The sequence below is a fragment of the Camelina sativa genome, chromosome 19 (genome assembly GCF_030686135.1).
Source record: "Camelina sativa cultivar CO46 ecotype springtype chromosome 19, ASM3068613v1".
NCBI classification, from domain to species: Eukaryota; Viridiplantae; Streptophyta; class Magnoliopsida; order Brassicales; family Brassicaceae; genus Camelina; species Camelina sativa.
Window position 1 is genome coordinate 24450388 of NC_141898.1, and position 121165 is coordinate 24571552.

The 121165-nt window shown below is 36.1% G+C and overlaps 16 protein-coding genes, 1 long non-coding RNA gene and 3 pseudogenes across 21 annotated transcripts; 9 read left to right on the top strand and 11 right to left on the bottom strand.

The window, feature by feature from the left end:
• Positions 1–8599: 8599 nt before the first annotated feature.
• LOC147920960 (uncharacterized) lies at positions 8600–10455 on the bottom strand. Its single transcript, XM_087501311.1, has 2 exons — positions 9802–10455; positions 8600–8719 (listed from the first exon to the last, which is right to left on the bottom strand). The coding sequence occupies exons 1-2, from the start codon at positions 10453–10455 to the stop codon at positions 8600–8602; spliced, it is 774 nt and encodes a 257-aa protein (XP_087357437.1).
• Positions 10456–20754: 10299 nt separating this feature from the next.
• Positions 20755–21288, bottom strand: LOC147920961 (uncharacterized). Its single transcript, XM_087501312.1, has one exon. The coding sequence runs from the start codon at positions 21286–21288 to the stop codon at positions 20755–20757; it is 534 nt and encodes a 177-aa protein (XP_087357438.1).
• Positions 21289–23913: 2625 nt separating this feature from the next.
• Positions 23914–24668, top strand: LOC104768211 (uncharacterized). The gene is made up of 2 exons (XM_087501313.1): positions 23914–24327; positions 24480–24668. Exons 1-2 carry the CDS (start codon positions 23914–23916, stop codon positions 24666–24668), a joined length of 603 nt encoding a protein of 200 aa, XP_087357439.1.
• Positions 24669–31047: 6379 nt separating this feature from the next.
• Positions 31048–31792, top strand: LOC104768212 (early nodulin-like protein 13). The gene is made up of 2 exons (XM_087501314.1): positions 31048–31060; positions 31167–31792. The coding sequence occupies exons 1-2, from the start codon at positions 31048–31050 to the stop codon at positions 31790–31792; spliced, it is 639 nt and encodes a 212-aa protein (XP_087357440.1).
• Positions 31793–32923: 1131 nt separating this feature from the next.
• LOC104767196 (ADP-ribosylation factor-like protein 2) lies at positions 32924–34393 on the top strand. 2 transcript variants are annotated; one of them, XM_010491243.3, is made up of 6 exons: positions 32924–33073; positions 33163–33229; positions 33324–33434; positions 33548–33710; positions 33814–33894; positions 34053–34393. In XM_010491243.3, the coding sequence occupies exons 2-6, from the start codon at positions 33165–33167 to the stop codon at positions 34188–34190; spliced, it is 558 nt and encodes a 185-aa protein (XP_010489545.1). In that variant the 5' UTR covers positions 32924–33073; positions 33163–33164; the 3' UTR covers positions 34191–34393. The 2 variants fall into 2 exon arrangements, with proteins under 2 accessions (XP_010489545.1, XP_087356704.1); XM_087500578.1 differs by having other exon boundaries at positions 32936–33073; positions 33814–33865.
• On the bottom strand, positions 34339–35418 carry LOC109131058 (large ribosomal subunit protein uL6m pseudogene; annotated as a pseudogene). The gene is made up of 2 exons (XR_015590541.1): positions 35279–35418; positions 34339–34824 (listed from the first exon to the last, which is right to left on the bottom strand). The product of XR_015590541.1 is annotated as a large ribosomal subunit protein uL6m pseudogene (transcript).
• A 93-nt stretch (positions 35419–35511) lies between these two features.
• Positions 35512–37585, top strand: LOC104767197 (elongator complex protein 5-like). Of its 2 annotated transcripts, XM_010491244.3 has the most exons (9): positions 35512–35787; positions 35871–35963; positions 36047–36195; positions 36288–36334; positions 36418–36487; positions 36575–36801; positions 36884–36979; positions 37073–37148; positions 37241–37585. In XM_010491244.3, the coding sequence occupies exons 1-9, from the start codon at positions 35621–35623 to the stop codon at positions 37438–37440; spliced, it is 1125 nt and encodes a 374-aa protein (XP_010489546.1). In that variant the 5' UTR covers positions 35512–35620; the 3' UTR covers positions 37441–37585. The 2 variants fall into 2 exon arrangements, with proteins under 2 accessions (XP_010489546.1, XP_010489547.1); XM_010491245.3 differs by lacking the exon at positions 35871–35963 and having other exon boundaries at positions 35561–35787.
• Positions 37586–38314: 729 nt separating this feature from the next.
• LOC104767199 (gibberellin-regulated protein 11-like) lies at positions 38315–38835 on the top strand (annotated as a pseudogene).
• A 2444-nt stretch (positions 38836–41279) lies between these two features.
• Positions 41280–43457, bottom strand: LOC104767200 (uncharacterized). The gene is made up of 3 exons (XR_015590542.1): positions 43240–43457; positions 42643–43143; positions 41280–41449 (listed from the first exon to the last, which is right to left on the bottom strand). It is a non-coding gene; the product is annotated as an uncharacterized LOC104767200 (long non-coding RNA).
• Positions 43458–43780: 323 nt separating this feature from the next.
• LOC104767201 (succinate dehydrogenase [ubiquinone] flavoprotein subunit 2, mitochondrial) lies at positions 43781–47425 on the bottom strand. The gene is made up of 15 exons (XM_010491246.3): positions 47259–47425; positions 46852–47019; positions 46679–46766; positions 46346–46492; positions 46113–46253; positions 45939–46024; positions 45695–45851; positions 45467–45610; positions 45195–45382; positions 44940–45114; positions 44687–44857; positions 44518–44587; positions 44303–44423; positions 44172–44209; positions 43781–44006 (listed from the first exon to the last, which is right to left on the bottom strand). Exons 1-15 carry the CDS (start codon positions 47352–47354, stop codon positions 43904–43906), a joined length of 1893 nt encoding a protein of 630 aa, XP_010489548.1. The 5' UTR covers positions 47355–47425; the 3' UTR covers positions 43781–43903.
• Positions 47426–47667: 242 nt separating this feature from the next.
• LOC104767202 (protein LIKE COV 3-like) lies at positions 47668–49364 on the top strand. Its single transcript, XM_010491248.3, has 6 exons — positions 47668–47899; positions 48094–48146; positions 48230–48339; positions 48424–48591; positions 48661–48885; positions 48986–49364. Exons 1-6 carry the CDS (start codon positions 47771–47773, stop codon positions 49090–49092), a joined length of 792 nt encoding a protein of 263 aa, XP_010489550.1. The 5' UTR covers positions 47668–47770; the 3' UTR covers positions 49093–49364.
• Positions 49365–49924: 560 nt separating this feature from the next.
• LOC147920962 (uncharacterized) lies at positions 49925–54615 on the bottom strand (annotated as a pseudogene). Its single transcript, XR_015590543.1, has one exon. The product of XR_015590543.1 is annotated as an uncharacterized LOC147920962 (transcript).
• Positions 54616–62791: 8176 nt separating this feature from the next.
• On the top strand, positions 62792–63400 carry LOC104768213 (putative transcription factor At4g00232). Its single transcript, XM_010492137.2, has one exon. It carries the CDS (start codon positions 62792–62794, stop codon positions 63398–63400), a length of 609 nt encoding a protein of 202 aa, XP_010490439.2.
• Positions 63401–65205: 1805 nt separating this feature from the next.
• On the top strand, positions 65206–66589 carry LOC147920963 (uncharacterized). Its single transcript, XM_087500482.1, has one exon. It carries the CDS (start codon positions 65234–65236, stop codon positions 65909–65911), a length of 678 nt encoding a protein of 225 aa, XP_087356608.1. The 5' UTR covers positions 65206–65233; the 3' UTR covers positions 65912–66589.
• On the top strand, positions 66005–66436 carry LOC104768214 (putative transcription factor At1g61730). Its single transcript, XM_019241002.2, has one exon. The coding sequence runs from the start codon at positions 66005–66007 to the stop codon at positions 66434–66436; it is 432 nt and encodes a 143-aa protein (XP_019096547.2).
• A 12154-nt stretch (positions 66590–78743) lies between the features above and the next one.
• Positions 78744–80788, bottom strand: LOC104767203 (uncharacterized). The gene is made up of 7 exons (XM_010491249.3): positions 80541–80788; positions 80419–80451; positions 79861–79968; positions 79639–79741; positions 79252–79546; positions 79117–79171; positions 78744–79004 (listed from the first exon to the last, which is right to left on the bottom strand). The coding sequence occupies exons 1-7, from the start codon at positions 80676–80678 to the stop codon at positions 78936–78938; spliced, it is 801 nt and encodes a 266-aa protein (XP_010489551.1). The 5' UTR covers positions 80679–80788; the 3' UTR covers positions 78744–78935.
• Positions 80789–80934: 146 nt separating this feature from the next.
• On the bottom strand, positions 80935–84132 carry LOC104767204 (proline-rich receptor-like protein kinase PERK4). The gene is made up of 9 exons (XM_010491250.2): positions 83963–84132; positions 83146–83766; positions 82509–83063; positions 82316–82402; positions 82135–82205; positions 81963–82039; positions 81730–81874; positions 81473–81634; positions 80935–81388 (listed from the first exon to the last, which is right to left on the bottom strand). Exons 2-9 carry the CDS (start codon positions 83693–83695, stop codon positions 81140–81142), a joined length of 1896 nt encoding a protein of 631 aa, XP_010489552.1. The 5' UTR covers positions 83696–83766; positions 83963–84132; the 3' UTR covers positions 80935–81139.
• A 1053-nt stretch (positions 84133–85185) lies between these two features.
• Positions 85186–88184, bottom strand: LOC104768215 (uncharacterized). The gene is made up of 14 exons (XM_087503176.1): positions 88066–88184; positions 87807–87991; positions 87628–87707; positions 87270–87492; positions 87108–87169; positions 86973–87023; positions 86816–86874; positions 86627–86723; positions 86472–86546; positions 86298–86396; positions 86079–86204; positions 85899–85991; positions 85726–85803; positions 85186–85251 (listed from the first exon to the last, which is right to left on the bottom strand). Exons 1-14 carry the CDS (start codon positions 88182–88184, stop codon positions 85186–85188), a joined length of 1413 nt encoding a protein of 470 aa, XP_087359302.1.
• Positions 88185–90282: 2098 nt separating this feature from the next.
• Positions 90283–92774, bottom strand: LOC104767205 (putative polyol transporter 3). The gene is made up of 3 exons (XM_087500444.1): positions 92524–92774; positions 91955–92279; positions 90283–91841 (listed from the first exon to the last, which is right to left on the bottom strand). The coding sequence occupies exons 2-3, from the start codon at positions 92070–92072 to the stop codon at positions 90439–90441; spliced, it is 1521 nt and encodes a 506-aa protein (XP_087356570.1). The 5' UTR covers positions 92073–92279; positions 92524–92774; the 3' UTR covers positions 90283–90438.
• A 7481-nt stretch (positions 92775–100255) lies between these two features.
• LOC147920964 (uncharacterized) lies at positions 100256–101053 on the bottom strand. Its single transcript, XM_087501315.1, has one exon. It carries the CDS (start codon positions 101051–101053, stop codon positions 100256–100258), a length of 798 nt encoding a protein of 265 aa, XP_087357441.1.
• Between the last annotated feature and the right edge of the window lie 20112 nt (positions 101054–121165).

A 121165-nucleotide genomic window follows, 5' to 3' on the forward strand; every position in this document is an offset into this window, starting at 1 on the left:
AACCCACTTTCACTAATATACCTCTTTTAAACATCTTCCGACTCAAATATATAGGTGCCCAATTAGTAAATAACTAACTATCGTACGAGCTTTACACAAATGGAGTATGTACAGTACACTTGAAGGAAAGAAATTTGTAATACTCGATCACCACAACAAAAATATTGAACTACAACCAAAATTATATAAGTTAAAAGTTTTATACTAGATCGGGTAGAGAACAATAAAATGAACTAGTACCATGTATACATTAACAGTAAACCTAATATCGAAGCTTCTTAAACATAAATATATATATATATATATATATATTACATATAAGAGATTTCATATGTTTAAGATAGTAGAATTTATATTTTAGATTTTTAAAGATATCAGAATTAATAAGGTGATGTAGTACTGTTTAAGCTAAGAACGAAAAAAAAAAAAGGGTAAAGGTAAAGGGAATTCCGAAGTGAGATTCTTGGCAATGATCAAAAGCAACATCTTGTGTTCTTTCTTTGGCTTGGGGAACGAGAGATTCAATTGATCAGTCAAAGAAGCAAACTCCAACTCAAAATATTTTTAAAGCAAAAATCAGAAAAACAAAAAAGTACAAAAGCGAATAAACTCTCAACTGGATATATTACCCAAACACTCAATTGCTACTTCTTTTTCTTTCTTTTTTTTCCTTCTTCTTTTCCCAATTTTGGGTTATATACTTGGTTCGTTCCTCTCCTAAAGTAGATGATGTTTTGCCAAGACAAGAATAATAGTAAATATCTCAAAGCGTAGAAAATCTTAACTCTAAAGCAAGTTGGCTTAACGTAAGATGATCTAGTAGATAAGTTTGCCTAATGATATGTGAATTTTTGGTTGAAGGACCAAGGATTAGGACTCCTTCAAGTTGGAGACCAAAAGTTGAGTTCTGCACCTTTGATTTAAAATATAACTGGTCACAGACTCACAGTGAATAACGTAAATGTAATGTCATTCGAGTCTACAAGTACAACTAGTCACTAAAAACAAAATTTCTGACAACTAAATAATAACGAGATTCTTAAAAAAGTAATTAATATTACTATTCAGTTTTATCATATACATTTTCATCCATTTCTTTTTTCTTTCTTGTGGTGATAACCCGGAATATGAATTGAAACTATACTTTAATCAGTCCTAAAAATAAAATGATCAAATGAAGAAGATTCAAAGAATATTAAAGATTCAAGAGACGTAAAGAGAGAAAGAGTCAGGCTTTAAGCGAACACAAAGAATCAAATAGGAGTTGCGATAGGTGTGTGAGCTAGCTCTTTGTTTAACTAAGAAGACTGCCGCCTTTAGTTTACTTAGAACACATGCACTTTGTTTCATGGAACAAGAAACCTAAATTAACCACGAATACCCCAAGACAATAATAAGTGTTCGGCTTTGGGCCTTTGGCTTATTGGCTATAGCCATTTCTGTTTCTTTCACGAGACACTATATGCGTTTGTGTTTGGCCTTGCCATTTAAATTACATATATACTACTATTATTTGTTTGTTTCTTCACGAGAGATTCTTTTTTTTGTTAAGACCTTATCCCAAAAAAAATGTTAAAGAACGAGAAGATGTTGTTGGAATCATCTAACATTCAAATTTACAACTTATAATAGATTAATATATGTATTATGCATAAAGTGTGATTAAAATGCATTTTATAAGATCATCTAGCTGGTCTGTAAATTTGCAAACGTTAGTTTCGTGTTTGCATTTACTTGTTAAAAGAAAAAGAAAAATACATAATTATACAATATTTAAATATTTCACATTTTTATAAAATATTTTTTGCAAATTTCAAACATATCATTTTGTTGCGTTTATGAATAACAAGGTTAAAATATTAAGATTGTGAAGTTAGTTTAAAATATACATGTTAAACGCAAACATAACCACAAAAAAAAAACAAAGGTTATAATCACAATTTGTACTATATTAATGATACGTATATCGGTATATATCAAAGATGCATGCATGCTAAAAGAATAATAAATAGGTGATCTAGTTATGCCGATTTTGGTTTTTTTTTTTTTTTTTTTTTTTTTTTTTTTTTTTTGGTGTTTAATCTAATAACCGATCGATGATTAACTACGCTAACTTTATCATTTTTTCGATCCTTACTGTATGATACGGTCCGTCTCCAACACTCAAACAATTTAGAGGAAGAGAATAAAACAAAGAGAATGACAGCAAAACAACAACAAGAAAAAAAAAGAAAAAGGACAAAACATCCCTCAAAAGGATCAAGATCCGATTGGTGTTTCTTTCTCTTTTTGTTTCTTAATAACGTTTTGATTCTCCAGTTTTGACCATTCGACTTTCTAGATGGCGTATGGTCCACTTATCCTTCTCATCTCATGAATATTAATTTTTTTTTTTTTTTTGAACGAACTCATGAATATTAATTATGTTAGAGCTTTCGAGGGGATTTAACCTCACAAAAGGGATCCAAACTCTAATATACAACGTGATTTGAACCTATAATTTAGTAAGGAATCAAATATTTAATATGCAACTATCAATGTGTAGTTCAATAAAATGATCCATGTGATTCAAAGCCAGAAAACGAGTTTCATCATCTACGAAATAACAACTATATAAAAAAAATTTTTATCAGAAAACAAAAAAAAACTACATAACAAAATTTTCTTAAAAACGACCTGACCCATTTTTTGTTTTAATTCAATAATAAACTAGAGATCTCGTACTTATTAATATCCTAATCCTAAATAAACACAACAACTAACATCAATAAACCAATAACATCATCCATCAATTATCCAATAACCAATAAATCTATATAATAATAGCAATCTGAATAAATGTGAAAAACAGTTGTATATTTTTGTTATACATTTTCATAAAATATTTTATTTATTGACAAAAAATTTTATGGTTGCGTTTCTTTAAAAAGTTGCATTTGTTGAATGTAAAGTTGTGTCTCTTACAAACAGTTGTGTCTATTCAAATATTCACATCTTTAGAAAATATATATATATATATATATATATATATATATAAATATGTTCTTATTTTGTGAAAATTCGATACTTTCTTTTCAATTCACAGGTATACATCTTTAGAAATTTATATATTTGTTTTTCTTTCACATAATTTTCAAACTTCCTATTTAACAATGATTTTTCATAAATCTGAATAAATGCGAAGAACAGTTAAATTATATGGTTGCGTCTCTTTAGAAAGTTGCATCTGTTGAATGTAAAGTTGTGTCTCTTACAAATAGTTGTGTCTATTCAAATGTTAACATTTTTAGAAAAATAAATATATATATATATATATATATATATTTAGAAAAAATATATATATATATATATACATATATATATATGTTCTTATTTTGTGAAAATTTGATACTTTCTTTTCAATTCACAGGTACACATCTTTAGAAATTTATATATTTGTTTTTCTTTTACATAATTTTCAAACTTCCTATTCAACAATGATTTTTCATAAAGCTGAATAAATGCGAAGAACAGTTGCATCTTTTATACATTTTCATAAATATTTTATTTATTTATTTTTAGACATAAAATTCTATGGTTGTGTCTCTTTACAAAAATTGCATCTGTTGAATGTAAAAGTGTGTCTCTTACAAAGAATTGTGTCTATTCAAATGTTCACATCTTTAGATATCTATATATTTGTTCTTTTTTTAACAATCTTTAAACATCTCTATATATATGTTCTTCTTTTGTGAAATTTTCAAACTTTCTTTTCAATTCAAAGGTACACATCTTTAAAATTTTTTATATTTGTTTTTCTTTTAGAAAATAATCAAACTTTCTATTCAACACAGATTTTTTTTCATAAATCTGAATAAATGCAAATAACAATTGCATCTTTTCGGTATACCTTTTCATCAAATATTTTATTTATTTATTTTTTGACAGAAACTTCTACGGTTGCGTCTCTTTAAAAATTTACGTCTCTTCATAATATGATGAATCAAAATAATTTGAAATTCAATTTTCAACGTCATTCTCTACTCTATAAATTATTTATCAACATACATAACTTTAACAATGATGTAAAAATGGCTTCTCATCACTATGAGAAATCTATTGCAATTTTGATTTATTTTATGAATCGTTGTACTCCCTATGTTTCTAACAGATTGATGTTTTGACCATCTCACATATATTAAGAAAAAAATAAATTTTATCTATAAGTTAATTTATAATTACTTTTTGGTAGAAAGAGAAAATATAAACCTTAGATAACGTGTCATGTGGAGAAAAATATAATGTAAAAAAATTAATTTAGTATCTTAATGTACAACATCAATCTTTTAGCAACAAGAAAAATATTAAAACATCAATCTATTAGAGACAGATGAAGTAATTATTAATTATATTCAGTATCTGAGTATAATTCTTCATAAACTAGGAATTTTTATTTATTAAAATATATTAAACTAAATTATTCTAACCTATTTAATTGAATCATTGCAACATTTGCTATATTTAATATTTAACATCACATCACTTGGATAAAATCTTCATAAATTATTATTTACTAGATTTTAATTACAAAAATATATTTAGATGAATTATTACAACCTTTTTAATTAAACCACGACAAATTTAGTTTATTTGATGAACCATTAAAGCTTTCAATTTCTATTGTGAACCCTTTGCAACTTTTGGAAAATTTGATATTTATGGTTGAGTCTATGATACTAAAATATAATTAAATAATTTTTTGTTGTCATTTAATTAAATTAAAGTTATTTTTCAAACAACTGCAACTTTTTGTTTGTTTTTTTTATCGTATATTTCTGTTTTGATTGTTTATATTTATAACCGTCTAACATTTTCTTTTATAAAATGTCATATTTTCATTACAACTCTTCTTTATGTTCTTTTTTTAGATATTTGGATTTGTGTACATCAAATTTTATTAAAAAATGCAATTTTCTATTATATGTTTGTAGTATTAATCATTATTTATTTAATTGTAAAGATTTTTTTAATCATATGTCTATAGCATTAATTATTATTTATTTAATTACATGTGAAGGTAACATTATTTTTAAGAATATTTATTAATTAATATTTGAAGAAAGTTTCAAAAATTTGTATTTATATTTATTAATTATCTTAATAAATATAAATAATTAAAGAAATTTTGTAATAACTACTTTATTAAAATGAGCTCCCTTCGATATCGCGGGGGCACAATACCTAGTAATTCCATAGTAACTAAACCACTAAATCATTTTAACATAAACCAAAGAATCAACAATCCTAGACAGCATTCTAAAGACCTAACTCTAGCAACCTAATAGAAGCCATACAACAACCAATCGATCCACTAGAACATTCTTCTATCATTGTCTTGATTCCACGATCACATTTTGTCTTTACTTGCATCACAAACACAAATTGAGATGCATGAGTATTGTCATAAACTCTCAGTGAGACAATCCTCCCATCTACTGGGCTATAAACACAAGCAACTGAGAATCCAATGTTCAACAATCAACAAACAACAAACAAACCAGAATAAACCAGTATCAGCCGCTTGCTGAAAGGGTTAGTGTTGACCGAAACTGCCTCCCAGTGTCGACCGACAACCCTCTTCGACCCAAAAATCCTAGCGCCGACACATGCCCAAGTCCTTGCACCGTCAATATCTTGGTGTCGATCGACACCGACTCTGGACACGTATTCTGCTCGAAGCCGAAAGTTGAATCTACGTACCACCTCCTCCAATGTGACCAAGGCTCGCCCAAAAGCCAAAAGAAGCTGTTGGAATCATGAAGCAACCAACAAGCAAGAAAACACCACAAACAGACATAAAAGAAGCAAAACAAAGGAATTTCAGGCTTAGGTCAACAATGGTCATGCATTCACCTCTTTAGCAGGAAGTTTCTGACCAAAACCGACGAATCCAACCTCTTAGAAAGCTTCACTCTCGTTCCTAGCACCAGATCTCCAGTCCACAGGAACATATCTCACAATCAAAGCCAAGAAATCTCCAAGAAACTCCAAAACTCTCAAACACACTTTTTCTCCCTTCTGTTTCTCTCTGGAATCGACAAAAGTAGGCTTTCCCCGAAATCTAGGTAAAACTTCCAACTTATTTACCCCGGTTAGGGATTCCACTTAATCAAAATCGCTCCAATTCGACGATTTAAAATAAACCGGTCGAACCATAAATTGATAGTGTCGATCGGCACTCACCTTAGTGTCAATCAAAACTCTCCCAAAAATCTCACAATTTTGTTCGCGGATGTTACAATTCTTCCCCACTAACGTAGATTCGTCCTCGAATCTCGAAAAACCATCAGCCAAGGACTCCCATACAACTGTCTCCATGGCCCATATCTCCTTCGACCGATCTATGAAGGTTACCTCCAGGCGACAGACTCACGTTCCAGACATTATTTTCTCTCGATTTTTGGACTTTCCTTTACTCATAGGTCTCAACCTTGAGTTTTTATTGGCTCCTCATTAGGCCTTACACTGCACGCAATAATATTGGCTCCTCATCGGACCTAAACCCGCATGCCATAATTTATATATCATGGTTTTTACGGCTTTTAACCATGATATAAATGTACTTTTTGAGTCTTTTGATTTGTTTTCTAGGATGTTTTAGAATCTTAACATGTTTTCTAGGATTTTGGCACGGAAGAAGCGAAATGGAGCGATTTGGATCATTTTGGAGCATTTAACCGGAAGAAATCAATTTGGAGTCTGATCATGTGACCAACGTCGATCGACACCAAATGAGCATCAGTCGACACCAAGACAATCCAACTCAAGTCTTCATAATTGGAAGTTTTACAAATTTTGCCCGAAGTCTTCCATAATTACAATAAAAGTCCCTGACGTATTTTAGGACATATATATAATATTTTAGGTTTTAGAAACCCTTAAGTCTTATTCTAGCAAGTTTTATTTTCTGCAACCCTGTGAGATTTTGAGAGCTTTTGGGAGAGAGAGATCTGAACTCCTTTGAGAGAAGAATTCATTAACTCCCTTTTTACTCTTTTAATTTCAATTGCTTATTATTCAGAATGATGATTTGTGTTTCATTGAATATGTATGAGTAGTTTGCTTGTTAGGTTCACGGTTTTTCACAGGAATTTTATGATTTACTAGATCTGTTTATTTAAGATTCATTATCTTTCTAGATCTTCATCATAGGTTGTTCTTCATATTAATTCTTGATTGATCACCTAGAATTAATAACTTAGGAAAATAAATTGATATGAGAATATAGTTGATTTTTCTGATAAAACATTTTTATGAGCAAAATTACTTCTTGCAAAGAGATTTGATTTAGTAATTTTGTGAACAATCTAAACCTGTTTTCAAAGCTGATTTTTAACCTAGAATTTTACAAAGAGATATGGATTTTCTGGTTTTAAATTTAGATAATATTTGCAGTGAGAACTGATTTATTTTACGAAAGTGTTTAGAGTTCTGGATCTGATTTTAATTGCTTGAATCCTAATTAATTTATTGATTTGATATTTCATAATTTCCTGAGAAATTCCCTAGGCCTAGCTTTTTGATCATCTGAATTTACACAACTTTTATTTAATATTTTGCATTGCTTTTCTTAATTTAAATCAAGTTGTTTAGCGTAATCAATAAACTCTTTAATTTATTGTGTAGTATTGAGTCCTTGTGGAATTCGACCCCTAAGTACCACAGTGATCTCTTAATTTGAGAGAGTAGCTCTAGGATTTAATTTGAGCATATCAAATTTTGGCGCCGTTGCCGGGGACTCTTTGATCTACCATTAGATTTGAGTTTTTAATTTCTTCTAATTTTTTCCTTTTATTTTCTACTTACACATTCTTGTTTTTCTTCTCTTTGGTGTTTCAGGTGCATGCCTCCTAGACCTCACACAAGGAGCAACAAGATTGGTCCTATTGTTAAACTCTCAAACGAAGGAGAGAGTAGCTCTAGGGTTTAATTTGAGCATATCAATAATGTATAAGGGAAGTCAAATATTCGTCTCTCAGGGTTGCCACTCTACAGTGTGTCTCTGGATCACCATCCGAATTCGATATACCGGTCACACTCTCAAGCCACAAAGTCTCAAAATGTGACGGTACTAGGAGAACTAAAGTTCTCCAAAAGTCGTTCAGGACCAATTGTCCTTAGAGAAAACAATTGTGAACACGTCGGAGTCTTATCTCCTAACCAGGTCTCCCTCCCGTGGATCACGTAAAACATCACAATGTCGTACCAACCACATATTACCTCACTGGAATACCACATGACTACACAAGGATTATCAACATGCCCCAAGGGCTGCCACGAAGGCCAACAAATTTTCTAAACAGGACCGCCACAAAGGCCGACAATGTTTAAACAGACCGCCACCAAGGCCAAACAAATGTCCTAAATAAGACTGCCACCAAGGCCAAAAAATTGTTCTAACAAGAACTGCCACCAAGGCTACACATCTCGAAGGACCATCACGAACACCACTCATCTTGAAGGACCTTCACGAAGACCACACATTCCGAAGGATTGCCTAAATAGGCAATATTGGCTAAACCGCCCGCCCAAGCACTCTGAGAAACTTGCCTCACGTAACTTATGAATATTCTCGCTCGCTGTTAAGAATTTCCTCTGATATTGGATCCCTCTGTGCACTCCAGGGTAATGAAGCAATGGGTTGCTCCATAATCAAACATGACGTGGGACCTAAACCCGCCTACCAATAAGATCCCTACACAAACCTCATGTGCTAAGAACCCTAACACTTTTCACAGACTAATAAAATCTGAACTACTAAAATTCACCAAGTTTGAGTCTCAGAAATTATAGCTGTGATCGCCCCGACAATGGTTCTTCCATTCTCCACAGTCGTGTACAACCATGGTGCTTGCTCAATCTGTGACACCTGCTGCACTTTCGGCTACACTCCATGTTGCACCGCTGCCACCGCCATTTGCTGCAACTTGGGACACTTGGGATTGATGTGCCCAGGCTCCCTATAGTGATAGAATACATGAACCGCTGATGGGCTGCCGACGTAGTACTCCTATTGGGACAGCTAGCCACCTTGTGGTCTATGCTACCGCATCCATAGCACCACACACCACTCGGCCTCTGCGTAGCCTCCCACTTTTTCTTGGTTCCCTGCGCAGACTTGCTGCCCTTTCCAAAACCTCCAGGATGCTGAGCCTTCCTCGGCTAGACCGCTGGACTAACCGTCACTGCATGTGCCCAGATATCCTCCTTGATCTCCACTGCGGTCTCAACCAGCTCCGCCTTTGTAGCATAGCTTCGTCGTCTGCTGTGAACCCTCAAGTCATCCCGAAGGGCCTTTATGAACCTCCTGACTTAAGCCTCCTCAGACTCCATCGCTCGGCCCCCATACATCAAAAGCCTACCGAACTCCACATCTAGAGAACAATTATATAGTATTAAATATGAATTTATTTCCATATTTCTTAATCTTTTATTTATATTAATAGAATAATTATATAATGTATGTCTTATATAATACATACATTAATTTTATATAATTATCTCCAATATATTAATAAAGAAACATTTTTGAAAAAAATATTGATGTGTCGTCCCTAGAGAGCTCGAGACATATTTTAACAAATAACTCTCATTAGTTAATACAAATTACATCCATGGTATTATAGAATTCATTCAAAATTCAAAAAAATAAATTAAAGCTATTTGCAATTTTTTTTTTAACTCATAAAAATTTATTATAACATAAGTGTTATCATATTGTAATGATGGATACAAGCAACTGGAAATATTTGAATGATAAACAATTGAGTTATTATCACTAATAGGAGATTTGGCCAGTGTATCGGCACACTTGTTTCCATCCCTTGAAACCCAGCTGAATTTCATTGTCTCCATTCTCTGTATCCATTTTCTTATATCTCTAATCCAATTGATAACCCCGAAGTTGATAGTCTTTCCTTGAAGCAGTGAGATCACCTCAAGATTGTCTCCTTCTAAATGTAGTTTAGTGAATCCTTGATGGCAGGCATGTTGTAGAGCAAATATGACAGCTTGGAGTTCACACTCTAGAGGATTATTTGTACATTGACCTTTCTCTTGACCCGATCCTATGTATGATCCATTGGCATCTCTAAAAATCCACCCGGCCTTTGATTTTGTAGTAGGATTTTGGTAGGAACCATCATAATTACACTTTATCCAACCATTCTCAGGTCTAGACCAATGCATCTGTGAGTTTGTTTGCGTAGAGGTCTGTCTTTGTACACGTTGTAACTGATCGGCGACCATCATGGCATCTAGCCATTCTTTTGCATCCTCTTTAGCTAGCCGCATACATAACCTCCATGAGATGTTCCTTTGCTGATATATTAGCATATTTCGACATTTCAATATTCTCCATAAGATCCAAACTGGTAGCTGTTTGTAGATATCTTCTACATTATGCCTTGTGTTCATTGCCAATATTTCCTGTATTTTTCCTTCTAGAGAGATAGTTAGATCTAGAATCCTGTTATTTAATATACCTGATCCTTGCCAAACAGCTTGAGCATAATCACAGGTAAAGAATAGATGATTTGTTGATTCATCCTCACTGCAACAACGCCGACAAAGAGAGTATTGATTTATGTGTCTTGCTTTCATGGTAGCTCTCGTAGGCTGCGCCCCAGATAATATCTCCAGAGAAAATGTTTGAGTTTTGGAGCAATATGCAGTTTTCAAATTGTTGTTTTCAACTCGACATTGCCAGGAGGGGGTCGAATATCCTGATAATTTTGATGAGTAGTTAGCCAATATGCCGATTTTACTGTATGAGTGCCATTCTTTGTATAATGCCTGCCCAGAATGTCTCTCTCTGCTCCGTGACTGATCTTTATATTCAGGATTGTACGGACATCATCTTCGTGAATTAATTCTCGTATGACTTCTTCATTCCAACATGTTATGTCTTCATTTAATAGCTTATCAACTTGCATATTCTCCCTGATAACATGTTTTGAGTGTAGAGCTCGTGGAGGATGCAGCGGTAACCAAGGATCCAGCCAAATATTTGTCGATGAGCCATCTCCAATCACAAATCAAAGTCCTTTATCGAGGAGGTCTCTACCATGGATGATAGCTTTCCAAATATAAGAAGATTTTGCCTTGTCAGTAGCATTCAGAATATTTGTGTCCCCAAAGTATCTTGATTTCGACATTCTTGCCATTAAACAATCTGGATGCTGAAGGATTCACCAAGCTTGCTTACTAAGAAGTGCTGTATTGAATTTTTCCAGATCCCTAAATCCCATTCCGCCTTCTTTCTTAGGTAAGTTCATTCTATTCCAAGCAAACCAATGCATACCCTTTTTCTGATAAGTTGTTCCCCACCAATATTTTGCCAGAATCCCATTTATTTCTTCACAGATCTCTTTTGGTAATCTTAATATATTCATAGAGAAAACTGGCATAGCAAGAGCAATAGATTTCATAAGTACCTCTTTTCCGGCTTGGTGAGAGATATCGCTTGTTCCATCCTTGAGTCCTATCATTGACTTTTTCCAGTATAAACTGAAATATTTCTGTTTTCTTCTTAGTAAATTTCTCTGGCAACCCCAAGTATTTACCTCCTCCATCATTGTAGATTCCCATCTTGTTTCTGATTCTTCTTTTTACTTCATGGTTTAGCCGACTTCCAAAGGTGATCGATGATTTACTGAGATTTATAGCCTGTCCAGAGGCCTTCTCATATGTTGAGAAAATATTCTTTAAAACATTGCAAGATCTCACATTAGCCAACGTGAAGAATAGTGAGTCATCAGCAAAGAGAAGATGTTTTACTGAGGGTCCTCCTAAGCTTGTTTTTATTCCTTGAAGGTTCTTTGTCTTAACAGCCTGATCAACAAGTTGTGAGAGAACTTCAGCACACAAAATGAACAAGTACGGTGACAATGGATCTCCTTGCCTGATTCCTCTTTCGGGCTGTATCATTCCATGAGGAGTTCCATTGATGAGGACTGAATATTTAACTGTAGAAACACAAGCCATAATCCATCTTATCCATTTCTCAGCAAAACCCATAAGTCTCATTGTCTCTTCAAGGAAATTCCACTCAAGTCAATCATAAGCTTTAGTAATATATGTTTTAACCGCCATGTAAGATTGTGATTGTCGCTTTCGCACCTTTAAGGCATGGTGAACCTCATGAGCTATGATAATATTATCAGTGATCAGCCATCCCGAGATAAATGCAGCTTGATTCTCAGAAATCATTCCACCGAGGTGTGGCTTCATCCTGTTCACCAGTATTTTTGATATAATCTTATAGTTTACATTGCATAAAGCGATTGGGCGATAATCAGTCACGGAGGTACTGCTCTGTTTCTTTGGTAGTAGACAAATGTTAGTATGGTTGTGTAAACTGCTTATGTTTTCGTCATGAAAGAAGCTTTTGATTTCATGGATGACATCCGCCTTGATTTCGTCCCAAAATTGATGGTAGAAAATACCTGAAAAGCAGTATGGGTCTGGGGCACGATGAGGACCTATGCTAAAGATAGCATTTCTGATTTCCTCCTCTAATATTTCTCTTGTAATATCACTGTTTATCTCAGTGGTCACACTGCTTTGGACATGCTGCAGTAAATCTTGAAGATCTTCTTGTGAAGTGGCTTGAGAAGTGTAAACATCATGAAAGTAATGAATGGCCGCATTAGCAATATGATTTTCATGTCTTTGAACTTCTCCATTCTGATCTTGAATAGCATTGATTCTATTCTTAACTTTTCTGATATTTGCAGTTCGATGGAAATAAGATGTATTTCGGTCTCCAACATGAAGCCAAGTGTTTCTACTCTTTGTTTTCCAATGAAATTCCTCTTCCACATAAGCTTTGTTAAGCTCACTGCGTCAACGACTTCTTTCTGATAATGGAGAACCTGTTGCAATTGCTTTATCCAAATCATGTTTAAGAATGCTGATCTTTTCCTGACTAACCACTCGATTTCGACGTTTCCACTTGGAAATTTCCTGACGACAATGAGTTTTATTCTGTAATAGAGTGCTTTGTGTTGATCCACTCATTCTCCTCCATCCTCTTAATGCTGACTCTCTGAAACCTTCTTTGTTATAGATCCGTGAGTCATATGAGAAAAACCCTTTTCATGTTTCTATGGAGTCTGCAATGTGTGTAACTAGTAGCCGATGATCTGACTCTTCAAACTATAAAAAATCTGTTTCTGATACCGGAAACTGTCTGTGCCAAGCTGGAGTTGCCATAGTGCGGTCTAAACAACAAGTAACATAGTGAGTTCCTCTTTGACCTGCCCATGAGAACCTATCTCCAACGGATTTCAACTCATGTACTTTCTCAAAAACTACTTCATCCGGTTGTTTTATTTCTGACAGGCAAATGATGTCCAGGAGATCTTTTCTTGATATCTCCTTAAGGCATCGAACTGTAGGGACATTGCCTAATCCCTGACAGTTCCAGCAGACTGTCTTCATGGTGGTTGTGGTGGATTAGGGCCCACCGTGCCTCCATTCAAGTCTTTTGTGGAACATGAGCCACTGCCTTTATCATAGTTATCAAACTTCATTTTGGTCGTCCAACTGACATCAGTCTGGTTGATAGAATCTTCTCGCTTGTGCTTCCCTTTGTCCATTGTAATGTTGTTCACTTGCCCAGCATCAACGTTCGCCATTGTCTCAGGATTGGGATAAATATCGTTAGATCGTATGAGGTCCAGGGACCTCCGGGAGAATAACCCTGAATTATTATCAACATGGTAAAAGGGTTAATCCGATCGGAAATACCTCCTGCATCGTTGGACATACTGAAGTGTGTACTAGGATCTGGAGGATCATCATGAGTGCCCAGGCAGTTGTGATTTGGATCAATGTCAGAAAGTTCAAAATCATCATCGACTGCTTCAAAGTGTTGAGGTGCATCAGGAATTGGAACATCCAAGTCAACTGCTTCTTGATTGCCATTGTTCACTCCATTATCTGCCTCTAGAATTGGTTGTCCATCATCATCAGTCTCTTGGATGTGAACCCCTTGATTTTCTATGTACTCAGGATCATCATCAGGCCCATCCCCACCATTTTGAAGTAGACAACGGCCAGAATCATGAGTTAACATGCCACAAACTTCACAGAAACCATGTAGGCGTTCATAGAAGAAACATAAGACAGTATTTACTCCAGGAGAGAATTGGTAATTGCACTGAAACTGGAGAGGGTGGTCAACATTCCAATTCACCTGAACACGAACAAATTGAACCCTTGTGTAACATCTGCGGACCAAATAGTAAGATTTGGGGATGGGTGTCGATCGACACCAGGGGGTGTGTCGTTTGACACCAACTTTTCTGGTTCGACCAGATTGATTTTATTTCACGATTTTGGGTTGATTTGGTTTAATTAGTTTGACTAAACCGAGTATATAAGTGGATAAGCGACCCAAGTCGAGGGTTTTTACGTTTTTTGTCGCCGTTTGTAGAAGAAAAGAGAGAAACGAGAGAGTTTGTGGGTTGAGAGGTTTTTGGGATTGTTCTTGTCTGTTTTGGTGAGATCTGTGGCTGAGGAAGGGAGAGTTGTTGCTGGGAACGAAGGAGAAGCTTCTTGAGGTGTTGTTTCCACCGTTTCTCAATCCAATCTTCCTGCAAAAGAGGTGAGTGCATGCCCATGGCTTATCTAAGCTTGAGAATTCTATGTTTTTGTGTTCTTTAAGTTGTTTGATTGATTCCTTGCTTGCTTGTGGTCGATTTGGGGTTTCTATGGCCTTATGTTGTGTGTGGAAGAGTTTGGGACGCTTGGGAATCGTTTGGAGGCGGAGATCTGCAATGGAGCGTCGAGGAAGACGATGTTCGACATCAGTGGCGATCGACACCAAAGCGAGGACGGCTCGAAAATTCTATGGAGTGTCGATTGACACCATGTGGAGGTGTCGTTCGACACGATTAGGGTTTTCGGGAGGTGTCTAACAGGTGTCAGTTGACACCAGGAAGGTGTCGGGTGACACCAGGAAGGTGTCGGGTGACACCAGGTTGTCAGTGTCGATCGACACTTGTATGGTGTCGGTCGACACCAACCTTCGTTGGTTGATGATTGCTTGCTTCCTGGTTTGATTGTATTTGTTTGATGATTGTTTGACATTGGATTCTCAAATGCTTGTGTGTATAGCTCAGTAGATGGGAGGATTGCCTCACTAAGTATTTATGATAATACTTACGCATCTCAATTGTTGTTTGTGGTGTGCAGGTAAAGGCAAAGTGTAATCGTGGAATCAAGGCGATGAGGAGGAGGATGTTCTAGAGACTTGATTGATTGTGGTCTAGCTATTGTTAGGTTGCTAGAATTGAGTTGATGGAACATTGTAGGATGTTGGAATTTGGTTATTGACTTGTTGGAATCTTTATTGGTTTAATGGAATTGTTTGGTTATCTGCTTGTTGGTTGTTGCTAGGTTGTTAGTGGGTATGAGAACACTAGATAATTATTATTATTAAAAAAAAAAAAGGGAAGGGTAGTTTCACCTTGAGACCGTGGCTTCATCGAATTCAATCTCCATGAGATCACCTAAAGAGCGCGCAATGCTATCAATTACTCCGAGATTCAGGTACTGAAATGGAATAGCTATTTGCTATTTCTTAATATCTACTTTTATAAATATTTTAAAATTAGTATTATAAAATCTAATGTCTAATTAAATTAGTAAAAATAGTAGTACTTGTATAATTACATTTCAATACTGAAAATATATTTTTTAAATCAAAATTGTAGCCATTTGATGTATTGTGTTTTTGGTGTCTTTTGTCCTTCATTTAATATTAGTTTTGAGTCATTTGTCTCATCTTTGTCCGTCTTTTATGTCTTTTTGGTATTTTCTTGAGTTATGATTAGGTGTGGAGACGATGTGCTAGATTTGAAGTATTTTGGTTGGATTCAAACTTAAACGGAATAAAGAAGCAGGAAGCGACTTTTTGGACATCTTCAAGTTGAACTGAATCATGAAGTCTGGACAAGTCTAGAGAAGTCTGGTGACGTCGGTAGAAGTTTGGAGAGATTTGGTGAAGTCTAAAGACAAGTCTGGTGAAGTCTGTCGACAAGTCTGGAGATAAGTCTCAAGAAGTCTGGAGGAGTCTGGTGAAATTTATGGACAAGTCTGCTGAAGTTTATGGACAAGTCTGCTGAAGTTTATGGACAAGTCTGCTGAAGTCTAAAGAATTCTGAAGAAGTCTGGTGAAATTTGTAGACAAGTCTGTTGAAGTCTGGAGAAGTCTAGTGAAGTCTGCTGTCTCTCTGCCTCTGTTCTAGACACTTATTTCTTTTTCCTAAATTTTTCTATTTTCACTTTTATTTTATTTATTTTATTTTAATAAGAGTATAAATACCCCCAATGACCTAATTAGCAACACATGCTATTTTCTGAGTTTTTCTGTACCTTGAGACTTTTGTAAGCCATTTCTGGAGATTAGAGATTCATCATCTTTAACAATTTGGAGAAGATTTCTAAACTCTTTTCTCATTTTATTTAATCAGTTCAATTATGTCTTCTTCATCTTTTTGTTATTGCTTTCAATATGTGTGAGTAGTCACCTAATTGGGTTTTAGGGTTCTAAGTAGGGGATCAAATGATTTAATGGTTTAATTGTTTCTTGGAAATTCTATTTTCTTTGTGGTTCTTTGATTCATATGTTCTTAATGCTAGAATAGGACTGATCAGCTTGTTCTAGATTGTAGGTTTTTCTATGCATCAAAAGTGTTCGATAGAATGCCTGAACCAATATGAATTGACCAATATTTCTCTAGCCTGCAAAATTTGATGTTAAGGGATATTGTGAACTTAGTGAACTTGTTTGATAATGTAAATTTGATTAGGAGATTACAAATGAAAGTTTAGTAATTGAATAGTCAAGTTTAGTAAATAATACCTTGAAAGAGGTTTAGTCAAATCTTGTGTTCATGTTCTAGAATGGTTGTTAACTATCAAATTCTTTGTTTCATTTCCCATTAATCGTTAATCTCTGAAATGCCCTATAGTCCAATGTTTTAATCCCATAAGTTAAACCATTTATTTCTTTGCATTTTTATTTATAAACTTGAAAACCAACAAAGATTTTTCTGTTTTAGCTATTTACGACTTTTGCAAATCTTTAGTGTACCATTGGTTCTTGTGGATTCGACCCTGCATATACTGCCTCACAGTTAAGTGTATCGGGTAGATACTTGAGCGATCACCATTTAATTTGAATGTGTAATATACTTATTTTAAAAAACAACAAATTGATTTCTTTTTTAAAAAATTAATTATTTCTCCTATTTTTTAAAAATAAAGTCCGAAAAATTTATTACATAATTGTTAATTATTAATAGTAAAATACCAACTATTAGTTAAGTATTGTTAAATACTTATAAATCCCATTTCTAATTATTCACAATTTATATTGTATTTTTATTAACACATATAAGTTTAAATTTAAAATATTACTTTTTAACACGATAAGTATTTAGGAATCCATTGAAACCACAAAAATAATTTTAAAATTCGAATTAAATAAATTAAAAGTATTAAACTGTTTATGTTGATTACAAATCTTGGATGAGTCAGAAAATAATTTTATTCATAAAATTTTTATTTGAATCGATTTATTCAGCACATAATGGAGGTTGTTACCTAGTTAGATTTTTAAAAGTAATATAAAAAACCACATGAAACTTGTGAACTTGTCAACTGCCGCAGACAACATCGATCAAAGAGTGTCGGTCAGTAGCCCTGTTTAAAAAATCCCCGCCTAGTCCCGGTTACGCTCTGTAAAATCGTTAGACACACCCTCTCTACCTCGATTAATGATCAATCCCCGCCTAGCACAATTATTAGATTATGCTTGTTTAATTTGATTATAACTCGTCTAATCCGATTACTTGTCACTTAATTTTCTGTATACTGATTGTTTTTGGAGCCTAATATAAATCAAATATATATTTTTTTATTTAGACATTTAAACTAAAATTTTATGATGTTTTATAATAACTAATTTACAAACTTTAATAAAAATCAGAATTTTTTTTTTTAAAGTTACGTTTTTATGTGTTTAACATAATTGTAAAGACAGTACTATAGTTTTATATTTTTTTGATATTTTTTTTAACATAGACAGAATTATACATATATTTAATACTATATTTTTATTTTATTATTAATTTAATAAAATAACGCTAAAACTAGTTCCCGACTAATCCCCATTTAATCTCCAATTTTTTTGCTAGCCGCTAGACCCACCCCAACCATCCGACTAGCGCCTAGCAATTTCTAAAACATGGGTCAGTAGTATACCTAGATTTAAAGATGTTCATTGCCACTGCTCCCTAGATGTGTGAGACAAATCAAGAATTGTCAATCTATCACATATTTAATGTCATGGTGGAAAATAAACGGCTAATGGTATCGTACATGGTACACAAACACAAGCTAAACAATGATAAACTTTAAATGTTGCAAGGATAAGAATTTGCCTAAATTCTCAAAAGAAATTTGGATAAAATGTCGCATGACAAATAGATTTGTACATTTGTGACACTCCGGTTTCAGAGACTTGCGGAGAAGTTTGAAAGAATTGATTTGGCCACCTATGTCACCAAAGTGCACTTATCTTTTCGGTCAAGGATCTTGAGAGAACTCCATAATTAAGCGTGCTTGAGCTGGAGTAGTCTCAGGATGGGTGACATTCTGGAAAGTGACTGTCGGAACTGTGCGAGTGAGGACAAAACACAAGGAAAGATCTTGTGGTGATTTGTATGGATGATATCAAGTCTTTAAGGCCTTCCGGACGTAGCAAACCGACCGTCAGATATGGATGAGCTCACGGGCCTAGTGAGAGGACGTGAGGCTTATTCAATAATTTGAAGGGATGATAACAAGTTTTTAAAGCCTCTCGGACGTAGCAAACCGAACGTCAAACATGGATGTACTCACAGACCTAGTGAAAAGACATGGGGCCCATTAAAAAGGTGGGCCCATCGACTGATAGTGAACATGGGGCCTACTGAAAGGTGGCGGTCAGTACGTTACAACATTGCCTCTCTTAATCACCATTTAGATATTACTAATCTTAGAGGAACAATTCTTGGGTCTTTCTTATTTACCCTTTAGAGATTGTTACAATTCTTGGCCTCTTTTATTACTTATTAGCACCAACCAACTACTAAATAATATATATAAAAATTCAATTAAATTTCCCATTGAAAAAAAGCTAAAACAGCATAAACTAATTATTTACTTGCCATTGTATCTTTTGTAGTGAAATTTTATTTTTATAATATTATAATTTTATTAGGTATATGTTTAAAATAAACTAAGTGGACAGAATTTGCAAATCTAAAAATTAAAGGACTGTGATGGAAATTAAAATAAAAATGAAATATATTTGAATAATTTCTTTTTAAATAAGATATAAAGCCAACTATTGGATCAAACTTATATTCTACTTTTAGAAAACTCGGCTTTTAGAGCAAAAACTAAAGACAACTATTGGAGATGATTTTATATGATATGAGCCTATATAAACAATGAGGTTTAAAGATCTTTTTTTTTATATCATCAATCTAACACATATTTATAACATGGTGAAAAATCTATATATACATTTTGCGAGTACATTTTGTAGAAAAACCTAGGAGTTCTAAACTATTTACAACCCCATATCACTGACATTTATTGTTTATTAAGAAAATTAGATATAAATATTTCTCATATTTAACAAAATTTCCTAAAATCGCTCCCTAGTAAATCCTAATTACCATTTTCCATTTTCATTCTCTCCTTTTTTTTTTCAACCAAATAAGCTTTTATTTAAGCTGAAACCTCAAAAAGAGGTGAGTTCTTACAACAAGGGTTAACATAAACAAAGCAACAAAAGGATAAGAGCTCCTGATTGTCAAAAAAAAAAAAAAAAAGGATAAGAGCTCTATGAGCTTAACAAAGGGATTTTCAACTTGAACAAGTTTTACAATATTTGAGAAGTCTAGTGGAACCAATGCGGATTCGTCTTTGAAACCAAGCTTCACGAGATCCTTGACCAACATGTGATCATGAACGGCTCTAGCGAATAACGCATTCGAGCTTGTAAAAGAGTTTTCCATGGAGGGAACAAGTGGAGGGCTTCTCGCCAACAGGAAGGGGATCAGAAGCATAAGAGCAAAGTCTTTCAATCTTTTAGAAACAGACCTCATGAGTCTAGCTGAAGCTACAACCAGGGTTCACAGAAAATGGGATCAAACCGTAACAAAGCAGGTGGGTCGTCTCTCACATGAAGCTCAAAGCCATGGAGGTTAAGGAAATCCATACAAAGCTTGTAGTCAGTTCGGCTTTGAGAGTTATCAACAAACCCAAGCTTACAGTCTAGTGGCGATAGGTGGGAAATGGGAGCATGGGCATAAACATTGGGCTCAAATCCACAGTCAGGTCAGGATCATACTTATAGCTAAACATTGCAAACATCCAACCAACGCTAATATACTGGCCTCAGCACAAATATCTAACAAGCCATTCTAGAGACGCCAATGTTCTGTTACTGAGGGTTACTTAACTTGACCAAGCAGAGGTAATGGGTGCTAAAGAGGTTGAGCTTGATATAGACTGATCATCAACGGATCTGGGAGGGTTCATACTCGGTTCAAGGTCAGGGAGTAGGACAGTGGCTTGAAAAGCAACACAGAACATAATGTTCGAGAAAGATACAACTCCACCTAAATTCAACATCAAATTTCCATTCGATCACAAGTAAAGTGCCATATCCATATGGTTTCGAGAAAGGAGTAAGATAGTCTTCTCTAAGGATAGTGTTCCTATGACCGAATGGGAGAGCATTCTCGCCATTATCAAGCAAACACGATTCTGAGTAAGGCTAAGCAGAGCAATTAAGAAATCATTTCTGGGTATGGGCCACCGTGGCGTTAATGGGCTACAAAGATAAGCGAGGCCTATCCCAACAAACCCTAGGGTTGCTGGTGTTGGATGATGGGAGAAAAGTTTGCCACCGTTCTGCAAGATCGGAGTGGCGTGCGGCGGTAAAGCACCTAAGGGAACCATCCACCAGTCTTTGAGCTCGCCGTGTGCCGTCGGCGTTCCCACTGGAAAAGGCACACCTGATTGTCCAAGAGAAGCTCCTGCCATCAACGAAACCCAGTGGGAAGGAAAAAATGGTGGTGTCGGTGCTAGTCCAGATCTAGAGCCAATTCGTGTAGCGATGAAGTCTTTCTCGGATGTATGAGTTGAGGAGCATCTTGATTGTTGTGAAGCTTCTGGCATCGGGTTCACGAGCGGGACCGCATCCGAGATCTGATCGGAGCTTGTAGAGCAGAGATGTGCTCTTCCATTGGTAAAGTAACCCTTTGAGAAGAAAACTTTTTGGAAAGTTATAATTGGATTTTTAGGGGAAAAAGACTTATAGGTAGAACAAAAGACCAAGGAGAAGCTTACTGATATGATCATGGATGGAGCTAATGAGGAACAGCTTGTAGCTGAGCTTGAACCTGAGGAATATGTTGTTGAGCTTGAACCTAAGGAGCTTTTAGCTGATGAACCATTACTTGTACCTGAAGGACCAATGACTAGAGCAAAAGCTAAGCAGCTAAGGAATGCACTAAATGGGCTTATTCAAGAGCTTATGGCCAAAGAGAGCATGGAAAATTCTATTGGGGATGATACCTATCAAGTCCAGCCCACTTTGAACCTAATTCAAGTCCAAAAAAACCCAAAATAATCACTTTATTTTATGGTCAAAGGGGAGTGACGAAAATAAGAGATACATGCACCAAGAGTCACTTTGGAGGAAGAGATACATGCACCAAGAGTTGAATCTTCATTCAACTATCTATCTTTATTGTTTTTAGTTTTAAGAATAGTTAATACTTTGCTTTGTTACCAAGTTTCTTTTACTATATAAACTCATGTAAGAGCAAAGAAATAATCAATCCAACTTTTTATCAAAACCTTTTCTTTTTTTTTGAGAGAGATTCTCTTTAGTTCTTTGTGAACAAAACCGATTGCTTGGTGTGATTCCAACAATCAAAATCGACTACTTGGTGTGATTCCTATAGTCAAAATCCTGATCTCCTTGGTGTGAGGCTGAGAGATCCGATCTTTTTGGTGCGAAGCTGACAGATCAAACCGTTATATCAAGAGTCTTTTTGCAACTCTTGTGCGACCATTCGTTCCACCATCCTTATTCTTGAGGCTTCATCGTCTTTAGAATTAAGGTGTCTCTATCTACCAACTCGAAGGTGCCAATTTCTTGGGAGAATCATATCAAGTGGTATTAGAGCCTTCAAGAATCATATCAAGTGGTATCAGAGCACACCCTTGAGTTTAGTATTTTATCATTCAATCATTTTCTATCTTTTCATCTTCTATCTATCATCTTTCTATCTTTCCATCTACTTTCATCAAACTGTTCTATTTTATTGGTTTATGTTCTATTAGAACCTTTGAGAGTCACTGAAACACACTTTAAGAGTTGAGAGTAAACACTTGTGAGCGAAACACTTAAGAGTAAACACTTGTGAGGAACTTTTTACTTTTAACGAGTTTATTCATTTTTGCAGGTTTCTTTAATATGGCTGACGGAGAAAATAGCAACCATGAAGTAGAACAACCTGGGAGAATTCCAACTATCCAAATGGAAGCGTTGTTGGGAGAAATGCAGTGGTTGTTGAGGGTTGAGATGAATGTCGTCTATGAAAGATTGGACGAAGTTCAAGCAGAAGCACAACAAAGGCAACCACAAAATTTGCCTAATCAACCGAGGGGAGTAGGCGAACAGTTAAGACTGCCAAGATATGAAGGAGCTGACGAATACTACAGTCGTGTGGGAACTCATCTCAAGGAGGCCAAAGAAGACATAAACGTGTGCGAGAAGGCAGAGAAAGAATCAATGACGACATTGGAGGAATGAATTTTAAAATTCCACCATTCATTGGGAAGAACGGTCCAGATGTCTACTTGGACTAGGAGAATAAGGTAGAAAAAGTTTTCAATTTTCAGCACTATTCCGAGATCAATAAGGTTCGAATGGCGGCTGTTGAGTTTAGTGAGTATGCGCTTAGCTGGTGGGATCAGTTGGTGACTTCACGAAGACGTAATGGTGAATATTCGATTGAGACTTGGGCTGAGATGAAGCTATCATGAGGAGAAGATTCGTTAGTGGCCATTACCATCGCGATCTGCATCAAAAGCTAAGGAGACTAACTCAGGGAAGTCGAAGTGTGGAGGATTACTATCATGAGATGGAGATTCTTTTCATAAGAGCTGATGTGGTTGAGGACCGAGAAGCAACTATGGCTAGATTTATGAGTGGGTTGAACCGAGATGTCCAGGATAGACTTGAGATGGAGCATTATGTGGAGATTGAAGAGATGTTACATAAAGCAATCTTGGTAGAAAAGAAACTCAAGAGAAAGAAGTTCTACGCGGATAACTTATGGTGTTGGTTCATCTAACCCAAAACCAAGTTACCAGAAGGAAGAAAATTCAGTTGCTCTTCCAAAGGTTGAAGCGAAGCCATTTGTTGCCAATCAAGTTACCAAAGACAAAGCTGAGGCTACCAGAACCCAAGCTCGTGATGTGACATGTTATAAGTGTCATGGGAGAGGACACTATGCAAATGAGTGCTCCAACAAAAGAACCATGATTCTCTTGGAGAATGGAGAGATCGAATCAGAAAATGAAGAGGTGGTTTCTGATTCATTAGAAGAACTTGAAGAAAATCCAGCAAAAGGCGAGATATTGGTGGCAATGAGGTCATTTAGTGTTCAAACTGCGATTGTGGAACATGAGCAAAGGGAGAATCTATTTCATACAAGGTGACATGTCCGAGATAAGGTATGCTGTCTCATAATTGAAGGCGGGAATTGTACTAATGTGGCGAGTGAAATAATGGTTAAGAAGCTTGGGCTGACTACGGAGAAGCACCCAAAGCCATATAAGCTACAATGGCTTAATGATGATGGTGAGATGAAGGTTAGTATCCAAGTAAAGGTTCCTATTGTCATTGGGAAATATGAGGATGAGGTTTTGTGCGATGTTCTACCTATGGAGGCAAGTCATATTCTTTTGGGAAGACCATGGCAATCTGACCGGAGAACAAGCCACGATGGTTTCACCAACCGTGAGTTCAAAGGCAAGAAGATCATCTTAATCTCGTTGACACCTCATGAAGTTTATCAAGATCTGTTGATTCTCAAGCAAAGGAAAGAAATAAACACCATGAGAGACCCCACAAACACCATTCACCAAAAAGAGAGCGAGAGTTTGAGAAAAACCAAGTCAAAGGCCTATGAGAGCAAACTCGTGAGGTATTCAAATTTCTTTGTGAGAAAAGGAGAGATTAAGAGAACTTTATTTTCAAAACAACCTTTGATTATGTTTATTTACAAAGAAACTCTCATGAGTTTCTCTGACCTTGCACCGGTGTTACCGAGTGAGATAACCTTTTTTTGCAGGATTTTGAGGACGTATTCCCGGAGGACAATCTGAAAGGCTTACCACCTATACGTGGTATTAAACACCAAATAGACTTTGTTCCGGGTGCATCACTTCCAAACCCACCAGCTTATAGTACTAATCTTGTGGAGACATTGGAGCTGCAAAGACAAGTTAATGAGCTCATGGAGAAGGGACATGTCAGATAGAGCATGAGCCCATGTGCGGTCCCAGTCCTACTTGTGCCCAAAAAGGATGGAAGTTGGCGCATGTGTGTTGATTGTATAGCCATTAGCAACATCACGGTAAAGGATCGACATCCTATTCCTACTCAGCCTTGGCATGATATTTCTATGGATTTTGTGCTTGGTTTGCCTATAACTAGGACTGGTAAAGATTCAGTTTTTGTGATCATTGATCGATTTTCTAAAATCGTGTATTTCATACCTTGTCACAAAACTGATAATGCTTTGCATATTGTTGAGTTGTTCTTCAAGGAAATTGTTCGTTTACATAGAGTTCCGAAGTCAACTGTTTCTGATAGGGATACAAAGTTTTTGAGTTACTTCTGGAAAACACTTTGGTTTAAACTAGGAACTAAGTTGCTATTCTCTACTACTTGTCATCCACAAACTGATGGTCAAAATGAAGTAGTTAATAGAACTTTTTCTACTGTCTTGCGAGCTTTGATCAAAAAGAACATTAGAACTTGGGATGAATGTTAACCACATGTTGAGTTTGCATACAATCATCTGTTCATTCTTCAACTAAGTTTTCTCCGTTTCAAATCGTTTATGGCTTTAATCCTTTATCTCCATTGGATCTAACCCCTCTACCTTTGAGTGAAAGAGCTAGCTTGGATGGGAAAAATAAAGCTGACCTTGTCAAACAGATCCATGAGAAAGCTAGAATAAACATTGAGGAGAAGACAAAGCAGTATGCAAAACAAGCTAACAAAGGAAGGCGCAAGCTGGTATTCAAACCTGGAGACCAAGTGTGGGTTCACTTGAGAAAAGCGGTTTCCAGCTGAAAGGAAGTCAAAACTGATGCCTAGAATCGATGGACCCTTTGAGATCACAAGAAATATTAATGACAGTGCTTACCAACTTGATCTTCAAGGTAAGTACAATGTGAGTTCAAGCTTTAATGTTTCTGATTTAGTTCCTTTTGTGGCAGATGATCCAGATTTGAGGACAAATCCTTTTCAAGAGGAGGGGATGATGTGATCATGGATGGAGCTAATGAGAAACAGCTTGTAGCTGAGCTTGAACCTGAGGAATATGTTGTTGAGCTTGACCCTAAGGAGCTTGTAGCTGATGAACCATTACTTGTACCTGAAGGACCAATGACTAGAGCAAAAGCTAAGCAGCTAAGGAATGCACTAAATGGGCTTATTCAAGAGCTTGTGGCCAAAGAGAGCATGGGAAATTCTGTTGGGGATGATACCTATCAAGTCCAGCCCACTTTGAACCTAATTCAAGTCCAAAAAAACCCAAAATAATCACTTTATTTTATGGTCAAAGGGGAGTGACGAAAATAAGAGATACATGCACCAAGAGTCACTTTGGAGGAAGAGATACATGCACCAAGAGTTGAATCTTCATTCAACTATCTATCTTTATTGTTTTTAGTTTCAAGAATAGTTAATACTTTGTTTTGTTACCAAGTTTCTTTTACTATATAAACTCATGTAAGAGCAAAGAAATAATCAATCCAACTTTTTATCAAAACCTTTTCTTTTCTTTTGAGAGTGATTCTCTTTTGTTCTTTGTGAACAAAACCGATTGCTTGGTGTGATTCCAACAATCAAAATCGACTATTTGGTGTGATTCCAATAGTCAAAACCCCGATCTCCTTAGTGCGAAGCTGAGAGATCCGATCTTTTTGGTGCGAGGCTGAAAGATCAAACCGGTATATCAAGAGTCTTTCCGCAACTCTTGTGGGACCATTCGTTCCACCATCCTTATTCTTGAGGCTTCATCGTCTTTAGAATTAAGGTGTCTCTATCTACCAACTCGAAGGTGCCGATTCCTTGGGAGAATCATATCACTTATGTAGATTAGAGAGGTTAAAAGAGTTTCTCTCAAGCTTTTCTCTTCTCACTCTCTCTCCCGATCAAACTACCTCAAGATCGTAACAAACTTCTCTCTCCTTTTCGAAAGAGATAAAGATCAGCTTATAAGAGAGTCAACGGTGAATAAACTTGTCAACCGTCGCACGTGCTTCTCACGTGCTCCTCCTGTTAGCTTAAGAGATCAAACCCTCTTTTCTACCAAGAGTCTTCTACACACTTAACCAATTTTGAAGACTAAAACCTGAGTCACTTCCTTCAATTCTCCACCTTGACTCTGGTTAGCTCCACTTGGCTTTTTGTTCTAGTCCCTTGGATCCCACCTCCAGTACTTGAGTATTACCACTCTTAATTCTCAGAGTTACACCACTCTGGTTCTTGAGCTTAACCGCTTAATTGTCATGAACTCGGAGCATTTGCAATGCTCCCTCAAACTTGTCCACTGGTAAAACCTTAGTGAAGATATCCGCTGGGTTGCACTCACTTGCTATCTTCATAAGCTTCACGATACCTTCACTAATGATATCTCTAATAAAGTGTAGTCTGATATCAATTTATTTAGTTCTCTCATGATGCACCGAATTCTTAGCCAATGCAATAGCACTTTGAGAATCACAGTGAACCTCCACAGCACCTTGAGGAAAACCAATCTCCTCTGCAAAACCCTTTAGCCAAATAGCCTCTTTTACAGCCTCTGTAAAAGCCATATACTCGGCTTCTGTTGTCGAGATGCAACAACCTTTTGTAATCTTGACTTCCAACTGATCGTGTTACCACCAACCGTAAAAACATAACCTGAAGTTGACCTCATGTTATCACCATTATTAGCATAATCCGAATCACAATATCCTCTCAAGATAAAGTCTTCATTCTTGCGATAACAGAGTTTCTTCTTCTCTGTTCCTCTCATATACCTCAAAACCCATTTTGCAGCTTGCCAGTGGTCCTTTAAAGGTCGACTCATGTACCGACTTATAACGCCCACCGGATAAGCAAGATCAGGTCGAGTACCTATCATCGAATACATCACACTACCAACCGTATTCGCATAAGGAACAATCCTCATCCTAGCATACTGATCTTTATACTCCTCATCAGTAGCTGTTCTTAACTGGAAATGCACTCCCATTGGAGTAGGTACTGCCTTTGACTGATCCATTTTAAAGGTCCTTAACACCTTCTTAACATATTCTTCTTGTGACAAAGTCAAAGTTCCTGCAGACCGATCTCTAGTAATCTCCATTCCTAAGATCTTTTTAGCATCTCCTAAATCCTTCATTTCAAACTCCTCACTCAACAACTTCTTTAACACACACACTTGAGCCTTATAACCCGAAGCAATCAATAGTTCATCGACATATAGCAACAAATAGATACAAGTATCATTCTCAAGTATCTTCCAATATATACAGCTATCATAGGCGCTTCTTACAAAACCTATACTCCTCATGAACTCATCAAACCTAAGGTTCCACTGCCTAGGTGATTGCTTAAGACCATAAAGGGATCTTTTGAGAAAACATACCTTTTCTGGACAGCCTTGATCAACAAACCCCTCAGGCTGAGCCATCACAATTTCTTCCTCAACAAATCCATGCAGAAAAGCTGTCTTAACATCCATTTGTTGCAACTCCATATCAAACTGTGTACCCATTGATAAAATATATCTGATGGAAACATGTTTGACAACTGGTGAGAAAATCTCAGTATAATCAATACCTTCTCTCTGTGTGAAGCCCTTAGCTACAAGTCTAGCTTTAAACCTAGGAGCTTCTACACCCAGTATTCCTGCTTTTCTGGTAAAAACCCAACTGCATCCTATTACCTTTTTGTTATCTAGTTTGTCTCTGAGATCCTAGGTATGATTCTTCTTCATGGACTTCATTTCCTCTTTCATAGCTTCGTTCCAGAACTCCCAATCAGGATCCATAAGCGCCTCTTGATAAGACTTAGGTTCTGCCTTACCACCATCTTATGTGTAATAAGCATATCCCACCATGTTAGACTCATTGTACTTCTTGTTAAACTTGATTACCCTCTTCCCTATGTCTCTTACTAACTGGTAATCACTCAGGTCTTCACTTTCTTCTTCAGAATCTGATCCCTCCTGACCATCCTATTGATTCTCTGGGTCATTACTTTGACCCGTAGTAACGACTATCGGATCTGAAACAACAGGAGCTCCACCTCGAACACAAGCCACTCGTTCTACTCCACCTTGATCAGTTCCATCTGACTTGTCTTCATCAGATTCCAGTACTGTCTCATAAGGAACAATTGTAGTACCATTCTTCAGATCTTTATACATAACATCTTCTTTGAACAACACATTTCGACTGATCACACATTTACAATCCTCCAGAAGCCACTCCTTATAGCCCTTAACTCCTTCAGGATAGCTCATAAAAACTCCTTTCTTAGCTCTTGGATTGAGATTACCTTGATCAGCATGTACATACACTAAGCAGCGAAATCTTCTCAGCATACTTAGATCCGGTATCGCATTGGTCCACTTCTCCTCCAGCAAAGCAAAGTCGATAGCCGTGGAGGGTGATCTGTTAATCAAATAAACCGCGGTTGCAGCCGCCTCCGCCTAAAACCTCTTCTCAAGACCACTCTCACTCAACATGCTTCGCACCTTATCCATAATAGTTCTGTTCAATCGTTCAGCGACACCATTCTGTTGAGGGGTGTATGCACACGTCTTATGCCTCACGATCCCTGCATCTTTACAAAATTTATCGAACTGGTGATTGCAATACTCCAAACCATTGTTGGTTCTCAGTTTCTTTACCTTCCTTTCAGACTGGTTCTCCACCATTGTCCTCCATTCAACAAATTTCTCAAACGCTTCATCCTTCTTCTTCAGAAAATAAATCCAGACTTTCCTTGAATAGTCATCTATAAAGGAGATGAAATACTGACAGTTACCTAGTGATGGTGGATTGTGGGGAGAGCCCCACAAGTCTGAATGCACATAACCAAGCTTTTCTTTAGTCACATGCTGCACTGATGCGAAGCTCACCCGATGATTCTTACCAAATACACAATCCTCGCAAAACTTTAATTCACTGATAACTTCCTTGTTCAAGCATCCTTTCTTAACCAGGATCTCCATCCCCTTTTGACTCATATGACCTAAGCGACTATGCCATAGAGTAGTCTCATCTTTGGAGTTCTCTGAAACATTAGACTCACCTGTTTCTGCTTTTTCCTGAAGAATATACAATGTTTCTCTCCTCTGACCTTTCAAAATTGTTGAACAACCCTTCAAGACTCTTAAAACACCATTCTATGACTTGAACCAGCATCCCCTATCATCAAGAGTTCCCAAAGAGATTAGATTTCTCGACATGGTTGGCATGTACCTCACCTCTGTCAAGATAACCTATGTCCCATCAGAGTTTCTTATCTTGACATTACCTATTCCCTTAACCTGAGAATAAGTGTTGTTTCCCATTTTCACAAGACCTGCATCTAACTCCTTAAAGTCTTGAAACCAGTCTCTCCTTGGAGTAATGTGAAAAGAGCAACATGTATCAAGAACCCATTCATCTGAGTTTCCTGATACACACAAAGTAGTCTCCTCAGCCATTAAAACCATCGCATGATCTGAATCTGATCCAGCTTTAGCCAAGCTAACCTCTCCCTTATCAGATCCAGTAGACTTCCCCTTATTCTTCTCAATCCACTTATAGCACAATCTTTAAGAAATCATCTATATTCTCATCAATCTTCTTACTGTCTTGCATCTTGAATGTGTAAAAGTTTAGCTGCGAATAGACTCGATGTGGAAGAGATGTAGGTTGGAACATCTTGTCCAACGTAGCCCAAGCCTCAGCCGTCGCATCACATAGCTCAATTTTCCTGAGCACCTTGTCCGCAACATTAAGAAAGATTACGTTCTTCGCCTCATCGCATCCCTCTAACCTTGCTGCCGCATCTGATTCGCGTTTCTTCTTTTCCTCTGGATCTTGTTCTTCTTCCTCCGTGAGTGCAGGATCCGGAGACTTCTCCGTCAACACATCCTTCAACCCGATTACACTCAGATGAGCTTGAATCCTTGTCTTCCACAAAGAGAAGTCACCAGAGCCATCGAAAACCGCAATTGGAACCCCAAACATCTCCGATTCAAACCACCGCTCAACCAACTGTAAGATCTGATACCAATTTGTGAGGTTATCTACCTCAGATAACTCACAACACCTTTGAATCGAATGTCAAAGAACATGAAACAAAATGAATATAAAACGAGAAAATGAAAGAATGTAAAAAACACAGCGAGTTTTACGAGTTCACGCCAAAATCGGAACGCTACGTCTCGCCAGAGATATCACTCCGGAATCCACTAGAACCTTTGAATCAATCCGATTACAAGATCTCTCAAGCTTCTCTCTTCTCACTCTCTCTCCCGATCTAACTACCTCAAGATCATAACAAACTTCTCTCTCCTTTTCGAAAGAGATAAAGATCAGCTTATAAGAGAGTCAACGCCGAATAAACTTGTCAACCGTCCCATGTGCTTCTCACGTGATCCTCCTGTTAGGTTAAGAGATCAAACCCTCTTTTCTACCAAGAGTCTTCTACACACTTAGCCATTCTGAAGACTAAAACCTGAGTCACTTCCTTCATTTAGAATTAGAATTCTGCGATACTTTTTCTCCTAAAGCTGTCTACAGGACAGGACATGATGTGGTAACCTTCACGGAACCCGGAGATCACTACTTCATCAGCTCAAATCAAGCTCAATGCACACTTGGACAGAGGCTCGACGTTCTTGTTGTTCATGAACTGTCACGTCCTATTCCTCCACCACCACCGAGCAAGATTCTTCCTTCCGGGGAAATCTACAGGGTCGGTGACTCTAAAGCATGGAGCGTTCCTGAAGAGAGTGACTACTTTAACAAGTGGAGTGAAAACAAATTGTTTCATGTAGGAGATAGTCTACTTTTCGAATACGACAACCAAGTAAACGACATCTTAGAGATTAGCGGTGACCTTGAATTCATAACCTGCAACCCGTCTTCTCGCATAGCCGTGCACAAGACGAGCCATGATCTCGTTACGGTCACCAAACCAGGAGTTCACTATTTCATTACCTCAGAGACGGGTCACTGCGCGGCTGGGCTTAAGCTTCGAGTTGTGGTAGGACCATTACCCAAAGCCGTTACTTTCACCGATTTTTCCAAGAAGATGGATTTGTCAGCTATGGACCGCCTCTCAAAGTGGTTAAGCACTTTCATACCCCAGCCCCATCACTAAAGTTTTCATGTTTATTTGGTTTGAAATTAGCTAATCAAACTTTATCTAATTAATGGTTCAATGGTTGTAATTTTGCAAACTCTGTTTTTCTTTTTCTTGTTTCCTTAAGATTCAAGTTTGTTTAGTTCTGGTTTTCAGTACTGATGTAACGTTTTAGATTTTATTCATTATAATATAACGAAACATTACTTAATACAATTTCAGTTTAGTTCTTCCAATGTTTTGTCGCAAGTAGTCCTAGGACAAAAAACCGAACCGAAAAAATCAAACCGAACCGAACCGAGATTTTAGGTGTTCGGTTTGGTTTAGGTTATAAGAGCTGAAACGATCGGTATTAATTATTTTGGGTATTCGGTTATCGGTTATTTCGGTTCGGTTTGCCTGAACCGATCGGTTAACCGAAGTATAAACAAAACCCTAACTTCTTCTAATTCTAATCTAACCTAACCTAATTAGCCGTTCGATTCCGACTTCTTCAATGACAGATCTCTTCTACTTCTCTTTCTTCTTAGTTCTTACTTCTTACCCTTGTTCGTCTTCTTCTTTTTCTTTCCCTCATCTGTCTTCTTCTTCGTTTTATCTCTTCTATCTATTCTATTCTTCCTCCTCTTCGTTCTATATCTTCTTCCTCTTCTTACGAATATCTTTTTTTTTCTTCGTTATGTCATTCGATCGGATCTGCAAGCTTCGCCTTTAAAGTTTTGCCGCCGGTGTGTCTCCAACTCGTCGACTCGTCGGAAGAGACTCTTCTCTTCGTTGGAGAAAACGCTCATTTAAAAAAAGAAAAAAAATGTTAATGGGTCTAATATATTCAAGCCCAGTTTTTAAATTTTAACTGGTCCAACAATTTTGCTAAAATGCCCAATATTTATATCTGGTCTAATATATTCAACTCTATATTTTTTTTAAAGAAAGACAAAAATCGGTTATTTCAGTTTTAATCTTCAAACCCGAAAAAACCGAAAACTGAACTAACCGAACCGAATTTTATTTCGGTTAAGTTTGGTAACTTTTTTAAAAATAAAAATAAACCGAAAGGCGAACTAACCGAACCAAATAAACCGAAGTGGCAGGGATAGTCGCAAGAGTCAAGATCTTGTTATATATAATAATAATACACAGATCAATAATACACCCTTTGGGCTTAACTATTTTGTTACTAAAAGCCCGTTATGTTTGGCCCATCATTACCGTCGATTGTCTTCTCCGTTGGAAAATCGCATCCTTAATTCAGAGCAGCCATCTCCGTCGTCGTCGGTGACGAAAACCACAGCGGAATCGGTAAAAACGTCTCCGAAATCAGATACTGAGTAGAAAAACCATTGATCTCGTATTGATTTTTCAATCTTATAAAATCTTTTTTTGGTGAGAAATGGGACTGTTAAGCATAATCCGGAAGATCAAGAAGAAAGAGAAGGAGATGCGTATTCTCATGGTGTATGTCTCAGATACCAAAACTCGTTACACCTTCTCCGAATCTAATCATACGTTTATATGATGTTGTTCTGATTTTGGGATTTTGTTTTGGTAGTGGACTTGATAACTCTGGGAAGACGACGATTGTACTGAAAATAAACGGAGAAGACACAAGTGTGATTAGTCCAACTCTTGGATTCAACATCAAAACCATTGTTTACCAAAAGTAAGTAAAGCTCTACTTCTCTCTGCTCTTGTAGTTTCGTGTTATTGGTTCAGGAATATGATCGAACAGTTTACAGGCAAATGTTTAATATTTTGTGAATGATGGTTGTGTAGGTATACGCTTAATATATGGGATGTTGGTGGGCAAAAGACTATAAGATCGTATTGGAGGAACTACTTTGAGCAGACTGATGGGTTGGTTTGGGTGGTTGATAGTTCTGATCTTAGGAGGTTAGATGATTGTAAGATGGAACTTGACAATCTCTTGAAAGAAGAGGTATGTATATTCATTCATATATAGTCTCTAAAAAGCTTTTGTAGTTTAAAGCTTTTGGTGCTTTTTATGATGAAGAAGATGATGATCTATATTCAAATGGCAGAGGCTAGCTGGGTCATCTTTGCTGATACTAGCAAATAAGCAGGATATTCAAGGTGCACTTACTCCTGATGAAATTGGCAAAGTGAGGTTTTTTTGTAACTTTTGTGACCATATATAGAAACGAGTTTTTGGAAGTCGGGTTTATATGGTTGAATCGTTTGGTCTCTCTGTCTAGAAAGGAGTTCTTTCTCAACTTTAGTGAAGGTTAATGGGTTAAGTTCCATCTTCTTGCTTGTGAAGGTGCTAAACTTGGAGTCCATGGATAAAAGCCGGCACTGGAAGATCGTGGGTTGCAGCGCATACACGGGTGAAGGTTTGTTGGAGGGTTTCGATTGGTTGGTTCAAGACATTGCCTCCAGGATTTACATGCTTGACTGACTAATCTCTTTGTTCTTCACCTAGTGCATTGCACAATGGCATGCTCTACTAGACGATTTGTAGTATGCTGTTCAAGTGATTTCATTTTGGCATGTAAGCTTTCTTTCAGTCCTATTGTAACAATGATTCAACAAAGATACAATCTAAGTTTGGAAGACGAACCCTTCTCATTTTGTTTAATTGAAAGAGACTTAACAACAAAATGATGTTTCATACATCCAAATAAAACTTATTGATAAGCAAATCCAATCACATAATCTACCACAAAAAGGTGAAAGTTGCCTCTGCATATAAAAAGAGAGAGAGAGAGAGATCATTTCGACTTCTTTCCTTGCTTCTTCTTGACGACTTCGTCAATGTACATGATGCCTTTGCCCTTATAAGGTTCAGGGGGTTTGCAACTCCTTACTGTTGCAGCAAACTGATGCACTCTCTGCTTATCGATTCCGGTGCAGCAAACCACATTGTTCTTAAAACAGAAGACCCGAACCGCTGGAGGAACCGCAAGTTCGACTTCGTGACTGTAACCCAATTTGAGGTATAAGAAACGTCCTGTTTCCTCAGCTCTGGCTTTGTATCCAACTCCAACTATCTTCAAGAACCGAAAAAACTTGGCTTCCATTTTCCCCTTTTCCTACAGAATCAGAATCATCAAGATAAAAAACCAAACCATTAATACAAAAGTTTGCTTAGTTAAAATCTCATGTACACAGAACACATCAAGGCAGCAAATTTCGTCTCTCTACCACTCGAATCATCACACGGAATAGTATGAAAAAAAAACTGAAATAGCCCAACAATGGTTTCATCGCAAACCATATCAGAGACATGGAAACAAGCGATGAGCTAAACAGGAAATACGTCGAACAGCTTCCGTGCAATATTACGGTAACAGTGAAATACAAAATAAACGAACATCAAAACTCTAATTAACTCCATTTTCACAAACACAGAGTGCTAGAGTACGAAAAACACCAGAAATGATAAATAAACACGAGAAAGCTCGATTCCATTTCTAAGAAATTTAATCGGAAAAGGAGAAGAAGAAGAAGAAGACTGTGAGATTCATACAAAAGCAGAATGGTTACCTTTTTTTCTTATTTCCGGCCAATAGAAATGAGACGAGTGTGCCGATGCTGCTTCCTTCGCCGGCGGATCCAGATCACTCCTTAACTCCGGCCTAAAACCTTCTCTCCTTTACTTTGATTTCGTTTCTATAAAAAATGGTTGACGTTTTTACCTGTTTTTAAAAACGACACGATGTTTGTTCCCCCTCAAGTGTTTCTTTGAATAAAGCCCATTGGGCTACATCACAAAGCCCAATAAACCTTGAACTTTTCCGATGTTTGTTTCCTCGCCGCTCTTTTGAAGTTGCAACAAAGCTTCCACTTTTTTCACCGGAGAGAGAGCTTTAGGAGAATCTCTCAACAATGGCGGAATCGATTTTCAGAAAGCTAAGAGACGGTGGAGAAGAAGGCGAGCTAGCACCAGCTCTCACCATTGAAGAAACCGTAGCTTCCCCTTTCGGACTCGATGTCTCTGGCTATCTCCTCACAAATCTATCTTCATCAATCTTGGCTGGAAAATCCAAGTCGCAGTACACTCCCAAACCCTAATTCTACTATTATTTTATCTCCAATTGCTTCATTACTGCTAAAGTATTGGTTTTTTTTTATTCAGGGGCCTCGTGTTGATCACATTCTCACGGAGCCCTTCGTTCTATTTGCAATTGTTGAAGCAAAAAGGAATCATTGTCACTTCATCTTCTAAATGGTGATTTTAGGTTTTGTAGCTTGTGGAGTAGTATGAGGGTGCTCTTCTTTTGTATTTAATACCAATTGGTTGTTGATTTGAAGGATTCGTGTTTTGGATTGTTACGCTGATCCACTAGGCTGGATTGATCAGCCTTCAACTGGTGTTAGTGGAGGTTCAAGTTTGATTAAGCTACACAAGTGTGTGAGTGACTTGAAAAGGCTTTTAACTTCAATCATTGAAGCGGGAAGAGGTACTTCTTTTTACTACATTGCATCATTTTTTCAGTTTGGATTTTTTATCTAAAGGTCTATATGAGATATTAAGTGATTAATTTTGCTGCAGAGTTGGTTGGAGATGGGAAGACACGTTTCTGTGTTGCTATAGATTCCGTAAGCAAACTTTTGCTTTTGAGTTTTTAGGCATTGATTGTCGGAAAGAGAAGTGATTTTCATATCTAAACTTTTTGAATTAGGTGAATGAGTTGCTAAGACGTTCGTCCATGCCATTGGTCTCTGGTCTTTTAACAGATCTTCGAAGCCACGGTACTTTGCGACATGAACCTGAACACCTAGTTTATTAGTTTTGTTCATTGTTAGGTTTGATAGCAATGGTTGAATTTTTCTGTGCAGTGCAAATTTCCAGTGTCTTTTGGTCATTAAACACTGACCTTCACCAAGAGAAGGTCATAAATGCGCTTGAATATGTATCCACAATGAAAGCCAACTTAGAACCTTTGTGTCCATCTGAAGATGGACAAAGGAATGCTTTAGAAAACCTGTTTTTGGTTCATCAGGATTTCGGTAAAGGTCGGTTCCATGTTCGGTTTAAGCTTAGAAAGGGACGCGTCAGAGTCATGGTGAGTTCTCTCTCTTGCTCTTTTCTCTGTACCCTTATGAGTATCATCTAGTTAACACTCTTGTAACTCTTTGTACCTACAGTCTGAAGAATATCATGTTGATCAATCGGGAATAAACTTTTCATCCATTTCATCCGCGGATACTGTAGTCGCAACCACTAAAAGCCTTTTGCCTAAGGCAAGTTTTTATGTTCTGCTTTCTTATTTCGTTGGCTTGTTTGATGCTTGCTATTAAGTTGTATGCCTCATATTATTGTTTCTTTTGGTTCAGGTTCAATTCAATCTACAGATTTCTGAGAAAGAGCGAGTGGAGAAAGGAAAAGTTGTGCTTCCTTTTGAGCACCAAGGTGAGTGTACATAGAGTAAAGCCAGAGAATTTAAGCTCATTAATGTCTGTTGTCATGGATAAAACATTATTTGATACGGTTCTGTTCTTCAGATAATGGAATATCGACAGATATCTATGATGGTCGGAGATCTCTTGTGGATGGCAAGATTGAGACACCACCATTGTCTTCAATGGTCTTGCAGACGGATGTGGTTTCATCGGCTAAAGGTGGGGAGATCATATATTTCAGAGATTCAGACGATGAGCATCCTGATTCTGATGAGGACCCTGATGATGATTTGGATATTTGAAGTTCTTGAATTATACTTTTGGTTTTGGTTAGTGTTAAGATCTTAGTTGTTAGATTTTGTACACTAAAACTAGAAGGTTTGTTGGGTATGTGTATTACAGTTATAATTGTTACAATAACAGATCTCATCTATTCTTCTTGAGTTATTTGTTGTGTTTTGTTTGCTGCATAATGATCATCATCAATCATCCTTACGTTTTGAACAAAACAATATCCTCATTGTTTTTTTTCTTTCCCTACTTTTGTTGGGTTGATTTCATTAAATTAGATCAACAAATTGATGACCTAGAATTTAGAATTTATGAAATGTTTGAGATGGATTTATTGTCGCTAATGTTAAAATGGTTGCTAAATTTTAGTTCCGGATAGAGCTACATCTTGTGTTAAGGTTTCATGGGTAACTACGGAAGAAAGACGAAGATGAAAATATTATTTTCTTCTTTTTTAATAAAGATATCAACTATCAAATTAGTTTAAAAGATCAAATTGAAAACTGAAACAAATCTAGATACATCTGAATTGAACAATATAAGGAAGCATATTGAAAAATTATTTGTTAGATGATCTTGTAAAGCCATACTATTATGTAATTTAGGGAATGAATGTAACCCTCTTCAATGTCTTGATTTCAAGTGATAAAGAATATTGATTACATACATCTAATGTGTTCACCAATACACAAAATTTGATAAAAATCAAGTTGACCAAAGTTCTTGAATTGTGCTTATTCTTTTTATGTCTTATATCACTGACCAATGTAAAATAGAAGCCTATAGACCAAGCTTATAAATAGAGGTCTCCTATAGTTCTCTTTTATTCACAGCAGCAACAAGAAAAATAAAAAGAAAAAAAATTAGTTTCTCTCGTTGAGAATCATGGATATATTCAAAGTCGTGCTTGCTTCTCTTCTCATAGCTCCTCGACTTAGTTCATGGCGTCGATATGGTGGTATGATGTAACAGCCAAATATATTTCTTGTTTGATTATATTTTCGCTACTTTTTGTGTAACGTTCTAACAATATTTTCATAATATTCATGCAGACGTCGAATAACAACGCCGCTAAAATCGGTAAGTACAATGATATCATTTATCATATATGTTCACCTTGAAATTATATATACAGAAAAAACCACATATATATACATGTATTTATTAAATTTTTTGATGGAAATTGTGTGCATTTTGTAGATTGCAAGAGCAGATGCCAAGAACGGTGCAGGCTCTCGAGTAGGCTGAAACTTTGTCACCGAGCGTGCGGGACTTGTTGTGCCAGGTGCAACTGCGTGCCACCGGGCACATACGGAAACTACGACAAGTGCAAGTGCTATGGTAGCCTCACCACCCATGGTGGTCGCCGAAAGTGTCCTTAAAAACACTGTCGTTTTTTAATTCGATATCTGTAATACTACTTTGTTTGAATAATTGTTATTATTTTATATGGAATCAATACATAAGAAACACATAAAAAAAAGAGATAATATATGTCATTCGTTATGTGCATTCTTTGAGATTCCTCTCTGAAATATCCTATAGCATGCACCAGACTCAGTTCGAAGTATGATTTCCGTGTTATATCCCTCTAGAAACAAAGTTTCAAATTGTATATGTATCCAAATTGAATTTTACTTAGTTTGGATCGACCGCATCTAAGTGCTATCTATATATTAATTAGACGATACTCTTATTTAGTTGTACTTGTTGGTTTAAGAATCCATTTTTTTTTTTTGGACAAACAGATGTTATCGTTCATTAATTAATGAAAGAGTAACATACAAAAGGACAATGCTAGTTTAAGAGACAACAAAGGGGACATCCCAGAAAAAAAATACATCAAAGCAATAAAGATATATAGGGGCAACAAATATTAGGGGCTTGAGAGCTATGAACCAAAGACTTGACAGCATTCTGGAACCTGTGAGATCAAAGCATATTGATGCATCTTCCAAGAGCAGGTCTAGGGAAGTGAGGGTGGCCATTGTCTTGAAACAAAGACTAAGTGGCAAGGAATCAACCAAAGTTAGGACTCTCGTAAGAGCTTTGCCAAGGAAAGGAGCACGGTTGGTGTTGCTCTGCAAATCGACCACCACAAAGGTGGATGTGATTCTGCGTGTGGGTGAGGGTAGCTTGAGGAGATTGCGGTAACTACTATCTCTTTGAGCAGGAGTCATAATGCCGCTATTCTTCAGGCTTGGCTGAGGGAACTTCAAAAAGTTGATGCAAAACTAATTGGATCTCATAATCATTAGTCGATGGAAAATGGAGAGGTTGATGAAGCAGAGGTAACTCCCACTCCGTAGAGGCCGGGTCATAATGCCAATCTTCAACAAACTATCTCCTTCTAGGGGGTCATCCTTAAGCGATTCAAGTAACAGGGTTCTTAAAAGACTCTTGGACCAAACTAGCAGCAGTTGATGGTTAAGGTTCACTAGCAGTCTTCGGACTAGTGGTATTCTTAAACTAACCAACCATTGACTAGACAAGGGAAGAGTGGAATTCAGACTAGACCTGGTTACAAGTTGACAATGAAACAGTGGAGCTATTGGTAGTATGTATGCTAGGAGATCAGGGAGAGCAAGCAATAGGGATAAACCGATTGGCAGGTCAGAAACATTATCAATGAACAGCATTGCAAGAATCCAAAACAAGCTCTTTAATTGGTCTTGACGCAAGGGAGATTCAAACACAATCGAGATATCTAGGGATCTGCTATCGAGTGAAACTCGTCTTGACCAAGCAGGATACAAAGACATTACACGATATGGGCTTGCTAAGAGATTAAAACTAGCGATTCTAAGGCTTTTCCAGGTCAAGGATGACTTATAGTTTATCCACCCTAAACTATCTTCCAGGGTTTGAGAATAAGAGTGGAGAAATAACTTGGTACAAAGAGTTCTCGAGAGAGAAGCAGAGGTCACCAAGGAGGAGGTTTTCTTTGTCAAAAGTTTCACCAGTGCCGGCGTCAAAACAGAGCTTCCGTCCAACTGCAGCCAAGCAAAGAACTTAGTGAGAGGATTTGGATCCAAGGAGCGGTAAGGTGATAAATTTGACGGCTTAATGGGGTGGTGAGATGGACGAGGACCGGGCTTATAGGAACACTGATGGATCTCTCGAGCAGGAACACGGGGTGGGAACTCGATGTGATGGATTCACCGAGAGGAGTACCCAGATACGGAGTCGGAGCAGGTGGTTGAAGCTGTTGCAAAGGCGAAGACGAGATCTGGAATCTCGACAGGCCGCCGATAGATCTGAAACTAGAGACGAGTAGACTACAGGGGGAGAGGAAGCCGTGGAGAGGAAGAAACCAAGTCCCAGCGACGCCGATTAGGCTCGATGCTGCCGGGGGAACAGATCTCGGTGGTTGTGTCAGAGAGAAAAGAGAGGCTAGGGCGAACTCGATTTGGTTTAAGAATCCATTTTATCCCTAATTTTACAATATAAAAATCCGAGCGGAAAGCCAAAATATGAATAATTCTTCATTTTTTTTTTCAGGAGTTCCGAAGCAAGAATTCAATAATTTGGGTTAAAAAAGTTATTGTCTTAGTTATACAACTTTCATCGGATTCACAAAATCTGATGAACTTGCATATATAGAAAGATTGAAGAGAAAAAGTAAAGAGATTTTTTCTTTGACTCCAAAAGGTAGGAAGAGTTAGGCACTGGATCTTGAATGGAAACAATGGAATTTAAGTGAACCAAATGGATTATCGCGTACAGCTTGTAGCAGTTTACTGTTTACGTTGGATTATTTTTATAAGTTGACTTGGCATTTGATACGTGATCATTGTTCAGTAGAATATGTCACGTTATCAAGAACAAAAAAAAAATTAAAAAGATGGTATATGAAGTCACGTTTTAAATTTACGAGTTGAATTAGTTACAGAAGTAAAAAATATGTACAAGATTTCAAGAAAGGTAAATAAAAAAATCACCGCATTTTATCATTCATCTTATATGACATGTTCTCCTTCTCCAGCAAGAAACATCAATATCTTCGACTTCAACAGTCACCTAGCATTGTAATGTGACACATTCAAAAATCAAATTGGACATAAAACCAAGTTACCGTCAAAATCAAAATCCATCTCCACTAATCCTAAAATCCCACTATGGTGGTCATTGTGTCACGTTAAGGCAATAGTACATCTTTCAGAGATCAGTGTGGGACAATATTGTGGATCATGAGAGGAATAAAACATAGTTGTTTCAACTGAGCTCATCAGATTAGCTCCGGAAGAACTGAATAGGGGAATCACGTAAATTTCAAACTTGGAAATTAACTCAACCCGAGAAAATGTACAATAACCTAATCCAAATGAGGCATAATTGAACTATCAGTAGAAAAGGCGAAGAGAAAACATCATTTATACTCAAGTTTAAAAGATGGATCAACTTAGAACTGGGTGGATTCGAACCACCAACCTCTCGTCCATAAGAAAACGAGCGCTCTACCATTTTGAACTTACATATCTATCTATCAAAAACAACCTTCACCCATGGGCCCAAACACTGAAATTCTCCCAATGTTTGAAAAGCTAAGACTAAACTATCTTCTCTACTTTAAATGCAATTTCCAAATTAAAGTAACTTGCTTTAAAATAATTTGGAAAATGTTCGCTTATAAAATTCATAAACTAAATTAACAGTGCGATTTCATAAATACTACAAAGGGATAAAAAAATTTCTAAGTCGGAAAAATATAAAAAGAAATATAAAATGAATATAAATCTTAATAGATGGAACTTTAAACGTAACACATTCTTCGATTGTAAATAGAGTAGCTGATTAGTACACAAGGAACATCAAAAAAAATCCACGTTCTTCATACTTCTACAGGGAGTGGGTGGTTACAGATACACACAATCTTGTGCAAATACTAGTATTCTACAAGGCTTTCACATCTTCTAACTTACACACTTACACAAGGAAGCTACCGAAGGGGACTACATATTCCTCAAATCTTAGTTCCAAATCATTCAGAAGTAGACTTTACGCTATCACAACTATGTGATGTTATATTTGACGATTGACAATTATATAATACGATACTGTAAGATTAGACAATGACAAATTATGATATTGCAATTCCGGTCAACCATGATGTAAATATGTGCAAACTACAACTAATTCAGATCAAGATTTGTTCTTCCAAATACTGAGTACACTAAGATGATAATTGAGTATCCAAATTAATATACGAGTACCTGATTTGACTTGGTAGTGTTGTGCAAGAAGACATGGTATCGCCCACGGCTCCGATTAAGTAATAGTCTCTGCTTATGATCGATTTTTTAAGCTTCTATGAGCATGTAAATGAAAAAGAGAGAGATGGAACGAGAGAGAGAGCAGAGGCAAGACACACAGAGGAGAAGAGATCCCGGGAAAAAAAACAATAACCCGTGCGATCTCTTCTCCAAAACCCACAAAACAAATCTTTTATTGAGCTAACAGTTTTTGACCTGCCATGCAAGCGCACCTAACATGACAAAGGTCGGATGACAAAGATGCAATCCAGGATACCATACCTATCCACAAACACATCTTATACACCCTAAACTCACTTCAATCCAAACAAACACACGACCTGGTATCGCTAGGTTATGCAACAGATTCCTCTCCTTGTATCCCAGATCTCTGCGCCTCAACGTGACTAATTCACAGATCTCACATCTGACGAAGCCATAAAGGACGATTCATGGCCAGATCTGATCATCAATTAACAATACTCGCGATTACATAACCATAATTCCAATAATAACAGACATAAAGAGAAGCTATCGGTGAAAGGAGATGAAATTTACCAATAGAAAAAACCAGATCTGAGTCAGATCCGTCGTCAACCATCAGATCTCGCTCAGAACACCGCACGGATTTGCAGATCGGGAGGATCTCTACTACAATTAGAAGCGGTAAGGATCGGAGTCGTCTCCATCGCAGCGAGATCTGAGAGAAACGATGACGAACGAAGGAAGCAAGAGACGCTTTTAGAAATGGAGGCGGTGATGAGATAACCACTCAAAATGAATCGTCTCTGTTTATTTATAGGGTTAGAAAGGATGGACGGTCCAGATTAAAAATCTTAGATAGCGTATTAACGGTTCAGATTCGACTGCGTGGATCATTACGTACCTTTCGGATCATTATTATCCTTTAAAGCTAAGGCCGTTTGCTTTATGGAAAAAATTAGAAGTTTATTGGGCTGTGTAACATTGTGGCCTTTTGACTTAAGAATTAGAAGTTTGAAGACCTTCTCAGTGCTGTGGAGTGTTTGCTTCAGTGTGTCTATATATAGTGTGTGAATTTGAGTTATGTTAGGAGTGGCATTTGTTACGAATTCACACGTTGTTACGAATAAGAGCTTTCTTGAAAGAAAAAAAAAGGATAATAGTAATTCTCGTAAGACAACCAATATTTTTCACAATAACCATTGTTATTGTTTCTTATTATAAACCCACCACGATGTCTTCAGTAAACACGAGCTTTAGGTGGAAAAGTATCAACCTCATCATCCAATGTATTCATGTGCACTGGTCTGTACTCCAGTTTCACATTCCCTTCTTCCCAATACCTTCAACATATATATAAACAAAAACGCTCCTTAATTGATTTGAGATTTTTTCATAAAGCATTTTACTAACACTTCTACTTCTCTACCTATGGAAACATAACTATGCTTTTGGGTTTATGATTAACCTATTATGGCTTCAAAAGAGATATAAAAGAGAAATTTTACCCCAATGTGTGCTTCATCCAATTTGCATCGTCTCGTTTCTGCAAAACAACCATACCACAATTCTCTCAGTTATCCACATTTCGACTAAGGCAAATTTGTTGTCAATCTAAGGAACATATATAAGAACTAACCGTGAAATCCTCACGAGCATGTGCTCCTCGACTCTCCTTTCTAGCCTCAGCAGAATGCATTGTTATGCATGCATTAACCAAAAGATTCTCCAACTCCATAGTTTCAATCAAATCCGAGTTCCTAACATGTAAAGTTTCCAATTACACAACTTAAATAATCAATAAGCCTAAAGACATTTTTTTAACGTACGTTTAAACGACTCTCTCTCTCTCACCATATCAAACTCCGATCTGTCACTTTGACATCACCAAAACTGTCCCACGTCTTATCGATCAAATCACAACCTATGATCATCATACCCAAAAAGAAATCAAAAATGTAGTTTTTAGATAATACTGTATATATTCATTAGACCCTATCATAAGGTAAAGTTTTTTCTTTACCTTCTTCTAGTGTTTCTTGTGTACGGAAGACAGCAGCATTGTTTTGCATTACTCGTTGCATGTTTAAACGGATTTTAGAAGTTGGAAGCGAACCATTTGAGTTTCTCATTCGGTCCAACCATTCGATACTCTTCTCACCCGCATCCTTCTCTAGAGGTCTCAGTTTCTCGCCTAAATTTAACAACATAAGAATTCAGAAACACTAACATGTGTCAAACTAAAGAGATGGAAATATATGTATTGCGTCGCTCACCAGGTTTTTGAATCTCTGCAACTCTGTTTGCACAAGCTCTCCCAAAAACAACAATGTCAAGAAGTGAATTTGCGCCAAGTCTATTAGCGCCATGAACCGATGCACAAGCTGCTTCTCCTGCAGCCATTAGTCCAGGAACTATAGCGTCTGTATCATCACCTCTAACGGTAACAACCTGAAAATCTTCCAAAAGTAAGTAATTCAAGTACTGAACATATTGTTCTAACACTAAAATTGTTCAATCTTCTCATTTACCTCTCCATGGTAGTTTGTGGGAATACCACCCATATTATAATGCACAGTAGGCAATACAGGAATTGGCTCTCTTGTAACATCAACACCCGCAAAAATAGCCGCAGTCTCAGATATGCCAGGAAGCCTTTCTTTAAGAACCTCTGGTGGTAGATGGTTTAAGTGAAGGTATGTATGATCCTTCATAGGTCCTGTTAAAGAACAAAGTTACATATCCTCAAGCTGATATCTTATATATATATGTGTCACAAGTGAGTGATCTATATTATTACTACCTGCACCACGTCCTTCTCGGATTTCCATAGTCATTGATCTTGAAACAACATCTCTTGAAGCAAGATCTCTAGCCGTGGGAGCATACCTGTCCATGAATTTCTCTCCTTCACTGTTTCTAAGAATCCCACCTTCACCTCTAGCTCCTATACGTTCAAATCTGACACATTTAAAACGAATATATTTTGTCTAAATCCTCTGTTTTGATCAATGCAGGAAGAAACACATACCTTCTGTGATTAGACATCCAGCTCCATATATACCAGTCGGATGAAACTGAACAAACTCCAAGTCCTGCAGCGGTAGCCCGGCCCGTGCAACCATAGCGTTTCCATCTCCTGTGCATGTATGTGCTGAAGTTGCAGAAAAATAAGCTCTTCCGTATCCCTGAGGTCATTTTATGGATAATGAATAGTTACTGTATGTTTCATAAATCCAGGAAAATATACATTTCAAGAAACAGTTTTGCTTTACCCCGGTAGCTAAAATTGTAGAACCAGCATGGAAACGATGTAAAGTTCCATCTTCCATGTTCAGTGCAATGACTCCTTGACAGGTTCCTGCTCATAAACCTTCTTAGTATATCAATACTGCAACATGATAGATCATACATACTCTTAATAATAAACCTTCTTAATTAGTACTTACCATCACTGTTCATTATCAAATCCAAGGCAAAGTATTCCACAAAGAATTGAGTGTTGTGTTTCATTGCTTGTCCATATAGAGTATGTAACAGAGCATGCCCGGTGCGGTCAGCTGCACATGCGCAACGATATGCTTGACCACCTAAATAAATCACAGAAGTAAAGAACAATGATGAAAAGGTTGCAATTAAACAATCTCCCCCGTAAAATAAGAATAGTGGAAGATTTATGAACCTGTTCCAAAATCAAGACTCTGGCCACCAAAAGCTCGTTGATATATTTTACCATCTTCTGTTCTAGAAAATGGCAATCCGTAATTCTCAAGCTCAATCACAGCTTTTGGAGCTTCCCTGCACATATACTGAATTGCATCTTGATCACCTACAGAACCAAAAAAAAAAAAAAAACACAAGTTACATCTAAATATAGAAACTTGCAGAAATAAGTAACTTGTATAATAGTAAAAAAAAAAGCCATATAAATGCTACATTGCACATTAACATGTTACAACACTATAGAAGACAATTCAAGATTAAGCAAAACAAAAAAAATCATCAGCATGCATACCTAACCAGTCACTTCCTTTGACAGTATCATACATATGCCATCTCCAGTCATCTTCAGTCATATTACCCAAGGCAGCATTTATACCTCCCTTCAACAAATAATGTCATAATTTAATCAACAATAAATTCAAAGTTATATTAAGCTTAATGACTAGATTAAAGAAATCTAGGTACCTGAGCTGCAACTGTATGAGAACGAGTTGGGAAAAGCTTGGTGATACAAGCTGTGTTAAAACCATGTTCTGATAATCCTATTGCTGCTCTAAGCCCAGCACCACCAGCTCCTACAACAACCGCATCATAGGTATGATCAACGATCGTATACGATGATCTATCCCCTGTCTTAAATTAGCCACAAAATTTGAATCAGAATTAGGTGATGTGACATATCAAACTAAAAATTTATTATTACACATAAAAAACATATTCCATTATGATCACATAAATCAAAACAGAACCAACTCATTGACGCTACCCAATTTCAAACAAAGCAAGAAATAAGTCAACCAATGAAATGATGATGATGAGAAACCTCAAAAGACAAAACGAAATCAGAGTTATTCAGAACAACGTCGTCGTACCGAAGGAGTCGAGAAGAATCTGGAGAGTTGAGAAGTGACGAAAGCGCCGTTAGATTCCGATCTCCTGGACGACGCTACTCGAAGGCACCGCCACATCTCTCCGTCACTAACTCACCACGAACTCGTAACACACGAAAATGGAAGAAGACTCGTATTATACAATTTGGCTAAAGAATTTGAAAAAAATGTTGCCCTCAAGTCCCCAACGTGCCAAATTGTCTAATATAGAATTTGAAAAACGTTGATAAAAAATTACATTATAGAAGTCGACAAGTCTCTCTCAACGTGCCCTCAACGGTCAACGAAACGCCACGTCAGATGAATGACAGCCTAATACCATACGGGCTTTAGAAGGCCCAGTAACAAGTGATTAAAGTATATGGGCTTTAGAGTCCATCAGCAAATGCATGCTCTTCTTTGGCGAAGGCAGTTCGTTGCTCTGCTCTCACTCACGCCGGAGAAGAAGAGAGATCGGAGACCGAAGAATCCATTCATTTCATATATAGAGAGAGATGGAACCGAGGGAGAGAGATCTGGAGCGATTGATCCCGATGCATAAATCCGGAGCTTCACCTCGCGACGTCGTTTTGTCTGTTCCGCCGTCTCCTCTCGCTTCTCCGATCCACGTTGCCGGGAGAGAGGTTTCTCTCTCTCTCCCTCTCCTGTTTCTTTTTTTTTAACAGAAACAAACATTACATAGGATTCATCTTTTTCGCCAACTTTTAAACATCTGAATTCAATCAAACATTGTGAAATGTGTTCTACAAGTTTTTTGACCTAGAGCTTGTAAGTTACTTGTATGTTAAGTTATTCAATGTTTGTATCTACAATACAGGCGATTTACAAAGTCATCCGAAGCTGGGCCTCCAAAAAGTTCATGACCGGATGGTAAAATCTTGTTTTAATTACTCTGATCATAGGTTTTTGAAATTAAGACATTAATCTTGTGCTCTTGATCTCATGGGTTACAGTGTCATTCTCTTACCAATTGCTGTCACATTCTACTTCACATGGTGGTTTATTCATTTCGTCGACGGGTTCTTCTCCCCAATCTATACCCATCTCGGAATCAATATGTTCGGTTAGTTTCACTTTTCATCTCTCAGCTCAGTTGCATTGAGTTGTCACATTACTTGTTTCTTCTGTCTAATGAAAAAAATTACAGGTCTTGGATTTGTGACATCCATCACATTCATTTTTCTGGTTGGTGTATTTATGTCTTCATGGCTTGGAGCTTCAGTTCTCAGTATCGGAGAATGGTTTATCAAGAAGATGCCTCTCATCAGTTACATCTACTCAGCTTCTAAGCAAATCAGCGGAGCAATCTCACCAGGTAAGATCTTGTAATCTTTCTTATACCAAAAATTACTAAAAAGACTTACCTTTGATCTCCTTTTATCAGATCAAAGCTCAGGTGCATTCAAGGAGGTAGCCATTATCAGACATCCTCATATGGGAGAATATGCTTTTGGTTTCATTACATCGACTGTGATTCTTCGAGGTCGTGCTGGTGGAGAAGAACTATGTTGTGTCTATGTCCCCACCAACCATCTTTATCTTGGAGACATTTTCCTTATTAGCTCAAAGGACATCATAAGACCTAATCTCTCTGTCCGGGAATGCATAGGTAACTTGTGCCTTAATTTAGCAACTCTCTTCAAACGTTCTGGAGATGTAATAAAACCATCGCAATGCTCAAATTTAATCTTCTTTTGTTTTTGCAACAGAAATCGTTATCTCTGGTGGTATGTCGATTCCACAGATGCTAACAACTTTGGACTCAGAGACTATTCACAGGTCGGTTGTTGGAACCTATGCCATTCCACCCGTGTGAAATTGATGAATCATAGTTGTTTATCCACAAGCTGAAATGGAGCTTGCTGGTTAGGTTACTGCAACATTTGCTAATCCAAAAATGTTGGAAAGTTTTGGAATCATAATGATATATAAGTGAAAGATTTAGATTTTTTGATGTGTTGTTTAAGCCTAGTTTTAGCTTGGACACACACAGAGTATAAAAGAAGTTATATTTGATTTTTGTTTTTCTGTACAAAATAAATTGTTTCAAGAGAGTTTTGTGTTTCAAACCAAAAGGCATATGACAAACTAAACTATGCGCAAGAACATAAACTCAAACAGATCATTTATCTCTAATGGATTCTTAATGAAAATAACAGTTTTTTTTTTCTTTGGCTTTCTGTATGTTGGAGACGTGATGAGTCTGAATGGTGATAAACTAGTAGGCAAGTAGTAGTAGTAGATTAACAATTGATCAGATTGAAGTCTCTCATAGGGTTTGAGTACATTACTAGGAAAATAAAATAAATCAACTGACACGTAAAAAAGGAAAGGGATATTGTTTTCTAATAATCCACAAGTAGATGATAAGAAACATTAAAACAAAGCAAAAGAAATCCTAAACATTGAGATCAGAGACGAGACTCACGAGAGACCGACCTGTCCTCCTCCTCCGAGGGTTTGAGATGTGTAAACGTTTTAGCCAAATAGAAAGATAATCCCACTCAGAAACTCGCCGCGAGTTCAAAAGTAGGTAAATCACAACCCAAAAGATGATTTTAAGAAGAGAATATCACCTTGAAGGGACTGAGATTCACGGATGATGAAATGATAGGATTCAGATAGTGAGATAAGAGAGAGAGCAAGAGTAAAGGAGATGATAATGATTGATTGATTGTTCTCCCAAATAGGACAAGGTTCGTACATAAGCAAATAGGTCACGCAGGACCACAGCTGGCATAAAGCATAAAGCATAACCGGGACAAACCGGGTTTAATTATTGCAAAGATAAGGATAAGATAGAGAGGGTAACAGTAACTTGCTTTTGTCCTGTTACAATACTCCCCTATGGAGAACAGACTTGTCCTCAAGGCTGAAAATGCGGGAACTTGGCTGTGAAGTCTTGATAAAACTCTCAAGTTGCTTGCCCAGGAGACGAACCCTTCCACTGCACCAGAACTTTAGTAGCAGCACTGTTGCGACGCTTGACAACCTTAGTATCCAGGATACGTTCAGGTTCTTTAGAATTACAGTACTGAGGTAAAACTGGTGGTTCAGGTGGAGGATTGGGACAGAGTTTCAGCTGACTGACATGGAAGACATGATGTATAGCCGCTGCAGTGGGAAGTGCAAGTTTATAGGCTACAGCTCCAACCTTGTCAGTCACCTTAAACGGACCATAGTACCTTGGTGATAGCTTGTGTGGGATGTTCTTGGACTTGAGTGAGTTTTGTATGTAGGGCTGTAGCTTCAGGTACACGTAGTCCCCCAATTGAAACTCTCGGAAAGATCTTCTTGAGTCTGCATATTGTTTCATCCGGTTCTGAGCCTGATTCAGGTGAAATTTGAGCATAGAAATTACCTCTTCCCGTTTCTGTAAGCTGCGGTCAACAACCATGGAAGAACTTTCCCCAGGGAGATAAGGAAGGTGTAGTGGAGGAGGCTGACCATATACAACTTCATAGGGGGTGCTGCGGATGGCGGAATGATATGTCGTGTTGTACCACCACTCTGCTAGAGGCAACCATTGAGACCATGTATGCGGAGCTTCAGCAGTCATACAACGCAGATATGTCTCCAAGGTTTTGTTGGTTACCACGGTTTGCCCATCAGTTTGTGGCTGGTATGTTGTAGAGAATTTCAACTCTACTCCTTGCACCCTGAATAACTCTTGCCATATTTCACTGAGAAAGGTTGGATCCCTATCGCTAACAACATCCTTAGGCATTCCATGGAGTTTGAAAACATTGTCGGGAAAGAGTTGAGCAACATCAATAGCAGTATAGGGATGGGACAGAGCTATAAAATGTGCATTCTTCCTCAGTCTATCAATAACCACCATTATGCAGTGTTTTCCATAGGAGGTAGGTAAACCTTCCACAAAGTCGAAGCTAATAGACTCCCATACACCATGTGGAATGGGTAAAGGATTAAGCAAACCTGGTTTTGCTGCGAGGTCGTACTTGTTTTTCTGACAAATAGAGCAGTTCCTGACTTAGTTTTGTATCTCCAGGCTCATGCGAGGCCAAAAGAAAAGAGACTTGACCTGATGTAGTGTTGCATCTCTGCCAGAATGTCCCCCAGTAGAAGAGTCATGCAGCCACTTGAGAATCTGGAGCTTCAAGCTTCCCTTTTCTGCGAAGCTCCTCATTCACGTAAGAGAAATTAGGATGAGAGGTAGCATCTGTTTGAAGTTCAGAGATGAGCTTCCTCAAATGAGGATCAGTTTGCCATAATAATTTCAGGGAGTCAAAGAACCCTTAATGGACCTGGGACAATGTAATCTGCAGCAGCTGAGAGCCTGTAACCCGAGATAGAGCATCAGCAGCGACATTGTCTTTGCCTTGTTTGTAGTGCACCTCAAATGCGTAGCCCATGAGCTTAGATAACCACATATGCTGGAAAGGGGTAGTTACCTTCTGCTCCACCATAAACTTCAGTGATTTCTGATCAGTTTTGACGATGAAAGGTCGATGTGCGAGGTAAGCATGCCAGACTTGCACGGCATGGACCACTACCATAAGCTCCTTCTCGTACACTGATAGTGATTGGTGTCGCGGACCTATGGCTCTGCTGATGTAGCATATGTGGTGGTTTTCTTGCATGAGCACAGCGCCAATGCCTGTATTGGAAGCATCAGTTTCTACAACAAAGATTTTCTCAAAGTTTGGTAGTGCTAATACCGGGGATGTAGATAGAGCCGATTTAAGCGATTGAAAGGCTTTATCTGTATCTTCATTCCATTGGAAACCCTTCTTCTTCAAGAGATTGGTGAGAGGTCGTGCAATAATACCATAACTCTGTATGAACCGTCTGTAGTAGTTGGCCAATCCCAGAAAACTACGGAGCTGCTTCTGATTGATGGGTACAGGCCACTGCTCGATGACTTTAATTTTAGCCGGATCTGTGCTTACTCCCTCTGCGGATATGAAGTGACCCAAGTATTCTATCACTGTGGCACTGAATATGCACTTTGATGGCTTCAAGTACAGTTGTTGGAGCTGGAGTATAGTGAACACTTCATGAAGGTGTTGTAAATGTTCTTCCCAGGTTTGACTGTAGACCAGTATATCATCAAAGAAAACCAGCAGAAATTTTCTTGCTACCGATTCAAATACCTGATTCATTAGCCCTTGGAATGTGCATGGTGCATTAGTACGGCCAAAGGGCATTACCAGATACTCGTAATGGCCGGCGTGGGTCTTGAACGCAGTCTTATAGACATCCTTCGGACACATTCTGATTTGGTGGAAACCTGCTCGAAGATCCAGTTTAGAGAAATACTTTGCTCCTCCCACCTAATCTAGTAAATCTTCAAGTAGAGGAATGAGGTATTTATCCTTGATGGTTTGCTTATTTAACCCCCTGTAGTCCACACAAAGTCGCCATGTTCCGTCCTTCTTCTTCACTAGAACAATTGGAGAGGCGTAAGGGCTGGAACTGTGTTGGATTATCCCCTAACTTAGCATTTCCTGGATCATCTTGTCAATGATATCCTTCTGCAACGTAGAGTACCTGTATGGCCGCAGGTTGACAGGGTTGGAGCCAGCTTCTAGTGGGATCCGATGATCATGTCCCTTCCTGAAGGGTGGTAAACTCATTGGTTATTCAAACAGACTCCCAAAGGACTGCAACAGCTTCTGCAGGTGAGGGTCGTCAGAGTTCTCACTGTTCCGAGCTGTAATGTGGTTAAACATTGCTTCTGGTTCACACCACTGCGATGTAGTCGAGTCTGCTTCTTGCAACTGCAGGAGAGCAATTTGAGGTCGTTGCTGTATAAGCTTGTTTAGGCTTCCCCCTTTAATGAGTTTACATCTTCCTTTCGTGACTCCTCTTAGTGAATGTTTTATCCCATTGAAGGTGAACTCCATTTCAGGATCAAAAAGTCCCACAGTATAGGACCCCATGGTACTAGCCACTGCACACCCAAAACCAGATCACAACAGTCAAGGTGGAGAGTTCTGACCTCAGCTTTGAAAGAGTAACCTTGCACCCTCCACGGGAACGTATAACACTTGTGACTTGACGTCATAACACCATTTTCTGCCTCGACTGACATGGGTTTCGTCTCTTCCAACTTGCAGCCCGCAAGTCTATGAAGTTATGAGTGCTCCATGGATCGACAAGGATATGCAACTTCCTTTTCCCGCTTTGGCCGAAAAATCTCATACAAGTGAATGTTGTGGATCCATTCAAAGCATTGATGGAGATCTTGGGCGAGTTCTCGACTAGCTCCTCTGCCATTTCCTCCACTTTTACAACCGATATTTTCTCATTGTCGCTTTTCTCCTCTTCTTCGCAATCCAGAACAAAAATCTGGGATCTCTTATGTTTCAAGTGATGGCCAGGCGTGTAGGGCTCTTCACAGAACATACAAAGACCTTTAGACCTCCTACCCTGCATCTCCTCATAGGTATACTTTCTGGGGAGCTTCTCGGTGGTAGATTTAGGGATGTATCCGGGTTTGGATGCTTGTGCTTTGTTGTTTTCTAGGTTTGGTAGTATGGCTGGGAGTTGTTTTTGGGGATAGTAGTTATTCGACTTTTGGTAAGGATTGAAGGGAGCTCTCACCGGTTTCTGGGTTACATGTATGAGGTATGATTCATGAAGCTTTGCGAGGCGAGCTGCTTCAGCTACTGTTGTTGGTTTGAACTGACGGACATGTAAAGCCAGGTGATGGTGTAGGTTCGTGAGGAAGATGTTGAGTGCGTGTTGCTCTAGGAGTGATAACCTGGTCAGAGCGTTTTCAAATTTCTCCAAGTAATCCTCGAACAGATCCCCTGACTGCCTAACACTCAGCGAATCTTCTAGACAGCGCAATAATGTACTCGGTCCAAGATGGGAACCTCCCAAACCGACTTTCCAGAAAATTGTGGTACCACTGCAACGCTTTCCCCACCATATGCACATATGCCATATGTACCTTATGCTCCGGTGGCGTACTATCCAGATGGAAAAACTGCTCGTCTCTGTAGATCCAGTCTCGTAAAAGTGAACCATCAAACTCTGGGAAACCGATCTTAGACAGACGTCCCTCTAAACCGTTAGGAATCGGTGCCTTCCTCCTGCTATCGTCGGGTTGCTTCCCTTCAGACATTTGACTCATTCCGCTGAGATCTGGTGGTTCAGGGTTTTGACTCGTCAAAGGAGAGGACAATATGACTGTTGAAGCAGAAAAGTCCGGATCTAGAGGTCGACTGGACTTCCCACTGCTCTGAGAAAGCAGCTTCGACATCATCGCTTTCATGTGTGACTGAGATTTGAGCAGGTCTGCTTGCGATTTCATCAGGTCTGTTTGTGACTTCACCAAATCTGCAATTTGTGTCTTGATCTCGTCCATAGCTTGTTTTTGGTCATCAATCTACTTGTTCATGGTTTGCAAGCGAGTAGCGTCAGCCATAGCTTCTTTAGTTCCAAGGATCTGCGAGCTCTGATACTAATGTAAACGTTTTAGCCAAATAGAAAGATAATCCCACTCAGAAACTCACCGCGAGTTCGAAAGTAGGTAAATCACAACCCAAAAGATGATTTTAAGAAGAGAATATCACCTTGAAGGGACTAAGATTCACGGATGATGAAATGATAGGATTCAGATAGTGAGATAAGAGAGAGAGCAAGAGTAAAGGAGATGATAATGATTGATTGATTGTTCTCCCAAATAGGACAAGGTTCGTACATAAGCAAATGGGTCACGCAGGACCACAGCTGGCATAAAGCATAAAGCATAACCGAGACAAACCGAGTTAAATTATGGCAAAGATAAGGATAATTTAGAGAGGGTAACGGTAACTTGCTTTTGTCCTGTTACAAGATGATGATCAAGACGAAGAATTCCTTGGAAAAGAAGAGTATTGACAAGGATCAAGGCTGCTACGAAAACACAAGCGATCCAAAAAAGTCGCTGGTAACCTAAGTACGCAACCAAACACAGTACAAAATTGGCGTAGACAACCTGTTGGACACGGACATCAATTGGCGGCCAAGAGAGAGTTGTATGACGGCAAATAACCCAACCAGTAACGAGAATCCATAGATACACAATTCTATGGTGTCAGAGTAGTGTGATATGACGCACATTGCTACCATCTCAATTCCGACCAAGGGAGACCAATCACCCGAGTTGTGAGTTGTCGGAACCGGAATCGGAACGTAAAACGACCTCACCACCAAACAGGCAAAATACAAAAACGGTGCTGCAGAGAATAAAACCACCACCACCGATTCTTCTTTCCATGAAGACCAGGACGAACATAACGACGACCACAAGAGTTCGACGGTGAACCTAGTTAACCAAACCACAAATGCTAAAATTGCTATCCCGCAATATATCCATCGCGTTTTCAGACAATACACTCCTTCCATTACCGTTATCGACTCACTCATTTTTCTAAAAGAAACTTAATCGCTTAGATTTTTTTGCTCAACTCTCGCATCCAAAAACCTAAGAAGACTTTATATGAAGAAGAAAAACAAGGATTTATATTTCAATGTCTTTTCTTATTTCCTTTTTTAAAAAGGAATTTACCTTGTTTGACAAAAAGAAAAAGAAAAATAAAAATCTTTTTTTTTTTTCAACCAAACATTAAATTAAATTAAAAAATAACTCCAACATTGGTTGCCCAAACAGGAGGATAAGGTTTACAAAAGAAGTTTCAGAAATTAAAGATCTCGAAGAACGAGCAAGACAGTCTGCTCTAACGTTGGACACACGAGGGATCCTGGTGAGAGTGAAGGAAGGGAAGGAGGATCTGAGCAAGGAAAAGTCATCCAGCAGATTTGAAAACGCGGGCCAATCATCAAGCGTCTGAACCATCGCAACTAACTCTGCACAATCCGTCTCAAAAGCTTGACAGTCAACACCAATCGCTAGAAGGGACTCCATAGCCCAAATCAGAGCTTGTAACTCCGCGTGCAAGGGGGTAGGGCTGCGCCTAAGACTACGAGCTCCCAGGAGGAGCGTCTTATCCTCATTATTACAATACCACCAACCGAGATCTTCAAAAGGATCCGAACCTTTCCAGGATCCATCAATCTGACACCGAGGTAGGGGTTCCCTATCCTCCAAAACTGGCGAGAAATCCAATTATCTCTCAAAAAAGGATTTGGCTTCCTCCCAAAATATTTTATCATTAACCGCTTGATTTATAATGTCAATAGGCTCTGTCTCGATTCCCTGGAAAACTTTTTTTATTTCTATCCTTCCAAATTGACCACAGAATCCATGGTAGACGGAACTCTATGTCTGCAACCCCAGATTGAGAAGACGTCCGCCAATAGATAAAATCTAAATTCGAATAAATCGAACCATAAGGAAAACCATCCGGGACCAGCGATACCGAAGACAACTCCCAAATACTTCGTGAACGTGGACACTCTAAGAGAGAGTGGTTTATAGTCTCTAGCGCAGAATCAACTTCGGGCCGACATTTAGGTGTCTGATGTGATGCACCTAAATGTTAGACCTTTGGAGGAACTGCAAGTTGCCAAGCTTGTGCCCGAAGAGCCGAACACGTCGGCCCGAACTCAACTTCCGTAATTATCTCCCTAGCAAGCCGGTATCCCGATTTGACCGAATACTTGCCCGACTTAGTAAAATGCCATACTAAGCAATCCGGTTTAAAAGTTTTGCTAACCGGCATACTCCGAATAAGCTGAATATCCACTGGATCCATAAAGTCCTCAAGAAGAGGCAAATGCCATTCTTTCGTAATTGGGTTTATTAAATGGTTAACCATCAAATTCGGATGTAACCATCTCCCCCGACCATTAGCTGGTCTTGGCCGAAGATCCGGTAACCACGGATCTCGCCAAACCAAAATAGAACATCCTGAATCTATCGCCCACCGCGCACCTTGTTCCACCAAGTGTTTAGTTGAAAAAATACTTCGCCATGCGAAAGAAGGAGAATATGGTTTTTTGTCATAAGAGGATGTTTATTCCTAAAGTATCGTCCTTGCAGCACCCGAGCCATTAAGGAAGACGGATAATGAATTAGCCGCCAATACTGCTTAGCCAGCATGGCATCATTAAAAAATTTCCAGAGCCCGGAAACCCAACCCTCTGCCACACTTGTCTTTGCACATTTTATCCCTAGCTATCCAATGCATACCTCGTGCCTTATCATTCGATTTCCACCAGAAATTTGAAATAGCGCTCGTTAATTTAGACGTTAACTCTTGTGTCAGTTTGTACCACGACATGACATGGGTCGGCGGAGCTAGCGCCACCGATTTTATCATGACTTCCTTGCCACCCTTCGACAAATACTTTGCATACCAACCATTGACTCGATCATTAACATAACTAAAAACCTTAGTTCTCGAACCTTGAAGGCTCTCCGGGATACCCAAATAAGAACCCATACCGCCTTCCTTAGTAATTCCCATAACTGATTTTAATTGCGTTCTTATGTCAGACGGGATCTTCTTGCCAAACATAATAAAAGATTTCTCCAGATTAACCTCTTGTCCCGAGGCTTTACCGTAATTACCTATTATGTCCATCACCGTTCTACATTCGGACGCCTCTGCTCTACAGAAAAATAGACTATCATCAGCAAACAACAAATGCGAAATTTTGGGACAATCACGAGCTATTGTAATGCCCGTTAATTTCTTTTCCCGTTCAGCCTTTTTAATATTTGCTATTAAAACCTCTGTGCAAAGTATAAACAAATATGGTGACAGAGGATCCCTCTGACGTAAGCCCCTCTGTGGACTAATAGAGCCCCGAGGTTGACCATTCAGGAGGACTTGATACGACACAGAAGATAAACACCACATAATCCATGTGATCCATTTCCTATCAAAACCTAACTTAACCATAACCGCTTCCAAGAAGTCCCATTCAACTCGATCATATGCATTTCTCTTTTCTTTTAAACGCAAATTTTTATGTTTTAAAAGTTACACCGTTGTTTTTTGTGGGTGTGAAAAAACATACAATTCTCATAAATCTATACTAAATAAAATTAAGAGCTATAAGCATCGTCACCAGTTCAAATGTTCGATCTGCCTCGCCTCGACGTCCAGTTAAATTTATGATTAAAAAATATAAAATATATAACGTTATACTTAATGTTATCCTCTTTAAAAAACTATAAAAATCAATTGTGTTTATATTTCAATTAAAAAATATAATATAACGTTATACTTAATGTTATACTTTTTTAAAAATTCAAATCTGATAAAAAATATAAAAATTATAAAAATAATACATAACTTGGGTTATATAGTATAATGTTTAAGTATAACATAAAATTATAACATTATATTTTGATTATGAATAAAATTATATGTTTGCCTATACTAAATAAAAAGAGAAGTTAAAAACTCCTAAGGCCGTCCACATGAGATTTTAAACAACTTATCTTGCGATGTCAATCCTTCTTCCTATGACCCAAAAGATAATTTCATAGAAACAATATCAAATCATCTATAAAGTCATACATAAAAACACGTTTTAAATTTTTGAGAGTTAAATATTAATAATACTTCAATTTCTTATAGAGTTTAAATATTTATAATATTTTAAACTTTCAATGGAGGTGTTTATAATATTTTTAAACATCCTATAAAGTTTAAATATTTCTAATATTTGAACTTTTAAAAGTTTTAATAATTATAATATTTTAAACTTTTAAATTTTTTAAATTTGGATGCCTGATAAATCAAGTTTACTGCTCATTCATAGTTGGAAGCATATTAGTCTTATTTATAATGGTTTTCAACCATTGTCTAAAATGTTCTAGCCGATGTGGGACGTTGTAAATACACTTATTTATAAGTATTTTTAATATAAAAATTTGACGTAACTTCAAAAATGTTAAATATTGAGTTGTCTGTTCTCAATTGGTCGTTTAATAGAAAATTCTAGAAATTTAAAAAATGTTAATGAATGACATATCGAATCTGATTGAATTTTTTAAATATTTCTAATATTTTTAAACATCCCATAAAGTTTAAATATTTATAATATTTGAACTTTTTAAAAAATTTTAGAGTTAAATATTAATAATACTTAAGAATTTAAATATTTATAATATTTTAAACTTTCTATGGAGATATTTATAATATTTGTAAACATCCTATAAAGTTTAAATATTTATAATATTTGAACTTTTTAAAAGTTTCAATAATTCTAATATTTTAAACTTTTAAATTTTTTAAATTTGGATGCCTGATAAATCAAGATTCTAGCTAATTCATTCGTAGTTGGAAGCATATTAGTCTTATTTATAATGTTCTCAGCCATTGTCTAAATTTTTCTAGCTGATGTGGGACGTTGTAAATACACTTTATAAGTATTTTAATAGAGAAATTTAGCATAATTTCAAAAATGTTAAATATTGAGTTGTCTAATCGCGATTGGTCGTTTATAAAAATATCTTAATATAGAAAATTCTAAAAATTTTAAAAATGTTAATTAGTCACATGTCAAATTCCAATTGGATTTTTTAAAATTACAATGTAAATAATATGAATTTTAACATGTGCTCTAGCACGGGTCTTAATCTAGTATATATATACTTCGGTAGTTTTTAAAATTATTAACAAAATTTTGTGTGCACCTATAATGCATTTCCGTTCATTTATCTGATTTACCAAACTAGTATGTATATCTATATTATTATTTTTGAAGTACATTTTGGTTTATGCCCTTCAAGTTTTGCTTATTTAATATGTTTATTTACAACATTAACCCCTAACAATTTTCCTAAAATAACATTTCGTAGAAACTCAATTAATGGAACTATTTAAATCTACCTAATTTAATATGTTTGTTGCCATAAATATACATAATATTAGCTTAAAATCGTGAATAGAAACAAACAATATCTCCAATTTCCTAAACAAGGATAACAAAGAGAACGAGTAAATGCTAACAATAAAGCGTGCAATCAAAATCAAATCTTTGTGTTAAAAACTTAAAATAGTTATATCAAAAAAAATTGTTCAACGAATAATTCTACAAATATGACTATCATATTTAAAATATATATATTTAGCACATTTTAGATTGCAAAAAAATATGATCACCACAATATGTATATTAATTTTTATATACATTTAACACATAAAATAACTATTACTTCTCACATATTTCTATATTATTCTACATAAAAAACACAATCAAGCGGTGTACCGCGGGTCAAAACTTAGATAACATAGTAACATCTATATTAAAAAACAAAAAAACTTAACCATTTTATTTAAAATCATATATGAACATTAAAATTGTCCCGTAAATTCAATAAATAGTTATAGGTATATAATTTTAAAATTAATAAAACAACAGCAAAATAACAAACAAATATAATATACGTATTTTAAATATTTAAAAATTAAAAAATATAGTCCCGCGGTGTACCGCGATTTAAATCCTAGTTTGGTAAATATTGAAAACAACCTTATTTCTATATATAGATCTGATTTCTCCTATTAATTTCGTTAGTCAATAACTTGAATCATTGGATATATTATATATAGAACTAGATTTTAACCAGCGGTGTACCGCGGGACAATTTTTTTAAAAATAATATTTAAATTTTATTTTATTTTATTATATTATATTTATTTTGTTTAATTAATTTTGTTTGGATTGTTAACTATTAGAACAATAGTAAGAGAATTAAATACATAAATATGTAATTTATAAGCTATTGTCTTGTTAAGTCATAATATTACCAATGATTTAATTGTTTTACAAAATTTTAGATCTATTGATGCCTTGAAAACTCGTACAAACGTAGATATTATTTTAGTTTTCTTATTATTCATATAAACAGAGGAAACGAAAGAAGATTATATATATGACAAGCTCTTATCGGCGTCAACGCCGACGATTGAATCAAAAACAACAAAATAAAAATAAGAATCATGATACAAATTTATTTCGAGTCTTACCAATTACATACTCTTCATTTCATAATCCTAGAGGCCTTTTCTTGTTTTGAAGACCCTTTTTCTTTTAAAATATGCATGTGGTCTATAGCACTCCAATTACTTATATAAATCTCTTTTGCAGGCTTCCCCGGTTTAGACTTATCTTGCTCTCTTAACTTGGAATGCTACACAAAATACATAGTAGCTATCAATTTATTTAAGTGAGATTTAATATATAGAAGAATAATTACAAATGAAAGGATGAAAGAAATGTTAACTTAGCAAACACAGAGAACACACTGAAAAAGAAAATATTAATTAAAAAAATTGATATACGTCTAAGAAAGAAAAGGGTAAACAACGATGATGGTATCATATTGCGCATACAACAAATTATTTATAGTGCTTGAAGTCAGCTACCTAGGTTAGTTAGGTTAGAAATTAAAGAATCTATAGTATCTTGATTGTCAAGTTTAAATGATACATCAAAATTTATGATCTAACTATTTTAAATATATAAGATTTGAATCTTTGATATTTGTTTGTTATTAGAGAAATTATATGATCACAATCAAAACACAATCTTTATAGTTGGTAAAACATTGATTGTGGAAAAATCAATTTTATTTGTTTGAAGTATTCCACTATATGCAATTAAAATTCTTCCATAATTAACCAAATCTTATTTAGTCTAAAATTTGCTTCTAATCGTTGATAATAAATGTTAAGTTATATTTCGTTTTCCATTTTAGGTTTTTAGGGAAAAAAACATACCAAATATAAGTTTTCGATTAAATATATTCCTATTTTAAAATATCTTATAATCTTTAGACAATATTTAGTTATTGTTATTTTGTGAAAAGTTTAGGGATTAACTTTGTAAATAATTATAACTTAAAGGGTAGAACCCAAAATGTACTTCAAAAATGTATATATAGATTTTCAACCTTTGTATGGCAATAAACGTTTAAAATTAGGTTGGTTTAAATAGATGCATTAATTGACTTTCTACAAAATGTTATTTTAGGAAAATCTGTAGGGGTTAATAGATGTTGTGAAGATATTTATGGCAATGAACGTATCAAATTAGGTCGTTTTAAATAGTTCCATTAATTGAATTTATACGAAATGTTATTTTAGGAAATTGATAGGGGTTAATGTTGTAAATAAAACATATTAAATAAGCAAAACTTGAAGGGCATAAACTAAAATGTACTTCAAAAATAATAATATAGATAATTTGCCAAATTTATCTCTCGTGAGTCGTGACAGTTGTATTATTAGGTTATAAATTTCTCCAAGATTATTCTGAATTGCACAAGAAGCATAATTGAACAAAATTCATATTGATCAAAGTTCATATATATTGAACAAAAGTATTAGGTTTTAAAATACTCCATGACTATTCTGAATTGCACAATAAGTATGTTGGAAGTTGGAACAAAATTCGTACTTCAATACCACACCGAGAAAGCATTAACAAAAAAACCCGAAAGAATAACTAATGAAATGCAAAATACACATTTCCAATAAAAAGTAAACAAACCGTCTAGTGTGACTTGCGGGTTTACATATCCACCAAATCTCTCTCTCTCTCTCTCTCTCTCAGAGAAGCTGAAACGTTCTTTGATAATGGGCAAAGTGAATTCGAATCGGTCCGAGAAGAAGGAGGTTTGTGGTGGTTCCGGTGCAGCTCAGCTAACTGGGAAGAAGCGGAAAAACGAAGGGACGTTGTTAGCGAACAAAGACGTGAATGCAAAGCGATCAAAGAAGGTTGCGAAAAAGGTGTGTTCCCAAAGGTTGGAGTATGAAGAGATCAGTGTGCTACAAGGTATTCTTGATTGTTATGCTCTAACAGGGAAGAATCCTTTTGTTAATATGAAGGAAACTTTCGAATTCATGAAGGAATATACAAATTTAGAGTCTTTCGACGAATTCGTAGAGAAGATGAATAGTTTGAAGAAGCAATTAATGGATCAAAGGAGGAATGCTAAAGAACCATCTACCTCGGATTGTTACTACCAGAAAGTTTCTAAGTTGTTGACATCTGCCGTTGAGAAACCAAAGAGGAGTAAGCGGGCTGTAAAGCCTAAAGAAGAGAAGCAAACAGTGATGAGTCGTGAAGGAGAAAAATGGTTTGAGAATGCGTCTTTGGTTCGACAAGTTGTAAGCCGTGGTGTTGATGAAGATTCTCTGAAGAGCAAATGGGATGCGCGCGGTTCCTACAGCGAAGAAGAATAAGATGGATCAGAAATGGAGAGTCTTGCGAGCCAAGGAACGTGAATCTATGCCACAAAAGTCAAAGCTTTTTAAGGATTTGGTTTCTGTTATCGTTGGAGCATCATCATCATCCCGTTTCATGTAATATTAATGTCTCTTTTTAAATTTGTTTTTTTCTGGTTTTGTGGTTATCTTTTTTTTCGGATTTTTATTTCTAAGTAATTTCTATGTTTTATGTTATGATGACTTTTATTATGGATTGATGGTTTATCTTTTATTTGGTTAAATCTGGTTCTTGGGAATTTGAATCTTGTTAGATGTGAAACTACAACATTGGTTTTACTATAATCTTTCGTTGAGAAGAAGAACTTGAAGTGTTTCTTGCACAATAGGTTTAGGTTATAGACCATTCGTATGCATGTAAGAAAAGGTTTAGAACTAATGATAGTGATGCAACAAAAGATTTCAATGGGTAGAGGCTTTTAACAAATGAATGAGACCTTCTTGTGTTGTCACTACGTACTATGAGAAAGTATGATAAATTCACATAATTCTAATTGATATTGAGCCACAGGAGCGATATATATGAAACAAAACCTTCACACATCACTCTCATCCTTCGCCTTGCCTATCAAGCCTCTGTTTATCTTATTTGGAAGGAAAGAAACTCTAGACTTCATAATGTAGTTTCTCGCCCGGCTTCAGGTTTAATGCAAGAGATCAAGACTGACCATCCTCCGCTGTCATCTGGATCCCCTCTCCAGAGCTCAAAGACGAATCGATCCCTCCGAGTCCTTCTTGGTTACTTGGTTCGGAGTTTTTAATTAGATGCTTTGTTGTACTTTCTTTTTGTTTTTTAGGTGTTGCTCATCTAAGGAGGCACCTGCACTTGTATTACCAGTATCCCCTTTTGGAAGCATGAATGAAAAGGTATGTGTTTAAGAAAGGGAAAAAAAAAACGAATATGTTTTGGATTGTTGCTTCTATGTTAAGGTATTGGCTTGTCTTTACTAATTTGATGGTCTTTGGAATTTGAATGTGAAACTGAAAGTATTGGTTTTACTAGAATCTTTAGTTAGTAAGAACGTTGAAGTGTAAGTTTTAGTTAGACCATTTTTGTGCATGTGTTCAAAAGGTGATTATGGCGATATACCAAAAGATTTAAAAGGGTTTAACAAAGGAAAGAGACTTCTTTTGTTGTCACTTACTCAGAGAAATGACATTAATTTTTGTAAGTTTTTTTTGAAGATATTTTTAGTTATGTATGCATTTTAAGTAATTTTAAATTATTATGGTAACGTATATGCGTCGATAATTATATATTCAACAAAGCTTATGATGATATTGACACCAATAAAAAAAACTATAAATTATTAAGAAATAATCTTAAAATCTTAACTAATTAGAAGATATGATTTCTAAATTTTGTTGGTTACTAATAATAGTTTGCCAAAATTGATATTCGTGTATTAGAATTTAGGATTTCTCACCAACATGTCATTTTCTCTTAATTGTAGTAAGGAAATTTGGTACTGGAATTTTGGAACTAATTAGGCCAAGAGTGAATTTTCAAGATTCGAATTTTTGTAACCCAGTAAATATAATAATTCTCAATTTATTTATGTCAAACTTTTCCCTTTTTTTTTTAGTCTATTGATCTTTCCTAAAAAGAGAAAAAAAAAGAAAAAAAAAAACTAGAAAGAGAACAATGAGTGAGTGAATATATTACAATTTCCCATGCACTTTATTTGGGTTTAAGTACTCTCTCTCAAATCTCATTTGTCTCTATTCTTTATTACCCCCTACTCATAACTTTTAGAGAAATCGAAACGTTTTCTTTGGATCTCACTTACAATGGCGACTAAAAATGATACTTCTTCAGTAAGTTCATCATCATACGAGTCTTCCTCTGACGAAGGGGAACAAATATCCACTCCATCCGGACCATCAGCTACTACTCTTACTAAAGCCACCTTGGGCTTGCAGACGAAACCTTCGTTGTCTCAAGAAGAAGAAGAGCACTGTGGTGAACAGAGCTCCAAGGAGGATGAGGCTTCCTCCGATTCTGAGCAAGATGAGCCCACCAAGGAACAAACTCCTTCCAAAGCCGAGATAGCAAGGGAGAAGAAGATTTGTGTGTCCTCCGAGGAGGATGACGCTTCCTCCGAGTCCAAGAAAGAACAAACTCCTTTCAAAGCAGAGATGATAGCCAAGGAGAAGGAGATCTGTGTCTCGTCGTCTAAGGAGGAAGAAGAGGACAATAGTGGAGAAGAGAGCTCTGAGGAGGATGAGGCTTCTTTGTCTAAGGCAGAAGTTCCCAAAAAGAAAGAAACACCTTCCAAAGCTGAGATAGCTAAGGAGAAGGAGATCTGTGTTTCCGACAAGGCCCATAAGCGTGTGAGTGAAGGTTCTTCGTCTCAAGACATGAATGCTGCAAAGAAAGTGAAAACGAGTGGCAAGAAGCTGGTCCCTCCACGGCTTTGGACCGAGAACGACGAGGTGCGCTTGCTTGAAGGAATTCTTGAATTCTGATCTGCTACAGGTAAAACATACCTCGAAGACAAGGATGGATTCTACCATTTCATCAAGGAGTCTTTCACCGTTAAGGTTACTTTCTTACAATGCATGTCAAAGATTACAAAACTTAAAAAAAAATATCAGAAGAGAGATGAAAAAGGTAAGAAACCGTCTGCCTTGAAACCTCTTGATCTTAAAGCTTTTGAACTGTATGGGAAAATCTGGGGGAACTCGGTATCGGGAACAAATGCTGCTGAAGATTCAAGAAGGAGTGACGGGATTCAGAAGCTGGAAGGTTATCATAAGGATGTGATGAATCATGGACAAGGAGGAGATTGGTTTAGCAACTCGGTTTTGCTTCGTATGGTTGCTTATCTTGGCAGGAATGAAGATGTAGTGAAAATGGATTGGGGTCGGGTTTCAGAAGAGAAGAAGAGGGAAATGATGGACCGATGGAGAGTCTTGAAGGCCAAAGATGACGAAACTCTCTTACAAAAATCAGCTTTTTTGGATGATATTGTCTCTCTTATCCATCGTTGATGCATCATCATCCCATTAGATGCAATGATGTCTTTTTTTTTTTTTTTTTTTGTCTTTGCAACTTTGGATTTGATTTTATGTTTTCTGGTTATTTCTTTTGATTTCGGATTATGCTATCTTCAAGTATCTGGTTTATGTTATGTCGTCATGACTTTGTCTTGGATTGTGACTTTGACTTATTATCTTTTGCTTATTTTATTTTGAATTTAGCATTTGGAATTTGGCCAACTCTGTTGTTTAACTGCAGTATTCGTTTACGACATAACATAAACCAGATACAGAAGGGCAACTCTGTTGTTTAACTGCAACTTCTTACACAAAAGTTTAGCTGAACCGTTTTTTCCTAAGGGCATCTCCATTGATGCATCTTAAACAAAGTTGTTTAACACATATTTTATTATTACTTTTGAAAAAAAGTTAGATTTAGAACTTCTTAAAACACTGTAAATTTTTATGGGTCCACTGAGAGTTGCTAGATTTGAAGTTCTTAAAAAAATATATAAATATTATACTCCCTCTGTCTCACATAATTTGATGTTTTAGAGAAATTTTCTTTGTCCCTCAAAAACTGATTTTCTGAATATTTTTAATACTAAAAATATGGGAAAGTGGAAAAGTGGAGGAAAAGTCAGTAAACTAAATCATCATATAGATATATGAATGACTACAAATAAAAACAAATAAATTATTAGAAAAAATAAATAATAAAATAGTTACATTCTCTCTCTCTTTTAATATGTGTGAAAAGTCCTAAACATCAAACTTTGAGGGACAAAGGGAGTATATTTTAAAACATTTAAAAATGATTGTATTTCATAAATTTTTAAACAAACATGACATAAAAGTATATTTCATAAATTATTTCCATTATAATTAATCTATTGTTTTTGCTAAGCAACTTGTAAGCAACTCACTAAGGTCATCTCCAGAGGTAGCAATGCTCATCGTTACTCTAATTAATATATTTTAATCATTTTCTTTTAATATTATTATAAATTTAAATAATAAATTTGTGAAAAAAATTTGACTAACCAGAAACTGCCACATGGCAGAGAAACGATTCTTATGTTTCTCCTCCAAGAAACGTTTCTCAGTTTCTGTTTTACTTTATTATTATTTTTTTATTTTTTTTATAAAAAGTACCCCTAAAAGCAACGATTGGTGGTCATGCTCTAAGATGCATCAATTGAGATGACCTTACATGTTAGACTGTAGTAGTAGTATTGGTCTTACTATTATGAATTGGCCAATGCTCTTCATTTGTCTTGGTTTCGTATAGTCCTGGGCGTTCGGATATTCGGTTCGGTTTTGGATATATCCATTCGGTTCCGGTTAGTTTGGATATAGAGGTTTATGATCCATTCGGTTAATTTACTATTTCGGTTCAGTTTCGGTTATTTTCGGTTCGGTTCCGGGTATCTAAAACAGTGTAATCGGTTATTGTCCACTAACCATACTCGAACCGGAACCAAAATTTTGGTTCGGTTTTGGTTCGGTCCATTCGGTTCGGTTCATTTGCCCAGCTTATACACAACAGACATGCACAACTTCTGCATTCTTACTTTTAGAAAAAAAATCAGAGTATTGGGCTTAGAATTATATATGAGCTTAAACCTATGACGGCCTAATAAGAGCCCAATAAATATATAAACATATGCGTCTCCGTTTCTCTCTATTCTCAATCCCTCTTTATTTCTTTGGAAAAAAGCCGAAAAATAGCTCATCTATTTTTTATTTGGACGTTTAATACATCGTCTTTTTCGTTGGAAGAAAAATACCTCATTTAATTATCATTGGCTTAAAAATATTTAATCTTTAAATTGTTGCTGGATTCTAACCCGCCGTTTAACAGTTTTAAACGGATGTTACAGATCATCAAACAGTCTTTAAAATCAAATCACACGTGTTTACGGAGATATATAAAAGTTTATAGACCCTATGGTGAATATACTTATGTGGTCTACTGGTACCGTTTGATTGATTGAACACTTGGGCACGCGAGTTCGAGTTCACCATCTTACACTTTTTGATGTTTTTTTTTCTTTCTTTTTTTCATCTTCTTCACTAATCGCAACCCTAACCTCCATTGGTGTGGCCGACTAAAACCAAAGCTTTCAAATCCATCCATTACAACTGGTTTTCCCGATCTAATAAACGACATTGATTTCTTCTTCTCTTAGCCAACCGTCGATGTATCCACTAGAAACAACGGCGAGGATAATCATTGGGGAGAGTTTGTATGACTCTTCAGATTCTGGACATGAAAAAATTAAAAATCATATTTGATTTGTCAGATCTGATTTGGAAAATCTCAAAACAGAACAGATAGTTGTTAGCGAGTATTTATTGAAAGACTTTTAAGAATCCAAACAGTCAAACACTCTTCTTCACCAATTCTTTTGAGTTTTGACTGATCGTGTGAAGAAGAAAGAAATATAAAAAAGTAAAATAAAAAGTGTTGTGGGGGGGGGGAGGGGGGGCCTCGAATCGTGGTTAGGAGACAAAACCAACTCACTTCTAACCACTACACTACGACTACATATCACTTGTTTATGTTAAATGTTTTTGTATATATCTATATAAACACGTGTGATTTGATTTTAACGCCCGTTTGATGATCTGTAATGTTCGTTAAAAACTGTTAAACGGCGGGTTAGATTCCGGCAACAATTTAAAGATTAAATATTTTTAAGCCAACGATAAATAAATGAGGTATTTTTCTTCCAACGTAAAAAGACGAGGTATTAAACGTCCAAATAAAAAATAGATGAGATATTTTTCGGCTTTTTTCCCTTACTTCTTCTTACCCAAAAATCTTAGAAACCCCAGGAAAAAGAGCAGAACCGCGAGCTCTCTCTCTCTCTCTCTCATGGCCTCCGGCGGCAAAGATTCCGATCGTACCTTAGGGTACATGACTCGGAAAGATACTGAAGTCAAGCTTCCAAGACCTACTCGTGTCAAGAACAAAACTCCGGCGCCGGTTCAAATCACCGCCGAACAGATTTTAAGAGAAGCTTGTGAGAGACAAGAAGCTGAGATCTGTCCGCCTAAGCAAAAAATCACTGACTCCACCGAGCTCTCCGACTACAGACTCTGCCGGAGAAAGGAATTTGAGGACCAGATCCGTCGCGCGAGATGGAACATTCAAGTTTGGGTCAAGTACGCTCAATGGGAAGAGTTTTTGTTGTTGCACGTCTTACATTCCAAGGTTGTGTCTCCTCGCTCAAGTTTACATGCACATTTAGTACATGCAATGTAGTGCCAGCCATAGTGAGGTGATACAATGTAGTACCAGCCATAGTGAGGTGATATTTCTACAATCATAGTAATGTAGGAAAAAGGGCTTTCTGCTACATGGTATATTTGTAAGAGACTAATTCTTCAAAATTAGGAATGAACCAGTAAACTAATCAGTAGAATTAAGAATGAAAATACCTGTGGAGTGTCCTTTTTCAGAAATTGATAAAATCCGCTAATGGTGACTGGTTCAGGCTGTACAACCTCTGAGGTGAAGTTGTTGACGACAACCTTGGAAAATAAAGACATGCATCTTAGTAAAGATATGTATATTGTATACTATACAAATTGAACACATTATAAGTATGTGAGTGAGCGTACATACCATGATAAATATTCAGTAGTAGGATCAATATCATTGTCGATAAAAATCCTTGTGGAAGAGGTGGAGGAGAGACAAAACATATCTGCATTAATTGTGTTAAAACACAATATACCAGTTGAAAATTATTATATATGCACATAGCAAGATTAAACTTGGACAGATAGATAGCAGAATAAACAATGGTAGTTATAGGATTGAGATTACAAACCTTTAATTGTCCTTGGGTTCACAGTAGTAGCGAGGAGCACAACAGGTTTGGTGACATGTTTCGTCAATCGTTTTCGGAAATTCAAGGCAACATTGTCCCAAAGGGTCAGCCGAACTACTGGTCCACTGTTTGAAATCATTGAAAGACCTAGGGTAGTTAAGATAACATAGAAATATTTTCAGTTGCTAGAGTTTAGGGAAGAAGTTGCTTACTCCCTTAGTTGTAGGTGAACTTCTATTTTGCCTTGATTTGAAGCTTTGTTTGTATTTCTAGGGTTAAAATATGTAACAATCCAATGTATTTGACTAATTATAAGAGTTCAGGTTGAATTTAGAGTGTTTAGACAACACTTATACCCATTTTGTCCCAAAACAGGCTTAAAACGAGAAAACAGGCTACAACCGAGAAAAATCGATTCGAATCAGTAAACAGCATTGTTACTGTTTTTCGTGTCAAAATATGTAACAATCTAATGCATTTGACTAATTATAAGAGTTCGGGTTGAATTTGGAGTGTTTAGACAACACGTGTACCCATTTTGTCCCAAAACAGGCTTAAAACGAGAAATCAGGCTAAAACCGAGAAAACATCTATTTGAAGCATTAAACAGCATTGTTACTGTTTCTCGTGACAAAATATGTAACAATCCAATGTATTTGACTTATTATAAGAGTTCGGGTTGAATTTGGAGTGTTTCGACAACACTTATACCCATTTTGACCCAAAACAGGCTTAAAACAAGAAATCAGGCTAAAACCGAGAAAACATTGATTTGAAGCTTTGTTTGTGTTTTTAGGGTTGAAATATGTAACAATCCAATACATTTGACTAATTATAAGAGTTCAGGTTGAATTTGGAGTGTTTAGACAACACTTATACCCATTTTGTCCCAAAACAAGCTTAAAACGAGAAAACAGGCAAAAACCGAGAAAATATTGATTTGAAACTTTGTTTGCGTTTCTAGGGTCAAAATATGTAACAATCCAATGCATTTGACTAATTATAAGAGTTCGGGTTGAATTTTGAGTGTTTAGACAACACCTATACCCATTTTGTCCCAAAATATTCTTAAAACGAGAAAACAGGCTAAAACCAAAAAAACATCGATTCGAAGCAGTAAACAGCATTGTTACTGTTTCTCATGTCAATTTATGTAACAATCCAATGCATTTGACTAATTATAAGAGTTCGGGTTGAATTTGGAGTGTTTAGACAACACTTATACCCATTTTGTCCTAAAACAGGCTTAAAACGAGAAACCAGGCTAAAACCGAGAAAACATTGATTTGAAACTTTGTTTGTGTTTCTGGGGGTCAAAATATGTAACAATCCAATGTATTTGACTAATTATAAGAGTTCGGGTTGAATTTGGAGTGTTTAGACAACACTTATACCCATTTGGTCCCAAAACAGACTTAAAACGAGATAACAGGCTAAAACCGAGAAAACATTGATTTGAAACTTTGTTTGTGTTTCTAGGGTTAAAATATGTAACAATCCAATGCATTTGACTAATTATAAGAGTTCATATTGAATTTGGAGTGTTTAGACAACACTTATACCCATTTTGTCCCGAAATAGGCTTAAAACGAGAAAACATGCTAAAACCGAGAAAACATCGATTCGAAGCAATGAACAAGATAAAATTTGACCCAGTGGAGCCAGAGTGATAAAAAAGCTTCAACTCCAGCACAATACTTCTTATTCCTTAATCTTGGCTCTTTTAATCAAAGTCCTCTCCAACGCAAGCTTCTTCGATATTGCTCCCAATCCCTCTCTTGTGTATGTTTTTTGTTTTCTCCTTTTCTTCTACAAGGTTTGTTTCAATTTTAATTGATAGACCTAATTTGTTTCCCGTTATACCCCTAGCTTAGTAATACAGTAAAACTCACAATCAATTGCAAAACACCTTAAATTCGATATCAGAATCTCTCGATGCTCATAAAACACGGAGGATTACCTCGTCGGCTCTCAAGATGAGAGAATTCCAACGATTACAAGAACAAATTTAGAGAAAGTTTAACAAATTGATCTATGATGATAAAAATGAGAAAATGAGCTAACAAGTTGCTCTTATGCTTCCAGAAAGATTCTAACGGCCTCTCAAATCCAGCCGTCCACGTGTTATTTGATGATTTCCTCCTGAACTCGCACGTATAACCTCACACGTGTGGCTTGCAATGCTAAACTGTATCAAATCTCCCCCCATTGCAGAGCCTTGTCCACAAGGGTCGTCAAGCCTCAAACTCAGGGAAGTTTTTGTTGAGATCAAACAAAAACTCCCATGTCGCCTCTTCCACCGGCTCGTTAGCCCACTTCACCAAAACTTTAGTAACAGCCCTCCATTGTCTGTTAACCATCTTCCTTTCTAATATCTGTTCCGGTTCCTTCTCAAACACATCAGGTAAGATAGTAGGGAGACTCGTCGCAGTAGGCACATTACCAACCAACTCCTTCAGCTGAGAAACATGAAAAACAGGGTGTATCTTAGTGCCCCCAGGAAGGTCCAACTTGTAAGCAGTTTCACCACAACGGTCAAGAATCTTGTAAGAACCATAATACTTAGGTGCAAGCTTCTGATTAACCCTCATAACCACTGAGTTCTGGCGATATGGCTGTAGCTTCAAGTACACAAAGTCACCAATATCAAATTCTCGCTCCGTACGGCGCTTGTCGGCCAATTGTTTCATTCGATGCTGAGCATGCATGAGATGGAGTTATAAGTATTGCATTGACTCTAAAATGTTATAAGTATTAATTACCATAAAAATTGATATTCATTTACATTGTTAATTAAAATGTATTTTGAATTAATTTGTTCTAAAAAATAATTAATTTGTTTAATCTATTACTAAAAAATGTATTTTAGGTTTTTTTCCCCTCTAGCTATACATCTTCTGCAATATTTAAAAATATTATTAACAATCAGAATATAGATGGTATAAAATGTTTCAAAAGATTGGTATATAAATAAATATAAAGATAAGAAAATTAAAAATTATACTTATTCCTCTAGAATTAATTAAAACTAAAAATAATGATACCTTTTGTGAGGTATATAATGTTTTATAAAATAGTGAATCTCCCAAGACTCTTCCATACATATATCGTAGGGTATTTTTGAGTTAGTCACAAGAAAACATGAAGAGATTCAACAATGGCTTTTTCAACATCTCTCTTCTTTTTCTTCTAATTCTTCTTATAGGTTCAGGGCATTGCATGGATCCTTTCTCCTACGACCAGACTCTAAAATCCGAGGTATAACAAAAAAGCATCTCAATAAATTCATTTCATTTACTTTTGTAATTTTAAGAGAACACAATGTTTTTAATTTATGTAACGTCATGAGAAAGTGCCTCACGAAGCCTCCACAAGCGACTGCAACTACTGGAGGAGATGGATTCAAAGAATTGAAAATCAACGAAAATGATGGAATCAGAAATGTAGTAGAGTTGATCTTCAGGAAGGGAACATATACAGCATTTCTGGTAAGAAAATGTTGGTTATAAGGGTTTTGTTGTTTCTTGTGTTATACGTTATGACTTAAAAGTCTTGAATTGGGTGATTCAGCTTGGATAAAGTTGAGAAATGAGAATCAACGAAAAGTAGGAATGACATTGAGGAGAGATAATGGTGGTAAGGTTTATGGAGGTGAAGTTATGGTGAAGAAAGGATGCTGGTCTATGCTTAAAGGCCGTATTAACGCTGATTTCTCAGGCCCTATCGACATGTTCTTAAAGGTAAACAAAACTTAATTTTGTGTTTCAGTTTTAGAGATTTCAAGCACTAATGCAGAGATTTACATGGAGCAGAGTGATGGCTTAGCTGCCGCGGAGATATCTGTACAAAATGTGAGGCTGCAACGGTTTAACAAAACTCAGTGGAGGCCACAACAAGACCAAGTCATTGAGAAGGTAATTAATATGTACATCATAATGCCAAACGTTTTATTAGCGTTGGAAACAATCTAAAACTTTGAGAAAAAACGCAGATTCGAAAGAACAAAGTGAGATTTCAAGTGAGTTTTCCGAATAAAAGCTCCTTAAAAGGATCAGTGATTTCCATAGAACAGATCAAACCATCATTTCTCCTTGGCTGTGTTATGAACTACCTAATTTTGAAAAATGATAGATATAAAGAATGGTTTGTGTCGCGGTTTAGATTAACTTCGTTTACCAATGAAATGAAATGGTATTCAACTGAGTTAGTGAGAGGCCAAGAGAACTACTCACTGGCTGATCGAATGATAACTTGCAGAGGAAAACAAGATTGTAGGTCTAGGTTTTGAACCTACACTACGGGTTGATTTATTTAATATATTTTAGTGAAAACTATATATAATTGATGACAATTTTTTTTTTTTGTTCAAACATGATTGATGACAAATATAAAATATTATCTTATAAAAAACTATACATTATTTTTAAAGTATATTTAATTGATCTTCACCACCTATTCTTCGTGTGTTTTTTATCACTGCTTTCTCTTCCTATTCTTTCTCGTCATATTCATTGTCAAATTTTCATGATAATTATCATTGCTACTTTTATCGTCCGGTTCTTCGTGATTCTTTTCTTCTTCCTCTTTCTCGTAAGTTTTTCTCACATTCTTCCACTGAATAATCATTCAAAACTTTTTTTTTAGACTACTACACAACTTGTTAACCAATCACCCTCCAAGAATAAATAAAAGTAGAAGCTATAAGCTCCTTGAGGCGTCCACATAGGATTTTAAACAACCTATCAGGATTTGACATATTACTCAACATTTTTTACAATTTCCAGAATATTCTATATTAAGAATTATTTTAAACAACCTATCATGATCTGACATGTCATTCATTAACATTTTTTGAATTTCCAGAATTTTTTTTAAACAAAGAAAATTTTAAATTTATGGAAATAAAAGAACCATGTACAATGTCCCACATCGGCTAGAAATTTTTAGACAATAGTTCATAACCAATATAAATAAAATTAATATGCTTCCAACAACGAATGAGCAGGAAAGCTTGATTTATCATGCGTCCAAGTTTAAAAGTTTTATTCGGTTTGATCCGGTTTTTTATTTGATCAAATTAAAAATTTAAAAAGTTTCGAAAAATATATTATAATATTTAAAAAAGTTTCAAAAATATATTATAATATTTAAAATTTTAAAACTTTAAATATTATAAATATTGAAACTTTTAAAAGTTCTTAGCTTTTAAAAAGTTTTTAAATATTATAATTTTTAAATTTTAATAGTTTAAAATATTATAAATATTGAAACTTTGTAAAAGGTTCAAATTTTATATTTCGAAACATTTTAAAAGTTTAAAGTATTATAAATATTGAAACTTCTAAAAGTCTTAGCTTTTAAAAGGTTTCAAAATATTATAATTTTTAAATTTTAAATATTTCTTGGCTTTTAAAAGGTTTTGTAAAAATTTTCTTTTATAGAATTTAAAAGTTTAAATTATTATAAATATTGAAACTTTTAAAAGGTTCAAATATTAAGAATATTTAAACTTCATAGAATGTTTTAAACTATTACAATTACTTAACCTCCATAGAAATTTTATAATATTATATCTATACTAATAAAAAGTTGAAGCTATAAACTCCTAAAGGTGTCCATATATGAATTTAAAAAAACTAATAAGAATTAGATATTTCACTAATAACATTTTTGGAAATATAGTAGTAATCTATATTATTAAGATTTTTTAGAAAAAAGAAAAGAAAAAGTTAAATCTACAGAAATAAAATAAATATGTACAACATCTCACATCGGCTAGAAAATTTTAGATAATGGTTGAGAACCATTATAAATAAAAATAATATGTTTTTAACTATAAATTTATCAAGTTTGCTTGATTTATGCTTATTTATCAGGTTTCCAAATTTAAAAGTTTTCTTTGATTTATTTTAGTAAATTAAAATTTTTAAAGGTTTAAATATTTATTATAGAATGTTTAAAAATATTATAAATACCTCCATAAAAATTTTAAAATATTATAACCATTTAAACTCTATAAAAAGGTAAAGTGTCATTGATATTTAACTCTAAAAAAAAGGAAAATGTTACAAATATTTCAACTGCACCTAAAGTTTAAAATATTTTAAAAATTTAATCTCTATTAAAAATTTAAAAGTTTAAGAATTACTAAATATTATATATCAAATTTTTTAGTATCTTACTTATCTCCGTTTGTGCTTTATATCTCTTATGAGCTGTAAAACATGTTTTTGTTTATTACTTTACAGATGATTTGACACTTTTACAGTAATATTTTTATTTTTAAGTCTAAGAAAGAATGATTGATGTCACAAGATCTTGATTTGATGTTTTTTAAGTTTAAAAAAGAAGGATTGATGAAAAGCACAAATATTATTTTAACTATACATGTGTTCATATTACTTTCTCTACAAGTAAGGATTTTGGTTTGAGAAGTTTCAATACGTGTGGATCTAAAACCGAATAAGTATATGGATGAAATTATCAATAATTGAGTGCATGTGTTGACTATGCTGGTCTTCATGAATTGCACAAATTTAATGAGAAATGAAATGATTTTGGTCTTGGAGTTTGATGAGTTAACAAGTTGTGTAGTAGTCTAAAAAAAAGGTTTTTCAGTGGAAGAATGTGAAGAAGTTGACGAGTAAAAAGAAGAAAAAGAGTATAACGAAGAACCTGACGGTAAAAGTAATGATGACAATTACCATAAAATTTGGCAATGAAAATGACCATAAAGAATAAGAAAACATTGAATGAAAAACACGAAAACATAGGTGATAACGATCAATTAAATATGAAAAATAGATAAATTCATGATGATAAAATTGTTTCGTTTTTCTGGTGGTTAAAAAAATGGTTTAGGATATGTGAGGTCACCTGTTTGATCTGTCTCGCCTGGACGTTGAGTTAAATTCATGATTTTTTATCAGATTTGATTTTATAACACAACTGATTTTTATATTTTAAAAAATTGTGTATCTGAAATTTATTTTTTCCTAAATAGTAATTTAAAGTTTTCTATAAGATAATATTTTATTACCGTCATCAATCATAGATAATTTTCTTCAAAATATGGTTCAAAACCTAGTTTTAATAAGTTGGTTACAAATAGGTTATAGATTAAGTTTTATATTATTTTTATAGTATGGATTTATTGTTACCAAAAATCTTAAAGAGAATATTCTAAAGAATCATTTGATATCATCTAGACATATTTAAAAATCTATTTAAATTTATGTGTTTTGCCGGTGGATCCTGCAGATTTTCAGGTTATTTGCAAGCTTTTAAAAATAAACAAAATATCAAATGAATAAATGATATATATTATTATCTAATATTTCAGATATATATTATTATCTAATATTTCGGGTCTGTCGTTTGGTGAATCTTAATTTTATGCTGAAACCTTTATTATATATTTCAAACATCACAAACTGAATGAAACCAAACTAATATAAGTTTCAACTATAAATGTTGTAACAAATAAATATATCTATGTACATAACTCCATACGTACATAAGATATTACATATTTCATAGTAAACTTAGTTTTTGAAATCAATTCCGCACGAACGTGCAGGTCCATACCTAGTTAACATATAATCATAGGAAATTAGACATTCTAAAATCGGGAACGTTTACAAAAATATTGATGGCTTTTCTTTTTATGATTACATATATTAAAGAAAGAGTTTAATTAAGTAAATCTTAGTTTTACCAAAATTCTAACGCTGACATGGAAGTTGACATGTCGAATCTTGATTGGATATTTTAAATCCTAGGTAGACAGCCTTAAAAGCTTATAGCTTCTACTTTTATTTAGTATAGATTCATAAATTATACTCTCTCCGTTTCAAAATATAGGATGTTTTAACTAAAACACGCATATTAAGAAGTCTTTACTTTTAACAAGTTCAACCAATCAGAAACAATATTGCATAATATAAAATATTAAACTAATCTAAAAGTTGCACAAAAACTTGAAAACATCTTATATTAAAAAACAAAAAACTTCTCTAAAACATCTTATATTTTGAAACGGAAGGAGTAGTTTTTAGTAGTACATACCAAGAAAAATAGAAAAAAAATTGTGGCGAATCATTATATGATATGATATGTAAATTCGATATATATTTTTGATAGTTATAAAAAGATAAATAAACATGTAAAAGAACTTACCATTTGAGATTATTTCAAGGCCGGAATCAGAAATAGTTAGATGTGTTAAATATGCTGCTATAACCGTTACTGTTTGAGTGTTTGCACCTTTACTGGATTGGGGCATATATTGGAATTGGCCAACGCATATGTTTAAGCCTAGTTTTAGCTTGGGACACAAAATATAAAGATGTAGTATTTGAGATATTTTTTTTTTTCGTGTACGAAATAAAAGAGTGTTTTGTTACACGACGTATTCGAGCTATTGTCTTTCACATCAATGTGTTTCAAATCAGCAGTTATATAACAAGTCCAAATTATGCGCAAGAACACAAATGTTTCTCATATAGCATTGTTTTTGTTGTCAATCTTGAAAAGAATTGAGAGAGATACATTGGTGATTCTTGGCCATTATGCAATCTCATTACTGGTGGATTCTCATAAATCAAACCCATCTTTCAGAAGCAACCTTATCAACTAATGCTACAATAATGCCTATGTGTAAAGTAAAGTCAAGAGAGTGCAGAAGAGAGGGACTTGTATGCATCAACGCAGAGTTTAAACTTCTCTTGCGCTGCCGCCTGCGATTTCAACCACATATACCCAAAATAAAATAAAAAACAATTTGTCAACACATAAACTTAAAAGAAGAAAACCAGAGACAATCCAATCTTTGTTTAAAATCATGCATACCTGAGAAGGCCCCTGGTGCTTATCCGGATGCCACTTCAAAGCCGCAGACCGGAAGCTGCAAAACAAGAAGAAAGCTTTCACGAACACTCATTTATAGAATTTAGGGGAGCATTGGAAGCAATTGAAAAGACTTACGCATTCTTAACATCATCAATTTTGATTGGACCATCTAGAGGCAATCCCAAAACAATCCTCTCAGACCGAGAGCCAACATTCAAAGGTTCATCAAGAGACTCATTATTCCAAGTTCTGCTCCTTTGAGATTGAGTGGTCCAGCTCCAGCCTTCTCTCCATTCAAATCCGGATGTCGAGTCTCTCGAATATGAGGACTTCTGAGATTGAGTTGTCCACCTTTCTCTCCATTTGCTCTCAAATGTATTATTAGCATCAGTGCCAAAGTCATCTTCAGGATTTCCTTCTCTGTGCCATCCTAATTTACAAACAAACAAAAGGATACAGTAAAGTTAGAGCCAAGAGTTATGTGGTGGTACTAAGAAAAAGGGCAAAAAAAAAGCAACTCACTTTTTGTTTTCTTATCCCGAGGCTTCTTTCCCCGGCCAGGTGGAGGTTTTTTCTTCATATGCCTATCCCGGATCAGCGGATTTGGCCCGAAATGCCACTCATTCTACGTATAAGAAAAGACGGTACATGTAAACACATTTTTTTTTTAAAAAGTAACAAAATTTGTATATAAATTCAGAAAACGAATAGGGTAGATTGAGAACAATAGCAAGACGAACATACCTGAAGCGGATCATTAAATCCCCTGTGGAAGAGGAGTTTGTCGACAGTCTTTCTAGCGCTAGTGCGTCCCTTCTCCTTTACGGTACATGTGAATCTTATGGAGGAGTTCTGGGATCAACATTTTGCAGCTTCAGAGGAGAACTAACTCTCTTATGAGTTTGATTAGATACACATATAAATGACCACTCACACATACACACACCAAAACTATCAAATCCTTGACAAGACCAGCACAGGTTTTCAACACAGATTGCATTTCTATCAACAACCAATCCTTCCAAAGTTCCATCTAGAAAGTACAAACATTTACAAAACCAATTTGGTTGTGATGTCAGCTACATGACCAAATCATGTGATCCTAAACTTGAGGGTTCTGACTAAGACAACCAAAATTTGAGGAAACTCGCAGATTTGACAACAATTTCAATCTGATAATAAATCACAGATTTACACAAAACCCATATATAACGATTCCTATTCTTGATTCCAATCCGATCAATGTATCAACCACAGTTCAAAGTTTCAGCTTTTACATTGCTCATAAATAAAAAATCTTACCTTTGAAGATCTTTCGCCATCAGAAGCCTTATCCTGCGACCAAAATCAATCTGAGAGCATTAAAACATCTAATTACACAGATTCAAATGATGAAGCTAAATCTTTATAGAGAAAGATCTTACGGAACCATTCCTCGATTTCTCAGACAGAACACTCGTGGAATGAAATGGAGCGAAACGAATTGCTTCAGTGGCGTTTGGTAATGACAATTCTACAATCGAAGAACTTTTCAGGGACAAGAGGCTTCTCAATCTCAGCATAGTTGGATCCAACACAAACAAAAAGAAAAATGTAAACTTTTCAATAAACAAATGCAAAGGTTTAAAATTTCATTGACGCGAAATGAGAGAACTGAGGAAGAAATGGGAAAGAAGACGACGGAGAAAGGTTATAAAACAGAGAGCGTCAGGGATTTCTAACCGGACCGGTTTAATTGTCCCGGTATAAATTCTGGTTTAATTCCGGTTTAATTTGGTAGATTATGAAAACAGAGCATATAGAGAGATACAATCCAAATCAAACAAAAGTAGTTTTCATGTTTGAATCAACCTCAGAGCAGAGAATCATACACATACGTAACGATCTAAAACATAACACAACTTAGTCGAAAAAGTAAATAAAAAAAATCCAATCAATGAAATGACATTTTAAAAGCTTACATTGGTTCTGCATTCAGAACCCTCAAAATCTCTTCTTTTATCATTCATTCATTGATTCTGTCTCATTGAGGAGCAGCAGGGCTTTTAGTTGACATCTCTCTGGAATCATGACTGGCTGTTCCTTCACTTTCACTGATTGGGAACTCTTGGCTTGACAAAGCTATCTGTCTGAACTTCTTCATGTCAGCGTTGTAAGATGTCTGACTATAATCCGAGCTTGCTCCTGATGACCCGTAAATGTTACTGTGTTCTGGCTTCACACCTTCGGTTAAAGCATCTAGTGACACTTCTCCTTCTAACGCTCTTACTATCTGTAAACCAAAACATGTTTTGTTATTATTATTATCTGACCAAAACAATATCAAATAGTTGGGTTATAAAGAAGTTTGATTTACCTGGCTCATCTTTGGACGTTTACGGCCAGAATGGCGAATGCTAGCAGCGGCACAAGTCACCATTCGAGCCATTTCTTGCGGGTTGTAGTTGCCTTCAAGTCTTGCATCTGCGAGCACGTTAAATTTTCCATCTTCTAGTGCTTGAACCATAAGAGGCCGAGCCTGTATTCATTTATAATCAAGAAGCAATCATCAGTGCCATTAAAGGCGAAAACATTCACAATTCTTGTACAACAAGAAACTTATTTAGGATATACCCAATCTACTAAGGTGTCATCCATGGTGCTGCTATTATCAACCGGTCGTTTACCAGTTATGAGTTCGAGTAACATGACGCCGTAAGAGAAAACATCGGACTTATCTGTTAATTTACCGCTAGATGCATACTCTGGAGCAAGATATCTACATATGAGAAGTAAAACTAGATCAGTACAAAAGGTTCTGTTTCTTGATTGGCACGAACAATCTTATTATACGGGAAAACGCTTACCCGAAAGTTCCCATCACACGAGTAGATACATGAGTGTAGTTATCAGAAGTTAACTTAGCTAATCCGAAGTCAGCCACCTGAATTCACAATGCCATAAGTCATTATCAACTTTAGCAATGTTACATTAACAAAAACCAAAGCGTAATGCCTAATGTGGCTACTAGTTTATCACCATAGCATCAAAGTTGAAGTCCAAGAGAATGTTTGCAGACTTGATGTCGCGGTGAATGATCCGAGGATGGCCTGTGTTGTTTTCTCAGCCAAAAAAAGAAATCACTAGTCAGAGACAAAGCTTTCTAGGTTTCATGCAACATTCGTTAAGAAAATGAGTCTGGTGAATGTTTGAAACTTACAGTCTTCGTGAAGGTAAGCGAGTCCTTTCGCAGCTCCTAATGCGATACGCATCCTGGTGGAGAAATCCATTACCGGAAGATTTTTCCCTGAACCAACAACAACAACAACAACAACAACAAAGGTTACAATTTTCTTGAATCTAAAGAATTTAGAAAATAACTTTGTGATATAAGTTGTAAGTGGTCTAGTTACCATGAAGATGATATTCCAAAGTATTGTTAGGAACAAACTCATAAACCAACATCCTCTGTCCATCAGCTATGCAATATCCAACCAAAGAAACAAGATACCGATGATGCACACGGCTAATGATGTCGACCTCAGCTTGAAACTCTCTCTCTCCTTGTCCACTACCAGATTTCAAACTCTTAACCGCGACTTCTTTCCCGCTAGGCAACACACCTTTATGGACATACCCGAATCCTCCCTGCCCTAAAAGGTTAGAATCCACAAACCCTCCTGTTGCAGCCGCAAGCTCTTGATAAGTAAAAGTGCTTTTATTGAATCCAAGGGCTAAAGCAGGCGAAGGAGGAGGTAAAACCGGGCGTGCTGGTCCAGAGTACAATTCAGAATCTTCTCCACTTGTAGGCATCCGCGGTGGAGGAGGAGGGGGTGATGGTCCACCGCCTCCCCAAGCACCACCAGGAGGTTGTTGGTTTTGGCCTTGTGAATTTATGTGCCAATTTGGATAATTCTGTGAAGCATTGTTGTTGTTGTTGTTGTTTCCATAGTATTGATATTGATTTCCTGAAACAATAATATAATGAACAAATCTAATCTAAGCTTATAAAAATGTGTTAAAACATATGCTTTTTTTTTTTTTTTTTACCTTTCATGGGTTCATCAGGATAGTAAGAATCTTGTCTCTTCTTTTTGCGTCTAAGACAAACAATGATAAGCACAATCATCAAAAGTCCAGCTCCAACTAATACACCTATGATGATACCCGTATTCATATTACTTCCTCCTCCTCCTCCACCGCTTCCTCTGTTGCTGCCTCCGCCAGAAGGGGTATTTTCCGAACGAGAGCCGCCATTGTTGTCTCCTGAAGGCGTCGACCTGCTTCCACCGTTATCTCCATTATTCCTAGAAGGAGGAGAAGGAGGAGAGCCGCGTGCTGGTGGAGATTCATTTCCACCACCGCTCTGTGGCGGTGCGGGAGGAGACTTATTAGAGGCATTGGGAGGAGAAGGAGCTTGTGGAGCTGGTGGAGATGTGGAATCAGGAGGTGGTGATGATGATGAGCCTCCTTGAGGAGGAGTAGGAGTAGGAGGAGTAGGAGCCGGGGGAGAAGAGGAGGTTGAATTGGTATTAGCCGGTGGAGATGGAGAAGCGGTAGAGTTTGACGGAGGAGGAGCAGATTCAGGGGAAGAAGCCATCGGAGATCAAAATTTTCCGGTAACGAAAATATAAAACTCTCCGTCTTCTCTCCCTTAACCACTCAATTATTCTAAAACCAAAACGTAATAGAACAGATCATAATCAAAATGTTTGTTAATTTGGGCATAACCTCTTTGTCTTATTATGTTTCGTTAGATCGTTTAACAAATTAAAAAAAAAAAAAAAAAAAAAAAAAACAGGTAACAATGCTAAATATGAAAGATTAGTACAAAATTAGTTAAATAGATTAGCATGAAAGTGTATACCTTATAGAAAGAGATTAAGGGGGAGAGATCGAGTTTTTGAGCATTTAGGTGAGAAAATGATTATAGGAATAAGGGAGATTTTGAGATTTGATGCGTCTTCATTCCAAGAAACATGCCTGTTCTTTCTCTCTCTGTCTGTCTTTAATAACAGTTTTGTGTTTTAGTTACTAATAATTGTAATAATCTCCGGTCTAATTTTTATCTTTTTAGGCTCCGTGATATTAGGAGAACTGAGGACTGTTGATTGAATCCCACGTAACCCCATGCATTCTTCTTATTCGTTTACCTTTGTTAGGTAAATCTTTTGTTTAATATGTCCGTCGGATTATATTACTCCTCTCTAGATCATTCCACGTGTTTTTTTGACAACTTAAATCAATACTAGAAAAAGTAGTGTAGTTGCAGATTTTAATTTTGAACAGTTTTATTGGTGTGGGTATAACTAAAAGCGGTTATGTGAAGTTATTACAAGAACTATGGTACGAATATTGAGCTAAATCTTGGTTTTAATCTCACATGTATATTGAAAAAAAAAAGACAACATGTGCTGCGTCATGATTCTCAATCTTGTTCAAGTCGCAAAAATGACCCGATCACAAGTAGTTTATTTTTGAGTTTTTGAATTGTGATATCCTTAATCATTGATAAAGTTAATCCCATGATTCATTCCTTAGAGTCTTCAATTTATACGATAAACCAGTAAGACAAACAATATACAGTAAATTCTTTATTTAGATAGCAATAGGTTCAAATTTAAGTACTAAGCTTTTTTTTTTTTTTTTTTTTTTGTCAAACTAAGTACGTACTAAGCTATGATCAGTTTGCCAAATAAGCAAATATATGAAATGTAAATCCCTATCTCACCCATCTTCTTTTGGTCATAAGGCTTGCGCCTTCTTTAGAGGAAAGCAGTAAAAAGATATTTATAGAGTAGATTGGAGATAGTATACAGAGTTATGTAAGATACTTAAAGAGACTTGCCAAAAAGATTATTTAAGATTTTATGGAACCAAAAAAAGTTATGTAAAGAGGTTATGTATATAATCTTGTCATTGTAATCATATATTTTTTTTTTTTCTGGCGTACGCAACTATATTAGTTCTGCATTCGAAAAGTATCTTCATATTGAAGTCAAAATATTCCACTAAGTTTTCTTTCTTCTGTATAATATTTCATGAAACTTTATATATATGCTTCAAGAAACAAGAATCCTCTTGCGTGCATCATGGTGGGGTTGTCCCATATCTTTGGGACACACCAGAGTCTGAGTCTGACAGTGTATCCCAAACCTGCACATATATTCATTAGTTTCCTAATATAAGAACATTAGAGGGTGTATCCCACACCTGCACATATATTCATTAGTTTCCTAATATAAGAACATTAGAGGGGGTATTGGTTCTATGATTTTAATGGATTTGAAAATCCAGACAAAAATTATGTGTTATTCAATCATTGATTTTAAAATACTTATCAAAATGATGTGTTATTGGTTTTATGATTTACAAATACTTGTTAAAATCCTATGTTATTCATTTAATGATTTGTTTTTGGATTTCAAAATTCACATTATGTTTTAAATGGATTTGAATGGATTTGAAAATGTAAAATAGAATGATTCAAATCCAAGGATAAAACATGTTATTTCAAAATTCATGTGTTTTGATTTCTAGAATTTACAATTCTATATGGATTTAGAAATCACTTCTCCAATAACAGCCCCTTAATTTGTTATATCTTGTATCATCAAAATCTCTACTCACATTTAGCTTCCCCTCTGAGCCACCAATAGCGAGTAAGAAGGGGCAGTCGGCAGAGAATGAGACCGAGAACACTTTTCCCTGTTTGATGTCAACGTTTAGACTGGGTGAAAACAAAGAAACCAAAGAGAAACAAGTGGGAGAAAGAAAGAAAAAAACTTATTAATGGCTCGTACCACAGTTGGCATGTGTGTAGCGATCAATAATGGTTGATTGTTTGAAAGATCCCAAAGTTTCACACTTCCATCCTCAGATCCTGTAGCCAAAAGCTGCACATCTCGGAGACATAAATCTAAAACACAATACTATGAATTAATATGCTAAGACACAAGAGAGAATGAGGGACATGTATGTACATTGGGCGCATGTATGTTGTATGATATGGAGGGGACTTCAGCATCATGAGCATGGAGAATGAAACTTGGTGATAAATTAGAAGCACGTATATCAAAGCCTTTCACAGTTCCATCTTGGAGGCTCGCCTAACATGGAATAAGAAAGAAAAGATAATGAGTCACATTAGTTACCTCAGATATTCACATGCCTATCAGAAGAAAAAAGAAAGATTCATGCACCACAAAGGAGTGTTCACTGTGAGGATCCCAGGCCAAGCTTTCGACTTCGCCCTTGGTAGACCATTTCAAACCTGAGTGCGAAGGGTCCCTTCCATCTTTCTATAACATATATACATATAGATATTAAAAAAAATCTGATCAGCATAATGATAATGGATGGAACAAAATAGTCACCAATACAACTGTGCAATCACGGGATCCACTGAGGAGTACTTCTGGAGCATAATGGTTCCATGCAACCGCCTGAACCTGTTAGTCAACCAACACACACAATAAACCATGAGAATGCCACATATGCTTGACAGATCATGGAAACAGTTTTCACCTACCTCATTCATGTGATGCTCCATAGTGAGCTTGCATTCCCCTGTAACCACATCCCAAACCTTAACTTTTTTTTCGGAACTGGCACTAGCAACTATATTCCTATTGTTGTTTCAGTTAAAAGTCAATAATAAGAGCAAATCTTTATAGTAATTTTCAATCATGGAACCACCAAAGAGCTTAAATATGTATACCTAAACTCCTTGTTCCAAGCAAGATCAATCACTGATTCAGAGTGGCAATCTTCTGATGTCTAGAGTGAGAGAAAGACAAGTAACAAAGTTACAACATGACACATTTTAGAATAATAGATGATAGCTAAAATAATTTTCAAAAGCTGGTTTGTCACACCTGTCCAGCTATTCGTCCCAGTTGTACACAAGGTAGCAGCTCATCATCCACCTGAAAGCAGTATATAATCATAACCTAATGATAGATCATAAAACAAACGTAAAGCATCATTAAAAGCCAGTTTAAATTACAGACATGATCAAGATCCCATATCTCTATAAAGGAGTACTTCATAGACCCGATAGCTACAAAGTTCCCTGCCAACGCCAAAGCAAAACTTGAGAAAAATAAAAAATGAAAAATCACCCATAGCAAAATAAAAACAAAAAATAGAGCTGCTTGGATACACACACTAACATTTTTCCTCTCCTTTGAGAGGACAATCAAGCCATGCTGTGCACAATGGAACCTCGGGTATAATTATGTCATTACGAAGATATAAGTTATGAGTGCCATTAGCGGTTTCCTCGTATACATAGACCTCGAGATAGTTGACGCTATGTTTAGTAGTGGCACAGATGATCAGTGAATCAGTTGGCCTAATTGTCATATCATCGAGATCCTCTGAGTCATAATTATCCTAAGGTACACCAACATGATAAAAGCAGAGGACTTAGATGGTTAAAATGTTTGTTAATTAGTATTTACTAAGGTTGCAAAATAACCAGAGGTTTATTGTTGAGAGTATCCTCAAGGTAGTTTCAATATGACTAACCTCAGTATTCTTTAGGTATGGATCCATCTCATTGCTTGGATAATAAAGGTCTCCTTGTCCAGAGCTAAACAGTTCAATTTCTGAGTCCAACACAAGAATAAAGGAAAACTGTATATTAACATATGCAATACAAGAATGAAACTATGTATAGGAAAAAGAAAGAGCTGACATATATATACCATCATCCTCTTCATAATAGTTATCCATGTCGAGTTCTTTCAAGAAGTTGACTACGTTATCAGGATCTGTTGAAGAAGAAGAAGCACCCTTGCTTATGGAACATGGTTTTCCAAGCGATTTTGCAGCTTTGGCATGTGAAACTTCACAATTCTGTATTTCATCGTCCATATCCATGTCAATGAGACTGTATCCAATGTAAATGTAATCAATGAATGACTCTCTCCTTATAAAGACCAGAGAAAAAGGAAGAACTGTCACCTTTTCTTGTAAGTGCCATTATGGATAAGCTCTTTGATTTCCTCCTTAGAAGGAGGTTCAGCCGCATAGGGCATGGCCTTTGATGCCCCTTTTGGTATCCATGAAAGTGAAGTTATCATTCTGCAAAATCAAATCGGAAGAGAGATTAACAAAGCATGAATTAGCTAATGTCGTCGTCTCTGTCTTGTTGGAACTTGGAAGAGCAAAACTTACAGCTATGACTGTTAGCGACCGAAGAAGAGAAACAAAACGTTCTTTCTGCTTCGATCTCTCGTTTTAAGTTATAAAAGAAACAAGCTTAGATTAATACAGTATGAGCCTTCAGCTCCACAAATACGAAAACGACAGAAACCCTAGGGTTTAGGGCTCATGTAGCTGTTGAGATGGGCTTTCTTTTTATTTATATCCACTAAATAATCGGGTTCTATTTTATACTATCTACTATTTTAATATTTTTAGAGTCCAATACTATTAAAGGTTAACGATTTCACTAAACATATTTTTGTTGAGAAGAGTAAGAAGAGATAGATTCAAAATTCATATCTTGAGGATCATTGTAGTGATTGTTACAAAGGGTTCCATGAATCACATTGACAAAAATGATAGACTATATAGTACCAAGTAAGTGGGTACTTGTTTTTTATTGCATGATAAATTTATATTATTTTATCCATACAAAATATTAGCAGTTTTAAAAGTAAAAAAATAATTGTTTACAATAAAATTATAACATTTTTCGAATAACATTTAAAACTTTCGAAATTATTCAAAATTTTTAATTTTTCCTACAACTTATTATAAAGTATAACTTAATATATTAAATCTACTTAAAATATTATTTTTTTTATTATTAACTATAAGTGGTAAATTTATTATTAAGCCAAGGAGTAGTAAAAGCTTGAGATTGTTTTTTTATTATTTAATTTAATGTAACAAATTCCTAAAACAAATTGATTATATATATATATATATTATTCGGATTAATAATAAATAAATAATTTATAATTTTAAATATAATTTTGAAATTAATCTAATTAAAAGAAATTGATTAATTTTACTTAATATTAAGTTCAATCTAGGAAACCTTTTGTTAAAATAGTTAAAAACACTCTTCCATTTTCCTACGATTTTTTCTATGAATTCTACTACAAAAAAAAACATTTTTTTGACAAAATTCCTATTAATATAAATTAAGATTCATACGGGACAATTTTTTTTTAATCTAATGTAAAATTATATTCTAAAAAAAAAAAACTTTGTTACATTGTTAATGCAAGACTGTTTTTAAACTGTTTCTAAACTTGAAAATAAATCAGCTTGAATAAAATCTGGCTACAAACCAAATTTGAATGCGAGAGTCTCTTTCCTCCTCCAAGAGTGCTCATGCGGTTACAAATATTCTTGTCGATCAATTTTACCAGCTTTTCCAATGTTGACGATGCATCCCCATGGCGTCTATCATTTCATTCTCGCCAAAGAGAATGTATAGTGTTTTGAAAAGTGTACCCCAAAAAAAACTTTTGTGTTTTATCCAGTTCATTACCCACAAGTAAAGCCATAACCTCTTTCCAGTTACCCGTGAGTTAGTTTAACAACAGTCCTTTCACTAGCCCAAACCTGCTGTGAAAAAGAACATTGAAAAAATAAATGCTCTCTTGTCTCCATTGAGGGTTTGCAGAACACACAACTTGTGTTGACATTTGAGTTCCATAGTATCATCCCTTCCCTGTTGCTATTCTGTTTTTTTTTGCCACCAACCATGTAATGAAGGCATACTTAGGAGTAGCATGGGGGAATTAGATAGCTTTGTATACGGGACAATTTTTTACAAAATGATTTTGTAGAAAAATGGTAAATCTTCCCACCATCGACTTTTATTCTCCTCCTTTGAACCGTCTGCCATCCCTCCCCTTCTTCTTCCCTTAACATCTTCTTAAACACACTTGTTATAACTTGAGGTAGCACATGTATATATGTAGTTCGATAAAAAACAATGCTAGATTTTGTCTTTCCAAGTTTCCCTTTGTCTCTCAAGGCTCTCCCTATCTCTGGTCACTTGGTATATGTACAAAGTGGTTATGAATTGTATCTGTTCCTATTTTGTTCTTACAGTTTCAAACATATCACTTCATTTTGTTTTTTTTGTCATATGTCACTTCACTGGTAATACTGTTACAAATTTCTCATGCTACAATAATAAACAAATTGCATTCTAAATTTCGGGAATAATATGAAATATTTGTATTCAATGATTATCGGTATCATCCTTACAAAAACACATATTATAATAGATATGCCAAATCACGTTGGACTACAAAAACAAATATGCCAAATTATTCTATAATATAGCTACGTATCTGTAATAAATCTAACCTAATTATTGACTCTCTTAGTTTGAATCTCTAGTCCATCGCGATCACCACGAGGACCCCCACCACCAAAAAGCTTCTCCATCTCCTCCAATGGCACTCCTTTCGTCTCCGGCAACATAAAAAAGAAGAACCACCATGCCGCCACCGCTATTCCGGCAAACACGAAGAACACGCCGCCTGTCGTGATCGCCTTCGTCATCGATAGAAAACTCATTGAGACCGTCGCATTCATGATCCTATTAACCGCAACGCCTATACTCGCTCCCTGAGCCCTAAGTCTCAACGGGAATATCTCGGAGCTGTACACCCACGTGATAGGCCCAACCCCGATGGAGAAAAACGCTACAAATGCATATGTAGACACGATGCTTAAACTCAATGCCCACGCTAACCGCCCAAACCGCGGAACCATCGTGAGACTAACCGCTAAACTGGTCAGTGCGAAGACCATCCCACCCGTGCTTGTCAACAGAAGCTTTCTCCGACCTACCTTGTCTAGCAAGAAAGTAGCTATTATTATGAAAATTGCCTTAGTTACACCTACACCGACCGTGGCTAGTAAGAGCTTGTCTTTCGAAACTACTCCGGCTTTCTTGAAAATCCTCGGACTGTACAACACGACGGCCTCGATCCCCGTGGCATGCTCGAAAAAGTGTATTCCCACGGCCGCGATCAATATCAAACGCACGGCAGGTCGCGGTTTTATTACCAACTCCCTCCACACAGTACTTTTCCCGTGATTCTTCGTAACCCCGCCGCCAACTGCTTTCACCGCTGTCTCTTCCTCTATTTCCGCCGCGATTAGTATATCCCTGAACCGTTCTTCGGCTTCTTCTTGGGTGTTGGATACCAAAACCATTATTTTCTCTGCCTCTTCTAACCTACCTTGCATCACAAGCCACCTCGGAGACTCGGGCATTTTCGTAATCCCAAAAGCCAATATCAAAGAAGGGAAAGCTGCGATCCCAAGCATCAATCTCCATCCGAGCTTCAAAGTCAGTTTCCCAAAACAGTAGTTCGAGACATAGCCAAGTAAAATCCCGAGACTAATACAAAGCTCGGGTAAAGAAGTGAGAAAGCCTCGGTGTGAAGCAGAGGATATCTCGGCAGAGTAAACCGGAGCTATCATGAGAGCAAACCCTACACCAACTCCGGCTATACATCTTCCGACCATCAAAACAGCGTAGTTTGGGCTGTAACCCATAAGAACCGAGCCCACTAAGAATATCACGGCGGAGAGAGCAATCGTGTAACGTCGACCGATGACGTCAGAAGTTTTTCCCGCCGTTAGTGATCCGACGAGAGCACAGAGATTCAAGATTCCGGCCAAGACTTCGATTTGGGTGTCGTTTATTTTTAGATCCTCTCTTATAAATATCTGAGCTCCGCTCATAACTCCCGTATCTAAGGACAAAACACAAAAATAATTAGTGAAAAAAATTCATTTATATAATAAAATCATAAATTTTATTCCATTAAATGATTATATTATATGATATGTAAAAAAACGTTTATACCATATCCAAAGATGATGGAAATGATGGAAGCAACAATGGCACAGCCGCAAGCAAATTTGTTCATATGATTTGGGTTTGGATCCGACCCGGGAGAAGTATGACCATCAGCATGAACCATGGTGAGTTTTTTTTTGTTGGTGTTGGGTATTAAGAATAGCTTATTATATCGCTTACATGTCTTTCATAGTATATATACACATAAATAAATATGTCGACGGTCCACCACTTGGATCTCTATAGTGGGAAATGACGATCAGAAACTTCACTGTTCCACAATCCACAGTGTTCGTGGGTGCCCACGCATTCTGGTACGAGAATTAGTTTTCTGGAAAATATATAACATGTGATTTACGAATTTGCCTTAAGATTTTGATGTATGATACATGGGAAGTATATCCAACAAAAAAAATTGAAAAGAATTCAAATCATTTTTTTTTTTTTTTTTGCTAAGCGAATTTAGAATTCAAATCATTCACAACAAGTTAAAATGAAGTGGAAACATAGGTAAAGGATTTGAAAATAGCGTATGTGCTTCGAATATTCGATAATTAGAGAATAATATATCTTACCGATTAAATGCAGGTTTTTTGGAGATGCTAATATGCTACTTAGAGCTGTGCCTACGCTGTGAAATGAGAAACTCTCGCCTACGGCATCACATATTTTTTAACAACTTTAGGAAGCTACATATGTAGATAATGGTTATCAGTGCACCAGCCACCAGCATATATGTATTAATATTATATTGAATTAGTTAAGTTAGAGAGACTAATACAAAATAAATAGTATTATGTGTAATGTAGGAAATTCCTAAGTATGTACAAGACATATCCCCACTCATAACGTATATATTATTCGGTATTTCTTTGTTCATCTTCATCCAACTTTCTTAATTATTTTTATATATTAGATAAAACATTTTGTATATCAGTTTAACTATAACTATATTATATGATCAACCCAATTTTTATATTTCATACTTTTTTCTTATTCGTTGATAATTGCTTTTGTTTATGGAACTGTAAACTTCTACTTAAAATTTTATATATTTATTATAAATATTTAAACACTAATATATATAATAATAATAATATTTGCTATTTATTATTGATATATCAAACCATTTTTTGCCTATAACATCAAAATACCTTGGCACGGCTCTGATGTTACTTGTAAAACAGGTTATTATAGTTTTGCAAGTTAATTAGGTATTAAGTTGTTCTCGACCAGTGAGTGCATGTAAAATAAAAATCGTAGGTCGTATATGTGAATTCATTCATTATTGTTACATTTGCTACGATAAGATTATATCCACCATTTCTAAATTGTAGGTCATCAAATTTAATACGATAAGATCAAAAATATTTCTAATACGATATAAAAGTCGCTATCTTATTCACTTTCGGCATTTTCCTGATCTATGTTCAATAGTGGCGTAAGCTTTAAAGATTCTTTTCCACATTTGTATAATTTGGTGAACTAAATGTATACGGTGCAGTTTTTTGTTATTCATTTGGTTTTTTTCTTTTCTTATCGAGGTCTAAGATTAAACTTGTTTGGTGAAATATTCCTAGAGCACGTCATGGAAAATCGTTACCATGAAATCTCATGTACTCTAGAAAGACAATAACTTATTTCATAATTCTATTTTTTATATTTTAGACAAGTCTACAAATCAAGTGATATAGTATAAAAATTAAATATACAAAATAAGATGAAAATAAAAGAGGCCTAAAGTAATTAATGTATTTTTTAGATGTCTAAATCTGCTGAAAATAATAATTTACACAATTAATATGATCATTTAAAAAAATATAAACAGAATGTAAATATGGATAATCATATATAATAGGAAAAAACCTAATATTGGGGATTTGTATACAACTATACATCAATTCTATAAATGCTTAAACGTGACAAACCCCATGTAAAAAGTAAACTTTTGATTTGATTCCTTGCAAGTTATATCTGGTGAGCTGAAAAAAAAAAAAGAAAGATATGTACGTGCGTGACAAAAACATAGTTTAATTTGATCTGATTTCTAAAAGATCATACTATAATGTGAAAAACTTAACTCAAACAAGTAGGCAAATTGCATACCTTTTTTACTGTTTAGTGGAAAGGCATATATAGTCGCTATCAAAAATCAAAATCGAGAGATTAAATGAATTTGTTGGGTAAGAAATTATATACGTTCAACGCACAGAACTTAGGTTTAAAAGGTAGAAGCGATCAGTAAACAGATTAATCCGAACCTTGACATATATTTTAGTCCGATGCTGATTGATCGTTTGACAAATTAACAAGACAGATCAATCATTTAGGTCAATGATGATTAAAGTAAAAATCTTCTGGAAGAAGAGGAAGAGAAATTGAAAGTGATATTGTGTGTATTAGTTAGTTAGGATACATTTGGCCGACACAGCCAGAAAGATAAGTTTGGGAACTTTCCGATACAATTGATAACTTGGGTAGGTTAGATCATCATCATATGGACAGGTCTTATTTATCTTTACTTTATTCAAAAGTTTCACCAAAAATAAAACCACATCATTCTTTATTTGAACCATGTGAACACATTTCCATTTTGATAAATTTCTAAATTATAATTAATTAAAGTATCTCTTTTTATCTAGCTCCAAAACTATAGTAATTTTTAATTGAACTATTAGAACATAACGAAAATCGAAAATGAAAATCACGCGCACAATAATGCATAAGTTACTCTATGATGCACATGAGAATACTATGTTTTTCACCTAATATTACGAGAGTAATGATCAAGTTCTTGAATAAAAATGGACAAGTTTTTGTAATTTTTTTTTCCGAGAGAATACAACATTATATAAGTTTTTAGATTTTCTACTTGAAGGACAAACGTAAGACCAGAGGCACACTTCCAATTATGTTCACGTCAATTATATAAACACTTATTTACTTTATTAGTTATTTATAAATCCATAAAATATTCAATAAATTTAAAATAGTTTTAATAGCATAAAATTCAAATCCTATAAAAAATATATTAATAAAGAATTATGTATTAATATTTTTCTAACCAATATTAAGTTAAATAGTTATCAGTTCTCCATATATGTTAAAGTTCAACCTTAATCAGCTATAATGTCTAATATATAAATAATATATTATTAGCGACACTATATATATATATATATATATATATATATATATTAAACCTTACGTAACAATTGAATTCATAGTGACTTATATACATGTACTTAACATGATTACCACTACTTGTGATACTCTATAGAGAAAAAGCTATTGTGGTGTCATGGTTAAGAATTAGGTTATTTCTTTTTTTTTAATTGAATGTAAAATTTTATTCAACCAAAAAACCTTTTGTACAATGAATGCTTCAGTAGGTTTGAGAGAGGTTTGAAAGAGGCTCATAAATTTTTTTTAAAAACCTATAGAAATTATCTCCGAAGAGGTGGGCGAGTAGAGAACCAAAGCTGAAGGCCATCAGCATAGCGTTGGTCTCCCATTGATGGGACCAAACTCTAGAATACCCTTGCAATCAAAAGTTTATTCATCAATACATTTTTGTGATCTAAATACCCTTTGACAAAGGTTGACCAACATATCTCATTTTTACCCTTAACCTAACCCATTTTTATTTAATAAATCAAAAAATTTTAAAAATAAAAATATGTGGACCCCATCAATTTTTCTCCACCAATCGGGTTCCTTCTCTCTCCCCTCTCTCTCCTCTCTCTCTCTCCCGATTTCGTCCTCGCTCCCCCACTGTTGCTCCTCTCCTCCTTCCAATCGATACAAATCGAGTCCATAGAAATCGATTTGATTCCAAACGAAAGCAAAAGATTGGGATTGAAGCAAACAACAAAGCAAAGAAAAAGATTCAGGTGATATTCTTACATTTATTTACCAATGCAATTAGGGTTCTTGTGTTGTTGAGGTTCATCCTAAAGCAATTAGGGTATATACCTTGAATGCTCATTCAATTTATTCTCATTTGTATTAGTGTCGAAATGGGTCGCATACTAAGTGGATTCTAACACTTCATTCGAACTGAATCGTAAAAATATTCCGAAATAAATAGTGATTTTGTGGAGTCGATGTAGTACAACTGGTAGACTAGGTATAACTGATACGGGTACAATCGCTAGCTAGTATTTGATACAACTGGTAATAGTTTGGTACAACTTAGACGGGTACAACTAGCACAAGTTTGGTACAACTTGGTAATACTATTTACACGACAGAGGTTCCAATGTGAGTTTTTTTATTTTATTTCAGGCACAATGAATAATAATCGTCGGATAATCATCGTTTTTGATTACGGGGGATATTATGCAACAAGGGAAAATGAACTAAGATGGATTTCAAGAGAAAAAGTTCATCAATCTCTTAGAATGGAGACATCTATTGAAGAGGTCAGTTATTCTGCATTGGTTCAGAAAATATGCAGAAAGGCAAAGGTTGATGAAACTATGACTGAGCTAAAATTGAGTTACGTTCCCGAATCAGTGCATCCTAAGAGACCGATACACATACGTGATGATGATGATCTGATGTGTTATTTGGAAATGAATCTAGATCAATTCCAAGTTTTGCATGTGGAAGTCGTGAATGATGTTGAAATAAATCAGGGGGATGAGCAAAGTCGAGGAACTGTACGTTGTTCACTTAATGTCAAGACGCATACGTGCTTGAGGTCAGATACAAGTACAATGAGGAGAAAAAGGAGAGGCACACCATTGGATGGAGCAGTGGGCATTGGGGTATTCGAGGACGATATATCCAGTTCCTATCATGTCTATGTGGATGGTCCGTGACGATGTACATGCTAAGATTGTTCTTCCTAATTTTTATATCACAAAAAGAGGAAGAAAACCAACAAAAAGGATTCCATCAGCCGGAGAACATGGACGCAGGAAGAAGAAGAAAAATTCGAGTAGGAGCTGGTTTGATAGTGAGGGTTCTCGGACTTAGTTTCTTATTTGGAGAACTTAGTAAAACTTATTTTTCCCTCGGTACAACTATTGTCATTTGTGTGTGTTTGTTTTTTGTGGATTATCTTGATAGACATGTTTGCTTATCTTTAAGGGAAAACTTATTTCAGTTAAATTGTGATTATCTTCCTTAGGTTAGTTGCCAAAAATAATTATATTATTATTTATAATTAAAAATTGTAATTAAAATTTTATAATTAAAAATTGATAATTAAAAAAACAAAATATCTATATTATTATTTATAAATTTTCAAATAAAAATAAATATGACAATTGTATAAATAATTAACAACAAAAATATTAAATATACATAACTAATTGAAAGAAAGAATTGTCATAACAATTTTCATCATATTCAAGGTTTATCATGAAACACCTTATACTTTAAGGGTTACTTTGTCGTTGTAAACCACATATAATTACAAAAGTTTAGAAAATTATGTTTTCAAACATATGATCGCTTGAACATGTGTAAATGTATCTCAATTAACCATAAACCATGTGTGCAACTAAAATTATTGGGTTTTGACATGGTATAACTAATTACAATAAAAAATTCGGAATTGTACAACTTGTCAAGATCGGTACAATTTGAAAACTTGGAACAACTAGTGCATTTTGGCGGCTACACATGTGTAAATTGGCGGCTACACGTGTTTAAATTGGCGACTACACGTGTTTTTTATGTGTCAAACAAAATTTCAATTTTTGAAAAATTAATTTGGAGCGAATTATCTAGGGCTTCCAATCGATTTGCGATTTTGGGGGGTCCAAAAAAAATTCATTCCTCTCCCCTCTCCCTCTCTCTTGCGATTTCTGGGTCCAAAAACAAAAACAAAATTTCCTCTCTCTGGGTTTTCGATTTCTGGGTTTACTGGGTTTTCGGGAGTTTTCGATTTCTAGGTTTTCTGGGTTTTCGATTTCTGGGTTTTCGATTCCTCTCTCTGAGTTTTCGATTTCTGGGTTTTTGCGATTTCTGGGTCATCTCAAATCTTGAAATCTAATATAGACAGCTGAAGATGGATAGGAGCAGAGATATGAAGAAAATTAAGAAAATACGTTTTCTCGTTTTTTTTGGATGTTTTCTTGTGGTATGTCTCAGAAGATGGTACGACTAAGTAGAACTTGTTCTTGGAAGATGGTACAACTACGTAGTACTTTGTAATAGTACAACTAAGTAAAACTTGTTCTTTGTAATGGTACATTTAAGGATCGTTTGTGTGGTTCCATTTGCCGATTGCCGGTAATTTGTCTTGTTCTTGTGTGTTATTTTGTCTGCTTAAACACACAACATAAATTTTGATGCAAACTGAGTGTTGTACTTAAAAACATAGTTGTACTTACTTTAACATTCCAACCAAGTTGTACCTAAAAACATAGAGTTGTACTTAAAAAAGAGAATTGTACTTAAAAAAAGAGAGTTGTACCTAGTTAAACATTCCGAGTACTTAACAAAAACCATAAAAACAACCAAAGAGTTCACATACTGACTCATAAAGGTTCACATGCTCCTTACTTTTTCGAGTTTTTCTGCCTTGTTATAATAGGAGTCCTTACGACAACGGAAGGTCCCGTCCCCTTCTTACGCCGTGCGAAGCAACAACATCCACATACCCATCAACTTATGATTCAAATCCTTAGGCATATGGAAGAAATGCTTGAACTGTGGGTGCCCTAAGAACCAATTTAACTCCTCTTCTTTAAGATGACCGCCTAATAAGTTTACCGTCTCTGAAATAAAACACTTTCCAGACATCTTGAAAGGCTTCGTATACTGGGAGTAATCGAAGTACATATTCAGAGGTTGCATTACGTCGCATTCATCCTCAGATCCCTGCAAGACACATATCTAGTTATACCAAGTTTTTCTAAGTTATACTTTTTCTAAGTTTTCCTAAGTTATACAGTTATACTTTTTAGAACGAATTCTTATATGGTTATACCAATATAGAGAGAGATACTTACCGATGAATCCTTATCATTTGACTTCTCAATTGAGTCCGTTTTATCGGAATCACGTTCTGATTCATCTCCACGAGTTGCTTCTTCTTCGAGATCTGCTGGGGGATTCGATTTTTCCACATAGCTTGGGTTCTTTGTACGAACCATTATGATTCTTCCACACATGCACACAAAAAACAACAACTGATTTCAACTTCAACTTCCACTCCAATTCATGAAAAAAATCGACAAAACCCCAAAATTGAAAACCAAATTATCAAAAATCAAAACCCATATTACCCGATTTTGAAAAACAAATAACCCAAATTCGAAAAACCCCAACCTATTTCAACTTACCCAGAATCGAGTTATCCTTAGTTGCACTTGAGGGAGAAGAATAATTAACGGGAATTGAACGAGGGAGAGTGGAGTCGTGAATGAAGGAATTCGAAAGTTGGGTAGTTAAAGGAGAGATCCGATTTCAACTGGATTGTCCGAATTTTGTGGGTTTGGGTGGGTATAAGGTGGTTGGATCTGTAAATAACAAAAATGATATAGGTTTCTTTGTCATTAACCACATTTTTGATTAAAAAAAATAAATAAATAGTTTGTTATTTTCGCAGGGGATATGAGAATAGAAATTTAATTAGAAGGGTATACTAGATTTTAGTCCGAGAATACTATGTTTTTCACCTAATATTACGAGAGTAATGATCAAGTTCTTGAATAAAAATGGACAAGTTTTTGTAATTTTTTTTTCCGAGAGAATACAACATTATATAAGTTTTTAGATTTTCTACTTGAAGGACAAACGTAAGACCAGAGGCACACTTCCAATTATGTTCACGTCAATTATATAAACACTTATTTACTTTATTAGTTATTTATAAATCCATAAAATATTCAGTAAATTTAAAATAGTTTTAATAGCATAAAATTCAAATCCTATAAAAAATATATTAATAAAGAATTATGTATTAATATTTTTCTAACCAATATTAAGTTAAATAGTTATCAGTTCTCCATATATGTTAAAGTTCAACCTTAATCAGCTATAATGTCTAATATATAAATAATATATTATTAGCGACACTATATATATATATATATATATTAAACCTTACGTAACAATTGAATTCATAGTGACTTATATACATGTACTTAACATGATTACCACTACTTGTGATACTTTATAGAGAAAAAGCTATTGTGGTGTCATGGTTAAGAATTAGGTTATTTCTTTTTTTTTGAATTGAATGTAAAATTTTATTCAACCAAAAAACCTTTTGTACAATGAATGCTTCAGTATGTTTGAGAGAGGTTTGAAAGAGGCTCATAAATTTTTTTAAAAAACCAATAGAAATTATCTCCGAAGAGGTGGGCGAGTAGAGAACCAAAGCTGAAGGCCATCAGCATAGCGTTGGTCTCCCATTGATGCTATCAAACTGAGGCGATTTCTGATATTCTTGTCAATGTGCTTGATGCGAAGAGCTTGCGGGTTGGAGGGCTCACCATGTCGACGAGCATTCCGTTCTCGCCACAGATGGTACAAGGTGGATTGAAACAGGTAGCGGAACAGAAAGAGGTGGAGGTGCTGAAGTGCCGGACTTGTGAGCAGTGCGATCAGTTGATTCCAATCAGCAGAGAAGTTCGTAACTAGGAGCGGTTGTGCAAGGTTCCTCCACACTCCTGCTGTAAATGAACATGAGAAGAAAAGGTGATTCCTGGATTCTTCTGCATTGCTGCATAAACTGCAGGTCACCTGTTGTTCCGAGTTCCATTTCTTAATTCTGTCACCGGTGGATAACCGATTGTGTAACGCAAGCCACAACATGAAAGAGTACTTTGGGGTAGAGTAGGGGAACCATACTCCCTTGTACCAGTCCACTCTCATGTTTGGCCTCCGTATGTTCTGCCAGATGTGCTTTGTAGAAAAAACGTTTCTGTATTTGTCACCAGAAGACCGCCAAAGAGGATTGTCTGCTGTCCCTATATATGTATTGTGCTGAAGAGCTTGAATCTCTGTCTCAATCACATTAAGGCAGTTGGTGCGATGCCTCCTTACTCTATGCGTTTGCAAAACCTCGCCTACCGTTGCTTGAAGTGAGATTCCCAAATCTATGACTCCGCGAGGCCCTATGACATCAATTAGGCGACCCATTGGTGACCAAGAGTCGTACCAAAAAGATGTTAAGACACCGTTGCGGACATCCACTCTATATAATGGTTGCGCTACATCCCGATATTTTAAAAGCTTCTTCCACATCCAAGACCCTGCAGCGGACTGCTCACGAACGGACCACAAAGAGCCTGTTTTTATCAAGTACTGCCATATCCAGGAGACCCACATTGAAGGTTGATGAGATACTACCCTCCAGATTAACTTCAGGCAACTAACCTTATTTGATTCCAAAAGAGACTTAACACCCAAGCCACCTTCCTGTTTTGGCTTGCACACATCTGTCCAAGCAATCTTAGCCTTATTTGTATTTAGATCAGGACCAGACCATCAGAAAGCCGCACACAGCTTCTCAATCTCTTTGATACAGCCAGATGGAAGGCGATACGCGGAGATCCAAAAATTGGAAATACTCACAATGACCGAATTGATGAGAGCTAAACGACCAGCATATGATAGCGCCCGTGTGGTCCAAGAGCTCATCTTTGATCTGATCCTCTCCAGCAATGGACTATAATCAGAAGTTTTCATTTGTTTGGTGAGAAGAGGTAAGCCCAAGTAACGAACCGGAAGGTGTCCTAGCGCAAACAGGAAGGTAGTTGCAAGCTGTGTACGAGTCTCATCAGATACACCAGCAAGGTATAGGGTGGATTTCTCAAGGCTGATCCGAAGACCCGATCTAGTAGCAAAAGTCCGAAAGAGATCAATAATGCCTTCTACAGACTTTCTCTCTCCATCAACAAAGATCATGAGATTATCAACAAAGCAGAGATGCGTTAAACCAATTGCTTGGCATTTAGGATGATAGCCAATGTGATGATCCACAGCCACTTTATCAATCATGTGGGAGAGAACGTTCATGCAAATGACGAACAAGTACGGAGAAAGCGCACACCCGTGTCTCAATCCTCGAGAACTATTAAAGAAACCAGGTACTCACTGATATGCTCAAATTAAAACTCTAGACCTACTCTCTCAAATTAAGAGGTCACGGCAGTACTTATGGTCGAATTCCACAAGAACTCAAATCTACACAATAAATTATAGAATTTTATAATTAAGCTAAACAAGTTGATTTAAATTAAGATAAACAATGCAAAATATTAAAATAAAACTTTTGTAAATTCAGAGGATCAAAAAGCTAGGCCTAGAGAATTTCTCAGGAAATTATAAAATAACAAATCAATAAATTAATTAGGACTCAAGAAATTAAAAATCAGATCTATAACTCTAAACTCTTCTGTAAAATAAATCAGTTCTCACTGAATATTATCTAAATTTAAAACCAGAAAATCCAAATCTCTTTGTAAAATTCTAGATTAAAAATCAGCTTTAAAAACAAGTTTACATTGTTCACAAATTTACTAAATCAAATCTCTTTGCAAGAAGTAATTTTGCTCATCAAAAGGTTTTATCAGGAAAATCAATTATATTCTCATATCAATTTATCTTCCTAAGTTATTAATTCTAGATGGCCAATCAAGGATTAATATGAAGAAAAACCTATGATGAAGATCTAGAAAGATAATGAATCCTAAATAAACAGATCTAATAATTCATAAAATCCCTGTGAAAAATCCTGAACCTAACAAGCAAACTACTCAGACATATTCAATGAAGAACAAAACATAATTCTGAATAATAAGCAATTGAAATTAAAAGAGTAAAAGAGAGTTCAAGAATTCTTCTTCTACAAAGTAGATCTCTCTCTCCAAAGGTCTCAAAATCTCACAGGGTTGCAGAAAATAAATCTTGCTAGAAAATAACTTAAGGGTTTCTAAGACCTAAAAATACTATATATATGTCCTAAAACACGTCAGGGACTAGTCTTGCAATTATGGAAAACTTCGGGCAACTTTGTAAAACTTCCAAAACTTGACTTCTCTTGCAGACAAAACAGAGTGTCGACCGACACCAAGGTGGTGTCGATCGACACCATCACTCTGACTCGAATCCAACTTCTCTTCCTTGATGAATTGCTCCAAAATCTCTCTAATTGCTCTATTTTGCTCCTTTCATGCTAAAATCCTATAAAACCTGCAAAGACTCTCAAAGAACCTAAAAACACATCAAAAGACTCTAAATGACTCCTTATATTATGGTTAAAAACTACAAAAACCATGATATATCAACTCCCCCAGACTTAGCCTTTGCTTGCCCTCAAGCAAAACATAAGCGTAGACCTGTGAAAGAGGTTTGAAAACACATAAATTCATTTTCTCTCTAAGGTAATGCCATGATCATTCAAACCACAATCCATATGCTTAGCAAATTAATCTAAATCGGACCATCATGTACTTCTCCGTTGACATTCGTAGCATCGCATCCCAAATTCAAACCAAATTCCACTACTTCCTCCATTAAGCCTTCATCGGTGGGCCTCATCAATTTGATCAATGTCAAGAACCTTCTAGACTCATTCCCGTACTATACCATAACAAGCAAGATATCTCTTTTTTAAAATATGTGGTATTCTTCCTCTCCCCCAGCCTTATATTCTTATCCTCCTTTGAGCTTTGCTTTGCTGTTTTTTTTTTATCATATCTTTTTTTTTTTTTTTTTTCTGATTCAAAGGTGTAGGCGAATAATGGGGTCATCGGTAATTTACCTACCCCTCGCTTCCAAGCTTTGTGTGATCATTTGACTCAAGAGTAGAATAATGAGGTCACTGGTAATTTACCTCCCTCTCTAAACTGATCAAAATCATCTCATCTTTTATTCTTTTTTTTTCTAAACAAAGCTCTCAGGAATAATCTCTTCAACTTAAATAAGGGAGAGGAGTACTTTTTTCTTTTGAAGATCTTACTTGTCAGGTATGAACAAGGAGTCAAGCTCTATGAACATCAATCTCATTGATGAGGTAAAAAGAAAAGTGCAGAAGTTACCTCAGGCTTTTTTGGATTCTGTTGAAAATTTGGATGTCTTTGGTTTACTAGTCAGCCATTGGAATTTTCATTAGTCGGATTAGTGGATTCAATCTGCACCATTAATCAACCAAGGCAATACACTAAAAAGAAAAATCATAGTTCCCAACAAAATTTTGAAAAATTTGACTCAATAAAACAAAAAAATAAGGTTTTGACACACTAAAAACCAAAACTATGTTAGTGATTAGTACTAACCTCCCCTAGACTTAAACGACACTGTCCCCAATGTTTTCAAGTAAGAGGAAAGCAAAAAGAAACAAAAACATATTGAAAATTGTAATGAAAAAATGAACTGTTCTCGGGTTACCTAGCGGTGTCGACCGACACCATTTCAGTGTCGATCGACACTCAACACGAATGGTGTTTTGTTGGCCGAAACTCCTTGTTAGTTGCTGTTAGTTGTGTTGAGGAGTTGTTGGATCAATCCTTGGATGATTATTCTGTTAAGAAACACTCAAACACAAGTTAAAAGCAACATGATAGATTGACAATTCATAATTTTAAACAAAAATCAAACAAAAACTGACTCAATGCAAAAATGAAAATGACTCAAAAAGAAAAGAAAAACCTAGAAGTGGGTTGCCTCCCACTTAGCGCTTGTTTTTAGTCATTAGCTTGACTGTGTTGAAGCTCAGACATAAGGTGGAGCAGAACATGGCAATGCATGCTTCCGAGAAAATGTCCTCTTCATCCAAGGTGGTGTATAAGCTTTAGGTGCATGAGGTCTGCGAAGGATGTGAGGAACAGGACCAGGGCGGGAATTTGGGATGGGTTTGCTTCTCTTATGTCATGCAAAATCATCAACAGAAGAAACAAGCGCTCAACAATAATCTCGTGGCTTGGTTAACTGCAAAACAGTTTTTGTACCTTTGAAAATCTTATTGATGATAGGAGGGGGTTTGGGTAAACAAGATACAAACCTTGGCCTTACCTGAGGACTCTGGAGTGTGGAGTGGTGAGGTTTCTGCTTGGGAACAGCTTTCTGACTTGAAATAGAGGATGTCTTGCGAGCTCTCAGTTCTGGTCAAGTGTGGGCTCGGTCGTGGAGGGGTCTCGACCGACACTGATGGTGTGTCGATCGACACTGATGGTGTGTCGATCGACACTGAGCCTGATGCTCGTTTATTTGCTTCTTTGCAGCTTATCTCAGCAATCTTCTCAACAGAAAATGTTTGTCCATCAATGGTAGGAGCTCTCCTCAGCTTTTCCATCTCAAAGTTCATAACCAAACCTTCCACATTCAGTGCTATGTGTCCCTTCTGTACATCTATGATAGCACCAGCTGTAGCCAAGAAAGATCTTCCTAAGATGAGAGGATCTTTAGGCTCTTTATCATACTTCAACACCACAAACTCAGTGGGAATCATGAAATTTCCAACTTTAATTGGAATATCCTCTAAAACACCTTCAGGAATTCTTCGGGAACGATCAACAAAGATAAGAGAAATCTGAGTTAGCTTGAATTCTGTCATCCCAAGTCTCACAGCAACAGAATGTGGCATCAGATTAATACTAGAGCCAAGATCACAAAGTGAGTGTGCAAACCGTTCTGCAGAGATAGTGCAATCAAGTACAAAGCTCCCAGGATCTGGTAATTTCTCTACAGTCCTACACTGAATCATTGCACTCACTTTCTTAGAGACAACCACTTCTTGCTTCCTCTCTTTCTTCTTCTGTGGAGGCAGGTTCAAAAGAATTGCACTGACATCCTTGGTAAGCAGTGCTCCTTCTTCAGGGCTCAAACCATTTGATACCATTCTCTTCACATAGCGCTTAAGTGGTGGTGAAAGCTTTACTGCATCAATCAAAGGCATCTCAATCATCACCTTGTCCATCATTGCCTTGCATCTAGCATCTTCAATCTCTTGCTTGGACCTTCTTGGCTTAGGAATCTTAGGTTGGTACACCCTTTCCGCAGCTGAAACCTGAGATTTTGCAGTTTCAGGTTCTGTCTGAGAGGGGTGTCGACCGACACCCAGGTGGTGTCGATCGACACCATCATCTGGACCCGAGAATTTGGTCGATTGTTCTCCCTGTTCTGCAGAAACAATTGCACCAGCATCTTCATCTCTCACTGATATGGCATTGCAAGCATGCTTGGGGTTTGATTCAGTTCTTCAAGGAAGAAAACCCTATTGCCTTTTAACAGACCCAACAGTCTGTGCCACTTGATTCTCTAGTTTCTTAACATGAACATTCAGTGCATCAATCCTTCCAGTAAGCTCTGTGTAGACATTATCGAATTTTCCATTGAATGTCACTGTCATATTCTCCTGTCCCTGAAGAAGCTGATCAAGCATGGCCTCTATTCTACTCTCAGAAGAAGTCTGTGGAGGCGGAGACTGATAAGATGAGTTCCCATAGGTTCTTATGAAGTTGCTCCCTTGTTGCAGCTTCTGGAACTCAGGCTTTGGAGTATAGCCTGAAGAGTTCCCACTGTAAGGATTGTTGCTTGGCTGATTACTGAATCTCTGACCCTGATTCCCATATACAAAGTTGATATCTGCTTCTTCATTCCCAGTCTCAGGTTGTGGCTCAAATGATTCAACTTCTGTAGCAAAGTGAACTGATTTCTTACCAACCAGGAGATTGTGAATTGAATCAAGCTTAGCATTAACAGAAGCTAGCTGGTTTGAATCAAATCCTCCATGCAATCTCTTCCTTTCAGTATCTGCTCTCCTCTGAAAAAGATACTCAACAGCTGCACCCTTGAAAAACCATGGTGTGGACAGTCCCTCTGATAGGCCTTGAATCTCACCCAATCTGCCTTGAAAGCCTCATCTGGTCTCTGTTTGAAGGAGGACAACTTGACTCTTAGCTCATCTGACATTGCATCATCATAAAAGTAGTTGAGAAAAGCCACTTTGACTTGTTGCCAAGATGTCAAAGATCCAGCTGGCAACTGTTTCAACCATTGGGATGCTTCTCCTGCAAGTGAATATAGGAAAAGCTTGTAGTAGATGTAGTCTTCAGTCACTCCATTGGCTTTGATACTAGTCACCAGGTCTTTAAAGTGCTTAATATGGTCCAAAGGCTTCTCATTGGGCAGGTTAGAGAAAGGTCTCTGCCCAACTAGTTGAAAGTAAGCAGGTTTCAACTCAAAATCATTCCTCTGGAATGGAGGAGGAACAATAGCAGACCGGTTCTCATACACAAGATCAGCCCGGTTGTAGTCAGCAATGATCCTGATCAAGTCTCGATTGTTCTCCTGTCTTCGAACATGATTGTTAACGTGGTTTGCAGCTCCATGTCCGTCTGCAGGAAAGGGGTGTCGATCGATACCCTGTTGGTGTCGGTCGACACCATCGGCTTGTTCGTCGACGACAACAGCTTTAGCGATAACATTCCCTTCTGCATCAAGCTTTTGGCCCTGTTCGTTGTGCAAGTGGCCCTCTTGATCCCTCAAAGCACCATCCTCATTATGAATCAAAATGACTGTGTTAACCATCTTCAAGGATTTGGCTGCTTTTCGGTTGTCACGCTCAAGTTTTCCCAACTCTTGATTCGTAAGCTTCACAGTAGGACCAGTCTTGCTGCTCCTTGTGTTAGGCTTATTAGGCATGTACCTGAAACACCAAAGAGAAGAAAAACAAAAACGTGTAAGTAGAAAATAAAAAGAAAAATTTAGACGAAATTAAAAACTCAAATCTAATGGTAGATCAAAGAGTCCCCGGCAACGGCGCCAAAATTTGATATGCTCACCTAGAGCTACTCTCTCAAATTAAGAGGTCTCTCAAATTAAGAGGTCACTGCATTACTTAGGGGTCAAATTCCACAAGGACTCAAGTCTACACAATAAATTATAGAGTTTTATAATTAAGCTAAACAAGTTGATTTAAATTAAGAAAACAATGCAAAATATTAAAATAAAACTTTTGTAAATTCAGAGGATCAAAAAGCTAGGCCTAGGGAATTTCTCAGGAAATTATAAAATAACAAATCAATAATTAATTAGGATTCAAGCAATTAAAAATCAGATCTAGAACTCTAAACTCTTCTGTAAAATAAATCAGTTCTCACTGCAAATATTATCTAAATTTAAAACCAGAAAATCCAAATCTCTTTGTAAAATTCTAGGTTAAAAATCAGCTTTAAAAACAAGTTTAGATTGTTCACAAATTACTAAATCAAATCTCTTTGCAAGAAGTAATTTTGCTCATCAAAAGGTTTTATCAGGAAAATCAATTATATTCTCATATCAATTTATTTTCCTAAGTTATTAATTCTAGATGGCCAATCAAGGATTAATATGAAGAACAACCTATGATGAAGATCTAGAAAGATATGAATCCTAAATAAACAGATATAATAATTCATAAAATCCCTGTGAAAAACCCTGAACCTAACAAGCAAACTACTCAGACATATTCAATGAAGAACAAAACATAATTCTGAATAATAAACAATTGAAATTAAAAGAGTAAAAGGGAGTTCAAGAATTCTTCTTCTACAAAGCAGATCTCTCTCTCCAAAGCTCTCAAAATCTCACAGGGTTGCAGAAAATAAATCTTGCTAGAAAAATAACTTAAGGGTTTCTAAGACCTAAAAATACTATATATATGTCCTAAAACATGTCAGGGACTAGTCTTGCAATTATGGAAAACTTCGGGCAATTTTGTAAAACTTCCAAAACTTGGCTTCTCTCGCAGACAAAACAGGGTGTCGACTGACACCAAGGTGGTGTCGATCGACACCATCAATCTGACTCGAATCCAACTTCTCTTCCTTGATGAATTGCTCCAAAATCTCTCTAATTGATCCATTTTGCTCCTTTCATGCCAAAATCTTATAAAACCTGTAAAGACTCTCAAAGAACCTAAAAACACATCAAAAGACTCTAAATGACTCCTTATATCATGGTTAAAAACCACAAAAACCATGATATATCACTCACCATTTACTTGAACCGAGAATGTCGTTGTTGTGATACACAATTTGATCCAGTGTATAAACTGTGCTGGGAAGTTCAGTGCTTCAAGCGTGTTCAACAAGAGATCCCATTGAACTGAATCAAAAGCCTTAGAGATATCAATCTTCATGGAGCAACGAGGTGAGACAGATTCTTTGTGATAATCTTTGACCAGTTCAGTCGCTAGAAGGACATTTTCTATCAACAATCTCTCCTTAACAAAGGCGGACTGATTCTGTGCAATAAAACGTGGAAGCAAGCCTTTGAGACGATTTGCTAGTATCTTAGAGATCACCTGATATAGAACATTGCAACATGAAATAGGCCGGTAATCCTTCATTTCTCCTGCATCCTGTTTCTTTGGTATGAGAGCCAAGATTGTCGTATTCAAACCGCGTGGGAGAGAACCTTTGAGGAAAAAAGATTTGACCGCAACAACAAAATCTTTACTCACAATAGACCAAGAGGCTTTAAAAAACTCACTCTTGAAACCGTCCGGACCATGCGACTTATTATTAGGCATAGTGAATAATACCTTTGTGATTTCATCCTCCATGACCAGCTTCGTAAGCATGTCCTGATCAGCAGAAGAACAACAAAATTGCAGCAGCTCAGCCAACGCCTCAATTGACATGCCTACAAAATCAGCAGGTATATGACCGAGAAACTCCTTAAAGAAACGCTCAGCCTCACCCTTGATATCAGCATGAGATCTCAAAACCTCCCTATATGAGCTTAAAAGCTCACAAATAGTATTAACTTGCTGACGTTGTTGAACCGCTCTGTGAAAATAGGAATTATTCATGTCTCCAACAGTAAGCCAGTGAAGCTTTGATTTCTGCTTCAAGTAGCCCTCCTCCAGCTCAGAGAGATGCTTCCATCGAGCATAAGCTTGTGTCTCTTTAGCAATAGCTTGAGGCGACAGAGTAATGAGTGTAGTCACTTGTTTTCGACAAAGTGTCTCATGAGCCTCGCGAGTACGAGTAGATAGATTACCTAAGCGTTCCTTGCCAAGAAGGCGTAGAGCAGGCTTGAGTCCTTTGAGCTTCTTGGATAGGCGATGTAAGGCAGAGGTAGAGGAAAAAAGAGGCGTTGTACTACCCCAGTAATCTGCCACTACTGAGGAGAACTGAGGCAGCGTCGTGAGCACATTAACGAACTTAAATGGCCTCCTACCTCCCAATGTTGGTGCTTCGAAATTTATCCGGCAACGAGAGTGATCCGAGAAACCTCCCGCTTCAAAAACACTATATGAGCGTGGAAAAACACGACACCAAGAGTCATTGACAAGAACCCGATCCAGCTTCTTGCAAACCAAACCGTCATCCCGCTTATTACACCAAGTGAAACAGGGGCCATGGTAACCAAGATCCGTTAACAAGCAATGTCGTATCACATCCTGAAACTCCCTCATACCCTTATAGTTAAGATGAGTACTATGAAAATTGGAGTGCTCACTGCCATCGAGTATTTCATTAAAATCGCCACAAAGCAACCAAGGTCGATTATGAAACAGGGGAGAATCATAATGACTGCAGACATCTTCCCACAACTCCCGACGTTCTTCCACAGTGTTAAAAGCGTAAATAAATGAGCAAAAGAACTCCTCTACTTGCCCTGATAACAAGACCGAACAAGTGATCATTTTACCACTCGTAAATACAGGGGTTAGACGCACATTCTTCCTCCAGACCACCCAAATGCGTCCTAATCGATGTGAGCCATAATTAGCTAAAGACGACCAACCACGAAAGATAGATGAAACAATAGACGATGCTCTTCTGTCCTTGAATTTTGTCTCTAGAAGACACCCAAACTGCATAGAACTGTTATTTTATCCAACTACGAATAATGGAATATTTTGAAGATTTATTTAGACCACACACATTCCAAAAGAAACTGGACATTTAAAATCGGCGAGAGGAACCCTTCTTACTCGAAACACTAGGTTTAGTGTTCAGAGCAACAAAGTTAGGGAGAACCTTATGCATCGTCTTCGAGTTTCGCGGAAGAGAGGGGCGAGTGCCCTGCTCTGTCAATTGTGAATTTTGGACACCACCAGTTTTTACCGCAGCCGACACTATTTCTCCCTCTTCAGCAGCCACTTTGAAACTCATATTTTTGTTTGGTGAATGATATGATGAAAGAGATGGAATGATATGATGATCAGGTGGAAGAGGTTTCAATTACTCTTATGCAGTTGTAGTATAAGAGATGTCAAACCATAATGAGTGTGATGCAAGCAATCAGGATGTGAATACTCATCTAAGTCAAGTCAAATATAAAGGATGTTTATCACTAACAACCTAATGAAGATTAAGAATTGCAAAATGAAAACCTACTAAAAACAGGGTACTAAATGCAAAATAAACAGAATGATTAAAGCAATAATGAAAGGAAACAAGAACAAGACTTATAGTAAACAAACTAAGTAATGCCACATGATTAAACAAAAACTAAATGAATGGCAACAAGAAATGCAACTAGAATGAGACAGGGAATGAAGCAGAAAGATGCAGAACATAAAACAGGAACTCTAGAAGGAGCTCGAGCAAGCACTCGATCGGATGCTCGATCGAGTGGATGGTCGAGTTGATGAGCGAATGCCAGAAACAGAGCAAATATTGAAACAGAGCAAGCAACAATCAATTAACAATACTTAAAAAGGAAATCAATAAACAAAGAAAGGTCTTAAGGATTGATTCATGGGATGGACTCAAGCTATGGCTATCTAAATTGGTCAACAAACCTCAATCAACAATGAGCTATCTCTAGACAATGATCTTCTAATACATGTTAATTCATTCTCATGACAATAACAATCAAGCTAAGATATTCCCAGTCTAGCTCTCACTAGCAAAGATCATATAAAAGCAGGCATTAAACAATAGATCATTAAAGTCAAAAATCAACAAAACATCTAATCTCTTAGCATGCTTCGTGATAATCTCTTGATCTAGCCTTATCTAACAACTTAGACATTGGTGTGATGCTAAGAAGCTTAAGATCTAACCTTACCCTCTCAGATATAAGATTAGCATAGAACATATCTAGCCTAGAAGAGATCTATAACAAACAAGCTTGACCAATCATCCAGGCTAACCCATCCAGGCTAACCCATCCTTAAGATCCTAAACCACTACTCACAATCACAAAACATGATGAACAATAGAAGAGATATCAGTATAAGAATAGCATAGAGCATATCTAACCTAGAAGAGATATTAAACAATCAATCTTGACCAATCCAAACAACCATAACCTTTATCCACCCTAATCCATCCTCAAGATCCTAAGCCACTACTCACAAACACAAAACATGATGAACAAAGTCATAAACCCAGAAATCAATGAAACTTGCATGTTTAGAAAGATGAGATGAAGATCTACAATATTGAAGAAGAAGTCAAACTCAAATTCTTAATACTTTGAAAGTTATTGAACCAACAAGTATCAAAGATTTCTTAGAAAAATAAACAAAAGTGGCTAAAGATCTAAGCAATAAAAAGCAAAAAGGAATAATTCCCCAAAAGGGTAAATACTAGGTCTAGAATTGTACTCTAAAAAGTCTCTCTTTTTGTGGCTGCAGGGTACAAGGCCTTTTATAGAAAAAGATAGGAAAGCCCTAAAAATGCTAAAAGACAAAATAAGTGGGCGGCTCGGTCAACTCGACCAGGTGCTCGGTCGAGTGGCCTCTTCTTCTGCTTCTCCCATCCGGTCGAGTCCTTCTCTGCACACGGCCGAGTGCTTGGTCGAGTGGATGGTCGAGTGGACTTTCGGACCTTGATTATTCAGTTCCAAATCCCTTGTTTCCTTCTCTTGACAGCTCCAATCTTCTTCAGCATCACTTCCATGCTCCTTAGGATCCAAAATCACCTGTTTATGCAAGAAACTATGCAAATGCAATGCAAATCTACTCTAATGCATAAACAGTTCTAAAACTATGCAATAATGGACAAATGAGATAGAAAATCATGCAAAAGATGTGAATATACTAAGGGAAAACAGGGCAAAATATATGAACATCACACTTCCTCATCAACTGCCAAAACAGAGAACGGAGAAGGTGAGACAAGATTATCCTCTGTCCCTACGGGGGTATTGTAACATGCCGTCCCATGGACTCCACTAGCCCCTCGCTAGCCGCCCCAACGGCCCGTCAGTGGACCCTGCTAGCCCCCCGCTAGCTTGCCCCCATAGGCCCCAAACTGGCCTTGCAGGGCATCGATCCTAACCCCTCACTGTGGATAGAAAATATTCATCCAAATCCACCAGTAGGTTATTGGTGCGCCAGGCGTTCCTCGAACCCTGGTCCCCACCCTTTAACAACCTTCCCACATGACAAGCTGCCACCAATTGATCTGTAACTTGGGGCCTATGAGGGCAAGCTAGCGGAGGGCTAGTATGGTCTACGGGACGGGTTGTTACAATAAAAATCAAAGTTTATATGACAACCCGTCCCGCGGACCCCACTAGCCCCCCGCTAGCCTTCCCAACGGATCCCAAGCTGGCCCTGCAAGGCATCGATCCTAACCCATCATTGTGGATATCCAAATCCACCAGTAGGTTATTGGTGCGCCAGGCGTTCCTCGAACCCTGGTCCCCACCCTTTAACAACCTTCCCACAGGACAACCTTCCCAAAATTATTATTATTTATTATTTATTTTAAAAAAAAACGGGTCGGGTTGGGTCGTTTCCCGCTCTGATACCAAACTGAAACGACCCGACCCGTTTTTTTAAAAAAATAAATAATAAATAATAATAATAATAATAATAATAATAATAATAATAATAATAATAATAAATAAACTACAACTATTGGTCCCATATCCACTAGCCACCTAACCACAATCACAACCAACAGCGGAACAACCAATACCAAAATCAAATAAATCTCCAATAATAAAACCAATATTATAACATAAACAATATCAAATAACCAAAAAACAATAATCATAGAACCAGCAAACTAGCAATGTTCTAATGACCCAACTCTAGCAACCTAGAAATGCCAGACAACATCCAATCGAGTCCGTAGAACATCATTCTCTTCATTGCCTTGATTCCTCGATCACACTTTACCTTTACCTGCACCACAAACACAAATTGCAATCCATGAGTATTTTATAAACACTCAGTAAGACAATCCTCCCATCTATTGGGCTATACACACAAGCAATAGAGACATCTCTAACCATCAACCAAAAATCAACAATCAACAATAACAAACCAGGGCCAAGCATTGACCGACACCAACATGCATCGACCGACACCAGTACGGGGTTGCGTCGACCGACGCATGATATGCATCGACCAATGCTTCCATTTCATCGACCGACGCATGCTCGACATAGCACGAAACCCTAGGTTTATCGAACCGTCCTCTCAGTTGCATCAACCGACGCACATGCCGAGCATCGCTTCTCCCCAAAGCTTTTCGCCGGATCTTCGTTCCTACAACCACAAAAGTCGATCCCAAGCCACAAGAAAGCTTCCCAACGTCCCAAATAACATTCTAACAAGCCTAACAACACATAACAAGCAAATCAGAGAAATCTCCAGCTTAGATAAGCCATGGTCATGCACTTACCTTTGCCAAGACAATTCTGAACCTTACACAAGCAAACAAACCCTTCCAGGAAGCTCCTACAACGATCCCAACTATAGATCTCTACAGGAACAACCTCAAATCACCCAAAATCCTCAAGAACACTCAAGAACCTTTTCTCTCTTTTCTTTTCTCTCAAAAATGGTCAAACTCGCCGAATGAGACAAAACTCGCGTTTAAGGGTTTTCCCTAAACCCAAAACGCAGCGTTTAACTTAAACTCGTCCGCACTAACCGGCGTGCCCCCGGATCGTCAACCGAAGTCGATATACCAACCATACTCCCAAGCCACAAAGTCTCAGAATATGGCAGTACTAGGAGAACCTAAGTCCCCCAAGAGTCGCGAGCAAAAAATTCTGAACACGTCTGAGTCCTATCCCTATCCAGGCTTCCTTCCCGTGGCTCGCGTAAGACATCACAATGTCCTACCAACCACATATCCCCTCACTAGGATACCTCATGACCACACATGGATCATCTCACTGCCACTAATGCCGCCACAAAGGCCAAACAAATGTCCTAAACAGGACCGCCACCAAGGCCAAACAAATGTCCTAAACAGGAACGTCACAAAGACCATCTGCCCTGAAGGACCGTCACAAAGACCATTTGTCGCGAACAACCCGCCACAAAGGCCACACATCTGGCTAAACAGCCCGCCACAAAGGCCACACAATTAGCTAAACAGCCCGCCACAAAGGTCACACAATGTCTCAAAAGACCGCCACTAAGGCCACACAAGCCCCTCCAAGGCTCACAACCACTAAAATGGACAAATTTTAACTCCCATAAAACTTTCCATTTTTAGCACTTTCCCCTTTTGGAAACTTTCCACTTTTGGAAACTTTCCACTTTTGGAAACTTTTATTTCAGGAAACTTTCCTCCAAAACCCCGCCTCACGGAAACTTTGTACCCCGAGCACCATCTCATCTTGTTACTTAGTCGCACAAACAACCACCCTAAGCGACCAAGTAACTGAGAGATGGGCTGGAATACTCCATTCCCGCTCCAACCACGAATTACAGATAAGACCAAGCTTGACAAGCTCAATTGGTGACAGCTTATCATGTGGGAAGGTTGTTAAAGGGTGGGGACCAGGGTTCGAGGAACGCTTGGCGTACCAATAACCTAATGGTGGATTTGGATATCCATAGTGATGGATTAGGATCGATGCCCTGCATGGCCAGCTTGGGGTCCGTTGGGATGGCTAGCGGAGGGCTAGCAGGGTCCACGGACGGTCCATTGGGGTAGCTATCGGGGGGCTAGTGGGGTCCGCGGGACGGGTTATCACAGGTATGAACTCGGGATTTGGTGTTCTTTGTTGGCGAAACCTCCTGCCAGGAACCTCCCAAAGTAGCACCAGCCTCCCCTAAAGTCGAAGCAGTTCCACTAAATGCAGTCACATCCTTGTCAGAAGAATCAAGAGACACTACCGAACCCAAAGGAGGTAGAGTAGAAATTATTTGAGAGGAAACTTGTTGAACTGCCGCTAGGTCCTTTGGAATCTCTTTCACAACACTTTTTAACATAACATCTGATCTTTCCAGCACCGGGTTTGTGGCCAAACAGTGGTCCTCTACATGACCCCACTTAGTACATATACTGCACTTCGGTGGAAACCAGGGATAGGAATATGCCACAATAGCATCAACTCTTCGAGCAGACTTGAAGCGAAAAGATTTCGGTAGTTCTTGAGAAAGATCCACCTCCACAAACACTCTCGCTTCCTCAAAACTCTTACATAACTCTGTTTCAGGATGCAACTTCTTTGGCTCACCGACAGGACTAGAAAGGAAACTAATGCCTTCCCAAGAAAACATAGAATGGGGCACATTCTTCAGCTTGACCCAGATTGGCATCGTTTGGTTCTCAGGTTGAGCGTCTTCAAGGATCGGAGACCACTTAGATACTAACATAGGCATGTTAGCAATGTTCCACATGCCACGCCGGAAAACCCTAGACCGCACTGAACTGTCTTGGATTCGGAACTTGATGACATTAGAACTAACCTCATATGCGTCAATCTTAACAGTTTTGTCCCCAAGAGGCCAGATTTTATTCACGATGACATGAACCTTAGCAATATGAGGAGCATTAGACGGGAAACGACCAATAATCAGATCTTCCCACAGAGGAGAGGTACCTTTAATCTCATCAGGGACATGAACAACTTGATCCCCATCAATAATCTTATTTCTAAACGTTTTTGTTGGTGAAAATGTAGATTTTATCTGATTTTGAGAATTGGCGGCAGTCCTGTTTAAGATTTAGTTATTTGGTAACAAAAATATTGTAATGTATTTGTAATGCCTGGTATATGTAACCATCATATAAAGAGAAAAAACATTGTAAGTGGGAGGAAAGTGATGGACGCAATTCAGAAATGAACCGTGGCCATCAAAATTGGCCAAATTATATGTTGGTACGATTATATGTGGCATGGTGATATAGGTCTTGAAAATATTGGGACACGTTTTTGTTTTTGTTTTTGTATTTTTGTAATGTTATTGTGTGTAAAGATTATTCTCATTTAAATCCTCTATATAATAAAATAAAACGGAAGTCACAACATTGTTTTTGTAGACTATATAATTTTAATAAGTTGGTTACAAATAGGTTATACATTAATTAATATTAATTGATATTAATTTGTTACAAGTTATGTGGTAACTTGTGTAACAGTTCATTTTCAGAAGATATTTATTGATATTGATATTAATTTGTTACAATTTCATTTCTTTGTAATCTTTCTCATCGATTTCTTAAAGAGAATTATGTGGTAGGTGTAACTTGTGTAACAGTTCATTTTCGGAAGATATTGATTGATATTGATATTGATACTAGATATTCACCCGCAGTACACTGCGGGGCTATTTTTTAATAAAAAAATGTAATTTGTTTTTTAGATTAACTATATATAACTAATGTTTAATTTGTATTTTTCAAAAATGTACAACCTTACAAATATAGATATATGAGTTAGTATAGAAATTAGAAAGTATTTTGTTAGTAGTATAGAATTCCTACGTGTACTAAAAGTAGGATTGTTATATAGACCGTTAATACTTAACTATGTATGTTTTATTCATATATTTATAAAAAGTAGATGTTATATTCATAAAATATAAACAAACCAATAAACTAATTGAATCGTGGTTCAACCGGTCCGACTAATTGATCCAACAACCAGAAAGACTTCCGATTCACCTTCCGGTCCGGTTTCAAAAATATTGTCGTTTATTAATTAGGTCAATTGTTTAGGAAATGTCTGTATGGAGAAAATATTGTTTTGTAAAATTAGAAACTTAATATTAATTAAATTAATTATAAACTTAATACTTAATGTTAAAGGCAGTGGTTTTGATTGTTATGGAAATTTTATTAGGATAGGAATTAATAATTAATGCTAATGGCATGCTTGCAAATATATTGCAACTACAGGATTTATTTGCTAAATGTCTTCAAAAATGTATATATATAGATTAATTTGTTACAATTTCATCTCTTTCTAATCTTTCTCATCGATTTCTTAACGAGAATATTCTTAATTCTCTTTTTACTCACACCAAAATATATCCTCCAAAGATTTAATTGCTATCACGTTGTTTCCAAAAAGAAAAAACAGAATATTACGAATTAATTGTAAACAGAATAAAAAAAACTGGTAAGCATAAAAAAAGAATAAAATCTAAAGAAATAATAACAATTAATCGTGATTTCTAATATCTTAATCTACAATTAAATTTAAAATCACAGAAAAATCTTCAAAATACAAATAATACAAATCACATCTCACATAAAATACCTCGCATTTTTGTTAATTAACTCTAAAAAATATGTTTATATTTACAACATTCCATGAAAATCTTGCTTATTGATGTCATATATAGTAGAGAAAATTTTTCATTTATATTAAAATATATATCTAAGACATTAAGCAAAAAAAAAAAAGATATGACAAACATTTATGAGTTAAATACATAATATGGATATGTTGTCCATGTTATCTTTTTTATTTATTTATTCGATTTGTATTTTTACTGTTGACAATACAGTCTAAATTAATTTCAAGGCTTTCCTTTAGTTTGTGTTTGTACAAACTCTGCAGTTTTGTAGTTCTTAAAAAACTTGATCAATATTTATTATTTATTCACAAATTAATTCGAAATTTGGTTTGTGAAAGTCTTTTAAACAAAAAGAAAAAAAAAATCTTTTTGCCCTTCTTACTACACTATAATATATATTTATGTTTTATTATCAAAAGGTTACGAATGTTAAATTTTAAAAAGGGCAAACTAACAATGAAAAAAAAAGAGAGCTAGGGTTTACTTTTTGACAAACATTAATTAATTAAAGTACTAAACATAAGACTAAACACACAAGCTTAACTAAGAGCCAAACTTTTTTTTGTTGCGTAGAAGAGTAAAACAAACATTACATACTAAACATAAGACTAAACACACAAGCATAAATAAAAGCCAAACTTTTTTGTTGTTGCTAAGAAGAGTAAAGCAAACTTTACATACTAAACATGCATAAGACACTACAAAAAAAGGATGGTTTTACCTCATTTATATTTTATATTTGTATCATGTTCATGTTAAAATGATGCTAAAATATTTTGCATTAAATAAATGATTTACATTTTGTTGATGCAAATTATTTGTATCAATTGAAATAAATATTTGCTTCAGTTATTAGAATCAATGTTCATTTACTTCACTTCTAGAAAATGTTACAAGTCTTACATCATTTTTACTAAATTGATATAAAATATTTACATCATTTATCAAAACTAATGTTAAATATTTATATCATTTCAGAAAAACTGATGTTGAAATCAACATTATAATAAATTATATGAAAATATTTTTTTCTTTAATATAATATTTATTATTTATATTTTAATCATATTTGTTCATATATCCATTTGATAATTTACCTATATTATTTGTACTGTATTTGTGATGGGACCCACACAAATAGTTGATATCCCATTAAAGATGTACTAAGTGAAGAGAATATATAGGCGCCGATGTGGGATGTAGGCTATTTATTATTATTTTTTTTTTGTGTTGTCAATTTGAATTTTAGTTTTAGTTCATGAAAGAGTAACATAATATTGTTTTTTTTCTTTCTTTTATTTCAGTTAATATATTAATTTGACATATAGTTTTACTAGCACTATTTTTTAAATGATGTAAATTTTGGATCATTTTTTAAGTGATGTTAATATAAATTAATAAATACATCAATTATTTAGTGAAGTAAATTTACATATTTTGTGTCAGTATTTTGAAAGTGATGTAAATGATTTATATTTTTATCAATTATAATGAAATGATGTCATATAAATCAATAATAATATCGATTATTGTAACTGATGTAAAATTATAATTTTTATATCAATTATTGAAAAGTAATTTGAAATAATATCGCTTAGTTTTGTGATACTATTTAAGTGATACAATATGTTTGTTTTTTTTTGTAGTGAGACTAAACACACAAACATAACTAACAACCAAATCCTTTTTAGTTTTCTCCAAGTGATCCCGACAATGAGCTTATGAATGCTCTCACTGTGTTGGCCTCTATCTCAATGCTCTCCAACTTCATCTCAATTTCAAATATCTTCTCTTTCAGTTCTATTTTTTTTCCTTCTTCTCAGTTTGATGCATCTCAATCTCAAGTTTTGCAATCCGTTTTCAAAGTCCCTCGGCGACATTGAGTAAGAAGGTAAGCTTGTTCTGTGCCTTATTGACAACAAAACACAGAAATCGATTTTTTTATTATAGTATTTGATATACAAATTCCAACTTAGTAATTCGAGAAATTGAATAAATATCATGTCTCTTTGATACTGAAACAAGTGTGCACAGAGATCAACTAGTTAATTTATGGTCATTTTTATATGCTCTGTTTTGTCATTTAATCGTCATTTTAATTAAGAAAAAAAAAACTGAAGCCACACATAAACTTAGATTGGACTGTTTGAACACAATAACGAGAACATTCATACCAAGTAGAGAATTGAGTATATTGTCCACTTCAAGTATGAACAAAACAACGATACTTAAATAAGTGATATGCATTATTCCATCTATTAACTGTTTTTAGTTGGAAAACATACATGCATATACACTCACATCATGACGATATATACTGATCCGAAATAAAAATCCATCATAGATCAAGTTCATCATTTTGGAGGAACATGCCAATAACTTCTAATAACAAACTCTTCGATCTAACTTATTTATTTTTATCAATCTCATTTTCTGTTTTTCATATATAATTCAAAACACTGTTTTTGTTTTTTAAAGAGAGTAATTGTCGTGGACGAGATCTGATAGACAAGTTATTAGAATACGTCATAGACTTGTCCACGAATTTCATTTTAATAACTTGTCTACGAGAATTATATTAACAAAAATGTCCACGAATTCAAATTAGTTATTCATATCATTAAAAGTTAATTAACAAAAATGTCATGAATAGAAAAAAAAATGTAGTCAAAGTGCCATTTTGTTCTCTTCTTTTCCACACTGTCACAACTTTCACTTAGAAAGACATAATTGCCCCTCGATGAAAACTATGCTGCTGATATACAAGATACCGATGATGGAAAAGATGCGAATGATTGACAAGA

Coding starts and splice junctions, on each gene's coding strand:
- LOC147920960 (XM_087501311.1), bottom strand. CDS start 10,455: ATGAACACAAGGCATAATGTAGAAGATATCTACAAACAGCTACCAGTT. Junction 8,720..9,801: donor TTAGTGATAATAACTCAATT/GTTTATCATTCA, acceptor TCTTATTGGTAG/GCGGGTTTAGGTCCCACGTC.
- LOC147920961 (XM_087501312.1), bottom strand. CDS start 21,288: ATGCCAGAAGCTTCACAACAATCAAGATGCTCCTCAACTCATACATCC.
- LOC104768211 (XM_087501313.1), top strand. CDS start 23,914: ATGGTTAAGAAGCTTGGGCTGACTACGGAGAAGCACCCAAAGCCATAT. Junction 24,328..24,479: donor AGGCCTATGAGAGCAAACTC/GTGAGGTATTCA, acceptor CTTTTTTTGCAG/GATTTTGAGGACGTATTCCC.
- LOC104767196 (XM_010491243.3), top strand. CDS start 33,165: ATGGGACTGTTAAGCATAATCCGGAAGATCAAGAAGAAAGAGAAGGAG. Junction 33,230..33,323: donor GAGATGCGTATTCTCATGGT/GTATGTCTCAGA, acceptor TTGTTTTGGTAG/TGGACTTGATAACTCTGGGA. Junction 33,895..34,052: donor CTCCTGATGAAATTGGCAAA/GTGAGGTTTTTT, acceptor TTGCTTGTGAAG/GTGCTAAACTTGGAGTCCAT.
- LOC104767197 (XM_010491244.3), top strand. CDS start 35,621: ATGGCGGAATCGATTTTCAGAAAGCTAAGAGACGGTGGAGAAGAAGGC. Junction 35,788..35,870: donor GCTGGAAAATCCAAGTCGCA/GTACACTCCCAA, acceptor TTTTTTATTCAG/GGGCCTCGTGTTGATCACAT. Junction 36,802..36,883: donor AGGGACGCGTCAGAGTCATG/GTGAGTTCTCTC, acceptor TTGTACCTACAG/TCTGAAGAATATCATGTTGA.
- LOC104767201 (XM_010491246.3), bottom strand. CDS start 47,354: ATGTGGCGGTGCCTTCGAGTAGCGTCGTCCAGGAGATCGGAATCTAAC. Junction 46,767..46,851: donor CTCATACAGTTGCAGCTCAG/GTACCTAGATTT, acceptor TATTTGTTGAAG/GGAGGTATAAATGCTGCCTT. Junction 44,588..44,686: donor ACAAGAAACACTAGAAGAAG/GTAAAGAAAAAA, acceptor TGATGATCATAG/GTTGTGATTTGATCGATAAG.
- LOC104767202 (XM_010491248.3), top strand. CDS start 47,771: ATGGAACCGAGGGAGAGAGATCTGGAGCGATTGATCCCGATGCATAAA. Junction 48,147..48,229: donor AAAAAGTTCATGACCGGATG/GTAAAATCTTGT, acceptor CATGGGTTACAG/TGTCATTCTCTTACCAATTG. Junction 48,592..48,660: donor CAGCGGAGCAATCTCACCAG/GTAAGATCTTGT, acceptor TCCTTTTATCAG/ATCAAAGCTCAGGTGCATTC.
- LOC104768213 (XM_010492137.2), top strand. CDS start 62,792: ATGGGCAAAGTGAATTCGAATCGGTCCGAGAAGAAGGAGGTTTGTGGT.
- LOC147920963 (XM_087500482.1), top strand. CDS start 65,234: ATGGCGACTAAAAATGATACTTCTTCAGTAAGTTCATCATCATACGAG.
- LOC104768214 (XM_019241002.2), top strand. CDS start 66,005: ATGTCAAAGATTACAAAACTTAAAAAAAAATATCAGAAGAGAGATGAA.
- LOC104767203 (XM_010491249.3), bottom strand. CDS start 80,678: ATGCTGAGATTGAGAAGCCTCTTGTCCCTGAAAAGTTCTTCGATTGTA. Junction 79,742..79,860: donor GATTTAATGATCCGCTTCAG/GTATGTTCGTCT, acceptor TCTTATACGTAG/AATGAGTGGCATTTCGGGCC. Junction 79,172..79,251: donor ATTGATGATGTTAAGAATGC/GTAAGTCTTTTC, acceptor CTTGTTTTGCAG/CTTCCGGTCTGCGGCTTTGA.
- LOC104767204 (XM_010491250.2), bottom strand. CDS start 83,695: ATGGCTTCTTCCCCTGAATCTGCTCCTCCTCCGTCAAACTCTACCGCT. Junction 82,403..82,508: donor TTTGGAATATCATCTTCATG/GTAACTAGACCA, acceptor TTGTTGGTTCAG/GGAAAAATCTTCCGGTAATG. Junction 81,635..81,729: donor ATGACACCTTAGTAGATTGG/GTATATCCTAAA, acceptor AAATGAATACAG/GCTCGGCCTCTTATGGTTCA.
- LOC104768215 (XM_087503176.1), bottom strand. CDS start 88,184: ATGATAACTTCACTTTCATGGATACCAAAAGGGGCATCAAAGGCCATG. Junction 86,547..86,626: donor TGGAGCATCACATGAATGAG/GTAGGTGAAAAC, acceptor GTTGACTAACAG/GTTCAGGCGGTTGCATGGAA. Junction 86,205..86,297: donor ACAGTGAACACTCCTTTGTG/GTGCATGAATCT, acceptor ATTCCATGTTAG/GCGAGCCTCCAAGATGGAAC.
- LOC104767205 (XM_087500444.1), bottom strand. CDS start 92,072: ATGGTTCATGCTGATGGTCATACTTCTCCCGGGTCGGATCCAAACCCA. Junction 91,842..91,954: donor TTCCATCATCTTTGGATATG/GTATAAACGTTT, acceptor TTTTGTCCTTAG/ATACGGGAGTTATGAGCGGA.
- LOC147920964 (XM_087501315.1), bottom strand. CDS start 101,053: ATGGGTCGCCTAATTGATGTCATAGGGCCTCGCGGAGTCATAGATTTG.